Raw genomic sequence first — 105,244 nt, 5'->3', positions numbered from 1 at the left:
TATGTTTGAACTAAATATGTGTTGTTCGAACGGTCTTAAAACCTTTCAGCCAGATTTTGCCATCAAATCTATCCCATTCGAACAACACAATTGCGGTTCAAATGGTTTGGAACTTTTTCGAGCAAAATAAATTACTTCCCCGCCAAGATTTATTTTTTGAACAGATTTTTTTGATGTTCGAACGGTTGTATTTTTTGAGACGATCTAATTCGTCACAGAAGATCTAGTTTGAATGGATATTTAGCCGTTCGAATGGGTTTATAAAGTCATCCATGTTTTCATCTCCAATAATTACTTTTCGGGACGAAATTCAGTTTGTCCCTAAATAATTTTGTCCCTAAAACTAAAATTTGTCGTAGTGTATATAAAAAAAATAATTGAAAGGTTTTATCCTCTAGACTTCATTGAGCAAGAAAAAATTTATTTAAGATCTCAATTAAAGCATTGTATATTTAATGTGACATGAAAATATCTAGATTTTATATGAAATTTGATAAACTAATATACTAGAATGAAATATAACATTCTAAAAGATTACTTAATAGTTTTTACGAAGAAAATAAATTCTAAATATTTCATTACAAAAATAATAAGAGATGAGTATTATTAAATGAAACATTATCATCGGAAATCTGAAACATCTATTAAGTTGTGTTTTTATAATTTTATTTCTACGTATATTTAGCAAATTATTGAGATCTAATTTTATATATATTTATATTTTTATGATTTTTAATCTCTTTTTATTTTACATAAATATATCATACGGTATAAAAGTTTATCCCTAAAAAAATTGTTGGTTCTGCCAGCGGTCACCTACCAACCTCCTAAACCGGCATCATAGGTTTTAGACCGTATCATCAAAGTCGGTGCCACTTCGATGATGGGGAATAACTCTCTCTCCCGTTACAGGACCATTTTTTGTCTCATTAGAGCGTTTGGCCCAGAATTTGCTTTTATCTATTTTCTGTAGTGATTATATACAGTACTTTGTCCTCCAACTAGCTGCTAGGTTTGAAGCCTACAAACTTGGTGACTTCCTAGGAAGAAGAAGAAGACCATGAATACGTACATAGATGCCATTGTTAGGCAAGTTTTGTGTGTCCCTCATTTTTTTTCCTCTCATTTTCTCTCTAGCCTCCGTAAGCAAATCGCCGCCTCCAGGAGTTTGCTTTCTTCGCTGGGGGGAGGAGGGATGAAGCTTTGGCTTCACCCACCTCCCTCCCTCGCCAGCCTTAGTCTCTGTGTAGGTTTTTTTCCTTGATTTTTATGTTAGCTTTTCATCGGTGGCACTGAAACTAGGTGATCTGCTACTTTCTGACGAGCAAAGTCCAACACGCGCCCTGCCATCAGCCTCCCCAGGCGCCGATCTTCAAGACGGTAGAAGAAATCTGCCCATTCGAGTGGCGCGTAAACCTCACGTGTGGTCTATACCGTGCGGGGAGTCAGATCTTCCTGTTCCGTCCTTTCAACCCTCTCCAGGTATGGCGCGTGTACTGCACGAGCCGCCACAGCCATTGGTGGCCCCTCGCAGGCGATTCGTCTCAATTTTTTGTTGCTACACTATGTTTTCGCTTTTTCTAACCGAAAATCAAGTGAAAGTGGATGTGACAGTTCCTTCCAGCTAGTCCAGACCAACATGTTGCAGCACACCCCTTTGTACTGTGACTTCAAGCTGCAGGTTAATAGTTTGTTCATCAGACTATTCAAAAACCGTTTTTAAGCGGTTTTCCATTGTGGGAATTAGATGGAAGTCAATTTTTTAGCTCCGATCACCTCTTTTGTTTTCTTTTTTATGTTGTAATGTGTGTTATGGCTTTGAGAAGACTGAAGAAGACTCTCACTCCACTGAATTTATATCTTGTATCCGTTAATTTATCTATAAATACTTACTTGTCTAGGGAAAAAAAAAAGATGCCATTGTAGGCGAATTGATCTGTAAAAAATATTAATGAAGCTGTTACCTAATTGACATTAATATTTATGCGTATACGCGGGTACGGATCGTTGTCAGCGATCGATCATAATGATATACAAATATATACATGCATGGGACCTGCAGTACTGGTCAAACAAATCGCAATATGGAACTAATTATTAGGTGTAAATTGGTGGCGGACCCTACTCCAAATATAGCATGGCAATGATGTACATGATCATGGTCATGCAGGTTGCATGGACGCATGTCTCGGGGCCATTCCCATGTGTGTACGTCCTTATTTTGATTCCTTTTCAATTCTAAAATTATAGATCTAAAAGCTGTTGGCAAAAATGTTAGGTAGAGATCAGAGAGAGAGGACCAGTTCAAACGAGTTTAATTATGGCACAGAAATTAATGGCAGAGAGAGAGAGAGAGAGAGAGAGAGAGTGAGAGATGAAGGAAGTAAATTGCGTATATGTACTCCCCGAAGCAAGACCGGCCTTGTACCTATTTCTTTGCCTGAAACACCGCCCAATAATTAATTTGCTTCTTAATATATAGTTACGTACGTTCAAACATTTGGAAGTGAAACTCTTCTCAATTTATTTTAATTTATTTTAATTTATTATTATAATTTTTTAAATTTTAATATAAAATATAATAAATAATTTAATTTTTTTAAATCTCAAAATAATAATAATATTCTAATAATATTTTATCATCTCAACTCAACTCAACATCTAAACACAGCCTAAGATTTCAAGAATATTCCCTGTTTACATTATATATACCCGTTTCCTTCTAACTATAAGCTTCTAATTCTACTCTAATATTAATATTCATGATTCAGGACTAGTCTTTGCTACATATATCGATACTAACCCTTAAAAGTGTTGCAGTTGTACTATTAATTTTAAGATGGTTCCTTTGATTTCATTTCATGATGATCGGTACATGTACATGATCATTGTCCTTTTTAAGGTAAATAACAACCAACATGATTAAGATATACATGCACGTACGACGTATGGAATATTAATGAAGGTTCAAAACTACATGAATAAACTTGTTAGTTCTTGGCATGCACAAGATTAACTTCTTAATTTACACGAGATCAACTAGGTTGGGTTGCGTACCTCGTCATCTTCACTCACGATGCATGGAATATTGCTAGTTTTTTTAGCATGGTAACTCTTAATATTCATGATTTATACGTTGCTACAGAAAGTAATTGACCCTTAAAGATGTACTTCAATTAAATTCTAAGATGGCTCCTTCGAATTCATTTTTATGTTCACATCAACACCCTTGTGATCAAGCGAAGAAAAACAAACCTATGATCACATCTCATCTACAAAAACAGACGAGGCCTTAAATGATCTATGGCATCTAACGCGCGTCCATCGAGCGTTCTGCTCTCTTCTACACAGTTTTTCCACTCAAACAATAATGGAAGAGTCTAAACCTTATACAATTTATCATGCCTATTATACGTTGCAATTCCTAGCAAACAAATTAATATTACGCTATTTGTCTATGTCTTGATCGATATAAATAGCGCTTGCTTCTGAGTTTCCCACAAAGGTTCTCTCCGCGTCTACCCCTGCTTTGCGCAGGGTAGCGACCCTAACAAATATTATTCACGGCGAAGAGTACCCTTTCCCTTCACCCTTTTCCTAATGGAAATGAATCCTGCAGACACCATCGTCGGCGTCGAGAATGATACTAAAGATCAGGATCCTATCCCTGATCAGAACTGCATCAAGAAGGCTCCCGATTGTGCGGGTCAGAAAAAGAAGCGCGGTGCAGTGCAGCTTCTTAAAGCAGCATCGTTTTTACTGCGCAGGCCTAAGAAGACGAAATCCTTTCCCACCAGCTCCCATGATCACAGAAACCAGGTCCAGGAGGCCCGGTCATCCATGTCATCGTCCCCAATGGCGCCCGAACAATCAGATCAGGATGTCCGGTCCCCTGTATCTCGTTCTGGCTACAGCTCATCTTCGTGTTCTGAAGTCAGTGCGAGCCGGTACGCGTCCGCGGTTAACCTCCAGGAGCTCGATCGGATCGAGGATAATGACGATGGTGATGATGAGGCTTACGCCGACTGTGGCGGGGACGAGATGATCGACTCGAAGGCCGACGAGTTCATTGCTCAGTTCTACGAACAGATAAGGCTCCAACGCATGAACTCGGTTGATCGTCGTTACCATGATATGAATCAGAGGTCAATTGGTTAATTGAAGGGTGGAGATCAGAAAGATTTAACGTGTGTGGTTATATATAATGCATGAAAGCTGTCTGCTACTTCTCAAAAGTTCTCGTGCATGCATGCATCATTTTTTTCCCCGTCCAAGTCAATTTTCATATTTTTTTATGTTCTGTTTTTCATGGTAATTAAATTAGACCAAAAGTTGGCCAAAGAGTTCTGTTTGTTTGAACGTACGGGTGAAGATATGGAAGTAGATGCATGCAGATATTACAACGAAGAGAATTTGGAGAAAGGAATGGACCGAGTTGTTTGATGAACAAGAAATTGAAGGAAATAAAATTAAGTTGTCTCTATTCTCTTAGTAATCATGTCCTTTTTGTACTTCTAGGTTTATATAATTCCATCGATGTCTAGGTTGATATTGGATTAATTCATGACTTGTATCCGGTCTGTCCATTAATTTTATACATAGATTTGCTTAGTTTGTGAGTTATAACTGGGGGAAATTGTTGTTTTTTATGTTCTGTTCTTTCTCCAGCATTCTTTTAAATTGGCAATGCATGCATCCATCAGAGAGGTGACTGCTCTGTGTTTTGCTTGTATGCGACGCCGGTTTGTTGTGAAGCAAGGTTGAGACGTGCATGCTGTTTTTTTGTGTTGTATTTTGAGAGTCTAGCATGAGTTTTATAGATGAGGTGGAGGGAAAATATCGTGAGTGATAAGGAGATTGGATAAGTTGGAGTTGGGAGTTGGCTTTGAACGAGGATCTTATTCAAATTGGAAATCCAACATTATAGGAAAGCACCAATGGGATAGGAAAATAATTTTTTTTAAAAAATAAACACTATCTAGAAACCTATCTTAAAATATATCTCAATTTAATAAAATAAAATGATGAAAATCTTAATTATCAAATTCAATAAAAAAAAAATATCTGTAACTATCCCTAATGATATAGGATCAGGTCGTTACAATCTCCAACATGAGTAGCTGAGGCAGAATTACCATTTGGTAATCTGACTGTATTAGAAACTGTAGTAGTGATGTAAGTAAAAAACAATGGGCTACAAATCATATGATTTGTAGCTCCAGTGTCAATAATCCATGGTGCAGTATCATGCTGTGCAGCAATGTGTGAATGTGCAGAAAAACATAGGTTTATACCAGACATGGGAGGGACATCTAGAGAAGTAGAGGTCATTTGAACTTGATTTGCAGCAGGAACATGTGCTTCATGTGGCTGTGTTTGGAGCAAGGCAATTAAATGACTATATTGTTCTTGAGTAATGACTGGAGTATTGGTGACCTGTTCCTATTCAAGAGAAACATGATTAGCAGACTGTCTATTTTTGTAGGAATTTTTGTGTCCAAGAGGGAAGCCATGAAGTTTGTAGCACTTGTCTTTGGTGTGTCCAGGAATGTGACAATGTCAGCAAACCGGAAGACCAGGATTGGCTTTGAAGCAACGTTCCAAAGAGTGGCCAGAAATATTGCAATGTGAACAAAAAAGTTTGTCCCTACGTGTGTTTGGACTGATTCTCTGATTTGGTCCTTTAGTAATCATTGCAACAGGTGTGGAAAGTGGGAGGGAATGCAGCTACCAACGCCTCTCTTCCTATTGTACTAAGGAAAGAACACGATTGAGTGGTGGAAGAGGATCATAAAGAAGAATTTGAGCTCGAATATTGTCATATGAATCATGAATCCCCATTAAAAATTGCATAACCTTACTCCGATAGTGGTAATCTGCCAGAATTTTGACAGAACCGCATGTACATAGAGGCATTGGTTCATATATTTCTAGTTCATCCCAATATCCTTTGAGTTTATTGTAGTAAATACTCACAAAATCATCATCTTGGACCAAGGCAGAGACTGCTTTCCGAAGCTGAAAAATACGTGGTGCATTTTGAATGGAAAATCATTCACAAAGGTCATGCCATACAGCGGCAGCATTATCAGCATGTGCAATGGTTGGTCTGTGCTCGATACTTACAAAATGTTGAATCCAAGCAATTATCATATCATTACATCTTTCCCATGGAGTAAAAAGTGGGTCTCATGTATTAGTGGGTTTAGTAAATTTATCGTCGATAAAACCAAGTTTGTCTTTGATATTGAGAGTTCGGCGCATGGTCCTTGCCCAGGTGACATAGTTTTCTGTCGTCAAAAGCTCTGGAACCAGTAGAGAAGAAGCTCCTTCACCAAGTTGGATGAAATAAGGACTTGCAGGATGATGAGGATTGGTTTCAGGGTTTGAGGGGGTTTGGTTTTGCATGTTTTGCTCTAGGGAAGGATTGGAAGATGAGGATGAATCAGTGCTCACGGCTCTGGTACCATGAACGAAGTTATGCAGCAGAAGAAAACAGAGAAAGAAAATATTTGGTAGATGGAATTCATTCTTTACATTTATCGGTATACTAACAACTGATATATATATATATAAGAAATAAAATATAAAAGAAGGAAATACAATTTACAGCTCATTACAATAACAAACTAACAGAAGAATATTCACGTTTATTCATCTCTGTAAATGTCTGTGCAGTATACTTTTTGTTATAAAGAATCCTTGTCAAGAGGTAGTGGGGAATTAGTCTCAACATAGTACCATAGTATTTGTAATTTGTTACGTTACGCGCGTTACGATCGAGGTGGTTGATTGTGGAAGCAAAGCTAATTAACATCACTTAAATATAGAATAGACTGCGACCGCTGTCTTATAACAAAAGGCAATAGAGCCAATGAGCTGGGCCGCTACTTAGCTAGCTTTCTCGGAAATTATATACTCCACATCCATAAAACAAATTAATTATCACTCTAATTGTAGTAGCTGGAATATTTGGAATATTAGTGATATTACTATTATTATTTTGAATTGATGCATTGGTTAAATTGCAATGATATTCATTAATTCTTTTATGAAGAAATAATTTATATAGGCTGAAGAAGATTGAATTTATGTTTAGCTTCCTCCTCCTGTAAGTTTGAAGTTTGAAAATTAAAATAATTACTAATCGAACAATCGCGATGCGGACCGACATTTTTCTATCTTTAATTTAATTCTATTGCTGTTAAACATGATTTTTTTTTATTGCTAATTTTAATGAAATACATATAAATGAAAGATAAATTGTGATAATGAATGAGTTTATTACATATGAACTTGTAAATTTTACTCTAATTACAGTTTGATTTAAATGATTAAAAGAAAGAAATGACGTGGCTTAGTAGAAAAAAGAGCAGCTTTGTGCTTCACTAATTATATAGGATAATTATATATATATATATATAGATTCTTTAATTAAAGCGTAATTTCATAGGATCAGATCGAAACCATGCAATATCTAGAAGTACTAATTGCTTAGAGCTTGATTCTTGTGATCACCTACTATTTAGCTGTAAAATGACGACAACAGGTACCTTATTATTTCATTTTAGAGTTACAACTATTATTATGAAAGTAACATATATAATTTATTGTGGGTTGGGTAAGATGGCTACCTGGCTACAATAGATTAGTTGCAACACAACCACGGTCATTAAGATAATTAGAAAGGTTGTTCATCCAGATCTAGATCCGAATTTGGATATCCGGCTATACCCAAATCCATATTTAGATATCAATGCAAATTTAGGTACCTGTCCAGATTAGTCTGGTTACCCCGACCTTACATGGGTATCCTGTTAGAGCATTAGCATTGGCTTGGCCAAATGCATCTTCAAAATTTAGTCAATATCACATTTTTTTATATTTGCATATTCCATTTAAATTCAATCCCCACATTAGATTAGCCATTCACACTCTATATAATAATAAAATATTATTAAATTAATAATTTTTTATTTAATTTATTTGTATCACATTTTATAATTCTACCAATTTAATATTAATAATAATTATATTATAATTAAGTTAATATTAAAAAAATCATATTATCAAAGGTCATTTAATGCTAATAACCAAAGATTGAGATTAAACTCATCTAAAATTCTATCTAAACTTCTTAATCACTAACCAAATATCTAGCAATTAACATACTCATTTGTCAATAAAAAATTTGCTCTTACAAAACACCTACAAGACATTTTAAGATTCAACGTCATCTTAATTACAAAAAACAAATACATAAATCTGTATTTCCAACATCTGATCAATTAGTATGTCTAGCACTTCCAACATTTCATAAATCTGCAATTATCATGTCTAGCAACATACTAATATTCATGTCTAACAACATACTAATATTCATGTCTAACAACATACCATGTACGTACAGCAACACAAAAAGAAGCCCCCAGATTACAACACATAACAACAGTTACAAAAAAACTCAAATACATCCATAAAAGTTGTTACATAGATCTACTATGCTAAACCCAAAAATCTTCTATGCTAAACCAAAAAAACCCATAAATCTGTCATGAGATTTCAAAAAACATCCACATGATGAGTTATAAAAACTATCCACATAACTGTTCTAAGTTCCATAATAGTTTTTTTTTATGGGTAAAAAAAGATTCGATGTTTTGTTATAATAAATTCTCCATAGATTGATGTTCCTATCAACCAGAAATTCCTATGCAGAAATTTATACAAAATTCAACCAGAAATCAAGCTAAATACCCATTTCCTACAAAATCATTGAATACCCATGCCGAATACTCATTGGAGATGAGTTATCAAGCAGAAGAAAGAGAGTGGAGTAAAAAAATTATGCCAGAAAGTAATTACAGATCGCGAGTGGGAGTGGGAGTGGGAGTGAGAGAGAGAGGAGCAAGAAATTAATATTTTAATAGTTGGTGAATCAATTGTAGTTTTCTATCTTTTGCCAACCACTGTAGTAAAAGTCTAAATTATTTTAGACTTGTCTAATTTAATGTGGGGTGCTTTTTACATAAATTATGTAAATTTTGACCAACCATCTCATTTGGCCAAGTCAATGAGAATGCTCTTAGTCAGGTTATAACCACCAACAATAGAAAATGTGAGTAATTAAATATCTTTATAATAATTAATTGATATATATATATATACCGGGTGGGGGTTGTCAGAAAACAAAATAAGTTCAACAAAGAAGAAACAATTCACAACAAGATACCAGATTGGCTCTGATACCAAGACAGCAGAAAGGCGATCAGGAGTTTCTACTTTGGTTGGTTCAGGATCATCTTTCGACAAGTAGGTCAGGAACCCGGAGGTATAAGTCCCGTTTTGAAAGCCAGAAAGGCGAGTGTAGGGCAGCTATAGGTTCAAACCCGAGGGCCGAGAGTGATAAGTTCGCAGACCCCTGAGATGCGACGGTCGGTGTTGTCCTAGGACAAAATGAGTTGGATAAATAGATCCAATTCAACAATTAGTTCCAGGTCGGCCATGCCGCCTGACATAGTTAATGAGAAAGACTGTGCTTTTGAAGCAACAGAGTCGCCTATGCTGGGATCATGGAAGATTCCAAAACTTGATGTTAGCACGATCTATCGAACCAATTGGTTTGAAAGATCCTTACACACACGATCTTGCTTGCGTACTGTTGAACAAACTTATGCTATTTCTAAATCTCAAGAAAAATGTTATCTTTTCCCTAAAGAACAGATGATTAAATTCTTGCAGGAAGGATTTAGATATATACATATTGGATCTGTCCAGATTGCTGCCAAACCTTTAACAAGGAGAGGCATCAATGCATCCGTACTGTTTTGCTTAAAGGATGCCAGATTCAATAATTTTGAAACAAGTATTCTCGGAATGATCCAATCCTCTTTGACGGATGGACCAGTCCATTTTAATTGCTTTCCAGATTTAACTCTTGTCATTGATGATAGACATATTTCAAAATGTTTAACTTTAAACATTTTAACTTCTGGTTATGATATGCTTGAGGGAAGCAAACCCCTTACTTTGATTTACAGGATTTATTATCGTCTTTTAAAAACGAGTTTAAATCCAAAGGCTATTGCAAAACCCATCCAGGGAAAAACTCTTCTGATCCAGAGCTCAACCCCAGATGCGGATGTTTCAACCCCAAAAATGATTTTTTGGAAAGATATAATTCTTCCCAAAGAATGGATTTTGGAAGAAGAGGTTCCTCCAATTCCTCAAAACCCTATTGACAGTTACCCAAGTAACATTCAACAGTATTTGGATGGAATCATTAAAATTAGTTTTGATCAGACTAGATCTCCAGGGCTAAGAAGAAATTCTTATGCTGGATCTAGTTCTTCTTTTGAAGGGTCAGAAATTTCAGTAAGAAGAGACCAAAATCTCAAACAGTTTCTGGAAGATTCTGTTAAAACTGCCCAACCTGTTAATCCTGTTTTAAAACTGAAAGGACTTTCTACGTCCTCTCAAGTTACTTCTGCTTTTTACTCCGCACAGGGTGCTGGATCCTCTAAAGACCAGCCTATTCATAATGAAGCCGATAAAGAAGATGAATCTCCTATATCACCCACAGCTTCAGATATGGTAGCTCCTGTTGCACCACAGGTTCATCACAGCCTAACTGTGTTGAATAAACCATTTGCGTTTGATCTTGTTTATCTTTTTGAAGAATATAAACTTTCAAAAAATAGTGATAAGCGAAAAGCTTACCATGCAAAGTATTCTGAAAAAGAAAAATAACGTGTTAAACGGAAATGGAAAGATGAAATGAATAAGCAACAAAGGCATATTCTTTTCTTTGATTTTGTCGAAAATATTTATGTTTCTAACAATACTTTAAATGTTGTTAAAACTGATTTTGTCAATGAAGAAGGTAAAATAGTAGTCCAATCTAGCCATCCACCTTTGGAGACTATTCTCATCACCCACAAGGGAGTTGAGATATCGGCTTCACCTTTCAAAATCTCGGAAACTGTTTCCAGAGATCCTGAGAAGGACAAGATTCTCAAAGAAACAAAAAAGGTTATTTCTCAAAATAACTTTGTGAATCTTGCTCTTCATACGATCGGACAACAGTTAGATCGGATTGAAGAAAAGGTTGAAAAACCTGATCCTATTCCTTTGGTTTTGAATACAGATCAACCAAAGAAAATGATTGAAAAACCTTTGATTATCTTACCGGAAAGTCGAGCTAAAATTGATTTTAAAAATCCTCAGGCAAAGACTTTAGATAAGATTGACCAAATGCTTAATGATCTGAAAAAAGAATAGCCTTCTACTAGTGCTTTGTCCAACAAAGCAATAGAAGAAGAAGTTCTTATTGAAACTACAGATGAGCCTTCTAACGATCACTCCTCTGAAGAAAAGGATCTTGATTTACTTGAAAAGAATTTTCAAGATATAGTTTTAAAACCTGAAATTGCCAGATTCTCTTCAAAAGGACCCAAGCCAATGAGTCTGACGAAGAACTGGTATTCCAAGCCTACTCCTCCTGATTTACAGTTTGAAGAAAAAAATTTTCAAAACCAATCTTCTTACTCTGCCGACAAGGTTTACGAGTGGAATATTGATAGTTTCTCTGAACAAGAAATCATGAATACCATGAGTAAAATGTCTCTTGTTGCAAATGCTTATGTAAACAACAAGACAACTTGATATTGTTAAGATTTTAACACAATGATTTTCCGGTGTTTTAAGAAACTGGTGGGATAAACACCTAACCAGAGATGCCAAGGAAACCATTCAGAATGCTGTCAAGTGTAATGATGAAGGGTTACCGATTTTTGATGAATCCATTGGAACAGCCCAGTCTGATGGAGTTAATACTTTGATTTATAAAATTTTAAAGCATTTTATTGGCACACCATCTGACATAACTAGTCGTATCAGCGACCAGTTAAACAATCTCAGATGTCATCAGATGTCTGATTATAGATGGTACCAAGATATTTTTATTTCCAAAGTAATGCTTCGCGATGATAGCCAGAAGTCCTACTGGAAGGAGAAATTTATTGATGGTTTACCTCGCTTGTTTGCCTATAAAGTGAAGGATGAACTTACTATTGCTGGGTCTCTTAATTATGACACATACACCTATGGTGATATTTGTGCAGTAATAAAGAAACTTGGTATTAGTATGTGTAATGATCAAAGAATGCTTCGAGAACAGATGAGAAATAGCAAGAAAGCCAAATACGAAATGGGAATATTTTGTGAACAATTTGGACTTCCTGCTATAGCTCCCTCAAAAAGGAAGCACAAGTTTTCTAAACCTCATGGTGGTATCAGGAGAAAACCTCATGATGAATTTTATAAGAAAACTTATAAAAAACCATTTGCTAAGCCATTTTCTAAGAAAAAGAAACCTAAAGATTCTTCTCAAGGAAAATGTTATATCTGTGGCAATCCAGGGCATTTTGCTAATAAATGTCCCCAGAAAGCCAAAAAAGATAAAAAATTTAAAAAGAAACTTAATCAGTTGAATATTGATAACAATGATAAAGAAGAACTATTTCGACTCCTAGAAATAGCTTCGTCTTCATCATCTGATATCCTTGATTTCAGTTCTAGTGATTCAGAATATCACTCAGAAACCGAATTTCCAGATTCTACTGGTCCTAAGCTAGGTTACAATTGTAATGATACTTGTTGCCAGATAAAAGGTAAGACAATTCATGTCTTAACCAAATCTGAAGAACAAGAAAATTTATTGCTAACCTTGATTTCTCAAATAACAAATCCTGAGCTTAGAGAAGAATATCTTCTTAAGTTAAGAAAGGTTATGGTCTGTCAAGAACCAGAAACCCCTAAGCAAAGGATTAGTTTTCAAGAAACCTTGGAAAGATTTCAAAAGAAAAAATTCAAGGAAATTTCTACAAATGATCTCCAACACGAAATAAATCTTGTTAAAAAAGAAATCGTTGAACTCAGATCTGAGGTTAATAACCTTAAGTCTGAAAATGAGATTTTAAAACAAGAATTTTTAGTGTTCAAAATTGACAAACAACTTGATCAAGATATCCCTTCTGATAACGAGCAAACAAATGATTCTGGTTCAAGCCAACAGGAGTTAGCTGCTGATAACCAGATTTGTTTAATCCATCATACCATTCCTCCAAAATGGTTTTCAAGGGTCACCATTGTAGTCGCTCATGATTTTCAATTCTCTGTTGTTGCTATGATTGATTCCGGATCAGACCTGAATTGTATTCAGGAAGGACTCATTCCTAGCAAATATTTTGAAAAATCTTCTGAGAGATTATTTTCAGCAAATGGATCTCAAATGAAAATAACATATGAGCTTAACAACGCTCATGTCTGTCAAAATAATGTTTGCTTTAAAATCTCATCTGTTTTAGTTAAAAACATGTCTGACAAAGTGATTTTAGGCATTCCCTTTATTTCTGCTTTATATCTTTTTTTGACTGAAAAAGATGGTATTACTACCGATCCTTTTGGTCAAAAGGTCAAATTCAAATTTGCATCTCGGCAAGAGATTGATCAAGATAAAGGTTTGAAATCTTCGCTTTTTACAAAACAAAAGCATCTGAATTTCCTCCAACAGGAAATAAGGCACAAAAAGATTTCTGAACAATTATCTTCGCCAATTTTACTTTCAAAAATTGATGATTTTAACAAGCGTCTTGTTTTTTATGTTTGTTCTGATTTACCGAATGCTTTTTGGCATAGGAAGAAACACATCGTTTCTCTTCGCTATACCAAAAATTTTGATGAAAACACGATCCCCACTAAAGCGAGACCAATTCAGATGAATAGTCAGACTTTAGAATTCTGCAAAAAGGAAATTGCAGACCTGTTACAAAAAGGCATAATTAGAGAAAGCATGTTCCCTTGGTCCTGCCTAGCTTTTTATGTCTGAAAAAATGCTGAACTAGAGAGAGGTACCCCTCGCCTAGTCATTAATTACAAACCCTTGAACAAAGTCTTACAGTGGATTAGGTACCCTATTCCCAACAAAAATGACTTAATTCATATGTTGAGCGATGCTGTAATCTTTTCCAAATTTGACCTCAAATCTGGGTTTTGGCAAATCCAGATAACCGAGTCAGACCGGTATAAGACAGCTTTTGTAACCCCCTTTGGTCATTTCGAATGGAATGTAATGCCATTCGATCTCAAAAATACCTCTAGTGAGTTCCAACACATTATGAACGACATTTTTAACTCGTTCTCAGCTTTTACCATCGTTTATATAGATGATGTCCTTATTTTTTCCAAATCTATTGATGAACACTGGAAACATTTGAATTCGTTTTTAGATATCATTAGACTCAATGGTCTTGTCGTTTCTGCGAAAAAGATCAAATTATTCCAAACCAAGATCAGATTGCTTGGTTATGATATTTCTGAAGGGAAAATCAGACATATCCAAAGAGTCATTGATTTTGCCGACAAATTTCCTGATGTCATTCTTGACAAAAATCAATTACAGAGATTTTTAGGATCTCTTAATTATGTTGCCGACTTCTACAAGGACATAAGGAAACAATGTTGTCCCTTGTTCAAACGACTTCTTTCCAATCCTCCTCCTTAGACAGAAATCCATACTAAAATAGTGAGAAAAATCAAAGCACATGTCAAGACTCTTCCGTGCCTTGGTATCCCCACTTCTGATTCATTTAAAATAGTTGAGACAGATGCCTCAAATATTGGTTATGGTGGCATTCTGAAACAATCTGTTTCACCAGGTTCTTCTGAACAAATTGTTCACTTCCATTCTGGAACCGGGAATTCTGCACAAGAAAAATATAGTACTATTAAACAAGAGATTTTATCTATAGTACTATGTATTTCTAAATTTCAGTCTGATTTATTAAACAAAAAGTTTTTACTTCGCATTGATTGTATGAGTGCTAAATTTGTTTTAGAACAAGATGTTCAAAACATTGCATCAAAATATATTTTTGCATGATGGCAAGGTATTTTAAGTGTTTTTTATTTTGATATTGAATATATCAAAGGCACTAATAATTCTATCCCTGATTTTCTTACCAGAGAGTTCTTGCAAACACCCAACCATGAGCGTAAGCAAGAAGAAAGGAAAAGAGAAACAGAGAGTAAACCCCCCACCTCCAATACCCAGTATAAAACTCATCAAGAATGAGTCTGGATCCTCCATTGTGCCTAGTGCCCTTTCAATAGCACTGGATATTGCCAATAGGTTCACACCTCTTGGTAAAATTGCGCAACCAACGACCTTCGCGTCTACGGTTTCTACACCTTTTGATCCATATGCGAAAACAATTGCATCAAAAGGACCTACTTTGATTACTCCTCAGTTTTTCCTCCCAAAAGGAAAATCTGAATATTTGAAGAAGCCATTTATTACTCATCTGTTCCATATAGAGCCTAACCGTTCTAACTCAACAGATCCGTTCAAAATAGCCTCTTCCTATTTTCCCCCTAATTTTCACTGGATACCTGAAGATTCCTCCAAAAATCTCCAGTATTACTCCAGTATCTTGATTCTCACCAACTCTCTTGTCATAAAACCCATTTATAATAAGAATGACTCCACTAAACTGATTTACCACAGTTCTTATATACTCCGAGTCATGACTGAGGCCGAATGGGGAACAAACCCATGGATCCCAAAAAGACTCGCAGACTCTGCACTGAGTTATAATTATTTTGATTACATAACTGCCTGGAGACGTTTTATGTTTTTCCAAGTACCAGATATGAGCCATTCATGGTTCATCAATTTTGATACAAGATTCAAAGGAACTTTTCCTTACTGGTTTCTCCAATGGTGGGACCAATTTGGATTAATCCAGCAGAATCTCCCTGAGCAGCTCGCCAGAGCTTTTACATTTTATCAACAAGTTGCTAGTACAAAACTGAACCGGCATTCACAGATGTTTCCTTATGAGCTCCATTTTTGCAAGAACTACAAACTACCGTGGATCTTTAAATGGACTTATGAGAAAAACGCTGATATAATTGACCGAGCTTATTTCACAAAATGGTAGGATAGGTTTGGATATACTGAAAAAGTGATTAACCAGATGATTAAAGATTTCCCTCAAGTCGCTCCTGATCTCCAAGACAAGAAGGAATTTCCAGAAATCAAATCTGGTTTACCAACCCCCGAATATCCTCTGATACTTCGGGCCCCTAATTCACCAACTGCTTCATCAAGAGGAAAAGCCACCAGCTCATCCTCAAAGAAATCTTCTAAGTCTGCTAAAGATAATATCCTCAACAGACTTGGTAAAAAAGATTTAATAAAATTGTTGGAGCAACAACTGTCTAAGTCTACGAGTGATAATTCTGATAACGATGAGAATTCAGAAGCATCCTCAGAGGCTTCGTACAGTAACATATTCGGTCATGATTCAGAAGGCATTCCAAAGCTAGAAGATGATTGACTACTACTTGAGATCAAAGAAGACCAACCATAGTCCTCTTTGAGATAATTGTCACTTTGTACCTAAAAGCAGCCGCCCACAGAGACAGCTGGAAGACACAGAGTCGACCGAATTCTAATTTGTCGTCTTGCGCCAAAGCAGCCGCCCACGAGGACAGCTGGAAGACACAATGATGACACTATGAGCCCCGTGACCAAACAGTCCTCACTGTTCACTTACGGAATGATTTACTGTTTTACTTTAATAATTGTAAACAGGAACTCCTTACACTATAAAAGGAGAACTTCGTTCTGAGCTAAGGCAGAACTCAAACCAGAACCCACTGGAGAGAAAACTTCTGACCCTCTCTACCCTGTTCTTGAGTCTCCTTAAATACTCTGATTTCTGTAAGTGTAAATCTACACTACCTTGTGCTTGTAATTAATTTAAGCTTGTTAATTTTAATAAAGCTTATATGTTATTACAATTAATTATGCATACGCATACATGCATATGGTCGGTTCAACCGCTTGTTTATTTTATGCTTGTATAATTTAATTATTGTGTAATATATCTTGTTATATATATATATATATATATTGATGCGTTAGGTCACAATCACCAACTTCACAGGTAATGAAAATATGAGATTGTATTACATGCGAGACTGTCCAAAAGAGAAAAAACTATTCCACTTCGAGAGAGAGATTAAAAAAATAAAAAATAAAAATTATGGATGATGAAAAATATTGGTCGAAAACAAAAGGAGTTGGAACTTTGGACCCAATTCCTGATTGCTGTATGGGCTTTAGCTAGGATGGATATACACAACACACAGCTCCTTGGTTGGACGGTTGTGCGCTTTAAGCCCATTCTCCCCCTCTCTTTTGCATTACTTGTGCATACAGAAGCCATGTGCTTATCCTAATATAGTAATTTCCTATCTAAAAATCCTTTATATAATTATCGAAATGAAATAAAATTTTCATTAAACACATCCAAGGAACCAGATGCCACTATTTCTGAATTTAATATAACCCCATTATGAAAAAATAAAATAAGAAAAGAAAAAGAATGTTATATAGATTGAACTTTCTTTTTTGTTTTGGAAAAAAAAAAAAAAAAATGGAGAGAATAAAGGAGGATCCCACTAGATCCTGCCACATCAGAATCCGGGATCACCAGACGATGTGTCTGGTAAGACATGGCATGATCTACGCCGTTCGATCGTTTAATAGAATTTAGTATCCATCTCCATGGACGATCTGAGAGCACTTGTTCTTGACCCAACGTAGCCCTTTCCTCAACGAAGCCTTGACCTTCCCTTCGACCGTATAAACCTTATACATGGCGATCCTCTTCTTCCTCTTCCTTTCGGGGTCGTTGAAGCCCCACGGCTTCGACGCTGGCTGACTGGGTCGAGTCACTCTGCGCGGAACTGGTGGCAGATCCGACGAGCCAGGCCGAGTCGCGTAGACCTGGTTGGAACCGAACCCCTTTCCACTCACCACCTCGAGCCTCCGGTCACCTCCAACGTACAGATAATCCGACCCGAAACTATCCATTTTGGGCAAACGGAGCTTGGGTCGTACAAGATGGAGGAGAGAAATGCGGAGGCACTAGGGTTTTAAATGGGGTGGCAGGCGAAGTTAGGGTTTCAAGGAGTGAGGGGTATGCTTGGAAAACAGTAAATGTATGGAGGAGAAAACCGAAAATTCGGAATGTTATTTATTTGTGGATTCCAGTGGTCGCAGAGCTCGAGGGTACTTGCTTGGATTAAAGAAAGAAAGGACTACTTGATGTTAGCTGGAAAAAGCATGATGATTTTGGCTGTGGACACATCAGTTTCCCGGATCTTTTGTTGGACAAATTAGCATCCTTTGTTTATTCCTTTGCTTTTTGGGTGCCAAGTTGACTGCTTTTTGTTCTATATTTTTTCCTTTATGGTCACCAATTCTTTGCACTTGATCCCAGAGGGAAAAGTTTAGGGGAAAAAAAGGTTAGTACAATTTTCCCTATGCAAAAAGATATGGATTTGATATGGGGAAATTTTCGCCCTTTCAAGTTTCATCACCACGGATCAACATGAAGATTTTGATTCCCTAACGTTGTCTACCACCCTCTTCAGCTTTTCATTCTAAACATGCAATGTTGATTTATGTTCTATTTTTCATATCAAAAACACTGTATATACTTATTGATAGATTGGTTGCGTCACTTTTTTTAATATGTTTGCTAAAGTAACAGAACTCTAGTTCAAAAATGGCAATCTATTGAATATTACTTTTTTTCCCCGTGTTTGCCTCACCTACAAAAATTTAAGGTCGCACGGGTCGGCGGGAATGTGCTTTTTTAGTTGTATTTGTGGGTTGTTTTTGTGCGTTTCGAGTTTGTCTACACTTAAGTTAAACTCAGAGTGTTTCCAAACAATCAAGTACCCGTAGTATTGTCTAGCTAATTCACCCATCTTTTTGGTAACAATGCATCAACGCATTCCGTTCAGCTTCCATCAGTACTAAGTTAGACTTTCTTTGAGTTTGATATGTTGATGATGTCGTGCGGAGGAAATTAATTCATTAGGATCACATGTATGAATATGACAATTGACACTAAGCCCCACTAACACCCCCCAACCCCCCTCCTTTAATTTTTAATTTAGTATATATGGACATATATTCTCTAGTGATCTAGAAGCTTATCTTCTTTGTTTGAAATCCGATCTCTCATGGTATCATGTAATTAGCTAGCTAGCTAGGTTGGTTAGTCATGTTTTTTAATCCGATAGTAATTTGATGCATGGATTTTTCTTTGCCTTTTTAGGTTTGCTTTATTACCCAAATAATTAAGATGGATGGATGGTAGCCATTAGCGACCTTGCTGCCTGCGAGCGCAAATCTAGTGTCCCTGATCTCCCCTCTGGCCACACATATAAAGCCTATATGAGCATGCAGCTCATCGTCACTTATAACAAAAATCAAATGTCATTGAATTTTCACAAGTACTAAATATATATATAGTGTATTAAGTTATGAAGCCACGTGTAGGTTTAGTTAAGTTAGCTAGTTTGTATATAAATAGAATTAGACGGATTGTAACAGACGGATTTCATTTTTCATTCAATACAATTTGGAATATTTCTTTCCTTTATTTCATTTCTTCCATATTCTGAGAATAGTGGCTCTTACCGATCAACAAAAAAGGCAAAATCTCACTTACAACCATCATTTCGATATTTGTCAAGTCCATATACTCTCATTAATTACAATATTGATCTATTTTCATGGTTTAATTATGAAGATCAATAAATTCATTGAACAGTGGTGAAGCCAAACTTAGACAATTGGCATGTTCTTAGATCCGTTTACCACGTACGTTGCAGTTTCACGTATATCTGGGGTAGTACTGTATGTAGGGTGGAAATCAAAACACACCAAATTCAAGTGATTAAAAAGGTACTAAAATTGGACTTTAACGTTTGAGTACTTAAAACTATGTCGTGAGATATTATTGAAATTAAACTGATCCGTTGAGATAAACTGTTTATCATTATGCTATAAATACTAGGTTTTCCAGATAGGTTGTCCGTTACATGTAAAACCAGTAAATGAACGCATCCTTTTTATTGCTGAAAGTCCTGTACCCAACATTTATCGACCATTCTATACTTTTACGTATATATAGTTCCAGATGCTATATATAAATTCCAATTGTCTCGTTGATGATCGATTCCCCAGATCAACGCATTGATCTACATTTGCTCATTAAAGCACACACCATATTAATTAATAGCAAGGAAGAAGGAAAAGTAAACTAGACGTACAGCTCAAATGGCCTTTTTTTTTTATTGGAATTTATAATTAGCTCTTGTTTGCCAACCTTCAAATGGGAACTTCAAATGCAAATCTTAAAAAAGACTACGAAAAGAGATGATCAGGTTCCACGCATGCATTCAATACGGTCCATAAAATCTAGCTATTTTAATTTCCAGAAGAAGACAACTTTAGATGAAGATCAACATCTACCTCCCCTTCTGGCAACTTACCTGAGAGTTCAGCAAACGACTGCGCATTAGCACAAATCTGCACAGGGGTTGTCACGAAGAAGCGAGAAGGAAATGATGAAATATTCAAAGGCTGCCGTGATAGATAAAAATTTGGATGTGCCTGCTGTAACCCTGAGTCGAAGCTAGCTGCAGCAGCAGGATTGCGAACTAGTCTTCTTGGATAAATCGACGGTACTGTTGATGATCTCACGGCGTGCGAGCTTAGAATTGGTGCAGCAGCTGCTATAGACTGTCCACTCTGAAATTGGGAACGCCTCGCTCTTTGACGCTCTCGCTTGTGTGCATTTTGGTGGCCACCTAATGCTTGGGAGTTAGCAAAAGCTCGCCGACAAAATTGACACATGAATTTGGTGTGTTTTAGATCTCCGAAATGTTCTCTCCTGACTCCTAGTTCTTGGTGTTGCGTTAATGGAAAACCGAATAGTTTCAGTGTCGAAGTGGGGTTTTCATCGGACATAGTATTTGTGGATTTCAATTTGCCTGCTGGAGTACTCGAGCTTTCAGCTGCCATGCAAACAGAGAGAGTTTACACTCTGACATGCATGTTAAAGGAAAGGGAAATGCCCTACATATTTATATATAGAGAGCGGATTTATAACTCAGAATTTATATATCTTTTAAAACAAATCAAATTAGCTAGCTTTTAGCCTTATCGTCAACAATGAACAGTACAGAGATGTAATACATGTGCTCTGAGATTCTCTCTGAACTCTTTTTTTTTCCCCCGTAGGTTGTCACAAAAGTTTGATATTGATAAGTTGTAGACTTGACCATGCAAACTTTTCTGTCGCGGTACACTGCATGGTCGATCAGTGGCTCGGTCCTTCCCTTGGATTCTAGTACTGTGCATACATTGGCCAATAGCTACTTTTTTTTTTTTTTTTTTTGTAGGCTGGCCAATAGCTACTTGCTAGTATAAATGCAATATATATCTTGTACGTACGTTCACGTGGAGCTAAGCAGATAATCCTGACGACGGATGATGGTGAAATTTCATTATATTTCATTAAAAACAACCCGCGCGCCCGAGAAGAACGGAAAATTAGGTCATTGTACATCCATTGCATGAATGTTTTAATCTAAAAGGTTGCTGCTGCATGCGCTTGTTTCTGATTATAATTAGCAGATAATTTGTTCCAGCATCTAATATTAGTACACTCGTTCGTCCCATGATGTCTTTTAACATGACGTGAATGACTCCATGATGTCTTTTAACAATGACGACTCAGTGCGGTTTCCCAAGCTAGCTCCTAATGTCACAATTACCTACTCAATGCACAGATATTGGATGATCTAGGATATATATGTTCTCAACCAATATCATGTGTACCGCGTGTTGGTCAATTTTAAAGTTGTTCGATCGTAAGGCTAATTACATGATCCGTTTGCTGAGAAATTAAGAAGCAGATACACCCTTCTGTTTTCTCCTTTTGTATGGGTTTAATATCTTATATAATTGTACGTTTAGGTTTTCTAAAATGATTCAAATTTATTTTTTAGATTGGTATTTATTAGTTTCAAGGGAAAGTATCCTTTTCGTTCGTCACGCCACCTGCAGTTTTCATTAATTTTTCAGAAATGCTTTAGGTTACGAATTTGGGATTAAATAGTGTTTTGAATTTTTTTTTTTAACTTAGTGATTAAAAAAATATTTTTTAATAATGTTGTGAATTTTTTATTTTTTTCAAAAATATTTATAATAATTAAAAAAATACATGAAAAAATAAATAAGTGAAATGTACTATTCGATAAACTCATTCGGGCCACTTATTCGTAGGGCTCTTAATTTTTATCCGTCTTAACTTAATATATATATATATATATATATATTGTACCATATCTATAGAGATAAGATAGAAATTAAATGTTACGTTTTGAGACAAGAAAGAAGCAGATGGAAAAGTGCTGATCATTTCGACAACTATATATCAGATTCGAAGCAGGTGTTGTTTAAAATCTCAATTAGTTGATATATTTAATTTAGTAAAGCATTATTCTTTTATCATTAATTTTTTCATTTCAATCATTGATATTTATATTTTAAATTATTTTTATTTATATAATTTATATATAATTATTTAAAGTATACGAGATAATTAATATATGCTGTTTATTAATATGTCTTAACATGATTGTGATATAGATGTTATTATATATATGTTAAGTATTCTGCTGTACATACTTTTCAAGAATATACTTCTCTTATTTGAGGTGACAGCCTAACTATAGCCCTGATCTCATACCATAGCAACTTGCAAGAGTGTAGGGGCATATATACGGGCCCAGAGAAAAGAAAAAGGCCGGAAAAGTGAATGTGCATGAGGAAAAGATGGAAGACGGAAATAAACCTCGAAAAGAATCCGAAGATTGCAGTGCGTAGTGGTAGGATGTCTAGGCATCTGAGGAGGATATAAATCATTTCTTTTTGTACTTTGCAGAGCATCGTTGTCATCTCAAGGCATCACGCGTCGGTTGATGATAAGCTTATCGGTGGGATTGGGTGTCGGCCACTGAGGTGTGCATGGACATGCTGACGCCCCCGTTGCCCTCGTGGTGGGTTTCGATCATGATCACAGTGCCTCCCATTAATTATCCTTGCTACTTTGATCGATTGACACTCTCTCTCTCTCTCTCTCTCTATAAAACATTTAGCTCTCCAAGTGTGATCTAGGTGAATCTATTCGTTGAGATAAGTTCTTGTACGGAACTAAATCGTCGTCGATCGATAGGAAATAAAGATGAGAAAATAGATAAATAATGGAGAGAAAAGACTATTTTTTTTTATATTAATACAAAGAATAATATTAAATATAATCGTATATAAATTTTACATATTTTTTTAAATAAATGAATAAATTTAAAATCAATATAAAAATCTTTTTTTTTTAATAGAATTGTACAAATTACTTACATATTCAATAGCATTTAACGTTACTAGATCTAATCTAAAATATATAAAGATATACATACGGAAGTAATCAAGACAAGCAATATTAGAGATGGATACAGTTTATATTGGATATTATATATAGCAACCAACTCCTTTGTTTGAGGAAAGACACTAACCTTATAATTATCTTCTTGATGGCCGACTTAAACGCACTCGCCTAACACTTTTAATTTGTGTATATGAAGAGACAAGCAACCGCACCTATAATGGAAGACTTTAATACAAACACTTTTGAACATATAGTGACCAAGTAGTACTACATGTGTCCATTTATTGGCTGGAAACTTATAAACACCATGTCCTTGACCTTCAACATCGATCCGACTTGCATGGGCATAAACAATTAATATGATCCAACCCGAGTTGAGAGTTTTACTTAAAAAATAACTTGATCAGCGGTCTAAGACCTAATCGAAGTCGCATCATGGATCTATGAGAGATTGACACGTAACACAATAGTCCAGTACTACTTATACATTGCATGATCACCAACCTGCAGCTGGGACATGATTTTTTCTTTTTCCTTATATTTTGAGAAAGGATAAAAAGAGTTGGGCTTGAATGGAGGATGGAAGTCATCCCTTTCATTTCTTTCACTTTTGTGTCCAACCAGAGATAAGAAAGAATGTCTACATTATGAATATCGTTTTCCTTCCATAGTACTAGATCTCATTTTTCCTCCATATCAGAGGCACTAAATCTTTCCAAGTGATTCCCTTAATCATTATCACGGCTGGCTTTTCGATCTTTAATTTGTTGTCGCTTTCATTACTACGTACACAAAATCATAGCTATTGAAACTATATATATATATATATATATTTATATATATATATATATAACATGAGCAGAAAAGAATAATGTATGTTAAGCTTTGATTAATTGACATTAAACTTTCCTTTATTCCGACCAATTACCAGTAAGGGAATATATATATATTTATGTAGGTAGGTATTTTTTTTTTTTACTAAGTATTTATATATGTAGGTGATTAGGACGTTAATTACTAAATATTGGTGTTGATGTCGTGTTTTGCGGGCATGGGCAACTTCACGCCGGCAGTGTTCGAGCGATCACCTGCACAGTAACTAAGGGGGACCTTGGGGTCCGTTAATCCTCCAATACTTAAGTCAGTAATAGTGATAGAGATAATAAACAATAATGGAGACGAGAATGTAAGGTGATAGTGATTGATTACCTTGCTTGCTGATGATAGCGCCTTATTTATAGTTACCGACCTGATCTCCACGATAGTAGGGTGTTGCATAGCATGAAATGATATGTTTGCGCTGTCAATTCACCGAGCTACCCCTATGGAGTCACCTCGCTGAGTCTATAAAGTGCTCAGGGTGGCTGGGTATTGCTCGGGCCTTGGGCCGTGTTGAATGCGGCACGCCTTCTGCTCTGGACCGCATTGAATGCGAAATGCCTTCTGCTCTGGACGACATTGAATGCGGCATGTCTTTCATCAATGCTAGGTGTAAACCATCTGATATGAACTAGGCCAACTTTGGTTCTCATCACCATCGCAAGCCCTTTCGCCTGACACCGAATGCTAGGTTCCTTCCCTCTTAAGCCTTGCATATACTTCCTGTTATGATCAGGATCCAACTCGAGCATCATACCCGAGCCCTGACCCAAGTACTACTGTGCACCTGAACTCTAATCTGGCCCATGGCTTCAGCCCAGTTCCACCCAAACCTCATATCTAGGTTGTAACCTGGGCCCTGCTCTTGGCCCAACGTAAGGGATTTTCTCCCTTCACAATTGGCTATCTAAGAGCGAGCTATAGTTAGGTTAAGGCCTCGTTTGTTTTTACAAATGAGATGAGATGAGTTGAGATAAAAGTTGAAAGTTAAAAGTTGAATAAAATATAGTAAGAATAATATATTTTTTTAATATTATTTTTGTTTTGAGATTTAAAAAAGTTAAATTGTTTATTTTATTTTGTATGAAAATTTTTAAAAATTGTAATAATTAGATGAGATGAAAAATTTTATGAAAATGAATGAGTACTAAGAGAAAAAAAAATAATAATAGGCACTCTGGATTTGTATGTGTTCAGAGAACGGCCTGAAGCACCTACGTACAATTAACGTCGTCATAGAATGTTTGTTGGGTAAGTGTTTCTTTTCACAAAAGAAAAATTATTATTAGTATAGACTCTACACGTCAATTTGAAAATAAAATAATTCTATTTTTTAAAAGAGATAATTATAAAAATTCCTTGATTTATTTTATTAAAACTTTTTTAATTACTGCTATTACAGAAAAAAAAAATCATAAATTCTTAACATTTTAAGTAGACGAAATAAAATTTTAAAAGTACTTTTCGATATAATTGGGTGAGGAAGACAACGCTGGCTTCGCCACTGAATGGGGGACACTTCTAGGGCTGTGCCCATGTGCGCTCTTACTTCCGCCAGCAATGCTAGCTTTCCATAAAATAATTTAGACGACTTTGGGAAATTCTTGTACACTGAAACAGGCAAAGCTGATCTGCCCCCACCACTCTTTATTAATGGTGTCCAATCGTACGTTGTTCCCATCCTGCATTGTTTGGAGTCCGGCAGTCGGACAAAAACCATTGAGTAGCTAATTCATAATTCGCCCTGCGAGGGTATCATGATGATAACCATATTGCCACTAACTGCACGCATTTCAACTACTTTTTTTTTTTTTACAGAGATGATCGTACGTCATCGTTAAATATCATGTATTGCATGCCCAGACCTAAGTATGTCATATATTCACTGTGGATCGATGTTTTCTAGGATATCGATCAGGACGTTAAAGTTGTCAAATTGACCCAGTAGCTTAGAGTGTTCTTTTATTTTTATTTTTTGTGGGTTTTGGCCGATTCTTATCTTTATTGTATGTGTTCTTTTACTTTTGCTTCAGCTTCAGAAAAAGCTCCATCAATTGAAAGAAAGCTTCTGTAATGGCCGGGGAACTTCCGGTTCAGACGGTGACTTTTGCCCTTTTCCATCGCAGCTCCATGCATGGAATTAAATGTGATGGGTGTCCCTAGTCATGCATCTTTTGAAGGGCGTAATAGATCATTGCATATATGCCCTAGCTATAGCTTGATATTGTACTGCCATCGTGAGTTTGCTTGATGAACCTTTCACGCAAAAGCGCAACCCGGCCATAAATCATAATGTGCTCTGTCCCCAGGATTTGCAATCCTGAGTTCAAGATCTTGTTTTCCCCTATCCGCCAAAACAATCAGAAGCTGGTGCTAATGTGTCGGATACATGCACTTCAATATTTTACGATGCATGGCATGATGCCAATTGCCAAGGATATATATGCGTGCTATATATATATATATATATATAATACAATACGGCTACTTAGAAATTAGACCTATACCTGGGATTCAAGAGTACTAGGATCATATCCTCCGCTGGATACTGTCATTTTCACTTATTGCTCACTGACATGAGGTGACTCAATCCGAACGAAACAACCTAACTAGCTGATCTATATATAATGGTTGGCTCTAGAGCCACGGGAGCTGTTATTGGGCCTTCCTCTAGAATATTTTATAATATTTTTTACGCGTATTTTTTAAAAAAATAAAAAAATTTACAACAATATTAAAAAATATTTTTTTAATTATTTAATAGAAAAATTAAAAAAAATCCAACGGAAGCAATATCAGCAGAAACTCCACGGAATTAAAGAGTGGCGTTTTCCATATAATAATATGGGAAGTGGCATGAGCAATATATATTTTAAGAGTAATGCTATAAAATTATATTTTCATTTTGTTTTAATTATATTAAATGATATGTGTTGTATTTATTATTATTAAATAATAAAAAAATATGTAACAAATAATTATTTAATAATAATAAATATTTCACATTATACCTAATAAGATAGTAATATGATAATTTTCATATTCAAACCCCCCATCATTAATCTCGAAACGCGCGTTATTAGTTCCTGAAACGTTTATTGAGATCAGAAAAGATAACATTATTGCGGCTGTGACTAGCAGATACTTTCTGTAAAGTTATGATTACCAATGGTACACAACATCTCGAAATTGTTGAATCCTTAAAGATTCCCTAGCTAGCTATCCTGTCCTTATCAGGAAGGGACTTATGCCTGTCATGTAATACATATAAATGACGCAGCATTCACACCATTTTGAATGGCTATGGATTTCTCATCTGTTGTACGTAGGTCAGCTATATATACAAACAGTAGTACAATTAGCAAGCTTGTTGATCGATCAAGTTGGTGCGCACATCTTGTCACTAGGTAAACACCCTTTGCGATAAAAAAAATATATATATATGATCGTGAGTACTTTGAGATTTTCAGATTTTGTGATCAAGACTAGAGTACGTCAGATGACGCCTATCCATGCATGCCACCTGTGTTAAGGATCGAAGAAATTGCAGAAATATTGTAAACCAAAATATCAAACTCACGACATTGTTATCTGGAGTACAATATGCAATCTGATGATCTCATTGGTCGGCGTTCTTATTTTTCAGGGTTTTTTTTCTGAGTAACTTGTAAATTTCCAGCAATATTAAGAATTATACTTTATGTAAATTTCAGACCCAGCACTGATCCCCACACACTAATTCATGTCATGACATCTGTACTATGTAAGCCGTACACTAGTATATATAGATTAATCTAGCTAGCTAGAGCCTTGTGTCCTTGCTTTTTGAATGATGATGTTTTTAGTAATTCTCAAGGGAGCATGCATGTTCGTAACTCGTAACTGCGCGCCATCATTCAGAAGTACTACTAGGTGTTGGGTCGAAGACAAATAGTGGGAGTCTTCCAATGAAGCCTTTGTATAATGCGAAGAAAAAGTATTTATTGGGAGTTGTGACTTTTGTCCTTTAATGATGATCATGGTATTGTTATTTCGAGTTTTTTTTTTTTTTTAAAAAAAAAAACAAGTTAATTTCATTAAATACCAAAGCTGTTACGTGAAGAGGGCGTGAGATTTATTTGAGACAAATATCTTGGTCTCTACCCCTATTCTACAATAGGAAATCATCTTAAATAAAGATAAAAAAGTATTTATAAAAAAAAAAATGATAGATGCACTGTCACATATTGTTTAGAGTGGATTTTTAAAGAGATCCACGATCCCTCTTACAAGATTACTAGTTAAGAAAAACAGTAATATAGAGTAGTCAAAATCCAAGCCGAGTTAGCGGCAAAGACCAATACAGGCAATGGCGGCCCGTGTAGGACACGCGCCATCTGAGGAGGTGAACGAACGAGCAGATTTGAAGGACCTGAGGCCTCTGAAATCGGTGGGGCCGCGCGTGGTCCCCAAAGACCCTCTGGTACGCAGCTGCGACTGAAAAACCCGCACAGCTGTGGCCACACGTGCATCGAACTCGCTTAGCAGAAGCGCATGCTTCTTCTGCGAGCATGAAGATCGATGATCAGAGAGGCTAAACCGACATCGCGTGTTGGTCGGAGGTTGTCGGAAGACTGTAGATCGGAAATGATCGGCGCTAAGGAGAGAAAACTAGAGGAAAAGTTGGATAAAACTAAAGGATCGGGCTTGATTGCATATGTTATATATTAAACCTGTGATAATTACTACCTAAGAGTGAGATTTGGTCTTTTCATGCTCATATTTACGTATTCCAACATAAATACAGCACATGAGAATTTCTATGAGCCTAGCAGCTAGCAGCAACATTAATTTAAAGACAACATATATATATATATATATGTACGTTTTTTTATGTCTTCCGATCTCGGTTATGGTTTGAAATTAAAAGCAAACTCTTGTTTTTTTTTTTATCAGCAATTAATCTTTTATTATATGAACATTAATTAATCTAAAGTATACCAAGAAGTTAAAAATGATGGATATGGAGACGAAAGAAAGATGGATAAAATAGCACAGATGATCAAGATGATCGGTAATTATTAAATAGTTCTGAAGAACATATATATGCAGGTATTCCTATTCTATCACAAGATATCATATTATTAAAAATTAATGCTTAAAAAATAATTTAATAACATAACAATTTATATTAAAATGAAATTGTCACGATCATACATGACAGATCGAAGCATCTAATAACTTTTCAATGAAGATGACATAATTTAAGGATAACAATGTACGTACATTCATGGGTCATCAAGAAATCATGTGGGTGAGATTTTATCTGGTTTATTATGAAAACCAGAAACAGAGTGTGGCAGAGAGGCATCAAAATATCATATGGGTCCAACAATTCGATGTCGAAGCTGGGAGAGGTCCAGTTTCAACGAAGGGATTTCATAGTTAGCAAGTATGATCATGACTTGGGTGCAAAAATTGGAACTTTCGCCAGATGTCCAACTCAATGCATACATTTTAGCCCAACACTCTCGATCTACGCACATATTCCTGCCCCCTTGGGCAGGTTTTGCTCTCTCTCTCTCTCTCTCGTGCATGAGTAATGTCTGGATCATAAGAAAACCTGAAAAGTTAAAACCCCCATATCTTTTTGGGCCATTTGGGCCAAGTACTTCCAAATTTTTACTGTGTAGCTTTTGTGGTCAAATAAATTATAAAACCATTGGGCAAACTCATTATCAGCTTGTGCGTTTTATCTTTGCACACATCACAGCCTCATAAATGTAGGAAAGATAATAAATAACATTGGTATGTGAATGACCCTTTTCATTCAGAAAATCGTAATCTGTTTTGAAATTGTTTAGAGTTTAGTTTCTGATATTGACAGAATGAAGCAGGGGAGGGAGCAAAAGCAAGTTGGGGTTTGGGAACTAGTATATAGATCATGTTAGAAATAATATCAAATCAAATTGGATTGAATAGAAAATCATTAGACCTCGTTAAAGAAAATCATAACAATTTTGTATTGAATAGAAACTGCATCTCTTGAAATCTAACCGGAAAGTGGAAACTCATCGATACCATATTTTGACATGTTGCATGTATGTTACATGGATAAATTCTTTTAATGTAGCCTTGGCAAATTAAGAATCAAAGTGGGACAAAAAAAAAACAAAAACTTCTCTTTTGGAGTACAATTTCATCATTTTCTTGAGAGAACATTATTGTGTGCCTGTTACTGTTACAAAAACCGAGGTAAAGAGTCTTGGAATCATGCAGAGGGTAAACAACCATGTATAAAAGCAGAAATAAAAACAACTTTTGTAGGGAACGTGACCCCCCTGAGATCCCTAACATGACTAAAGAACTATCTTTTCCATCTATTTGTGCATGAAGAACATTCATGGATTTTATGAATGGAAAGGCCCCAGGAACAATATTGACTAACCAAAATGTGTGGCTTAAGGAAGTATGATTTGGGCCCTTAGATACTTAACATGTTCATTTTCTGCTGGAATGATGGTAACACTCCAATCTCATGACTCATGAGTTGATAGATGCTCATCTGCAACAGTTTCGAGTGCACAATCTCTTCCTGGTAACTTTGTGGAGCAGGTTGGGGACATCCATTTTAGCTGGAAAGAATTGTTTTGAATGGTTCATCTTTGCCTTGTGTTGAAGATTTGATCAACTGTAATTTGTGGAGTTCCTTTGCCATTCTAGTTGACTATTGAGATCACATAATTCTTGAATTTTTAAGTCTCGAGAGCTTAGAGAACTCTACTCATTGTGTACTTGATTTTTTCAATTTTTTTCTCAACTCAATAAATGATCAGCCTTGTCGATTCCATTGTCTGCATTTGTAAAATGAGCTGGTGGGCTTATGTTTCACTTTCCAATGCTAAGTCTCTCTAGGGATTTGGGAGTGTTTTGAACGAGTATCATTTATAAAGCACTGTAAATAGATAAAGAGGATTTTGTTGTTTTCCATTTGTAAGAAGAGAACTGTCAACGTGAGCATTGTAACAAAGAGACCAAGTTCGTGCAGAACAGAATGTAAGAGTTGAAGACTATATGCTATGGTTTGTAGACATTATAGCAATAAAGACAAAATCCCAGAATAAAAGACAATTTCATAAGATTGCATTGAACATAAGGAAGTGACTTTTATACATCTAATTCTGAACAACCAGTACATTCAATCCAGTACACCTCAAACAGAAAGCATAGTTCTACTTTCCTACTGTACTCTGGTCATCAGCCAATGATACTTTGCTTAGCCTACTTGGTAATGTCCTAATATCAGTGGTTCTAATATTTCTGCTTCCGGTGCGGCGGCTGCTCGGACCATGAAGTGCTCTGTGTGCAAGTGCTTTTCCAAAGTAGGATGTTGCTGGTCGTTTACTGTTTGCTGATTGTTCAGTTGAACTGTCTCCGATGCTGCTACTCTTGGTATTTGAAATCTCAGCATTTGCCTTCTCTGCAGCCATTATTTCTGTTTTACTTTCAACCTAATGATTGGAAGCAGCTTTTGGGAGGGAGGGAGGGAGGGAAGGAGAAGGCAATGCAAGAAGCAATGTAGACATGGCATGTGGCTAGCTTTATATAGTCTTGAAAAGAAACTCGATTGGGTGGGTAGAAGTGTTCTATGAGTTTGAGGCTGTAAATAGTGTTGAAATTTAAATCAGACCAAGGGAACCTTGACTTAAAGTTGGTTAACAGCCGAAAGAGACTACTCATTAGCTTTTTCACCAACTTAGAAGTTATGTGTCTTTGATGGGAAGAAATCAAATATACCAAAGTAGAAGATCCATTGATTTGTTCTGTTATGGACACCTTTGATTTATTTTAGTCGATATTTAGATTATTACCACTTGTCCTTTTTGGCAAGGCAAGAATAACGACCCTTACTATTGTGTAAGCAGAGGTTAAACATGAAGATTCGATTCCTTTATGAGGGAGGGAATTATCATTTTATCAGAAACAGTGGGGATTTCCAATCACTAGTAGCCAATATTCTCTATTGATTGGAGTTCCTAAGGTAGCTCTTTCATGGCCGATGATCATTTTTGGCAGCTTGAAAACTGATATACAAAATGATATGATTTTAAATCAAGTACATACAATAAGCTCGAGGTCCTAGGATAGGCAAGAATGCACCCCTCAAATATATGAGTTTTTAGAGTGTTGGAACCTAACACCTGATTTTTCCCTTGCCACTTCAAGAGTTCAATCTTTTCTTCATCTCTCTATCATTTTCTTCATCTCTATCACACCCATTAGTGAAATTACCAAAATCTTCGTCTTCTTGACAAAGTTATCATAGTAAACATAGCATGAGATAATGACTAAACGAGTCTCAATATGAACGATCTCTTCACTTTTGGACCAACTAAAATTTGTGCTTCCCACAATGGTTACCGAAAGCTGCTGTCCTGAAATTTTCTTTGCTATTTTCCTCAATTATACTGTTGAAGAAAACGACATAAATATTGGAACAATCTTCAGTCTTATCTCTGTCACAGAAACCTTTTTAGACACAAAGTGGATTCCCCCAAGGATAGGTAAGAATGCAACTCTCTCTTCTTCTTTTTTCTACCTTTCTTTTTTGGAAAAAAAATAACCAATTACTTTTCTGGAAAGCATTGTCATGACCCTTCCAAGCTGTCCCAACAACATCAAGGAACTCACAGGAAGAAAACCACACAGACCCAAAACAATGCAGTGTTGCTCCTCAGTAGTACTGCTAATGTTGGAGGGGAGGAGCTCCCCACATACGCACCGTGTAAACAGGGAACTTTCAAACACAGAGTCACAGAGGAGTCCTCGGTTTTTCGTGGTTTTATAACACTCCCAAGGATTCGAGTCTTTCTCGGTCTTGTAGTAAACGTATCGGTAAATCTGTTCCTTGGAGCACCATCTACACAGGAAAGAGGTCAATGAAGTTGCTCACGGTCCAGCTATAAAGGGTTGTACTTTGTCGGAAGAAAATACAACCTGATGTTTATGATTTTATCTTCAGCTCTTTTTGATAACTCTGATATGTACTCAATCTCGGTCTCTCCTTTAGATCATTCATGTCCCTTTCTTACCCAAAACAAAAAAGTCCTCGTCATGAAGCTCTCTCTTTAATTATTATTGGCCAAAAGAAAAATATTTCACAAAAATAAACTTACAAATTGACATAAATTCATATAATACGTTACATCTACTCTACAATTAAAAATAACTTTACAATCTAACATAATACATTAAATCGCGTTAATTTGTAAAATTACTTCTGTGCTAATTCTTTTGTAGAAAAGGTGAATCCCACTAAAAATAGTACTTTTTTTTATATTTTTTCATAGTGAGATTACCTTTTTTACAAAAACGACTTCACAGATTGCATAAATCATTACTCTTACACACATTGGGTGGGTGGAATGTTTGAACGGACTCTTCCTTCAAATTTCAAAGACTTCCTTCCGTGACGCTCCCCGAAAGAGTGGCAGCCTCCAATATCTGCTACAATCGCTGAGTGTTAATAAATACTTGGGAACTTCAGCTTGTGGTCCAGTCGACTGACACCAAAGCTGAAACAAGACGATGCTTGAAAAATTCGAAAGGCTGATGTAGAATGAAAAAAATTGTCAAACGCCTTTCATATATATGCCTTTACAGTTTTACATATATGCCTTTCATGTGGAGGAAACCTGCAACGAGGCCCCAAAATAAAATTTCGAGTAATACAAACGCCAAGGTACCCGACTTTCTGGAATGAAGCATGGCCTGCAATAACAATTCCGTGCCATCCACCTGAATGACACATTCAGTTCAAACTATTAGTCTATCAACCAGATAATGTGCCAAATCAACCTATACATCAATTATGTTTGCACAAGGCCTCCATTTATCTACTAAGATTTACTAAATGACACTTCACTGCTAATGAAGAAAACTTCAGTAATATTGTTTGTCCACCTTTACACATCTAGCATGTCATACAAACCAACTTCACAAGCAAGAACATAAAAAAAAAAGTGTTTACATTTATGTCACTAAATTTCAACTAGGAGCTTCTTTACACAATGAGAGACGGTGGAATAGGGTGTGGTGGGGGGGTTCTTTTTCCGGTTCAATAAATACTTAGGCCTTGTCTAAACTTACTGGCACAGGTAAAGGTTTGTCTTACAAAATTTACCAGGTTGTTTTTAGGTGAGCGCCAATAGAAACCTTGCAGAGCTGCCGGAAAAAGGTCACAAGCAGCCACAGCGTATACAATGAGAGCATTCATCCCCATCCATTCTAGCAACATTGTAGGCTTTCTGTATAGTTTGACATCAACCTGTATTTGAAGAGTTTAATTCTCAGAGAGGGAGATATGGTTCAATTAAACATGCAAACTTTTTTGTTTTCTGGGATGTCATAGTAAAATAAACTTGGGCCAATTTTGTATCATGGGCATACTAGGTTATTAAGCAGGAAATACTATCTATAAGCACGAACTCACTATGTAAAAGATACTGGTTAGGAACAAGCCTGATGTGCCTGCTGTGATGCACATATAGCTCAACGTATAGAGTGGTTTACAGAAAGGAACACCTGATATACCTTACAGCCATTACTTGGAGGAAAAGAAATAAATTCTTAAAAAGCTAAAAGATGCGAAACAGATCGTTGTAACAACAATATACCTAGAAACTCCAAAACATATCCTGCAATTAGTAGAGGGAGCGATAACATAGTCCACAAAAATACCCTCTGCATGTGGCACTGCAGCAAAAAGATCACTATATCGTTAAATAAAAGCTATCAAAGTACTACCTTATGCTGAGAAAAATGTGAATAAGAGGTATGTCTTATTTTACATGTGCATACATGTTAAGAAGCAACAACAATCATTGTACCTTATAATGTAAAAGTATGTGCCCAAACTGCAATCCCACAAAACATGTGATAGCTGCCATTAATGAACTGAAAATTTGTAAAACAAAACAAATGAGCAACTTGTTATGAGAACCTATCAATGGGGATGATAATCAATGACCCTATTACGTCTTCAGTGCATTCCATGCTCAGAAAATTGGAACAGAAAAGTTGCACTAGTGAACAGTAGCAATAAAAAGGACAAGGGAAACAGAAAGAAGAAATGCTGTCATCCAACCTTAAGATGCCTTCTGGATCAAATGGTGCAAGGCACCAGCCAGGTGAATTTGGAGGCAGAGGTCCATAGTCAGGAGAATTAACACTGCATTCCTGAGAGGACAACATAGATTAAAATTTAAGCTTCATTGCATGATCAAAGACTAGAAAGTACTGATAGGGAGTTCAAGGAAGCAGTTATCACTGATGAACTAATCTAATAACCTTCGTTCTTCTATACACAGGATGTTGATAAAGATGATGTTCACCAATAAGAATTCGATCGATCAAGCCAACTGCATTACAAGAAGGCTCAAGACTGCCCCTCACCTCACAATGAACCTATCGAGCAATGTATTTTCAAATTAGTTCTACACAAGAATAACCGAAACAAAAATTTCGATTCAATGTAAAGGAAGAGAAGAAACACAGAAGATATTAACCATTAGCTTATCTGCAAACATGTGGGGAAGCCTAGTAGAGAACATTGTCTCCATAAGATAGCATATGTATTTTCTTTACCTATTCTGTAAAAATATGGTTTCCATATATTATGTTATCATTCCATTATATCACCAGTTATATGTCCTCACAGCATAGATCTCATTCCTACGAAGAAAAAACATAGCATTTGATGAATAAGGCCTAAAGAACTGCTGAAGTATCACCTTCAGATTCAACAGCACACAGTCAAAGCTGCCGGCTCTCCTGTGGCATTTCAACTTGATATCACACTCTCTTATTGCAAATTGGAAAATAAAATTTCCAGCCAAAAGGAAAACAAGAGCAAATGAATCTGGGAGGATATAATAGTTCATCTGATAGCAATAACAATTAACGTAGTCATAGCATTTCAATCGGATTCATTGTTATGTTTTAGGAATGAGAAGAATGAGACAAGATGTGAATAAAAGCTGAAACGTCCCCCTCTCCCAATGTCAAAAACAAAAAAAGAAAATTTAACAGCAATGATAAAATGTCCAACACATAAAGCAGGAACGAAGAGGTGGGGATAGGGGGAGGGGTTCAAATGAACATCTCAAACTCACAGCTTATTAAGATTATTAAAAAAAAAAAAATCACTTGTGTGAAAGAGTATCAACATGTAAGCCAAAAGGCTCATGCAAATACATAAAAGTGGATGGAAACCTATAAAGAAAATGTTTCATCCATAGAAAAATGCATCCAGTAATTAATACTGACAACCAATCAACATTGCCAATGAGAACTTCATAAAATTGTATGCTTCAACTCACAATTTGAGAACCAGATGCATAAGCAGAATAATTCATGCTCGAAGCTTCATATTCCCAGTTGGGTACATAGAGGCCATATAGCAAGCACATGTAAATTGAGCATAGCAAGACAGCAAATATCCTGCATGGTTGACCAAAAACTAGCACTTGAAATATCAAATGCAAGACAAGAAACATATTATTTTGTGAAAATCTTGACATTGAAGAAGCCTAAAACATATATAACCAAATTAAAAATATCTTTCTGACACAAGAGTATGTAGGTCATTTCCTGTTAGATCGTTTATTGTGTTTCATCATAAAAATATGGATCAGTTTGATATTGATCTTTCATGTCCTCAAACCCCACGACTTGTGTTCTCATGTTGTTCAGTAGTACCGCTCGACGACTAAGTGTATCATCCACCTCAATTGCAGTCCTGTTTAAGTTTTGAATTGCTTTTCCACTTCAACACACGTGCCCTGAGACTTTTCTTCAGGTATCAAACCATCCCGGGCATCTCCATAGCACTGCCCTTGTCACAATTTTGAAAACTCTTCTAAATTTAACCCTCCTGTTTCCATCTACAATTATTTAGTCCAAACCTATCGGTATGGTCGCATCTCTATTAGAAGTCAGTAAAGAAGCACACTCTTAAAGTGTTTGTAGGGTCAGTTCAATAAATCTCAACATGCACATGAAAAAGCATGACTATCAGTGAAGTTATACGTTCTATTTGAACTAACCACTGAATGTAGTATTTCCTCACAAAAGCTGCTGGTGACTCAACCGTGATCCTGTTAACTAGCCAGATCTCCGACATTGAAGCCAACAGATATCCAATTGATATCCTCTGTGAATTAGATAAACACATTTTCAATATGCATGTTAGCTTAAAAAGCCTAACTTGTAAAGCTTTTCCTTTTTTTTTTGGTAAAAAGATATTTTATTGATAAATAATAGGCATAGCCCAAGTACACAGGAAGTATACAAGAGAAAACACCTAAATACAAGCTAACTAGAATAGGCTAAGAAAACTTGTAAAACTAGACCAGCATAACCGGACTTTCATGAGTTATGAATTTATCAGCCCTAAAAGAACAATTGAGCTATTGAGTATAACTACTTCGTCTTGGATTAATCATGTAAACATGACATTATATTCAATGTAGTGGGAGAGATAATACATAAGTACATCAAGCTTCTGCTCCGGGAACAGACAAACATTATGATGGTTAAAATTCCCGAATAACTGTACATGGTCAACTGCATACCAGTTTAATGGCCTCTCATTAACTAATTGACTTGTACCATGCTGTAGGAAATGTACATGTAATAAGGAGCCATATTACCAACTCTTGAAGGAAGACACCACATAGCAAATAATTCGACGTTCAACTTAGAATTTCCCAGCAGACAGTTGCACCTATTTGACTCTCTTGTTACAGACCAACATTATCAACCCCACATATTAAGAAGTCTGGACTATATGATCAACAACAGCAAATTTTCCAGCTATTTTTGTAAAATCAATATGTCTCGTAGTTAATATTGTACAGGAAGCATTGCAACATGGTATCGTGGAGGAGGAGCTGTACTGGGAACAGTAGCAAGGTTCTTATGAAAATTGTAGTATCAAAAGGTGGATCAGTGCTTTCAGTTGGCATCCTCGCCTTGCTTCTGATTAATGTAAGTTAGAAATGCGACATAAAGATTTATATATATATATATATATATATAAACCCTTTGCTAAGATTGGCATATTGTGGATTACACCTAGCACAGCACCTGACTCAAACTGTTGAACCTTGTTTATGGTCATTGAAAAAACAAATTCAAAGCTCTGGATCTAGGAAGTGATTTATGGAAAATAATGCAGAATACAAGATCAACTATATGATTTATCAAATGTTTACAGAAAGCTATGCAGGTAATAGTGTGCCTGGAAGCACTCATAACACAGTGAGGCACTGTTATAAGTCCACTTCATAATGGAGAGACCAGTCGAGTAAAACCTTTCCCTAGACTTTAAATCTCAACTTTTTCAGTTTTCACATTTGGCTTGCAAACATGCCAGAACAAGCCATGCCCACATCTAGATCAGCACCGTGGAGGCATTCAGAAGACAGCAAGTGTCAGTAATCTGTCAAGGCCAGAACAGAGTTTCACAAAGTATTATTTATCCCAACTGTAAGTATCAAGTGGCACAACACAAAAACAATAAGACCAAAGCAGATGAGCCACAAGGAAACAATGCATCGTAGATGTTTGAACCCTTATTAATAATGAATTAACCATGTAGAGAACAATTAAACTAATATACCTGATAAATGAAGAATGTTACCTGTAAAACACCTAGCCAACGTATCTTGTCCACATCAACTCCAAACGTTAAATGGTTACGACCATGGAAATACCCACCTAGGAGAATATTCCATAAAGAAATAGAGAATAAATCTTTATTCATCGTATGTCTGGGTAAGTAAAGTACATATAACCTGGTAGTCTCTCAGTAATCTATTACATTAGGTCATTGAGAATTTGGATTCACAACTTCTAAATTATACCATTGAAATAGACTGAGAATATGAGTTTTGTCGAGTCTAATCTCACAGTAACTAGTTAGTGCCAGAGTATACAAATTTGATCGTGACTGCTTTAGTCTTACATCAAGTACTAATCAGCATACATAGTAGCTTATATAATAACTTGAGCTAAAGTCATATGCTTAAGCTGTTGGGTTAAGGTGACATTCCAACATTTTAAATCTAGGCCTACCTGGAGACGTCAAAAGGTAGGAAAGGAACTTACCTTGCAAAAACAGCCCCAAGAGAAAGAGTTTAATTGTTCTTAGCATGACTTTCTTCATAGCAGTTGTTTTGCTAGAAATGTTCTGCAAGGGTACCGCCACAGACAACGAGGAGAGACAATTACACATCTTTTCAAAACATTTGGTTCTTGACGTCAGATATAAGAATTTAGAGTGCACAAGTTGTCTTTTAAGCTACATCTTGTCAGCTTGTGTTAATTGTGCATATTGATAGTCAAAACAGTAATAGTTTCAAGTACACAACTCTTCCCCAAAAGAATATAAGAAAATAATTATGAAAATTAACACACGAGCAAACTAAAACACCTGTAGTCAAAGGGCGATAATAGGTTCAAAAATTTAAATAAAACATAGACCATGCGGGGGAAAAATATCATCAGGTCGAAGTAACCATGACCATACGGAATCCTCTTATACCTTGAATGCTAGACCGATAGAGACTCCAACACCAAAGAGGAAAAATGGCATCACGAAATCCGCAAGCGTCACACCAAACCATGGAGAGTGATTTATGGAAGGGAATGCTCCTCCAGCATCATCAACTAAAATCATTAACTGCATTAAACATTAAAAAAAAATAGTATTAACATGCTCTAGATTTCCAGGACAACTTCACAGTTTGAGTTCTTATTATACAACTGGACCGCTACATTTACTGCCGCTGTATTAAATTTCCCGTGATTCATCATATTACAAAGTTTTACAAATAAAATCTAAACTATTTACTACTTAATTCTTAGTATCGAGGTCACCTTATGCTAAAAACCCCAATTCGAAATCAGATATTTTCCTTAGCCAACTAGTTCACGTACTATTTTTAAAGTACTCTGAATCTATCAATTTTCTACAATTAAGCTATCTGTAAACGCGCAGCGTCTTTTTCGAATGCTCAAATTTACAGAGAACTTAGAAACTCAAAAAAATATTCCACCCGAACGAAATCATAGAAAGGAAAGAGTAAGCAGTACTGCGTGTACGTACCGCGACGGTGAGGCCCCGGAAGACATCGAGAGAGGCGAGCCGTTTATTGGAATTGGCGGGACTGGGAGTGGATGTATCTGGGCCGTCGGACGGGATGATGCCGTCTTCGTGGAGAAGAGGTTCGCGTTGTTCTTCTGCCATGTCTATGAGCGTGGACCTATTTTCTCCGAGTCTCCCAGGCTCCATCGACGGAGCTCTGAAGTAAGACGATTGGAAAGTATTGTTTACCAATAATGCAGAAGCACTAATGCCATACGCTCGCACGTGAGTGTAGTATTTAATTTTTTTTTTTTTTTTTTTTTTTGTTATCTATTCACTTTTTATAAATAATTATTAAATAATATCGTTTATTTTTCCATTTTCTCGTAATTTATAATTTTCCTTCCATCTATTTATGGGTAAAAAGTAGGGACTATAATCATTTTTATAATTCTTTTATACAACCATATTTTAAATTGAGACTTTATAAAATGATGTTATTTTTATAAGTTATTTTATAAAACTCTCTCTCATTTAAAATAAAGTCATGTAAAAAGTTATGAAAATTGTTGTATGTGTTATTTTTCAAAATTAAAATACTAATATTCAAGTCGAGAGGATATAGGGTTCAGGTTGTAGCCTTATTAATCAAGGTATTACAGGTTTGTCTGAATCTTATGACGGATGGAAGAAAGATGCGCATATAAAACACATTTACAAGTTACCAACATTTATTGTCTAATGTTACTTAATAAATGTCTTAAAAAAATGTTACGCAGACAATAAAAGTTGGAAGACGTATCTCATTAAATTGAAGTAAAAAGATTATATTATACTAAAATTAATGAGTTGTGTCCAAATAAAATTTGAATATCCAAGTTTTTAAACAATTATATTGATTAATACTCAGTTTATTAAATTTTCATAGTTGATTAACGTAGATTGTAAAGTAGACCTGTTGATGCGAGAAAAATCACACAACAGGTCAAAAAGAAAGAAAGAGCCATTCACAACCCACTAGTCGACTTGGGCCTTGATCGGTGTTATTCGGAGCTTCTGGCAATGTTCCAGTGCGGTTGTATAGTGTCGATGCGTACGTCCATGGTGGTGAATGAAAATCAAGTGCAGAGAAAATAAGACAAAGAGACACACAGATTTACGTGGTTCGACATGTTGCCTATGTCCACAGGTGTTTGTGAAGGAAAATTTCACTATAATATACTTGTTTACAGTCTCTCATGACCTCTCATTTCTCACTATACAAAGAAAGTTGGAGATCTTCTTGATGGAAAAGATGTCTTCCTCGAGAGGTTGAAGAAGAAGAAGAAGAAGAAGAAGAGATCGTCCATTGGTCCTCTGACCCTCCATTGCGTGTGCCTAGCGTACGTCCATGGTGGGCAATGAAAAATAAATACAGAGAAAATAAGACAAAGAGACACAAATTTACGTGGTTCGACATGTTGCCTACGTCCACAGGTGTTTGTGAAGGAAAATTTTACTTTAATATATTTATTTACAGTCTCTCATGACCTCTCATTTCTCACTGTACAAAGAAAGTTGGAGATATTGTTGCTGGAAAAGATGTATTCCTCGAGAGGTTGAAGAAGAAAAGATCGTCCGTTGGTCCTCTGACCCTTTGTTTTTATCTGACCCTCCATTGTGTGTGACTGCCTGCCAGGAGGTGACTGGTCCTTTTGCGTGTCTGAGTATGCCTCCCTTCTTCCACTTTTTTCTGACACCCTTCTCTTACACTCCTAACCCATGGTCCTCTCTTGTCTCCCACTCCCCTCCTCTCTATTTTGTCCTCTAGTTTGACTTGGTGGGCTGGATTTAGCCACCGGCTGTATATTTTATCCTCCACAGGACCTTCTTAAAGAATTGGACTGAATCACATGAACATTAGGTATTCAAATTCAAAGAGTTGGTCTAAATAACATGAACCTTGGTTGATCCAGAAATGATAAAGGAAAGAGAGGGCGGTTCCCGTTAGGAAGCAGATAAAAAATGGTGTTGAATTGGCAAAAACAGATCAAGGGTAAGTGATTTTGACACTATAATTTGGCATTACGGACCTAGATTTTTTACCCCAAAAAAGAAGTACAGGATTTTAACAAGATTCAGAATTGGTTACATTCTTCGGTCACAAACCTCAATATGAGCTGTCATAGGCATTGGTGCATTGCTTAAGGTTGCAGAGTAGAATTTAAATGGAGGGACAGTTATAACTCCAAATATTACGCGGCCGCCTGCAGGACTTGTGCAGCACCTTGTGGCTTTGTCTGGTGAACGGTCTGCTGGCATGACAAGAACAGCATGCTCTATACAATTACTCTATTGGCTTCACTTCAACTGCGGCATCCACCAATATGGATACCAGATGTTCAAGTAGATTGTCTGGCTTATGATTAGCACCCTCTCTGAATGAGGATGCTATTGCATACTATTTGCATTTCATTATGAGGGTGAGTAAACCTTTCAGGTTTTTACCTTTTAAAGGTTATTGAAAAACAAATAGGTGATGCTTTTGCCAAAAACCAATATCCAGTACAAGATGTTAAAATTTATGCATGTTTATATTGCCTCAATCAAAATCACCAAAAGCATCCTATGTATCAGAAGGATGAAGTTTGAGACACCCTGTAGCCTCTGAAAGCTCACCAAGTTTTTGCGCAGCAGCAGCTAAAGTAGTGTCACTCTTGCAGAAAGCAAATCTGATGTATCTCTCCTGGTAGCTAAAATCTTCCTGAGAAATTTTCTTCATGGATAAATTTGTATGAAAAAATCCACGACCTGGAACGGCCACCACCCCTGCCTGCTTTATCAATTCTTTAACATATTCTACCTGAAAGGAATAATTCGTCGCTTATTCAATTGGGAAGAATAAATAAAGCAAGGAAGCTTAATTTACTGCTTATAATGGGCTAAATGGAACCTTGAGTAACAAAAAGAAGGAAAGTAAGCCAATGTTGTAATTTTTGAAGATGATTACACCACCAAAGTGAAAAAAGAACTCACATCCGAGAACAGGCAACTTTCAGGAATCTCTGCAAATAAAAAGATTGAACCCTGAGGCTTAAACTCAAGCTTAAAGCCAATCCCAGCAAGCAACTTGACAATGTAATCTCTTTTGGATTCATAATCCTGAGCACAGCAGAGATATTATCATGATGAATGGCAGTGACGACGTCACATTTTCAGTTACATAATATAAATGAGCAAATGCTGTGAACTTCACAATACTAGATTAAGGTAAAACGAAAGAAAAAAAAATGCTTCTCCTACTCTTTTCAATGATTCAAAGTATTCGGGGGGGCTTCTCAAAGCAGTCAAGGCAGCTTCCTGAAAAGGTGCTGGAGCTGAATCTGTAATTTTAACATGAATGTTTCTGATTGCAGAGGCAATGAAAGCTGGAGCAATTGCCCATCCAACCCTCCAACCTGAAAGCAACATACCAACAGTGGAACAAAGTGATTCTGAAGAGCAACCAGCTAGTGCAACAACTCAGCACCAAGCAGAAATGGAACATTTGGCAACTATAAGAGCAGCCAAGAACAATGAGTAAAAATATAAAAATAAAAACCAAAACAAAAAACAAAAAGAAGGAAGAAGATTTAGATTGGCATTTTCCAGCCCAAGGAAATCTATATTACAAGCTTTTGGGATGCCAGCTTTAACCTGTGACACTAAAAGTTTTAGACAAGGAAGATGTAATAATAGTCCGCTCTTGCATTCCTGAAATTGAGGCAAGGGATATGTGTTTCTCATTTTCAAATGTTATGTGTTCATATACCTGCAAAGGCATCAAAACAGAAATAAGGTATTCTTTTTAGATATTAGATAGAGTGCATCATCTTTCCTGTTTGTCAGAAATTTCAGCCAAAAAGCATGCTAGTACATATTTAAAGCCAATAATGAATGGAGATTTCACTTTGCTAAGGAAACTAACCCAAAAGGGAAAAATTACAGTTCAAATTAACTATTATGGCTGGTTGAGTGTGATAGACAGAACAAGGACAAGCCATCATGAGAGGTGATATCTTAACATTTCTAAATTCCCATTTTTAATAGTTACTCATGTTCTGCTTCCTCTCACTGCTATCTTTCATAGGACTGGAAAAACATCTTGCTATTAAGTTAAAAAATTAAAAATATTCAGCAAAAGTACCCCAATTATTGTTTCTATTGGACCCTGAGCTGCCAATCCACATAAAACCAAATATCTTTAGGGAAAATACAACTAAGTCTTTTACAACATCGCACCCACAACCAAATGGTGCAGGGAACAGTATTGGGGACAAATCCCAGCAGTTTTCAGCCACAATCACATCACACCAATCCAAATGTAATAGTCAACACAAAATCAAAAGTTATGGTGTGATCCAGTTCTACGGTAAGGACTCTGTGCTCTTAGAATATTTTGTTCATTACATCTTGTTACTAAGGTTAGAAACAGCATGGCACATTCTTCATCCCTCCTCCCCCAAAAAAGTCCAGTAATCAACTATAAAATGAGAAAAAAAGCTTAGAAAAATTGACCTGTATTTTATCCATTAAAAGACCATGAGAGTATATGTAATGCCACATGATAATTATCTACCCATCCAATCATTGTTAAGTCCGAGAGGCAAAGGATTGTCATACTTCATCTGTTATCGCTAGGCAATTCCATGTTCGGCATACTCCAGCAATAGTTTCAAGTTCATCTTTGCTGAAAACTTTTCCAGTTGGATTCTGAGGACTGAAACTTTGCATTAGTACATATCTAAGTCATAATGAAGGAAAAACCAGTACTTTGGTTATACTGTGATAAATAATCAAAATATCATTTTTTATTATGAGGGATAGATTCCAAAGATTGATGAGGGAACAACTTGCCACTTTTCTTTTATGAAAAAAAAAATTCTATTGCTTTTAGACCATTTACTTTGTAGTTTGTAATCATCAATATTTCACAACAATTTTCTTTGAAAGAATATACATGTCATGACCCAACTCTGCAGTGTTAATTTCCTCATCAACAGAGAGAATATAGTAATAGCAAATTAAATTTCCAGATCTTGTGTCAAATGGGCAAAAACTGTTTGGAGTTGTCCACTCAAACACTTCTCCTACAGCAATCCTAGATGGAAGGTGAATCTAACAGATACATGTCCACTCAAACACTTGTCCTACAGCAATCTTAGGTGGAAAGATATTAGCTGAGTCTAACAGATAGACCCACGAAAATATAATGGCCAAGAGACAAACCTAAGAACACAAATTATCATATTAGTTTTTCTTCTTTTTAGTTTATAAAAAAAAGGATGGATTCTATATTTCTAACTTAAATCTATATTTCCATCGATTATAGTTTTTTTAATAAGCATTTCCATTGATTACAAACATAATTTGGCTTTTGGAAAAAGGCTTCCCAGAGCAAGCACGTTTTGTTACCAAAACTCAATTTTCTTTTCACCTCAATGGAATTCACCAACCTGTTCAATACAATAGCCTTTGTTCTCCCAGTGACAGACTGCAGGAGTTTATTGGGATCTAAGGTCCAATGAGGAGGGTCAAGTGCCACAAATACCTGCCATTTCATTTTCCCCCAATAAATAACTACTGATTGAGAACTGGAAATTAACTGTTTGGCATCCATCAGAACTAAATTAATATAGAATAAAGACTCCAAGCCCTTGGTTATCGACAATAAGAAGCATACCGGGATTCCTCCAGCCATGGTAATACATCCTTCGTATGTCTCATATGAAGGGTCAAAAAGGACAACTTCATCACCTCGATCAATTACTTTCCATATATAGCAGTAAACAGAATTACTCTCGAGTACGAAAAGCTGAAAATGCAATTAAAATATTAGTATGAATTAATGAGAGACGAAAAGAGCTTACTTGCAAACACTGCTGCTGCAAATGCCTCTGTTTGGCCACAGCAAATGGCTATATCAGTAAGAGGGTTCACATCTAAACCATGCATTTTCTTTGCCATCATCGCCAAGTGGTCACATAGTCCTTGCACGTGCCTTACGTTGCCACATTAATCTCCATTAATTTCAAAAGAATCAAAAGATATCAAAACATCAAGAGAAACAAGTGTAGTTTATGTGCTGGTAGCCATATGCCTACTGTCATTATTGAAACCCTTCTATGCTCTGAAAAACTAATAAGGCCATGTTTGGTTCTAAAAAATGCAGAGAATATTTAGAAGGAAAGTTTTTTAAAAAAATTCTGACTAACCAAACATGGCCTTAGATTTGCCTAACAAAATAATTAATAACCTAAGCAGAGCTAATACGTTCCCTTGGATTTAGGAGTAGGCATCCCATATTGATTTTCAGCTTCGTACGGCATTCGAAAATTCACAAATCCTTTAAAAAGTTCTATAAAGTCTTTACTGTCACCACCTCTTAGAAATTTAGTAACGTGGGTACAATTGTAGTGAATGACAAGAAAATGTACACGGCTTATTAAATTCAGGAGGAACAAGGTCATGCGAATTATATGTCAAACCCAAATGAGGTATCAACAAAATTATCTTAATTTCCTGAAGAAACTAATGGTAGTTGATAATGAAGACGTTGCAGTGTTGGACACCAACCTGTACTGGTTGAAATCGGAATTAATGGCGGAAACGGCTGCGGTTTTTATATGAGCAGGTGCAGGGAAGTCTGGGAAGCCTTCTGCGAGGTTGATGGCGCTGCATCGTTGAGCAAGATGTGAGAGTTCTTGAATGGGTGATGGAGTAAAACTCTTCGCCACAGTTGATAGTTTCTCCTCCATTGCTCTTTTCTACATGTTGAGTGCACGAACGACGACTCATGTCTTATAAATGAAATATTCTTGGTATCAGCCGGTTGTTCCAACGCACACCCTACACCTTACGTGTAGACCGGGCTCACTAACTGAGATTGAACCGGTCCTGGCTTGAGCTCTCTCTCTCCCGCGATTTCCAGATGCGACAACACCCCTCAACTTCACATGCCTCTCTCTCGTCGAAGCTCAAGCCTCTCACGTCAAATGAACTTCATCTGGAAAGCAAGCGGTGTAAAATAAGAGGAAAAATATTTCTTGTATGATGGGTATTTGATACACCAAAATTCTCAATAATATTGCTTCTCTTTCCAGATCAAAGGCCGCATGGTGTGCGTGTATCAAAGTAGCAATACAAGATTCATGGGTCGTATCAAATGCAAGGAGAAAGTTCTGAACTTTCGGCATGTCCCAGCTTTAATAGCTACTCTTCGGATAGACTGGCAACCATAGCAGCTGAAGTAATCTGCGAGTTTGACGGTGTTGGGGACCGGCAGCGACAACTTGGTGATGATTATCAGGACGAAGAACCAGAAGACAACGATGACAATGGGGGAGGAGGACGGGCTCGGTAGTGGTGGTCGGTGGCTGCGGTGGTAGGCCGAATCGGCGGCGGCGGCGGCGAATTTAGGCTGCAACGGGGACACGGGTGAGGAGAGAGAAACGGGTTTTCATCATTAAAAAAAAAAAAAAAAAAAAAAGAAAAAGGATAACACGTAAGGTGTGCTACGGATCAGCCGTGAACAGGGGCTGATCCGTAGCACTCATAAAGCGATTAACGGTGGAATCCAGATTTCGATTCCTATAATATTATTAACCGAATTTTATGTTCTAAACTAAGAAAGATAGATAGATAAAATAGATTTTACATGATTTGTAGCTGTTTCAGCGAATTTATCAAATAATATTAAATATTCAATAAATATTATGAAGTTAATTTTATATATCTGTCTTTATCTCACGAAATAGACATTGATGTAATTTCGACAATAACTATTTTTTTTATGGTCAAAATGACTCTTTCTTCCATCTGCATTTCATGCGCGTGAAACAATTCAGGCAAATCTTGAAAATTGAAGAAAGGAATTTGTGATTCTCTTGTATTCGAACTAAACTTTTACAGAGAGGAATGTACAGTATTTATACACAAACGAGTGAAGTGAAATAAAGGTAAAAATAGTAACTAACTGTTAACTAAGTAACTAATTAGTTCTTTAACTAGTTCTCTACCAATTACAATGCAAACTCAACTCAGATTAAAATTTACAATTTTATCTATGATAGCCCTCAAGATGAATGGTATATATTGTTAACATTCATCTTAGACAAGAGGGAATGAAAAAGAATAGATCCAAAGAGTTTAGTAAGTAAATAGCAAGTTGATGACTGGAAGAAACATGTAAGGTTTGAAGAACTCCAGCTTGAATTTTCTCTTTGATTAAGTGACTGTCCAACTCAATATGTTTTGTTATCTCATATAACATAGGATTAGCTACAATGTGGATGGCAGCTTGATTGTCATATAAGAGTAAAGAAGCATTGGGATGTTGTTAATGCAGATACGAAAGTAAGGATTGTAGCCATGTCAATTCACAAACAACATATGTCATAGATCTATATTCAGCTTCTACAAAAGACCTTAACACTGTCTTTTACTTTTTGGATTTCCAGGATATGAGAGAATCACTAAGGAATAGGCAATAACCAGACGTGGATCTCCTTGTATCTGAGCAACTAGCTCAATCTGAGTCAACAAAGGCTTTGAGATGGATTGGAGAGGATGCTAAGAAGAAAAGATCATGCCCTGGTGCTAGTATAATGTACTTCAAGATCCTGAGGGCTGCTTGCATGCATGGAACTCTAGGAGAATCAAGGAACTGACTCAAATAATATACTGAATATATAATGTATGGTCTTGAATTAGTGAGGTAGAGTAATCTACCAATAAGTCTTTTGTAACAAGAAACATATTTAAGAAATTTACCATCATTCTTTGATAACTTGTAGTGAGAGTCCATTGGAAAATTAACAGGTTTACAACCCAACAAACCAGAATTGGAAATTATTTCTAAAGCATAATTACATTGACATAAGGAAATGCATTTTTTAGATCGAGCAATTGTCGTGCCCAAAAAATACTTGACAGGACTTGAGTCATTTAACTTAAAATGTGCATTCAATGAGGATTTAATGGACTGTACAACATCCAAATCATTGTTGGCTAATGGTATGTCATCAGCATACACCAATAATGCAACAAAAGAATCATCTTTCTTTTTTATAAACAAAGAATAATCTGACTTTGATTGATTAAAACCCAAGTTCAGCAAAGCTGCAGTGAACTTTAAGTTCCACTGTCGAGAAGTTTGCTTCAAGCCATACAAAAATTTTTACAATTTGCAAACTTTTGTGCCCCCTTCTTTAGATACCCAGGAGGTGGTTTCATGTATACTGTTTCTTCCAAATCTCCATAGAAAAAAACATTGTTAACATCTAAATGTATCAATTGCCGATCATGAATGGCTACTAAGGATAAAGAACAGCGAACTGTTACCATTTTTACAACAAGAGAGAAGGTTTTCTAGATATTCCAGGCCTTCCCTTTGAGTATAACTCTTAGCAACTAATCTAACTTTACATCTCTCAATAGATCCATTAGCATTAAACTTGTCTTATACACCCATTTGCAACCAATTGAAATTTTATTGGGTGGCAGGTCGATACAAATCCATGTATTATTTGATTCTAAGGCAAGTAATTTAGTAGATATAGCATATCCCCAATGAAAATGCATAACAACTTGATGGTAGTACTTGGGTTCTATATTAGATGAGATAGAAACACTGAAGGCACGATGAGATGGAGATAAATTTCTGTAAGACAGGAAATCAGAAATGTTGTATTTATTACTTAATTGTATAGATGCTGAACCTGTAGAAGAAGTGGCAGAAATAGAGGTTGCTAGATTGCAATGGTAATGTTGCAAGTAACCAGGAGTTGTGTGTTGTCTTGTGGACTTTCGAAGAGGAGGAAAGTGATTGATATCTTGAAGGGAATGAGCATTTGAATTTGATGAAGCAGATGAAGAATTTGAGAGAGGATTTTGAGACATGGAAGAATGATTATCTGTAGGAGACTTATGAGAGGAATCTGGAATAGGATTAGGCAATACAAAATCAGATGGTTAAGAAGAATGACATTTAGTAGTATGATTTTGAATGGAAATATGGTTTCATGAAATATAACATCTCGAGATACAAAAAAAAAAAAAAAAAAAAATTTGAATCAAGATCAAATCATTTGTATCCCTTTGTTCCAAAATGATAACCTACAAAGACACATTTTCTTACTCGAAGTGAGAATTTTGATCTGTTTTGTGTTAAAATGGAGGCATAACACAAACAACCAAAGATATTTAAATGACTATATGAAGGAATATTTCCATATAGAATCTGATGTGGTGATCTATCACTTAGAATGTGAGAATGAATGAGATTGATTATGTAAGCTGTTGTTAAAACACACTCACCCCAAAATTTCAAAGGAATATTAGATTGGAATCTTAAAGGCATTGCTATATTGAGAAGGTGTTAATGTTCCTCTCAACAATTGAGTTTTGTTAGGGGGTTTCAACACAAGAAGTTTGATGTATAATACCCTTAAAACAAAAAAAAAAAATCCTTCATATTAAATTCTAAACCATTATTAGTCCTTGCACATTGTATTTTTGTTGAAAATTGTGTAAGGATTAGATTATAAAATTTTATAAGGGCACATTGTATGCCCTTTGTTTTGCCAAAGGGCATACAGTACAATGATTACCATGTACAACTTTATTTTGAAGAAAAATGTTTGGAACGAATTCAGCAAGAATAGGTAACCTAGATGGTGATGGATGACCTAATCAGTTATGTCAAAGTTTAGAATTCAAATCAGATACAGAATTGACACTTGCAAATACAATGGGGTTACTGACTGCACTCGCTAAAAGTTGTTGCAAAACATATAATCCAGCTGCTCTTCTACCATTCCCAATCATCTTCCATGGGGTAAGACCCTGAATATAACAAATATCATGTATGGAAATAAAACAACAATTATGATTAGAAGTTAGCTTAGTAATCGAAAGAAGATTATACGAGAAACTTGGTACACATAATACATCCTTTAGAACTAAACTGTCAGATAATTGTACAGTCTCAAGATGTGTGATTGTAACATTTTCTCTATTTGGAAGTTTAACCAAATGTGTTTAGGACTCATGTGATTGTGGTAAACAATTTGACTAAGTATAATATGGTTTGTGGCATCTGTATCTATGATTCAAGTGCTTGAGATGAAATATGGAGATTCAATTATGTTGGATGAGAAATTTGAAAGAATGTTGTTGTATAATCATGGTAATAAAAATTAATTTTACCTGAAAAAGTAGGTAAAATATTTGGACTAGAGACATTGGCTTTTTAATGAATGGCATTTTGTGCATCAGATGGTTGTGGGCAGATCAAAGTAATTAATTGCTGATACTCTTCTTGAAAGAAGCATAGAATTCTGAGCCTCAAGGGGTTGATTTGCTGATGAAACTCTTCCCCTTTGTTTAAAGTTGGAATTTTGCTTGAAATTTGGAGGGTATCCATGCAATTTATAGCAGTTATCTACTGTGTGATTTGTCATACCACAATGAGTGCATAAAACTTTTTCCTTTCTATATTGCTGACTTCCAACTTTCGACCTTGAATTCTTGGGACTTTGTCTTGAATTTTCAACCTTTTTGTTCATAAAAGCCACTGCTTCTACCCCCAATTATAATCATAGATCCAACTTCTCCTTGTTTATCTTCTTAAATCATCAAAGAAAAAACTTTAGTGATTGGTGGTAATGAATCCATCAACAAAATTTTTCATCTGATATGAGAAAATTCCTCATTTAATCCCATAAGAAAGATGATGATATGTTGACGCTGCTGATACTCCAAAAACACGCGTGCAACACCACAACTACAATTTCTATGTGTTTCACATGTGCAATTAGATATTTGATTTTAGTTCAACAACTCATCCCACAAACACTTGAAATTTCGGTAGTAAATACTCACTGTGGTTTGATCTTGAGTCAAGGAAGAAAGCTATTTCTACAACTGGAAGATTCTTGGTCCATTTCCTTGGCAAAACTGATTTTGCAAGTCTTCCCACATCTCTCTTGCTATTTTCGCATAAATGATGGTTTCTTCAATATCCTTAAACACTGAATTCAAGATCAACGAAAGTACCATACTATTACTACGTTCCCATACGTCGAAAAAAGGGTATGTGTCCATTGATGAACCCCATCTTATTCTTGGCTTTCAAAGCCATCTCCATCAATCTACACCAACTATGATAATTGTCTCTTGTAAGCACCTTGGACACCAGTACAGATCCCGGCGAATCTCCATTTTGTAAATGAAATGGACTTGATCTTCAACATTCAACGAAACAGAGGTTGTGGAAGCCATTTCGTAGTGGACAACATAAGCGAAACACTAAGGTATCCGTTGTGATACCAGGAAACAATTTAGGCAAATCTTGAAAACTAAAGAAAGGAATATGTGATTCTCTTGTATTTGAATTGAACTTTTATAGAGATGAATGTACAATATTTATACACAAAACGAATAAAGTGAGGAAAAGGTATAAATAATAACTAACGGGTAATTAAGTAACTAACTAGTTCTCTAGTAGTTACAATGTCAACTCAGCTTAGATTAAAATTTACAATTTTATTTGTGATAAAGCTTAATATTATGCACGTCAACACTAATAAAATTATGACATTGTAGTTGCTATCCATGGTAGACAATAAATATCAACATTAATATAAAGAAAACTCTTTAAACTATATTATCATCCTACTATTATCTTACTATCATGAGATGATATTGTCCATCAATTATTGATTTTTTTTAAATAAGAAATGATCAAAACGTGATAAAAAGTGTCACGATATACATAGTGAGATAAATGTGAGATAAGAGTATATTTTGTAGCATTACTCTTAATTAGGGGTTCTACTCGCCCTATTCAAACAAGTAGCTATCCATCCGACACCCTGTCCTCGCCTGGGCAGGGTAACTAAATCGACCCCCACTAGGGGTGTAACCGGTCCGATCCAGTCCGATTTTGGACAAAATTTAGGACCGAACCGATATGTATCGATTTTACATTTTTTAAAATCGATTACGCTCTAGTTAGCCTCCTAAACCGGTATCTCCAATTTTACCGGTTTCCGATTCGGTCCGGTTCGGTTTTCTGGTTTTTTTTTAAATGTAAAAATATATAATAAAGTGTTACCTCTTATGATAAAATGTTATTAATAATTTAATATGTATTTTTTATGTTTAAAGCATATGATCAATTAAATTTTCATCTTTAAGATTAAACTTTTATTTTATAAATTATGATAACATTATCGTATATATAATTATATTAATAACATATAATCAAACAAATTACAAATGTTCATATTTAAGATTAACATTTCACATATGATATATAATTATATATATTATATATAAAAATTTAATATATAATCATATATTATATATAAAACTTATATATATAATATTTTGTATGATATATAAAATTAATTTATATATATATTTTTTTCAACCTGTCCGGTCCGGTCCTGGAAACTACGGAACCGAAACAGGACCGATTCCGGCCGGTTTTCAAAATATAGGAACCGGTTCCTGACCGGACAGGTTCAAAAATCGGACCAACCGGTCCGGTTTGGTTCGGTCCGGTCCGGTTTTCTGGTTTAAATTTACACCCCTAACCCCCACACTCCATCCATGCTCATATCTCTTACCGTTCGCATCTGCTTGTAAAATGAGCGAATTGACGCCGCCACCATCCAATCACCTTGTCCAACAACAGATTCTTCACAACAAATTACATAAAATCGTAAATGCATCAAAATAATAGCATAAACCAACAATAAAATCTCTTATTTTTGCATAGATCTTTTGATATATGCATAGAAACATAAATCCACAGTCCTGACCATGACCCACAAACCCACAGCTGTGGTCGTCGGTCATAAAGCTCACAGATCTATCATCGTAGTCATGAGTTTTTAACTTACAGATCCATGGCGGCCATCGTCGTCATATTTTCATAGACTACAACTTGGTTGTAACCCACGACAACTCCTTGGTCATGAGTGGAGAAGAAGCAACAGGTTGAGAGGAGGAGAAAAAAAAAAAAAAAAAAAAGAGAATAGGAAGAGAAAGAAGAATAAGAAATAAAGAATAGCAAGTATAGCAAGTGAACAATGAGTTATGAGAGGAAGGAGAAGAATGTAAGAGAAGAAAAGGGAGAGATAAGAGAGGATAGTGGGTTGGAGGAGAAAATGAGATAAGAGTGAAAATGAAGTGTATTTATATAAAGTTATATATATATATATATATAAATTATAAGAGCGGGCGAATCAAATTTTGAGCTTGCGGGATATCCCACCTATATATGCGTTTTTTAGTTAAGAACCCATCCACACTTGAGGCGGGTGGATTGTCGGCCCTTCCCCTTGTGGGACAGAAATATTGGGCAAGCATGCTGGGTTGCGATGGTCCATGCCTAGCCGGACTCTTAATAAAAGGTCCCATCTTCTCAAATAAGATAATTCCATATGCGACGACATTCTTTAAAAAGTGACACTTTAGGTAGAGCCTCACCCCACTTGGGGTTGCAACACTTGTGAAACAATGTAATTGGGCTCGCACCAGCTCACATTGGTGCTTAGGCTTAGTTTGGTTACACAGATAAGATGAGATGAAAGTTAAAAGTTAAATAAAATATTGTTAGAATATAATTTTTTAATATAATTTTTATTTTGAGATTTGAAAAAATTGAATTATTTATTGTATTTTATTTAGAAATTTGGAAAAATTGTAATTAGATGAGATGGTCTATGAAAACAAACCAGGCTTAAGGGATGTTTGGAAGTAGATTTCATCTGAACCCATCTCATTCTATCTCATTTTCTTCTCAAAATTACTCAAACACGAACACTTTCAAACTAATCATTGCAACTTTTTCAAACTAATTATTACAACTTTTACAAACTTAAAAAAAAAAAATTTTCAAATTTTTCAAATTCCCAAACAAAAATAATATTAAAAAATTATATTATAACAATATTTTTTATTCAACTTTTTCTCTCTCATTTCCTAAAACGTTATAAAACATTAAGGCTACGTTTGGATAGTAAGGTGATCTCAGATGATCTATGAATAATAGTAAAAAAATAATGATAAAATATTAAATAGTAATGAATAATAATAAAAAGTAGTGCAAAGTAGGTGAAAAATAATGATAAAACTATATTATTACTATTCACAAACTATCTTATTATTATTCACAAAATTCTTATTTCATCTCCTTCTCCAAGTATCCCCTAACTTATTTTTATTTTCCTAACTTTGGTTTTAGTATTTTCTTACATTTTTATTTTTGCGTATTTTTATTTTATTTTACTGCGACCTACAATGTTAAACATTTTTTTAGGTCTAATGCCATTCCCAATCTCAATTTTAAATTTTGTTTTCCTTGTAAGTTTCAACTTTCAAGGCTTTGACCCAAAATTGAAAGAACAAAAAAGCTTCATGAATCATACCGTTGAAAAAAAGATCAGTCAGGTGCGGTGACCCCAATCTTTCAAATTCGAATTAGTGGCGGTTCCGTAAATAACGTGCAAACCCAGTCCCAGTTCGCACGGGCTTAACTGCCCTCCGCTCTGGATCCCATTTGAATTAAAATCCCTCGCACCCTCCCTTTCCTTCCACTTTTTCATCGCCTCTTCTTCGTTTTTCTCAGTCCAACCTAATCTCCTATTCTATCAGTACAGAGAGCTAAGGAGCCATGTCTCTGAGGCCGAGCGCGAGGACCGATGTCCGCCGGAACCGGTACAAGGTGGCCGTGGACGCGGAGGAAGGTCGTCGTCGGAGGGAGGACACCATGGTCGAGATTCGAAAGAACCGAAGAGAAGAGAGTTTGCAGAAGAAGCGTCGAGAAGGACTCGCGACCCAGCAAATGCCTTCCTCTCTGACCACCACTCCCACCTCCGAAAATGAGGTATTCACTTCTTTTTTTTTTTTTTTTTTTTTTTTTTTTATAGTTATGAATATAAGTGAAGGCATTCTGTCGATTTCGTGTGATTTTATTATCTTATTTCAATTTTTTTTGTTGACTTTCTGTTGAATTGCGTGCATCTCCGGCCGATGTTAGGTGTTTCTTGTGGAGATACCGTCTTAACCCAAAACCTTAAGGCTTATGCGTTTTGGTTCAATTGTTTTATTAACCACCTAAGTTTGATGTTTCTATTCGATGCGGGATATTTCTTCACGCCTACATCTCAATAACATTGAAACTGAAGCCACGAATGCTTAATTCTGAATTGATTCTTTGAAATCGAAACGATTATGTTACCTAAATAACGGCAAATAACAGCACCTATAATTTCCCTTTTCTTTTTCTTTCTTCTTCTTTTTTTTTTTTTCTTCCATACTAAAGGAGCCAATGTGTTGGGTTTGTTAATTTAAAGCAGTTAGAAACTCTACAAGCAATGGTTACTGGCGTTTGGTCAGAGGACAAGAACTTGCAGCTTGAGGCAACCACTCATTTTCGAAAGCTGCTGTCAATTGGTAAAAAATTTTACGTTGCAATTGCCCTTCCAGTTATGTGGTTCGGAGGTTTTAATAGTCGGTTGCTTCTCTTACTTTGAATATTTCATCAGAACGCAGTCCACCAATTAACGAAGTTATTCAATCTGGTGTTGTTCCCCGCTTTGTTGAGTTCCTTGGGAGAGATGAGTTCTCACAGCTTCAGGTTTATTATGTAGCATTCATGTTATTTGTTTTAGCAGTAAGGTCATTTCTGTTAAATATGTCATTTCAAATTTGTTAATTTTCTTCTTCGATGGTCCTTTGTATTCTTTAGTTTGAGGCAGCTTGGGCACTCACAAACATTGCTTCCGGTACTTCGGAAAACACCAGGGTTGTAATTGATCATGGAGCCATTCCAATATTCATCAAACTTCTAGGATCCCCAAGTGATGATGTTCGCGAACAGGTGTATATTTCAAATTGGCATTATGTTTGTATTTGTTTTACTTTATTTTGGTTTTGATTTTTAAAAAGCTTTTCTATGCTAACTCATTATGTCCGAATTAGATATCATTTGGTGGCTGACAATTCCCCTTTGGGTTGTAGGCTGTTTGGGCGTTAGGAAATGTGGCTGGTGACTCACCTAAATGCCGTGATCTTGTTCTTAGTCATGGGGTCTTAATGCCCTTGTTGGCACAGTTTAATGATCTTGCAAAACTTTCTATGTTGAGAAATGCGACATGGACGTTATCAAACTTCTGTCGGGGCAAGCCACCGCCTTCATTTGAACAGGTTGTTCACTTAAGCTGAGCCATAAGTGTGTATGCATCTTTTTTTTTCTTTTATTTGTCAGAATATTTGGTCTTGATGTGCTTTTGAATCTCAATGGACAGACAAAGCCTGCTATCCCAGCTCTAGAACGTCTTATACATTCAAATGATGAAGAAGTCCTCACTGATGCATGCTGGGCACTATCGTATCTTTCAGATGGCACCAATGATAAAATCCAAGCAGTTATTGACGCAGGTGTCTGCTCCCGACTCATTGAACTACTACTGTGAGTGTTGGACTTTATTTGACTGGTTGAATTAATTTTCGATTTTTGGAGTTGGAATCCTGTTTTATTTTTTCTTATAGATTTGTAATGCTTTGAAAATCCTCTTTGTTTAGTCATCCCTCTCCAACGGTCCTCATTCCTGCCCTTCGCACAGTTGGAAATATTGTCACTGGAGATGATATGCAAACTCAGGTATGCGCTACTAAAATTTTCCATCCCCATCCTTTTCTTTAATCATCTCTCTTTCAAATCTTATTTGATTATTCTGTGCTCTTGATTTATAATTGGATGAGATCCATCACTAGTAAATGAGGTAACTAGTTGCATTAATGTTATATCAATCTGCATATTGTTGCAGGCCAATAGATCTGTAAAACACCGATGTTTTACTGACTTTTGTGAAAAAATTAAAATGAGTCAAACTTATACGTTATAGTATATTTTATCTTGGGTTATCAGATATCATCAGAATTGCTGGACATGTTCTTTAAAACTGTTGTTTATAGCTGTTTGTGTTTCCTTCTGTAGAGAAATATGCTCGAGCACATTCTCCCCCCTATCTTTCCCAAGGTGGGAGCATATACTTGGCACAGCACTTTTGCGTTAATTGGATCTCTCACTTCTTTTTAGTGGTAATTTACACATACACCCAAGGGATCTTGAACTCACAATTGCTTTGACTTACCATTGGGAGAAAGATTGTTACAGCTACAATTATTTGGGACTAGTGAAAGAGGTGTTGTACTGCCATTGTTTTTGTTGGGAATGTAATTATATCAGCATAAATAAGCAGTTGGGGCATTATTCATTATAGGAAATATGGTGTCTTTGGAATTTTGGAAATTCCATTCATTGCATTCTGAGCAGGTATTAAATAAATCAACCTTTTCCTTCAGTGTATAATAAATCATCAAGCTCTTCCTCGCCTTCTGAACCTGTTGACGCAAAATTATAAGAAGAGCATCAAGAAGGAAGCTTGCTGGACCATCTCAAACATCACAGCTGGAAACATCAATCAGATACAGGTGAGCAAGTAAATTCATCTGTGACAAATGCATAAACTAATTAGAGTGTTGTCTTGTTATTGTTGATATCCTTATTTTGTTTGATAATCAATTGGTAGTTTTATTATGAATATAGGCATAAGGATTCAAAAGAAGGATTTGATAATAATCTTAATATTACAGCAGTGACAATTTTTCTTTTTAATCTGTTGCAACTTGCAAATTTGGTTTTGAGGCAAGGTTTTAAACTTCTTGCAGGCTGTAATTGAGGCTGGTATCATTGGCCCCCTACTCCAACTACTTCAGAATGCAGAGTTTGAGATCAAGAAAGAAGCTGCTTGGGCACTTTCAAATGCTACATCGGGTGGCGCCCATGATCAAATCAAGTATTATTTCTTTCCCCGCCATCCTTTTTTGTTCCGTTTAAATGGTTGTATGAGATTTGAGTGTTTGATTATATTTATATCTGGTAGGTACTTTGTGAACCAGGGGTGCATTAAGCCATTGTGTGATCTCCTGATTTGTCCAGACCCAAGGATTGTCACAGTTTGCTTGGAAGCACTTGAGAACATTCTAAAGGTTGGGGAAGCAGAGAAGAATGTGAACGACACAGATGGAAACTTGTATGCTCAATTGATTGATGACGCTGATGGGTTAGATAAGATTGAAAACCTGCAGACTCATGACAATAATGAAATATATGAGAAGGCAGTAAAGATTCTTGAGACATATTGGACTGGGGATGATGATGAGCCTTTGCCCCCAGGTGACGCTGCCCAATCTGGCTTCGGGTTTGGAGTGAATGAACTTTCTGTTCCTTCTGGCGGATTTAACTTCTCTTGAAGGTATGCATCCTTAACATCTCAACTACTATTGTGCTACACATTCAGCGGATGACTGAAGTAACATGCCTTGCACATAGGATGCTTACTTAAGGGTTCGGATGCGTGGTCTTCACCCGTAGTTTTGGTTTTATTTTGGGCCAAATTGCTTTTGTGTGTACAGTATTTTGTTTGACCTATCGCTGGAACTGGAGCAAGGGATGCCTTCAAAATTATACTACATGGACATGAGTAACATGTGATAAGATGATTGCCGAACACATACTATGGCCACTAATTTTAATGAAGAGGACCTTGTGTTTTCTAGGGTAATGCAAAAGCGGTATGTTAGTGTAATTACTACATGTGCAGTAAAACACAAGAAGTAGAAACAATTTCTGGTTGTAGTCAGGACAGTGTAGCTGATTGCAGCAGTTGGTCAGTTAGGTTGAGTCAGTTTCCGTCAGAAATTAGCCATTTAGGTAGGTTTTACTGGATAGGATGAAGATACCCGGAAACCATCTGATTGGAAATTGGTTGGCATCTGTCAGTTTCTTATGATTTGCAGGTGTTGAGGATTTTTGTGGGTAAAAAGAGAAAATGTATTCAGATGGAATTTGGGGAAAATATCACTAAATTAGGCCCATGCTTCTAGTTGTTTAAACTGACTATGGTTTGGTCCCACTTAAACTGATCAGACCAACACATTATTACCTAAAAATTTGAATTTACAACCCTCGGTACCGGTCCTAAATCTCTTTGGTTTTCTTTATCAGTTAGGGTTAGGGTTAGGGTTAGGGTTTGGTAAATGGAGAAAAAGGGCTGGAGAGGATTAAAGCGTTGGTGGACTGGTGATGGTCATGTCTTGTTGGTCTTGTTTGGTACAAATCAGGTGATGTTTTGCTACTACTATTGAGATGTGCATTTAGACCTTTGTTTTCCTGGTCTCCCAAAAATTGTGTTTTGGAATATGGGTTAGATGGTATTTGTGTCAGGCTACAAAGAGCTAAACCTTTAGGTCTATATGGTCCAAACTGGGCTCTATTGACATAATGAGCCCAAGCGGATCAAACACAAATCGAAATTCTGGCCCAACTCACCACCAAACCTAAACTGATTTACAGTGATCAGTTTTGGCTTGGTTTCTACCATGAGAAGAATTAGGTTCAATGTCTGGATTCTGACTGTCGCAACCCGGTGAACATCAAGCGTGTTGTGCTCACTCCTGCTGCCAGAAGTTTTAAAACTGAATCTATTTTTTCCTTATAGTGAGCTATTATTAATTGTTAGTTCATTGATATCATATGTCATGACTCTTTGCAATTGCTGAAAATCTGCAGGGCTGGCTGGGCGTTGAATGGATCCTGCAGTCATGGTACGTGACATCAAGTATTTTTGGATGTTGGGTGGTGACTAGGATATCTACTTGCCCGTGGACCTATCACCTATTGATGCCATGGTTCGGACTAAGATATGCATGAACTCTGAGAATTCAAGCAATCGCAGGAGGAAACCAACTAATCAATATAGCCATTCCCTTTCTTAATCAGAGAAATATCAGAAAGAAAACAAAGATATTTATTTCTTTATTATTACCTTTTTTACTTCTTTTTCAGGCCCTATTTTGATGATGATGGGTTTTTTTCTTTTCATTCTGGAAAGAAAGATTTCTTCGTGGATACTTTTTTTTTTAGCAAGAGCGAAACTTCATGTTTTGTTATGTCAAGACTTTAATTACCTTAGGATATTTAATGTCACGAATGTCTTTCCGTTTTCATTCTCCATTCTCTGCTGTCGAGTGTAGGGTTTTGTTTCATCTGAATCTTAGAACTCGAGGATTGAGATTTGAGATCGTATCGTGAGGAAACACACATCAAGATGCGCCACATTGCTATACTCCCTACCTCATAATCCCAATCAAAGCTGCAATTTTTGTCATTATCTTGTAATTAGGATCTTTGGGCAAAAAGAAAACACAGAAGGACCGCTTTCAAAGAATTTACGGGGTAGAGGGAAAGAGGCGTTGGACTGGGTCCCATGGTCCCATGATCCCATCTACATGTGGATCTCTTTTGAGTTTTTCAAATTCTCCTTCCCTCCTAAAGGCACCATGCCATTGTCCATTGTACTGGTAGGGGACATTATTGGGTTTTTTCCAATTTTACTATGGTGAACATATGACTGAAATATACATCATACACAATAAACTTTTAGTTGGTGTAAATGAACTAACAGGGGAGCCTGGGAAATTTGAACTTTGTAAAAAGATAAATATTTTAGTCACAAAAAAATCTCAAAAAAGTAAATTTATAAATTGACGTAGTTTGATGGTACTTAAGCCTAATTTGGATTAAGAAAGCTTCTCAACTCATTTAATCATTATAATTTTTTCAAATTTACTCACAAAATATAATAAAAAATTCAATATTTTCAAATTCTAAAATAATAATAATTTAATAATATTTTATTCAATTTTCATATCAATTTATCTCATATCAACTCATTATTCAAATTTATTCTTAATTATAAAATTATTTTTATTATATTTTTATAGAATTTTTTTTCATTACCTTATTTCTCTGGTTTATGAGGAGTGAAAAGAACAGGGTACTCTAGGGAATGAACTTGCTGTTCCTTCCTTCATGGTACGCTCCTACCTCTACATATATATGGTTTGCGATGCGTGTTGACGTAGTGGTGGCAGGCAGGGTTCTGTTCCGAGAAATGGAATGGGAACTCAACCCGTATACTTTTGGTCGTGATTTATACCAATTATTTTCATGTCCACATGCTCTTAATTACACATAGTACAAACGGAACTGTTTGGAGATTCCATTCACTGTACGCAAGTATGTGTTTGAACATTCGTACTTTATTGGAGTAATAATGGAACTTCTGCAAAATGGATGTACATTGTAATTATTTGATCCAAATATTTTCTAATAATAAATAATTTTGCATATTATAAACTTTTCTTATTCTTATTTTACTATAATGAGTTAACATTATTCATCAAATCTTTAATTTATTTTAAAAAATAATTAAAATTACATTGGTTATATCGTTTCTCTTTTATAAATTATAATTAAGAATGACATAAACACATCGTGTGAATTTTAATGTATTTAAATTCCACTTTGCTCGTAGTAGTTGTAAAGTCTACAAATCTTGTCTGTCTAGTGTCTAGTCCAAGTAATAGAAAGGATTTTTCGTAAAAAATATCTGTAGACAGACTGGTTAGGTTGTTTGGCAAGTGAAATGATCTCATCTCATTTTATAATTTATAATTTTATTTTTAAATATTATTAAAATATTAATTTTTTTTAATTTTTTTATCTTGTCATTATAATTTTTCTAAACTTTTAAATAAAACACAAAAAATAATAGTAATTTTTTAAATTTTAAAATAAAAATAATATTAAAAAATCATTGTCAAATAATATTTTGACTTTATAATATTCTTATTTGATTTTTTTCATCTCATTTCTCAAAACCCAATATGTTAGATCAAATAATTTCACTACTATTTATATAATTATCATCTTATCCTATTTTCCAAACTAGCCATAAATCTACAAGTCATAATAGACTTTTTTGAGAAGTGATACATCCATAAAGAGATTACATAAAAATAAATCTACAAAGAGATCATACAAAAATAAATTTATAAACTAACATAGTTTTATAAAATACGTTAGATCTACTTTACAATAAAAATAATTTTATAATTTAAAATATATATAAAATCATGTTTCTAGATTTAATTTTTAGTAATCTAACTTAAAAGATTTCTCTTCCTAAATGTCCTAAGAAGACGCCATCTTGTCACTGCTGCATCACACTCGCAGTCAAAGTAGAAGGTAGATTCTCAAACAGAGTCCTGCCAAATTGGACTGTATTGGAATCAAGTGAATTGGTAAAATAGCAGTAGCTCTTTTAAATTCTGGGTGGATGTTTGTGTTATGCAAGTGATTGGAAGAAGACATGCAACGATACGTTTCCAAACCACTGCAACTTCATCTTTTAACGTTGGAGGTGGTCTGTATTTTATCAACTTTACCACGTGGGTACTTCCGTAAATACGAATCTGATCCAGGAATCCTTCTCCAAGTACACGAAAGAGCCGGGAAGCAGCTCTTTCCAGACTGGCCAACCCGTGAATAGAACTGTACTCTATTGGGGCTGCAAAATCATGAGTCTTTTTGTCTGTGTGCAAGTCCCTTCAAGTTTCCGTGCAACAGTGGAATCAAGAACAAGAACCAAACTGTTCATATACAGGCTCTTGAAATCCACGACTTGGTCACCATTTTTTCCTACAATTCTAGAGTTTCAGAGAAAGAGATAATGAAAAGCCGGCTATATTGCTGTGATGAAGAAGACGAGAATGAGGTATCCAGAACGGTTCATTGTTGGTGGCGTTCGGCTGCCAAGTTTGATGAATGTCTTAAGCTCAAGCTCGACCTCCCAAACATTTCAAGCCTAACTCCTAGGCTTAAAGTGCTGAGGGAGATGGAAAGGTTGGCTTTGATTGCACCTGAAGGGCTGAACGAGCTTCGGCACAAGCTGCTCACGTATCGTTCCGGTGACTTTTGGGTGCCGACGGGAGGGATCAAGAAGGAGGAGATGGAGATTCCCCAAGCCAATACGATTCTCTTGGTGGGTTTTACTGGTTCTGGCAAAAGCTCGCTTGTGAACCTTATGTACAGTGTTCTTGGGCGTTCTGGCCTCATACCCTTTACTCGAACGTCACAGGGTAAGCAACATTTGTATGAGCTCCAACTTAACCCTATAATCTGCATTTTTGTGTCAACTGTTTACCCTGTAGAATTGAATTTTTCTAATTCAGAGAACGGACAGTGGTAAAAGGCTAAAATAAAGCTGTATTGAAGTATTGTCCTGTTTTCTGTTGCAGGAAGTTCTTCCAAGTACTCCACTCTGTTAATGGAAGAGCATAATGTGCTGAGGTCTATGCAGAGTGGGCTTTGTGTCTATGATTCGAGGGGCTTTGATTATGATCAATTGTACGAGAATCTTGAAGAATTGTCCAGTTGGATGACTGAAGGCGTCCATCATAATCAGCTATGCTTAAGGTTGGGAGATGATGCATTGACCGAAGAGGACATCGAAAATTTAACCTCGAAATCATCTGCAAAATTTGTGAAGAGAAGAGTGAACTATGCAATGGTGGTGGCTAACATAGCAGAGATCTATAAAGCTGCAAAAGCAGCTGATTTCAAGCCACTGAAGGCCATCAGAGAACTCTTCTGCTGTCCTGTTTTAAGAAAATCCAGTAAGCAGCCTTCTATGACTTCAAAAAAAAAAAAAAAGTTTCATTTTAAGTACTTTGTCAACTAAGACAACGAAGCAAGATTACTGACCTCCTACAATGGTTCCCATTTGATTGAACATCATAAAAATTTTTATGTTGAATCACAGAAATAAGTTGCACAGTAAGCATTTTCCGTAGTTCTATTCAAAAGAGCACAACAGGAGAGCGAGTCAGTAAAACATAATTATCTTACTGATTTAGTGAAGTTTGCTCTCTGTTTGTCAATCCAATCTTTCAGCTTGCATTACAGATATCTGTCACACCACCGTAACGTTTGATTCACTAAAATCTTTACAGATTTTATTTCTTGTTCAATCTATATTCTCAATCATGACTAAATTGTATGCATCCTACATGAAGAGGTTTGTGACCCTATAATCAATGATTTTTGCCTATGAAATTTAATTCATAATCAAAAATCATTTTTCTATTGCTTAAGAACTTCTGTTTTAAGTGCTTAATTACTCTTTTAGGTGACATAAATTTTGGAAGTATGCCATGTGCGACAGTCACAAGTAGATTCACATAGCAGTAACATAATCCATGTGGGTTCGATTGTGGCTGCAGATGAGAACCCTCTCTTGATCTTGACACATGGTGACATGTTATCAACCGAGGAGAGGATCGAGGGCCGCCTGAAGATATGCGAATGGCTAGGTATATCGGAGACCACTGGGGTGTATGACATTGTGTGTCTCACACAGTATGGATATCTAGCAGAAGAATCAGACCCTGTCACGGCCTATGCCTTATCTGAAGCTGTTTATAGAGCATTACTTATATCAGATAGGGGACATTGTCCAAAGAAAAATACCTGGGACTGGGCAGTGCTCATATTGTCGTGGATAATGTGCTTCTTGGGTACTTTCTTCGCTTTCCTTGCCAATCTTTGCACCAAACTTGGGCAGAGGGATAAATTGAAGTACTTGTGAAGGATTATGGTAGCTGGAGATTCTGTTGCGATTTGGTGTTAGAGGACTAGCTGAGTTTTGAGATTGGCTAGCAGGATGACTTGATGCATATGTAAATATAATATTGAAGTACAATATGTGAGTCTGGTTTACCTTCTGTCTGACAACAGAGTCAATGTATTCTTATTGCTTGTAATGAATAAACCATTGTATTTGAATAAAAATGGTGAGGCTGTTTTTGAAAGAAAAATTAATTAATTAATGATTAATTAATTAATTAATTAATCCTGGTTTACCTTCTCTCTCTCTGTCTCTCTCTCTCTCTCTCTGATTAAAAGAAAAATTAATTAATGGCTATATTAACTGCTGCGTTTAATTTTTATCTTCTTTTAATCTTAGACTAACTCTATAGCCTACTGGTAGAATAAAAATGATTTATCTAAATGTCAGGAGTCTAGAGATTGTCAAACACCGATGAACACATTGATAATATCAGAATGATAATTAGGTTAGCGGTCTGTGTATAAAGGAGAGAATATTAAGGCTCTGTGAATGATGTTTTTTATTTTCAAGGCAGTAAGGATTTTCATTTCTGGCCTACTACACCTTCAAAATTGTGTTTAAGTGTTTGTATAGGGTAGGGATTTAATTAGGTCCCACAGAGACAGACTGTAAAATCATTTCTGCTGCATTCTTGCTCGAGCCAAGGTGAAGAGCACTGATCTAGTGAGATTCCTAGAACATGTTGGCTTGAGCCAATATCAAGCCAAACTTACACCTTTTTTTTTTTTTTTTTTTTTTTGATACATTTAGGGGAGGGGGTTTCAAACTACAGACGTCCATTTTGGAGACTGGGGATTATGACAATCAAGCTACAGGCCTTTAGCCAAACTTTCACCTTTTGGTTTGATCAATTTTTACACTTTTTTGATCCAATCTCGAATCAAACTCTAGACTAAATGACACCTTTTTTTTTTATATATATATATATATATATTTTCAAGTTCATGAGACCTTTTGTTGAGATTGTTTTCAATTGAAGCCTTTGAATATTTTCTAGGGGTTGAAATTTAGATTTAGCAGAATTTTGTTGATTGCAACCATTTCGCTTTTTCATGAGTATTGTTAACTGAATATGTTCTTATTTCCTTATCCATATCTAAGTACTGATTGATTAGCAGAAAATTTTGGGCATTGCAATGATACATAGCAGCAAGAGATGTTTTCACAAGCTAAGCAATGAAATGATGCACTCTTTACATGATTTATGATTAAACGCTACTTCATTAAACTAGTTGTTAAAGCTCTTCAAAACTTATTTCAACCTATCCATTATTGATTTCTTCCAAGACTCTGACATCAGGCCATGCAGGAACACTAATTTCAATTTCCATCAACATGGCTATATATATCAGTAGAAGCTTTAGCATTAATATCTCAAAATCTGATTTCGTGAAGCACGTTTCACAACGACCTGGTCTAGCTAGGTGAGAAGTCATGGCTAAGAAATATCTTCATTTTTTTCTCGTAGAATCGAGCTCAATGAACTCGCACCAGCTTCTATAATATGAGAAACGCGTTGCTTGTACAGCTAGGCACGACTAGCTCATTTGGTTGCGTGGTTGGCTAAGACCAAAAAAAAAAAAAAAAAATTTATGTTTGAATGAGGCATAAAATTTGAGAATAAACTCTCATTAATTTTATTGAGAGTGGTGCCAAAGACGCAAAGAGATTTACGTGCAATTTTTTTTATTGTTCATGTCATTGTTTGCTGGGTTTTTATCATTTCTTTTTATTCAATAATGCAAGTCAATAAAAGGTCCAGCTACCTTGATTTTTCTTTTTTCGACATTAGATTGAAGAATGGAAGGTGAATTTGTGATTCCTCAAAGTCGGGCCTTACGGCTCAACTATGGAATTTCTGAAAGCAAAGGGCAAAACCATCAGCATAGTATGTAACGGTGTTTCAAATACCGTACTGTACCGGCCAGTCCGATACAGGTATTGTAGATATTTTATACCGATCTAAATACTGACTGTACCGGCATATATTTTGTCCTGTAACAGCTTGTATTTTGACTTTTAATTTTTTTTTTAATTTTTTCAAACTACAAACTCATTTTTTAACCCTCAATTCAGACTAAATTATTTATAATTTATAGATATATGTATTTATATATAATTTATTCATATATAGACTAGTATTTTGGAATATAATTTATATATATATTTATATATATAATTTATTCATATATCGACTATCTCGGAATGGTACACGAAACGATATCGATATCGAAATATTTCGTTCCAATATCTTGACCAGTACAACATCCGATACGGTATTCAAAATATTAGTACGTGGGCATAAAGAAACAAAAGAGCAACATATAAAACAGCTTACAATTTGAGGAGACTCCCAAATAGCAATTCAAGCAGTTGAACAATCTCAAAAATAAAACTTAAAAAATAAAAAAAAATAACGGATTCCTATTACAATCATTTCATAGTTGAAATATTTGAAAAATACATGGAGACAACAATTTGTGCGCATTCTATGGTCTAATGGACAACTCTCAATAATATTTATAGAAGCATTCCCTTATCTTAATCTTTTCGTTTCTGCTTATTTTTATAATGATGAGGATCCTCCATTTATAGACTTTTCACATTGTAACTCTTTTAGTTATAATGTATATACTACTTGTCTAAAAAGAAAAAAGAAAAAAGAAAAACCATCATTCATTTGGGAATTATGGGTGGAATCAGATTAAAAAGATTAGCTCTCATATAAATTATGTACATGCTTAATTCGTTTTGTTCTGTCTGGAATGTTTGGACCACACTACAGAAAATGGGTGACTCAGAGAAATTCATTTTGGCGTTTCTTTATTTCGTTTGGACTTTAGGGCAAATAGAGATAAAAGAAGGGCTTTCGTCTGATCCCCGCATGATATAGGCCAGAACAATTACAAATGACCTCACCTTGTTCTCGCATCTCTCTCTCTCTGTTCAACCCTCTTCCCAAAACAAGACTTTAATCTGGTTTACGGGTTACTCAATTTGTTTTTTTAAATATTAAGAAATAGCAAAATCCCAACTTCTTACTATTCTAGCTCTCTCTTCTTCTTTTTTTGGAGTATCTCATACCATCTTCATGCATAGAAAAGGTTTCAGGTCCACAAGAACCAGTTAAAATGCTTTTCTTGCTTCTGATTCTTATACACTATTTTGCATAGTCTTTAGGTGCTAGTATGCTTTTCTTGTGATATTCCGTATGATAAAGGGTAAAGGTAGGTGGTGTATGAGATCTTATATTACTTGGGAAGGAGAAGTCCTTCTCTTTATAAGGTTTCAATAGAGCACTAATTGTATCATTGACTAGTCCTTTTAGAATATAGATCATGTAGTTTGAGTCTTCTATTGGGGCATTACAAATGATATTAGAGCCTATCCCAACCAAAAATGTAGGACTTGAGACGTGCCACCTATGACAAACTGGCACAACAACAACGTCAGGAATTTAAGGGGGTATATTATGATACCTATATGATAATGATAAGTGTATGTGGTGTATGAGATCCCACATTACTTGGGAATAAGAAGTTCTTACTCTTTACAAGATTGAAATAGGACTCTAATTGTATCATTGATTAATTTTTTTGGAGTATAGATAATATGATTTGGATATTTCATTAGGGCATTACAAATGGTAAGCATTCTCAATGGCTTGTGTATTATATAAGAAATGTAAATTATTTGAAAAATTGCTTGAAAAATGAGTTTCATCCGATTATATAAAATGAAACGTAAAATACAATTAGGTATAGTAACCTGATACATGTAGTGGATACTGTTCATCCTATAAACATTTTATTATTATTTATATTTCATTTACTCCATCATCTTCTTTTGCTTTGATTTTTATCATATAAATAAATTCTTTTTATTGTTCATTATTATCTATAACCAATTTTTTCATATTTTGATTTTATTTTTAATTTTTATTTGACTTATACATTTTTATTTTGTGTATATGACTTAATTATATTACATTGTATATAAAAATATATTGCGAATATAAAAAAATACATGGTTATTATAAATTTATTGGTAGAAAGGAAATATTTAAAAAAATAAAAAAAGATTATTTAAATGATATGAAGAAAAAATAGATAAATTAGTGTATGATATATTATAAAAATTATTATGTAAAATAAAAAAAATGAAGTTTAATAATTTATTTTAAATAATAAGATAAAGAAATAATTGTGAATGCTCTTCTCTATGCATTTGACCATTTTCGGTACGCAGAAGTTGCAAAACACTGTTTTTTTTTTTTTTTTTTTTTTTTTGGCTTTTTGTAAAATGAGTAGTAAGCAAAATGAATAGTTTGAGCTGTAAAATAGTGCAAAACTATAGTTGCTGCTTGGCCTGCCTTTATTACTAGCTCTTATCTCTGTGGTATTCCTTCCTCGAAAAAATGAGAGCTATTAAAAATAAAAAGAAACATAGATCCTTAATGGGCCCCACGAAGCAATTCTCCATGCTTCTACAAGCCATGGGATTTTGCTAGAACAAGAATCTCCATGCTTCTAGACTTCTAGTTGCTTTCCACTTCCACCACCAACCCCATAAATAACAGCCATCACATGGTGACACACAAGGTACACCAAGGCACTATAAACTCCTTCCACGTCAATACCTTTACTGTACACGTGTCTCTTCCTCCAGAAAGTACCTAATTTCTCTTTTCTTTCTCCTCTTAGTCCTTTTCTTGTTCCTCTGTTTCGTCTCTGTTCTAATTAGGCAGCCATCAAAAAACCCAACGAATTTGGTGGATCATTAACAGAACAGGAAAGCCAAAATGCAATCGAGGGTAGTGGCCAAAATGCAACAATGGGTTCTCTCTCGAGCCCATAACCAAGCTCTCAGCAGAGGACTTTCATCCGCCCGATCGGCCGGTCGCACTGCTGACCCTGATATTCATTCCGGAGAAGTCGAAGCTGGACCTGATGTATATTACAGAAAAAACGAAGTAAGACTGTGACATACTGTAACATAGTAAGCCGAGCTTCAAAATTGAAAACTTGTAAAGTTTGAAGATTTACTGATATGCTGATATAATATGAAAATCGCAGAGTCAAGGAAGTGTGGTGGTTGGTGATGATGCGGCCAAGCAAGAATTAGAACACAAAGCCCATAAAGAAACCGGGCCATTGAAGCCTCCAAGAACACCTTTTGCTTCTTCTCCGAGGCTGGAAAGCACTGAGGTCTCACCCCAACCCCCGGACCCCGTTGTTCAGCAAAAGCGTGGCCATGCAACTGCAAGCGTAGAAGAAGCCAGTTGCGAAGGATTTGACGGCACGCCATGGCCAAAAGACAAGGAAAAAGAGCAGAGAGACAGGAACGAACAGGTGGATGATGACAGAGAATACTTCAAGCATCACAAGGCCTCCCCGTTGTCGGAGATCAAAGTAGTCGATACGAGGAAGCCGTTGACGAGGGCAACTGATGGGACAGCGGATGCCGACAAGGATAACGATCATGGCGCAGACGTAATTGGGTGGAGGCCTGAGCAGCTCGACACGGCGGAGGAGGCGCTTAGGAGGGCCGTCGAGATATTTAGGCAGAATGCTATGCGTGGTGATCCGGAAACGTATCCCCATTCCAGGGTTCTTAGAGAGCTTCGTGGTGAATGGTTTTGACATGAATTGCACCTCGTATGCATGCGATCGACTCTTATATATATATAATGTGTAAATTGGTAGTTTGCTAGCTGAAAAAAGGAAGGATTTTGCCGATATTAATAAAAACGAAAACGCTGAATGCGATTTAATCAAAGAAATATTTCAGCCAGAAATGTTCAGTACTTGCAGCCGAATAAAGAGAGCTGCTATCATATATGAAATCTTAAAGTCCATCATTAGTACTGACGGAGAAATACATGAAAGCGTTCCGGACACTGGGTAAAAACGTGGTACGTACGTCCATCTTCGCATGGAGTTATTAAACGATCGAGGTTCATGTACGCGCGCGGAATTAAACACTAATGAAGCTGATGATCCATCCATGCTGATTATTGATTGAAATCCTTAGTTTAAAAAGTATTTTCTGAACTTCTTAAGTCATATTTTGGGCCGGGGAGATCTATGATCTAGTGGATCATGTGCGTGATCATGCATGTGTGGCCACTATTAAATGAGAGTAAGGATTTTATCTTATCTAAAGACTCGCATTGGAAAATATTATATGGAAATGTGGTATAAAGATCTATATACCGATATCGATGAGTATTAAGAGATCAGTTTTTTGATGAAGTAAAATGGAATCTCATGGTGAAGAAAGAGAGAATAAAACCAACGATCAGGCATTAGATCAATAATATCATGTACTGATCAATCAGTACTGGGCATACTTCTTCAATCTTTTAGCTAGCTGCCAAGATAGCTATGTGTGCGTAAGATTCTTCTTCAATCTAGGTTTTAGGGAGAGGACAAAATTAGGTCGGATTTCACCATCGAGATTGAAGGGAAAATACAAAAGCTGAAGAAAGTTTGAAAATGGAAGCTTAGCTAGCTGGCATTTAGTACTGGCCGAGGGCAAAAGACACTAACTTTTATATATCATGTCATGTTGTTTGCTACCGGGTTCTCGTTCTTGCTTTTTTGGATAGGCTGACTAGTTGTTATTTGGATTCGATTATGGTTTCAAAACAACTATATGACATAATTACGTCTTTTATACAGGTCACTATTTTATAAATCAAAAATTCTATATGCAATCACTTTTACATATTTTTTGAATACTCTATTATGTAATTGGTTGCTTAACTTTCTTTTAATATAAAATAATTATTTTAATCAATCATATCAGTGAAGTACACAAAGAGCATATAAAAATAATTGTATATAACATAACTCTCTACAAATTAAGCAACAAATAGACCCCCTAATACGATCAATTATGTACAACCTTTAAACGCCAAGCGTAAACATCCTCCGCACGCGCGCCCGCGGGGGTCCTCCCTCTCTCAATCAGCACTTAACCATCCACCACACTTTGGGTAGATTATTTGCATCCATGCATTTTTTTTGAATCAAAACATACCTCCGAATTTCATTAATAAGAATCATTTATAGTTTTGTCCTGTAGAATCAAACTATACAGACCTTCAGGGCCATCTTCCATCCATATTACCTCTTCACTTACATTCAATGAAAACTTTGCTAAAAAATCAGCTACTTTGTTTGCCTCTCTAAATGTATGAGTAACACGCCATTGGGGTCTGTTATGTGGCAAATCCCGTATATCTTCAATTGTCTGACTTCCCCACTCCCAATTTTCTTCTCTATTGTTTATAGCTTTAATAATGCATAAAGCATCCCCTTCTAATTCAACTTCACCCACCTGCAACTCATAACACATCTTCATAGCTTTCCATAGAGTAGTAGCTTCTGCTTGAGCTGCTGTCATGACACTTGGTTTTGGTATACATGTAGATAACAGAATATCCCCTTCTTGATCTCGGAACACAATCCCAATCCCCATCCTCTTACTACCCTTCAGAAAGGCAGCATCCCAATTTATTTTTGTCACCCCCTCCCTTGGTTTTTTCCATCTCACCTCCCCTCTTTCTACAAAATTTCTTCTAGGGCATTCTGCATTATTTGCTGCCATGTACTCAGTCCTTATCATTTTAGCTTGCTTAAAGATACTAGCAGGATTATTGAAGCATGATTCATATATAAATCTATTCCTCCTTAACCAGATATTCCTCAAGACTATAGCAGTCAATTCCAATTCTTCCATACTTAAAGATTGTGACATTTTCCTCCATACAAACCCAAAATCCACTTTTTCTGAGGGCCATTTCTGAACTGGACTTCTACTTTCTGCCCAGACATCCACTGCTGCAACACAACTCCATAAAACATGACAAATAGTTTCTTCATACTGATTACATATAGGGCAACAAGGATTTTCAAGTATTTTCCTTTTAAACAAGTTCCTTCTAGTTGGCAGGCAATTATTTAAAACTTTCCAAATGAAAAGCTTTGTAACCTCCGGGACATTTAATCTCCAAACACCATTCCATCCTTCATATTCAAGAAAAACCCTCGAGGACTCCCTTAGCAACCTTTTCCTTCTCTGCATTTCAAAATGGTAAGCAGATTTCACATTGAAAATCCCACTCGTAGAAGGTGCCCAGATTTGTTTATTTGGCCTACCAGCTCTACTGACAGGTAAACCACTTATAATCCTAGCCTCAACCTCATTGAACACTTTTTTCACCAACTCCTCTTTCCACTCCCCCTTATCTCCATCAATGAGCACTGCCACCTTATCAACCTCATTTAAACACTTGATGGGAGATTGTATTTTATAAGAGGATAGTTGTGGAATCCACCTATCACCCCATATTTTTATACTCTCCCCATTACGAACCCTCCACACAAGCCCTTCTTTTAATAAGTTCAAAGCCCCCCACAAACTCCTCCAAATTAATGAAGGTTTGCTGCCTAGCTTTGCCTCCAACAAACCAGAAAGTTTAAAAGACTTGTCATGTAAGACCCTGGCTGTAATAGATTCAGGAATTTTAAAAACTCTCCAACACTGCTTTGCTAGAAGAGTTTAATTGAAACTCTTAAGTTCCCTAAATCCAAGGCCACCACATTTTTTTGAAGCTCCCATTTTGTCCCAGCCTATCCACCTTATCTTTTTGTCATTTCTTTTGAAGCTCCACCAGAATTTTCCCATCTCATTAGCTATCTCCTTACAAAGTTTTTTTAGGAGTGCAAACGCACTCATACAATAAGTAGGAATCGATTGAATCACTGCCTTTAAGAGGACTTCTTTCCCAGCAGGAGATAGGAAATTATTCTTCCAATTGCTCAGTCTCAACCATACTTTATCTTTGATTCCTCTAAAAGTATCATATCTAGATTTCCCCACCATTGTAGGTAATCCTAGGTACTTTTCGAAGCTATTCTGAACTCGAGCACCCAAATCTGTTATAATCCTTTCCCAATCCATTTTCCTACCATTTGAGCTAAACATAATAGTGGTTTTCTGTTTGTTAAGGCACTGCCCTTAGGCCATTTCATAAATCTGCAAAATGCCCCTTATTTTCACCCATTCCTCCCAACAAGCCCTTCCAAAAATAATACAGTCATCAGCAAAGAGGAGGTGAGTAAGCTTTACTCCACCTCTTGCCATTGCCACTCCTTTAATCAACCCTGCCCCTTCAGCCTCATTTATCAAACCACTCAAGCATTCAACACATAATAGAAAAAGATAAGGAGAAATGGGACAACCCTATCTCAGCCCTCTCGATGGAGTAATCACCTCTCCAAGTTGTCCATTTAGCAACACAGCATAGGAGACAGTGGTAATGCATGTCATGATCAAATTAATCCACCTCCTTCCAAAGTCCATTTTCACCATTATTGCCTCAAGGTAACACCACTCTACTTAGTCATAGGCTTTTGAGATGTCTAACTTCAAGGCCATTGTCTCCATCTTACCCTTTATTCTGGTTTTCATAGAATGAAGTGCTTCATAGGCTGCCACTATGTTATCTGTGATTAATCTATCAGGGATGAAGGCACTCTGATTCTGTGAGATCACACCATTTAACACTTTCTTCAATCTATTTGCCAACGTTTTTGCAATGAGCTTGTACAAGACATTGCACAAGCTTGTTGGCCTGAAATCCCCCACCTCCATAGGCTCAGACAGCTTTGGAATCAATGCTATGTATGTGAAATTCAGAGATTTTTCAAACTTGCCATCATTCAGAAAACTCAAAGCTGCTTTACTGATCCCTTCACCCACAGTCCCCCATAATTTTTGGTAAAAACAAGCACTATATCCATTTGGGCCAGGAGATTTATGAGGACCCATGTCTCGCAAAGCTACCTCCACTTCCTCCCTACTAAAACTTTTTTCTAACTTCTCATTCATATAACTTGTTATTCTTTTATCAATGGGGCGTATACATTCCTCAATAGCCTCCCTTGGTGGGGATTCAGATCTATAAACTTCAGAAAAATGCCTATTAAAAGCTTTAGCTATCTCATTTTCCTCAGTTCTCAATACTGATTGAGCATCGTTCACAAACAACACTCTATTTCTTTTCTTCCTCTGATTGGCACAAGCATAGAAGAATTTTGTATTCTTATCTCCCAATTTGTACCAATTTATCTTTGTCCTCTGTTTCCATCTTAGATCATCCTGCTCAAGCAACTTCCCAACCTCTTTTTTCAATTCTCTCAGTTCAACTACAACCTCGGGACCCTCCATATCTTGCAATTCCTTTATCCTCTTTGTTAACTGCTCTATATTCTTTCCTCTTTCCCTGTCTTTCTTTCTGAATTCTTTTGTTAACTCATCACTGCATTTTAACAACAGATTCTGCACATGTTTAATTGGCTCAGGTGTTAAATGCTTCTTTTTCCAGACTTTTTTCACAACCCACTCACAATCATCCTCCTTTAGCCAGCTGGCCTCAAATTTAAACAGAAATCTTTTTCTCCTCTCCCTAAACTTTTCAGTACTAGCAGTCATTAGCAAAGGTTTATGGTCTGAACTTCTTGCAACTAGACATTCCACCTTGACTAAATGAAAGCTTCCTCTCCATTCCTTATTTGCTATATATCTGTCTAATCTTTCTTTTGTGAAAGTATAATCAGCATGACCATTACTCCATGTAAAGCAATCCCCCACATAGCCCATATCAAAGAACTCATTTATTTCTAAAGCATCACGAAACATCCCCATCTGACCCTCAGGTCTCATCTGTCCCCCTTTCTTTTCATCTTGTGTCAAAATCTCGTTAAAGTCCCCTGCCACACACCAAGCTCTTCCTTCCCTAGGTTTTAAACTGGACAATAGCTCCCATATGAACTTCCTCTTGGCAGCCTTTGGGTGCCCATAAAAACCAGTAAACAACCATTCTTTTCCATTATCATTTTTAACCATGGCATTAATATGCCATTGAGAAAAATTGATAATCTCCACCATAACTTCGCTAATCCAAAAGAGAACTAGACCTCCCTTCCTTCCTAAAGAATCAACCACAAAACAGCCCTCAATTTTTAACTTGTTTTTTAACCCCTTTATTCTTCCTGCTTTCACCATTGTTTCCATTAGAAAAATCAAGCTTGGCCTCCTTTCCTTAACCATGAGGTTAAGGTCTTGAACTGTCTGAGGGTTGCCAAGCCCTCGGCAGTTCCATACTGAGGTTTTCATTGGTCTTGGTGGAGCTGCTCAGCAGTCTCCACCATACAATTTGAATCCATACCTTCCATCCAAACACTTCCCCTTCTCAATCTTTTTCCTCTTCCCTCCATAGGTCCCATCTCGTCTGCATTATCAATAGCATTTCTTTTCAAAATCAAATTAGAAGGTTGAGACTCACCATAGGTTTTAAGGACACGAGCCCTCCTCTTCCAGCTACTAGCTCTTCCCTTCTTTTGTTCATTAACATTCATTAAGCTTGCTGAGTTGGATTCACTATCAGTAGCAAGTGAGAGGACCTCCTTAGGATCTTCTGTTGTGCTCACTGTTTTTTACACCAAAGTTTGTTCTACTTTGATCAACTTCTGCTTCTCAACCCCTTGAGTCATCTCAACCACATCTGTTGTCTCAATACCATCTTCCATGCTCCCCTTTTCTTTCCTCAATACACCTCCACCTGTCACCTCCTCTCCATTTTCCCCTTGATCAGTATTATTGGAATTCCTTCCCATTCCCGAAGCTTTTGGTTGCCTATCTGCCCAATTACGTCTAACTGTTGAGGCCCTCATCCAAACTCCAAACTGTTTTGAGTCAATATCTTCGTTTATATCCCCCAACTTTCCACCCAAACACCCATTCTTTGAGTGCATTATACAACCACAACGAAAGCATATTCTAGGTAGGTTTTCATACCTAAATGGAATCCAAAGCTGCTTTCCTTCAAAACTCACTGTTCTTCCTCGTGCTAAAGGTTTTGTAAGCTCGCACTCCACCTTCACCCTCAGAAAGCTACCCCAAGCCACCTCATTCTCCTCACCTTCCACTTCTAGAACCTTCCCGATGGATTTACCAATCAATTCCCCCATCTTGCAATTCATTCCTCCAAGCGGCAGGTTGTACATCTAGATCCAAAAGGTTGCTGTTGTGAAATCCAAACGGTGAGCCTGTGTACTTCCATCAAACGGTTTAAGGGCAAACAGATGGCTGTCAAACAGCCATGGGCATCCCGCGAGAACTCTGTTTCTATCTCCATGGTTTGCAAAGGTCACCACAAAAGTATTTGTTCCAATCTCAGTAAATTCCATACTCATGTTTACTCGCTAGATCTTTTCCATTATCTTCCTCACAGTTTCCTTACCGATCGTTCGATCTGTGCATATTTTTCCAACTAAGCTCCTTTCCCCCTTTCTCCGTAATTCCTCCATGTTTTCCAAATCCACAGTTATTGGAATGCTCTCCTCATCATTCAGTCTTAATCGTTCTCATTCAATTTCAATTTCCTTTATCTTCAATCTTCATCACTACCGTCAATGGCTAACTTCAGCTCCCCTTACTCTACACGAGAATAAAGGAGACTAACTAACTTCTCCTCTATCGCCTACTGGAGGAGAGAGAAAGAGACTCACGAATTTTTGCCTAAGGCTCCCAAAAAAAAATTCTCTTTGGTTTAAAGTATGAACATGTTCTTTTATTTGCACCCATGCATGCACAAGGAGTTAGTGGCCGCCAACCACGTCCTCATATGTATATAGTACTGATCATATTGAGTAGACAATGCATGCATTGGATCGTGGCTGGCTAACCCACAGCTACTACCTCTCATCATACATGTTGGCTCGCAAATTCGCAATGAAAAACATTTGTGAGTTGACCACCGTCTAGTACCTCTCGTATATAGGGCCGTCATGTGTAGCTCGCGGCCACCATGCACATGCATAAAGGGCCACCCCCATTTGTTAGTATAAGCAATCCATATATATCGAAAAGGGATTTAGAGATTAAGGCATTGTTTGTAAGTTATACAAATGACATTATAAGATAAAAGTTAAAAGTTAAATAAAATATTATTAAAATATAATTTTTATTTTAAGATTTAAAAATTTTATATTATTTATTATATTTTATGTAAAAAATTTAAAAAAATTATAATTATTATATAAGATGAAATGACATTTTAATTTGTGTAACCAAATCTGCCATAAGAATTTAATTAGAGCTAGCGCTCACAAAGGTATTCATGTGAAAGTCAGAGGTTGTCATCCTCTGAATTATTGTTTCGTCTCTATTCCACTTTAATAATTTGTTAGTTTTCGTTTTTTTATTTCAATTTATTGTCGGCGCCGATACTATTATATATTAAAGATCATTGTTTAACTGTGATTATTATAAATTATATGTGCTTAATTATTATACTTTGTTAATAATTTTTCTAGACTAATAATTATGTGCTGGAATGTACATTGAAGGGTATAATATTAAATTAACTGGTTTGCCGAAGTACTTGAGATAGATCGAGGTACTTTGAGCATTATAAGAAAAATAGATTTTTATGATCAATTTATTGCAATTAAAAGATTATTCGCAATCAATTTAGTTGTAAATAATCATTTCGTTGGAATTAACTGATCACAAAAGTCCATTTTTTTTTGTAGTGGGTGGGAATGAATGAATGGGTGTTCCTGATCTTCTTCATTTTTTTAATATTTTTAATTTTTAGTTTTGACGCTTTTACAATGTACGGTTAATTAAAGGGGCCGAATATATATAATATACTATATATAGTATATGAAATTCGGTTTTTTTGGGAAATCCGTTTGGTCGAGTGACTAATTAATGTGAAGTTCTCATTTTAAAGCCAAATTAGATTTTAGACTTAATTAATTACTTGACATATATACACGAGATCCAGTTAACGAGCAACTTGCGACTTTTAGTTCTGGGTTTTAGAATGAGTAGTAGTAGGAGTAGTAGTACTTTTGTAGGTACAACAATTACTTTAGAGTTCATGATTGCTCGGCAAAAATGAGTAGTTGAAGTCCAGCAGTAGTACTGTTTTCTTTTTGATTGATGCACTTGCAAAATTGTATAATTCCCCCGCGCCGGAGATGATCGTAAAGTTAATTTCCTGCTAAAGTTTAGCACGAAACGTATGATCGGTTTGATTAACACACTCTTATTTCGAAAACATATATATATATAATTAAGAAGATGTTTGTATTCGCAATTTATTTCAATTTATTTCAACTCATCTCATTACTATTTATTACTATTTATCAACTTTAACTCACAAATCTCATTATTATTCACAACTCATCTCAACTCATCTCAATTCATCTTCAAATCCAAACAATATCTAAGAGATTCCGATCGAGCTAGGGATCATATAATATAAAAGTACGTACGTATACTGCGCGCATGCATTAATATTCTCTAACTAGCAGCTAATATATATATATATATATATATATATATGCAACTTAATTAAAAGTCATTTTTCAGATGATCAATACATGATATAAATATGGACAAAGAACTTTCAAGCAATATTAATCGAGCCTTCCTGATCATCTAGCTGCTGCATGCATGCATGTGGTGAAAAATCATGGAAAATGTGGATGAAATTGGGACAATCGACGTCACGACAATAAAAGATAAATAAATAAATAAAATTGTAGGTATTATTTTGGTTCATTTTGTTCGTTACGTGGATGGTAGTACAATAAAAGATAAAACACCGACAAATGGTGCGGTCACCAATACACTACATTCATATTCCTATCTCCTCGCACTCGACCCCCTAGCTCTCAACCAAATCGCCATTGTCTTCATATATATTTCCTCTCCTCAAGTACCCTCCTCCCTCACTCTCTGAAATTTGATATATGAAACAGTCTCCAACATAGGGATTGCAAACCCTAAACAATGACTTTACTCTCACTATTCACTCTCCTCCTTCTCCTCTTGCACTCCAACTTCTCCTTAACCACGTCAACCACGACTAACGTTACAGCAGGAGTAGGAGCAGCAACAACAGTGTCCAAAGATGAAATATCATGCTCAATGTGCATTGAATGTGAACACCCATGCCTCCGCCATCACCACCACCGCCAGTGGTTGAGTGCCCGCCTCCACCTTCTCCTCCACCACCTCCTTCTCCACCACCACCACCTTCTCCACGACCGCCAGTCATCCCGGAATGCCCACCACCACCCAAGCCTCCATGTCCTGACAATTGCGAGTACCCTCCTCCATTGCCACCATCAGATGGGCCACCTCTTCCGCCATATCCTAAACCTTTTCCACCTCCTCCATTGCCACCATCAGATGGCCGGCCACCTCTTCCTCCATATCCTAAACCTTTTCCACCATACCCTTACTACCCTTCAGCGCCTGACCATTCTGTCCATTTGAAAGCACAGCCAGTTTTCATCTCCTTTGCTCTCTTCCTTGCCTTTCTCTGCTTCATGTTCTAGCTAGCTAGCTAGCTAGATGCTTAACTTTAATTTCACGTAGTAATTGTGCCTCGGTGGCACTCAGCTTTCTCTTGTAATTCTTTGTCAGTACGTTGATATCTCTACGCTTAGGTATTTTCTCTAGAAAAAACTGTGATCTATTTGGCATTCTTGCCTGCTTCTAATGATGCCAGGCTAGCTAGCTTCCCGTGGGAGAAGGAAAGAAAGAAATACCGTCATTAGTTGATTGAAGAAATCTAGTCTCCGGCTCCCTCGCAACTTAGTTTGTAATGTTATGCATGTAGGTTATTATCTTCTTTTATTTCGAAAAATAAATTATTAATTTGTTCCATGTGGTGTTTTTCTTCTACTATTTTGTTTTTTAAAATTTATTTTGGATCATCTAGGCTGTTAATTATGGTAATCAAGAAGCTACGTACGTACGTTTAAATATGATCTGGAATATATAAACTCTTTATGTGATTTCTGAACGAAGTAGCCTGCCGGCCGGTAGTCGCAAACGTCCGTCGTTCTCAATATTACTCAATTCATATCTATATAAATATTGTACTGATCTTCCATCAAATATCTACGCCTCGGTACTGTTACTATAATTTCTATGATCACATGCATTAATTACTAAACTAGTTGACAAATCTTCGTTCTTAATTTCTTTTCATTTATTTTTTAAAAAGGAAATAAATTTCACACTTGCTAATGAGGAGATAAAGCAACCATATATAATGAATGGAGGTCATGAGAAAGGATATCATGTATGGAAGACATCGAATGGGGCTGGATCTTGGTGTGCATGGCACATTTGTGTACTTATTCAGCATGTGGGTCACCACCAAAGTTGCTGGATTTGGCTCTTCTACCTAGATACATTAATTAAAATAATATATATTGATTGTGGGGATACATATACACCCGGCCCTTGGCTTAATTAAATAATAACGGTCACTTTAACCCGCACAATATTGGGCGAACCATTATTTACGCTGGATTTTATAAATCTATATTTCGATATTCATTATACATAATTACTACCATAATTATTAAAAAATATAGGTCAAATATATATAAAATGGAGCATGCATATAAAAAGTGTTCGTTTTATCGATAAATATTTCATGGTCAATTTACAATATTAAAAGTGTAATATACATATGATTGTTCAATTTAAACCAATGTAAAATAGATACAATTAATTAACATGAGATACTATGTTTCCCGAAATAAAATTAATATCGTTAATAAATGTATATCTATAAAACATTTTAATCGTTATGTTTCATGTCTTTTAATATCGTTAATAAATGTCTATCTATAAAACATTTTAATCGTTATGTTTCATGTCTTATTCCAAGTACAGTATGCCAATCTACTGATCAACACCCCTAACAAATTGATTGAACAATGAAAAGTAAGACCATTATAAACATAAAATCTGATACAAAATTGATATAAAAATATGATCATGTAATTTATTGTTACCTTTTCAATTGGCTTTGATTTTATAAATTTGGGATCAAATATTCACAGAATTGTCGAGTTTTCCTGTCTATATTTTAAGTTGTACTCATAAGTCGTAGTAGGAAGATGTATTATTTGCCAAAAATTTGTTGTAAATCATTTGGGAAACCATCATCATTCCGGTCCTACATAAATACAAAGATATATGTTATAATAATGGTATATCTAATATTTAATATACTTGTTGTACTTTCTATACTGATATTTAGTTTAAAAATATTATATTTACCATTTTGTTATCTAGTCTTGTTTTTCTGTAAGTTCTTTTACAGTTTTATGTAAGATTTTCTCAGCCTATTTGTCAAATAGCACCGACGACGCTAATCTTGAATCATCAACCAGTTCCATATTTATCTGATACATAAATACCAAAGCACTTAGTAAATAAACTATACACTAAATTAAAATATAGATGTTCACGTGTGTGTCTATGCAAATGAATATATACATGGAATTTGTTTTGTAAAATTACTTGGTACAATAAGTTTTGGTTCTACCTTACATTGTTCATACCAAGAGGAATCTCAAGGTTTATGTACAATTTTGTCGCATTTGTTGATGATAGATTAAACTCGCCTGAAAAAAAATATTATGATGATTAGAACCATCTATTGGATGTAGGGTTTCAATTTTATGATGATTTTGACCATTAATTTGAAATGTGTAAGGACTGCCTCCATCATTGATATTCTTGTCTACATTTCTGCCCATTGAAGTCATAGCAAGAACGACATTATAATTTCGTATTTGTGTCTTAAATTTTTTATAACATTGCCCACCCATAAGACTTAATAGTTCTTCTCGGAGGGGTAGCTTCTTAAGTAAACATAACACAACTTAACCCTCTATACAACAAAGAGAAAATCTCGGTTGAGTGGGCATCCTTAATTTTTGAGTTCACTTTTCATACCATAATATTGCTCGACAATACTCACATTCATAAGATGGAAGACCAGAATTTCAAGGCTCTATATATTTTCCTAGAATGTAGAAAACAAAACCAAAAAGCATCATCACTATTAATCCTATTGTAAAAAGGTGATGTTATTATACATGAATTATGTAATTAAGTCATTTGCTTAGTAATTCATCAATTGTACTATCTCTCATTCGTTCACCATCAACACACATTCTCGCTTCATTTTCTATATCATCCATTATCGTTTGTCTTCTACGTCGCACAAATATGTCATCATTTATACTATCACTACTTTGTTCACCATCACGATGCATTCTTGCTCCACTCCTTATATCATTTATAATCGTTCGTCTTTTACAACATGCAAGTCTAGTGTTTTCTATTTTTAATTTTATTGAAGAATAGAAATGGTCACAAACTCAAAAGTGAACATAAATGCATCAGATAAAGATCATTAATTTAACTTAATATAAGAAAATAAACCAAATCACGAATAAATGCATAACAACGATCACCATGAAACAAATGATTTGAGACAAAGAATAGAGTAACAACTGAATCTGGAAAAACATACACTTTAGTTTTACAAATCCACCTTACGAGTGTTTGTAGAGTCCACACAAAAAAATAAAATGAGCCCAAAACAACACTTACTTGCACTTTTATAGTATGGTGTGCGTTCATGTGAGAAATAAATGATAGAGTTATGCAAGAAAGGGAGAGAGTGCGCAGAAGAGAAAACAACACTATTAGACAACAGTATTCATTTATCCTGTTTTACATTTACTATTGCACTGGTTGGCCATATGTTTTTAACTATCTGGAAAAACTCTACAAATAAACTGTTTGCAACTTTGTTAGTTCATTCACCATTAATTGCACCGCTTGACCCTTTGTAAATATGTGGAATCATTGCACATCTTAACTCTTTGCAAATAAAAGGTTTGCAACTTTGTTGGTTCATTGCATCGCTTAGCCCTTTGCAAATAAATGGTTTGCTGGTTTGTAAGGTGTGTTGATAATTTATGGATTGTTAAGCCGATTTGTGCGGGCTAAATCCCAAAGTCAGAAAGTTTAAACTTGACTTTTATATAATTAAATAGATATATTACAATATTGCCAATTGCAAACAAACGAATTAACATACAATTTTCAGGTTCACTTAATTATTTTGTGATTAGTTTCATGTCTAAGTACTTCGCGATCGATCGAAATGAATTAATATTGCCACCATCTAATTAGAATTTGAAAAATTCTACTCATCATCCTCACATCACACACCACACATCACACATAATTTTTTATTTTTTTTTCTCTTACTAATGAGTGGTGTATGGATGAAGAGTAGAAGGTATCAATTAGCTTAGGAAAAATAAAACTAAAAAAAATTTAAAAAATAAAAGTAAGTGTAGTGTGTAGTGTATAAGAATGATGAGTAGCAAAACTCTTAGAATTTTATGCGTGCAGATCATGAGTACTGCTCATCAGGTCTTTTAACAAAACATGATGATATTATATATGTCGGAAGATGCATGGATGATCAGCAATTAAGTGAGACGTTTGACGACTTTCGAGCTTCTTTTGAAGTACTTAACATATATGGTCAGAAAATATTGGCATTTCTAGAGATAAAATGTCACAGTTTAGGAGTTGATGATCTATATTAGTCGATGCCCTCGATTGCCAAGCAAAATTTTTACTACTAAAATTGATAACATGTAGTTTACAACTCTACATGAAATGGAGGGACGTAGTAGTTTTGTAATATTAAAACTTAATTATTTTTAATAGAGTGGTATGATTTTATTGATTGTTTGAAGATGAGTTGTGAAATAGCTGTAGGTATATCGTTGCTTTTTTTCCATTAATAATCTTCTTATTACACTTATAGAGAGATTTGATAATATGATGATGTAGCACGTCTCGCCTGTCAATTAATTTGTAAATATATTTTTGTAATATCACTTTATAGACCAAACATTTCTCTACTCTCATATGATGTTACTGAAACGATTAATCTGTAATACTTTTATTGATATGACATTCTATGATAAGGAAATAGTTTTTTAATTGTATTTATTATTCCTTACTGTTTTGGAAATGGAAAAAAAAAAAACTTCTCGATCGGTCCAATTCCATTTGATACATAGTCGGATAATGTTCCATTTGACATTCTCTATGATAAGTTGATTTCGTTTTTAATCTTTCTCTCTTATTTTTAGGTAGCCCACGAAAACACGATCATGAACACAGGGCCACCACGTCCAAAGTCCACCCAACGCAAATTAAAATGCGAGACTTTTGCGAGACTGCCGGCCCACTTCTACAGCTTCAAACATACCGAACAACCGCCAAAACATATCCAAAATTCAAATTCAAATACCCCTCCTTTACCTTTACCATTACCATTACCATTTACCACCTTCCATATTCAAATTCCTTCTCTTTAAACTCACAAACGCACTCAAAACACCGACACACACACACAGAGTCACCCTCTCTCCAAGCAAGTCACCAGAAGATCCTTCAGAAAAATGGCGAAAGCAACGGTTGCTGTTGGAAATAAGGACAAAACCCTTCATCCCCTTACTTTGAGGTCCTTCAGTTCTCCCATCATCTTTACTCTTTCTCTCTTTCTTTTTCTTCATCTTCATTTGTTCTGTTTTTTATTTTTTTTTTTAAATGTTTTCTTTTCGGTTATTTGGCAGATGATAAGCGAGGCCATACTGACTCTGAAGGACCGGACAGGCTCGAGCCAGCAAGCAATAGCGAAGTTCGCAGAGGAGAAGTACAAGAAAGTGTTGCCACCCAATTTTAAGAAAGTCCTCTCTGTTCAGTTAAAGAGGTTTGTCAAGTCTGAGAGGCTTGTGAAAATCAAGAACTCCTTCAAGGTCTCCTCCACCGAGAAGGTCAAGTTGGCGGTCAAAGAGAAAGAGATCCACAAAAAGAAGGATAACAGCACCAAGACCAGGAAGGCCGTAACCCCCAAGAAGATTGCAGACAAGAAGGGTGTGAAGACCAAGAGGCTCAGTCAGGTTAAGACCCCGGAGAAGAACCCTAAGAAGATTAAGAAGAAGAGCTTGACGCCTATAAAGAGGAAGGCTCCAAAGCCACCGGGTTCGTCGAGGCCGGCCAAAAAGTCTAGGAACTAGGAAATGTACTGCACTGGTTATCTCCATTAATTAACTGTATTCGTAGCTGTGGTATTAATCATGGTAAAATATGTTACTTTTTAATTTTGCCGCATCTTGCGTAGATAATGTGGTACTGCAAAGAATGCTTGTTGATATGGTTGCCTTGTCTGTTTCCAGTTTTTTATTTTATGTTTGGATAAACTTGTTCTTCTTCTTAACTATGCTTAAAGTTGTTTCTTTTTTCTTTTATGCCGATTGTGTGTTGATGGGTGAAATCTTGAGGAATTTTCTGTTTTCTAAAAGGATTTTAAAAAACTACGGACTATAGATTGGAGATTTGATTTTAAATTTAATAACAGTGCCGAGGGATTCAGGGTCTTAAATTTTAGTTCTTCCCCTTCACCAAATCGATGAAAGAGATGTTCATCCGTCTCGATTGTGTGTTTTCTGGGGGAAAGTCAAGGTGGGCCATCTGGATTCTGGGTTGTTTCCAACCAATTACTGGAGGGCCGAGTGAGAGACTTGTGTGTGAGAACGGAATTTAATTGAAGTAGGACATGCAGTTTAGGAGGCACCGAAAGAATGCGGTTTGGATTTAAATATGAAAATGACTCCTGGAGAAGGAGATTCTCATTTCTCAGTTCTTGTTGCATGGTATTTTTCATATTAAATACTCGAAGAAAATGACTTGTATTTGAGTGGAACTTCGAGATTAAACACCAGTGGAAAGCTGCCATTTGGTTTCTAAGAAGAATAATATATAGAACCTGGGAATAATCTATCTTTCTTCAGATCTTCACATTAATAAGCACCTCTACTCGAACCACAACCTCTAATCTGGATATAGTTGTGTGTATCATCGGTGTTTTGTTTTCCACTAACAATTGAAGTAAAATTGTCAATCCAATTTTATAACTCTTGTTCTGTTTTTCTTTTTTCTTTTTTTCTAAATTTATAACTTGGTATCACCATCAAGAAACATTATCCATCACATATGCATTATACCTAAAGAATTTAAACAATATATCTGCAAGTCTATATGTTGAAACACCAAATATATATAAGTTACATGAAATTCATATCCAGTTAGCTTAAAAAAGTAGTGGTGTGTTGATTTTTTTAATAAATGTAATGAATTTTATAATAAGTGGTGCATTTACATTCTGACTGCAAAATAACATAACTCGGTTGGACATAATACTTCTACTACAACACCATTTACAATCTTTGAAGACTTTAAGCACAAGTAGAGTATTACAATGTTATGATCTCATTCTTGAGTTTAAACACCAATTGGTATGAAAGTAGAGATCACGTCACAAGGTCAAATCACAGAGGAGTAACTTATAAGCTGTATTAAAATATCTTGTACTATATATGAGTGTGGTATGAAGTCATTAAATACTAATAATTGTGTGAAGCTACTAAAAGGAAAATGGTTGCCATCAATATCGATAGAATGAACCGCCGTGGATGTCGAATTCTAAAGTGCTATAGAATTAGTATCTAACAATTCTAGAGATTTTAGATCAATGATGGTGTCTTTTAACATACAACCAAAGGTTGGATACAATATTTGTTATTTACAACTTATTAATAAAATAATGTTTTTTTTTAATTTCAAAAACATTAAATCAAAATTAAAACTAAAATAAATATTTCAAAAAATATTATTTTATTAGAGGATTGTAGAAAAGTTGTAAAGGGATAGTTGTTTTTATCATTTCTCATCATTTTAACCACCAGCCGGGCACAACCCATCTCATTGTTATAAGAGAATTGTCACAACTCTTAACTCGAATGGAAGAAATTCATAATTTTTTTTTTTATAAAAAGATAATAGAAAGAGAGAGAGAGAGAAGGTAGCTGTATTCCAAAATTGGTGTGGGTCGTGGGGTAAATAGGCTGAGCGAAAGGCCAATAGCAATAAGAGCATTTGCCCATTTTCCCTTGAAATAATCGATTACAGAACACATACGATAAAACCATCGTACTTGCTTCACGTGTATGCAACCAAGCATCCTGAACTTGAGACTGTACATACGTAACCAGTTTGTCCTTTTAGTGACAAAAATTAATATGCCCGTATACTGTAAAGTTGATTCCTTACTAAACCAATATATATACAAATTTCTCTATATATATAAAATATAAGTACATTTTTATAAATGAATCATTTGCAAAAGTATATTATTGTATAAAAATGCCTTCTATTTAAAATAAATTTGTAAAAACTCTATATAAATAGTTATGTTTCTAAATTTACTCACTCATACATGTAGAGTTTTTTTATTGAATGAGTTATATGTAAACACAAAATTACGATTGATTATTAAACTAAGCAACTTGTATAACAGTTTGGGTCGTTCAAATTTGTATAAACTCGAATAATTTCATATTTATTATTTTTATAGTATTATCTCTATATTTGTAATGAAAATATTTTAAAGATTATCAAGTTCCTAATACTAAACATATTACTTAAATCATTATAAACATCATCCACATTGACATATGAATATATATAAGGTTTATAAATATACTAACAAAATTATTTTTTTATTTGTCAAGATTTATAAATAAGATTATAAATAAAATATAAATAATCTATTTTAATTATATATAAATAAATAAATAAATAAAAACAGCTAGTAAACTTACTCAAACTAACTCGATTAATTATTAAACAAGCAATTCGACGCGCGAGCTCGTGAACATAAAATACAACTCGATTAAAAGCTCGAATTCAACTCGTATTTGAATAAAAATTAAACGAACAAGATTTGACCAATCACTATTGGCTCCAACGCGACTTATTTTCACACCTTCTTATATTTAATTATTGGTTTGGAAATAGATAGTTTCAAAAATTAGATTGATCAGAAATCTATACATAAAATATCTATAATACTATAAAAAAATTAATTATTTGTAACCAGTTAATTATAATAAAAATAATTATTTTTTTAAAATAAATTTGTTTTATCATAAATAATTATTATTATCGTAAATAATTAAATATAAATATTTATTTTTCTCGTAATACGTACGTACTTCCAAAAGATGAGCGTTGGTTTATAATTGCTGTGACTCCCCAGTTCCCTACCTACTTCGTCGACCATCAACAACTTACTAATTTCAATTCACATTCTTTGGAGATATATATATATATATATATATGTTAATTACAAATTAAATGTCATTAAAAGTTTGTACGTTAGGATTGAATAGCTTTGACTTGCAATATATATTGTGACCAGCAAGATCAATTATATTATTATAAATTAATAATTTATATATCCTCTCTACCCCTAACGATACTCTTATATCTTCTCTATATATATATATTTACTAGTGAAAGGCTTAATTTTATGAACATGGCTTGGCTGGGATGGATAGAACCTAGAAATGATATCACGCGCGAGTGGAAAAGAATGTATTGAGATAAAGAGGAAGTCACGATCCTGCCCAAAGAAAAGACATCCACCCATTCATAAAAAAAGTCTATGCCTATTGTTAACAATAGGGTATCACCACTCAGTGAGCATCCAAAGCATGCAATCAACTCTGGTCTGGTCTGGTCTTCAAATTAATGTTACTTATTCTTCTTTTTGAATATTATCCATTATACAATCTCATAAGAGAAATACAATAATCATAAAGAGAGATCACATTAAAATAAATATGTAAATTAACATTATTTCATCATAGGTTAAATTTATTTCATAATAACCAGTTTACTGTGAGAAAGACGTGAAACTCGAAGGTTTTCCAACAAAAGCGTCAAACAAGACGTGAATGACAGCTCAACTCCCACTTAATTAGATCCAAAGTCATACCAGCAATCATTATGTTCTCTAGATCTTTCAAGTTGGGATCTCATGTCCCTAAATGTTTCACCTGGCCTCTCATCTGGCCTGTTTCGGACTGTAAACGTTAAACATTACACCTAGCTATCTATTAGAAATAAATCATTTAATTATTTATAATTATCGTAAATCAGATCATAATATTACTTGTGACGTAACAACATTAATAATCACTCAATACTATTATATATTATCTTAAACATTTCATATAAATTCATCTCTGCAAAAGAAAATTATTTATTGCCAATAAATATGTAATAATCTCAGAAATAAAGGAAAATTAAATGTAATATTTACGTCAAACATAAATCTAATTAATTAATATTACTTCATACAACTCACTTCACGTGTGTGTGTATATATATATATATATATATATATATTTATAATTTAATTTTGATCAGTGAAATTTAGGGTGATAAAAGAGAGAAAAATCTGATCAGGCTGCATGCCCATGATCAACTTGCAATATACATTAATTATGCTAAAAAATATAATCTATAATGATATTAAAAAAAATTAATTTGGTGTTTGGCACGTGCCATGTTCAGCCTTATTAATAAGGACAGCGACATCCGTGAGAAATGCAGTTACGAATTACCTTCTGCTATTTATGATCACCACCACCCCACCACCCCTCCCCTGGCCTCCAACATTACATGATACATAAATCAATGAATATATATATATATATATATATATATATATATATTATTATCATATACGCATATGCTTACATACAAACAAAATATACATATATACATATATATATGTATATTTTCTATAATATTCATGCCTTCATTTATTTATATACCGAATTTGTCAACCAGCTTCAATTGCCTCTCTCTCAGCTCTGTCCACCACAGTCGTGTGTTTTCTATCAAAGAGAGAGATCAAAGGCAAAGAAAACAGCGGCAACAATGGAAGGTGTCTCTGCCAGCACGTACAAGAGTTTGAGAGGATACTGGAAGAGGAGAGGCTACGAGAGGTTAAGTGGGTCGACTGGCCAGAGGCGGAGGACGCGAGCGGAGCAGCTGGGTTCCGCCCGGGGTAGATCACGGTTCTGGCGGATCAAGATCACGCCCAAGCTCCGAATCCTGAGAGTACCTTCCCCCAAGAGCTTCTTCGTGCGTCTTCGAGACTGGTACGTCGACCTTATGCTCAGATTCGCCAACTCGCCACTGTGCAGTGCCGGCGCCGGGTACGGCGGGGCCGTTTCGTGGGATAGGATCGGTGGACTCCCGGGACGCTCACTCAAGGAGTACGACGAGAAGGTGATCGTCCAGATATACAAATCCATGGTTATGGCGCAGGGCCATCTGGTGCCTCGCGATGCTGCAAAACTTTGCTCGCAGCGGTAATTTTATTGTATTTTTCGTCCTTAAATTATGAATAATCAGATTGTAATTGTTGGTCGCAAAAAACTCATTTTTGTTAGTAATTTTTGTGTTTTAGTGAAGTTTATATATATTGACAAGTAGTAGTAGTGATCGATCATTAATTTAATTGAAATGATGACAAATTAGTCACAATTTCTCCTCTAATGTTTCGTTAAATCATCTAACGTTTCAAACGTTATAAGTTAGAATCTAGAATTAATTAATATTAACTTCTTGGGCAGATTTAATTATATATATATATATATTTGCTTTCAAAACATATATATAGCAAGCATTTCTTCAATGATATATGTAATAAATAGAGCAAGTCCTGTTGGGTCTAAATAAGCTCTATGGACGAGTACGAAAGAGCCTCTAGTGAGAGAACTCGAGTGTAATATAGCTGGTGAGGAAAGGATAACAGACACGTGGTCAGTGGTCACGAGGGATAATCTACAAGGGACAAGCCGACTAAAGGATAAACTTAATCGTATTATGTCAAGGATGGAACCTGTAATATTCATACTCGACCCGAAATCATCGCGGATCAAATCCTTCAAATTAAAACTAAGATTCGCAGAAATAAGTCCGGACGGAATAGTCGGGCCAAAAGGACGCAATTAACAGTAGAATCATGCTTTGGAAGGGAATATACTATACGGGTCAGCTTCTAGTCATTCTCTGTGAATGTAATAAATGTGTCACGTACCAGCAGGTATGCTCTAGAAAATGTTTCTCAGGTCTATGTTATCAATAGATCAAGAGATCATTTTTCCAACTTCATCGGAAGTATCTTCCACTGATTAGACTTTGTTCTGATTGTAGGTAGGTAATTTGTTGAGCATGTACGTAGAAGGCATCGTCGAAAATTGCATCAATAAGAACGTCTTTGGATTGTTGACCATATATATATATATATATTTATGAGAAGCCAATAAAACTGTGATCAACATCATGAGAAGAAAGTATTGGAAAAGTCGGGGGTTTAAATATTAAGAATCGTCAACTTGTTGTACAAATTAAAGCTAGAACATAAGAGAGAGAATATAATAATATGTTATTAATTTGTAGAAGCTGGTGGGTTTAACAAATAATAAATATTGCCTTATATATGAGCTATGACCCGATTCATGCGAACTTGCTGTATTAATCATCGGGAGGGAATCTTTTCAAGCATGTGTTAGTAGAAAAGCCGTGCATGAAAATGCGTGCAGACGTAGTAGCTAATTATAAATTATTTCTGCATTTTTCGTGAACGATATGTCCAGACAGCTAGCGTAGACGCCAGATTTCATTCGGATTTTCCGCAGAGCATAAACGTAGGTATCTTAATCTTCTTTCTTTTTTTATAAACATGTTACAGAACATGACTTGTATTTGTCCCTCCATATAATTTCTTTCGAGAAACTTGGTGCTTAGACCTTTTAGTCCCTAGCTAGCTAGCATTATAACTTTCATATAATTTCTAGAGAAACTCATGAACCCCTGTTTTGCTTGCTGGCCGGGCTGTGGTATGGAGTTTTTTGCGAGAGCAAACTCGTTGGGGAGAGAGACAGATAGAGGACTCTTAGTTATTTCCAATTTGGGACCAACATTAGCACTTTAAACAGGTTCATTAAGCATGCATGCATGCACTTTAACCAACTATTCAAGCTTTATATAATTGCTACGCATAATTAGAATCTATATTATATATAAATATATATATATATATATATATATATCCTAGATTGTAAAGACTCAACAACCCATAACCAAGTACTACATGCATATATATGCAGGAATGAAGGTTTAATGAAAAAGTAAAAATAAAACATAATTACCTGATTAATTACAGATAATTATCCAGTAATATAAGATCCATATACCTCTCTAAATCTTGATCCTACATGGAATTAATCACGTTCAACTCAGGCAAAGATAGTACTAGCAGAACCAGAGTATTATGCAACTCTCGCTGCCTGCTTCTTCAGAGCTAGCTAATCCCGTTACAGATTAATTAATTTCTAACTCGATTCTTTTATAAAACATGCACATCCGCCATAGCCTAAAGTATTGATCTCCACATGAGAGTAACATCACTAGGACAGTAGTACTAATTAATTTTGGAGGTCAGATACTATATATATATATATATATATATATATATATATATATATATATATATATATATATATATATATATATGAGATATATACTATATATATATATAGAGAGAGAGTTAAATGGTCTCTTGATCATCATCTTTGCTAATTTGTTGTTCAACATGGAATTTTTATGTACAAATTTATTCCTTAACTTTAATTTACAGCTTCTTTAACTTTAATATGTAGATCAGGCCGTTACTATTTTTAATGTTTTAAATTGTTTTAAGCACCATGGTTAATAAGTCGACCCAGCTTGAATCAACTTAAAAACAAGTTTCAGGTATATATCATAGGCCGTACGCGTGTGTGTGTGTATGATATCGGTGGATTTAAAGGATTATCCAACAACTGCATTCATGCAAAAGCTTCCGATGCATGCAGCATTTCGTTCTAATTACATGATGTTTAAATAATGTCATTATTATTTATGTGTCTTCATTTGACTAAACTTTTTTCTGGCAATGAGATCATGTTAAAGATCATCAATAAAAGATACGTGGATGTATGTAAATGCAATTAGCATACAACTTAACAGAACTCAAGTAGCTAGCAAATCTTTATATTTTCAATTTTTTTCTTATTTTAAAATTAATAAAACCTAAGTGACAAACTATATATGGAACTTCCTAATGACCAGATTTATGGAAGAAATGGATGATGTGGACAGAAAAAAATATATATCTTTCTTCAAAAACTAAATATTTTACTATACATATAATATATATAATATATTACGGTTTTTTATTATTTTTACGGTCACTTACTTAAAATCTTTGGCATCATTAAGAGATTATATATGTTTCTTATACTTAAGATTATCGATATTCACCAGCTAGCTGTCGTTTGCTAACTCATAAAATTAAGAAACAATTTTGTTCATAAAATCAAGAAACAATTTTATCTTTTAATATTTTCATATTTCGAGTTCACTAAAGTTAAAGAACACATTATATATACCTTTTCTATTATGCAATGTTAATTTAACAATAATAATAATCATGTTCCCGCTTGAATCGAATATCCAATTAATTCATGTGCAATCATTATGTTCTTAATTAATCATGGCCAATACATATATATACATATATCTATGCAATTCTCCTATATATATATAGTACGTAGCCAATCAATTTGTAGGGCTCGGCTACGTCGTCTTATATATATATATATATATATATATATATATCTGTGTGTGTGTGTTCCCTATAGTACTGTTTAATTCAAACAAACGATACCTACAATATTCTTCCTATACAAAAGTCTAATTAAGACCATCTGAAATAGACTAATCGGCATTAATGGCCCTTCAGTCCAATCGATACCCCTCTCTCTCTCTCTAAATGTAAATAAAATAAGTAATTAGAAGTGGGGTACTATATATATATATATATTGCCACAAATTAATTAAGATGATCTAGACATCAGCCATCAAAAGAAGAGTCAAAGTCTTGAGCATGTTTAAGATATGATCAAGGCCGCGACTGGACTCCAAGTCATGAGTGGACTCGCACTTGTAAATTTTGTCATGCGACTACTTATTTTTCTAATTAGAAGTACTGCTAGCTAGCTTTAATTTTCTAGTGTACGTTGGAATATTATTGCATGCGTAGTTTATGATTTTTACCAAACAACGACGGACCACCGAAGTTTCTTGGAATTACTTGCATATATATATATATATATATATATATATGTGTGTGTGTGTGTGTGTGTGTGTGTGTGTGTCTAATTATAATATTAATTCTTTTAAAAAGAATTATAATATTAATTTGTGAATCGATATATTAATTTATCTTATATCTAGGGAAGGGCCAAGAACAAGAAGATATCTAAAAAGGGAAACAAAAAAAAAAAAAAAAAACAAAAACAAAAAGATCAAGATCAGGAAGAAAAAATCAGGGTGTTTAATTTTAATATTTTATTCATGTGATTGATGATCCCCTTATAAATAAAATATCGTACTACAAAATGATCATGAAACAAGTCAGTACAATTAATTATAAAAACATCATATATCCTGATCTTCAAGCAGCTTAATTTCATGTTTACTGTAGACGTACGTAATTAGTTCTAATTTATAAGATGGGTCGTCCCAAATAACTATATATATATATATATATATATATATATATATACAATTTATGATCTACATATAAATCAATACGTTTCGTTCACCCATTTCTTCTTTATAATTAATTTACGTTATCCATATATCATGTATTTAATTGTTGATCATGAGTGAGGGCTAATTAGTACAATTTAATAGGTGGCTGCATGGGCTAATATATAATTAACTAAACCCTAGCTCCTATATATATTAATTATATAATAGTTTATATATTGAGACTATATATGTAGCATTAAACTTATCTGGTTATTACAATATTAGGTATGGGCCGTATGGCAGAGCTATGGTCCAAAACGAAAAATTCATAGATTGGGTGTGATCAGTTGGGCTGTTAAAAGGATGGACAGAAGAACCACATGAATATTTATGGGCCCCAAGAAAATATCTCAAAATTACGCCGTACGTATCAGAAAATAAAAATAAAAATAATAAACTGCATATTTGTAACAAGCCAATTAACTTGGGCCAATCCAAGCCGTGGACTGCATTTATCCTTCTATCCTTTTTACATCTTTTACCCTTGTGTGTTAGGCCTTAGACTATTTTACTGGATCTTTAGATTGTAATAGGTAGTGGGCTTAGGCCCGTAGCATCAACTAGTTGCAGATTCTAATTTTATTATCTTATTGTTACTTTTAGCCCAAACCCAATACGTGAATTATATGTACTGAGCAATTTGGCTATGAAGGATTATCCAAAACCTTAATATAATATTTTCTTATTTTTAATCTCTATCTCTTTTCTGATGGAGGCTAGGTCAACCTCGAATCTAACTAATATCTTTATATTTTCTAGTCATCCAAACACTAACTATCAGGAGTGTTACAGTATTTTTCCAAATTTAGAAGTTTAAGAAAATTAAAATAAATAAATAAATAAAACTAAGAAAAGGACCTGCATCACCAGCTTGTAAAGGACATCACCTCTGTGTGTGTGTGTGACTGCAACATAATAAAGGCAGAAAATAATAATTAAGGCAGAAAATAATAAAGGGATCATTGACTGCAACATAATCCCTAAAAAAATGGTAGATTATTGGCTTGTAAAAAGTGGGCAAAGTGGCTTCTTTCTTTACGTAATTAACATCATACCTAAGCAAACTATATATAGGGCCAATTACGGTTTACTTGTAAATTATGTGACTCATCAACAAATTAACATTACGTGTTTATATATATATAGATTATAGAATATAGAATTTGGGGTTGACAATGATCGATTAATTTGTTAATTAAGCTGTCATTATTTGAATCTCATTTTCTGGTTTCTTATCAACTTAGCGTGTCCATCACGGATTTGGCCGTGATATTTTATAATTTCTATTTTTTTAATGTAGTTTAATTCACTTTGACAAATATATAATTAGATGAATATTGACAATGAATTCATTTGACACACAAAATGCAAGATTAATGTACCTATTGCTCACTTGATCATGAGTTGTTAGAGCCTTAATTAACTAAATTAAATTAAGCTTAATTAATTTGTCTCCATCCACGAGGTCTTAAGATCACTTACTTTTCAACCAATCCCAAAAACTTCCTTCTAATTCAAATACAAGATCATCAGCATATACTTTCCCCCTGTTAAATATGTATTGCAGCTAGCGAGCTACCTTGCTTAGGTGGGAAGGAAAAGGATTTTAATTTATATGTTTTGGGCTCGTTTGTTGTTATAGATGAGATAAGATAAGTTAAGATTAAAGTTAAAAAGTTGAATAAAATATTATTATAATATCTTTTTTAATATTATTTTTGTTTTGAAATTTGAAAAAGTTAAATTATTTATTTTATTTTGTATTAAAAGTTGAGAAAACTGTAATAATTAAATGAGATGAGATAAAATAAAATGAAATGAGATGTTTTCTAAAAATAAACTAGACTTAGAGAATATAAAAGATGTGTTTTCTATATATATATATATAATTTTTTTTTAATTAAAAGTCAAATAAGCATAATTTGGGGACTCCATTTCTTTGGCTTTGTTGAGCAAATAAGCGGTTGAAGTTAATTCAAAAAGCCAATCGATCGAGCTTCTGATCATGTCATGATCTTTAATTACCCACCTCCCATGCATATTTGATATTTGATCTCTAATTTTCAGAAGAAGTCACGGACTGTAGAAATGGTAGTGGTAAGAGTTTTATGCACGTGTTGTACGTGTAAAAAGTTAAAATATCCACCGTCCACCATACGACATGATCTATTACTGGTCAATGATTCATAACCCTCTATATTTGCCGAAAAAAAAAAAAAAAAAAAAAAAAAAAAAAAGATTCTCAACTCTGGACTGTCACATGTAACACGAGTAGTACGAGAGCCAGCTAGCAACAGTACTTTACACTTCTTTTGTTTTTCTTTATTACTGTTCCTCCTAATGTACTAAAAGTTGATGAAAAGCCACGATTTCATACAACACTATTCATTCAAAAAATACACAAATTAATGCTAATTATCAGTGTGCACGACTCATTTTACTTATCATTTATATACCACACATCATATTAAATAAATTTTTTTATTTGTTATCCATACACCATATATTTGATAAGGAAAAAAAATTATATATAATATAAAAATGATAAGTATAATTTTTCATATGCTAGTAGGGCTAGCTGTTGGTCGAAAAGGTTTATAATTAATCCCATTTTTAATGCATAATTACCAATGATCGGTACTTTCTCCTCAGAATCATTAGTTTTGTTTCTTTATCATATTTTGGCTTTCAATTGGCGATTTGTCGAGCAACTTGTTTTTGACAAGCTATTAACTTTTAGTAGTATGAAAATACAGAAGAGATGCTAAATACTCTTGCATTAATTATCACAACATATAATATCATTATAAAAACTTTGATCACATAATCATCTGTTTTTAATAATATAGCTTATTGTGAAATGTTAGAGAGTACCATGTGCATACTGGATCTATCATAGGGTTTTGTCATGTCATTAAAAACTAGCATAAAGTTTTAATGAAATGGCATCATGTGATAAAGTGAGAATATCATGTACCCACATTCCGAATTTCTTTAATAATTACTCTATTTTTGGGTTTTAATCACTCAATTCGAAACATAGTGATCTACTTAAGGGGATGTTTTGAAACAATTTTCATCTCATTTCATCTCATTTCCTTCTCAAACATCATTCAAATACAAACACTTTTAAACAGCTAATCATTACAACTTTCCTGAATTTTCAAATTACAAAAAACAATTCAATTTTTTTTTAAATCCTAAAACAAAAATTATATTAAAAAATTATATTCTAACAAAATTTTAACTTTATAATTTTTTTATTCAACTTTTTTTTTCTTCTTTTCCAAAACTTAATAAATATTTAACTTAAACTATCTCACTACTATTCAAAAACAATTTTACTACTATTTACAAAATTCTCATCTCATCTCATTCTCCAGGCATCCGAACATCATATTATTGAAATCTTTTTGTTTCATAATCAAATTTAATTAATGTTATAATATCTTGTGATATATAGGGTGGAAGTACTATTATATGATATATATATTTATATATATGAGTAATGCTATATATAATTCTAAGGTGTGCAAGCCTTGACATTCCCTTTGAAAAAAGTGCATGGGATCCATGATTAAAAATAATTTTTTTCATGTTGATCCTAGATTTATCCACTTTTTAAAAATGAGTAGCTGAGACTTGCACATTCTAACAGTACAAATATCATTTATATATTATATATTTAGACTTCCGAATAATGACTAGCTTTTAAGTTTTGATCACTCAATTTAAAAACATTAAGGCCTAAGTTTATATAAATTCACTACTTTTTAAATGAAAAACCCACAACCTTAATTTAATTTAAACATTTTTTGCTATTAAGCCACGTTCCTACCAGTTTAATTGATTTACATAAATGGAGATTTCTTAATTAATATATATTTTCCTCAAACTTATTTAGTTTGCTAGAGACAAAATTACAAACATATTAATGCATACTATTATTTGTCACACTCTGAATAAAGGAGTTTGTTATACGGAGATCACGAATATCCCTCGATCGATAAGTGCGTGCATGCATGTTAATATTCAATGACGCGTTATGTTCAACGTATTTATCAATAATCTCTTAATATTCAATACAAAATCTCTATAGTCGTACGTTTATCATACTAAATCCATACTCAAAGTGGGATTTACTATTCTACACGTATTCACTAGACAGTTTTACAGTATAATCCGTACAGTAGAGAACCAATAAAAAGAAGAGAGAATTTGAGGCAAATGAATGAATGATCATCCCCTAACTTCCTTGGCCAATCAAGTACCAATTAATGAAAGAGCAAATCAAAGGTGATTGATTCAGTAGTCTAGAAATTTATAAACTGTTTTGAATTATGGTCTGAAATGATGGGAAAAAACTGCAGAGAATTTAGGGTACTGTGCTTGTAGCTAGATTGTTTTAGAGATTTCATTGGGTAGATTCACAATCTTTGTCACAAGTAGACCAGTGCACATCAACTCCAGTTGTATAGAGGGGAAGTGCATGGTAAACTAGTAAAGTACGTAAATAGAATCAAGTATAATCCATGCAGCGTTTAGTAGCAATATCTGTGCTATGCGCATGATGTCGATAAGGAAAGGGGTCGGTGATGATGGGTTCCAAAAAATACAAAGTGGAGCAATTTTGTAGGAGGTCGTGTCATGTCATGGCAGCTATATATTTAATTGAGAGGCTCACGCAACTCATGTTGTCTTGGAATATCACTGCACATATCTATATATGACGACCGACAGTTCTAGGGTTGTCGTGCGTGGGTGCAGACTGCATGGAATACATATTTTAAATTTTTAAGGGCAAGGTATATGATGGAGAGGAGCTCCCTCTCGCCTGTGGGAAGAAAAGGTTTCTATCATATTAAAGCAGGCGAGGAATTAGAGTAGGCTTTTTAGAATGTACAGCTTTATTATTATTAATCAATCATCAATGCGCGCTCAGGTGGACAATGACGGCTCGAGCGAGGAGGGAGGGAGGGGCTATTGATCACGCCAACGGCAAGATTAAAGCAGGGAGAAAATGTCAGCGATCGACTGATCAGTTGCATGTAATGAAATTATTAAAGACTCCGGTATTTGAAAAAGAGATTTTGACGCAGCAAGTTGGAGTCAAATATATACGCTTGCAGGAGGAGGAGATCAGGAGTGCTACAACGGCTACTACTTTGTAACGTCTCTAATCTCCCCCAACTAACACCTTGAATTTGTCACTGCTTATTATTTTATTAATTATTATTCTACCCCTCCCTTCGCTGCTCCTTGCATGCCTACGCTTTGATTCCCCCTTCAATCTAATTAATTAATATCATCGTCGGAGGTATAGCTTACTCTCGTCAAAGTCGTGTGTTTATCTTGTTAGGATTGAGAAAGGTCGAGAAAGTATCTTAATTTATCTTATCTTATCATATTATTATAATTTTTTTAAATTCTTACATAAAATATAATAAAAAAATTAAATTTTTTAAATATTAAAATAAAAATAATATTTTATTTAATTTTTAATTTTAATCTTATCTCAATTCATTATCTAAACCACTTTAAGGGATCATGAGTTCAGTCTTTGACGGATACGATATTATAGAAAGAAAATATGAGATCGTTTTGTGTTGATGATCTTTTACTCTTTATCTTTTTACTGTTATGTGTTGACAAAATGCTTGCAGTCTCTTACGCGATTCTCGTGTAATTGACTCTCTTATGAATCTGTCTAGGTCTAAACCCTTCTCTATATGTGTTCTAACAAATAACGCCGTGATTATGGTCGACCATAAAAAAGGGAAAAAACGAACATGCTTTCTAGATTTGTTCAATCAAACTAAAGAAATATAACAAGTTATATATTAAAGCGAAATGATATTTATGAATGTGTAATGTGTAAACATTACATAATTCTTTTAAAAAAAATAAATAAATACGAGAGTCAACGAAAAAAATATTTGTTCTAATACTGTATTGATGTCATGTTGTCTATCAAAACCAAGAAAATGAACCGAAATGTGCCGCATTATGTCACCAGCTTGTATGCATGCTCCTGGCTCTCCAATCATGCATCCTACAGCTGTATGATTCATGAATGTGTACTCTATATATAAGATGTAAGTGTTCAACGAACACTACACCTCTATTCTCACGCCATTTGTTTTGATCAATTGGGGTCGACCATCCTACTCTAACTTACTAAATTGTGATTTTTTTTTTTAGTAAATAGTAATGCTACATATAATTCTTATTAGGGATGACAACATGTGATACGATCTTTAAACTCAACACGAATACAACACGAAATTAACGAGTTTATATTTGATATAGGGTTGACCCGTTAAAACACGATTAATAAATGGGTCAAACCGTTTAAATTTTATTTTAAAATTACAATTTTATTACTTATGGACTGTAATATTAATATTTCTCAATATGTTTATATTTTTATTGTTAGATTTGTAATTTCTGAACCTATATTCATATTTATTATTGTTATGTTTGTAATATTGATTTTATTATAGATTAAAATCAAAAAAATATTGATATTTTTTATTAGTAAGTAGTCTTATTTATTTTTTTAAATATCGTGGTTACTAATAAATATATATATTTTTAAATGTTATGTGAAATTATAATAATCGGGTCAAATTGGTTATACGGGTTAATTCAACTCATTACACTAAATGGGTTTAAATGAGTTGCGTTGTATTGATCAATTTCTAATTAATTATTAAACGGATCAAAACAGGAGATACAATACTACCTGTTATTTAAATGAGTCCTATTAGGGTTTAAGGGTCTGTTTGGGATTGAGATAGGAGTCTTAAAAAGTGATTAAATAGTTTAAAAAGTTTTTTAATGAAAAAATTAAGTTGTTTATGTGTTACATAACAAAGCACTTTTAATCTCAAATAAATTAAAAAGTACGTTATTCAAATGAGTTGTGATGTTTTTTCTCAAATGTGTTTTTTCGGATAATGCAAATTGTAATTCAAATTTTGAAAAGACTGTCAATGGACAAAAATATACATACAATTTTTAGATAATTACAATTTCTAAACTTTCAAGAATATGATCATAATTTTTAAAAATTTAAATAATCGTAATTTTTACGTTAGAAAGTACTTTTTAAATTTATTTATAAACAAATGTAACATATTTGTAAGTATTTTAAATATACAGTTACTAAACGATAAATAACATTTTAATATTAAAATTTATTACTTAAATTATAAGTTATAAGTCTTAAAATTATTAGTTATATTTTTTACTATAATTCCAAATATGCACTAAAGGTCTAGCACGTTTAGCTTATCCGCTCGTATTCAGATTAACTCATATAAGCAAATATTGTCGACTTGATATGATATTTAATTCGCAAGTACGAGTAGACAGCTTAGTAGTTACAAATTTATTATTATTTCATAAACAAAATTATATGAAAAAAAAAATTATTATTTTATAAACAAAAATATATGAAAAAAAAGGTTGTAAAAACTCTCTGGTTCTGAGCTTAATCGTAAAGATAAGCAATATATAGCTTGGCGATCTCGAATGAAGAAGTGTTTTTATATGTTGATGAAGATCGATGATCATGAAATGGTGGTGGAGGCCAGGCTGTTTTTTTTTTTTTCTTTTGTGAGGCCAGGCTGATGGACCTTAAAGAGTAGTAGAGTAAGATGTGTACGAACTTTCGATGGTACCAAACCAGGAACACGCTGCACTAAGCAACCAGTCTATAAAAAAAAAATTAAAAAAATAGAATAGCCTTGTTTTTATTTATATTTTTATTTAAAAATCAGAAATCATAAAAAAGCATAAAGCAGCAACAGCTGGGATTTGCGCAGGAGCACCGTACACCCTCACCTGCAACCTCCCTTCAATGGAGATTTGACATCACCGATACAGACCAAAATAATATCGTTCCACGTGGGACAAGTCCACTGGCTTGACCTAAAACAGATGGCCTCCACCACCTCTCTGACTCTGACGCACGCACCCCACTGGCTGCCTTCTCTGGTGTTTTCTGATCTATCTCACTAGATCTTTCCTCTCAAATGCCTCGTATTTCGTGTAAAAAAATTAGATTTTGATTTTTTTTTAAGATTACATGTTAAATTCGATCGCTAAACGACAGCACATGGAACGGATGGGGTCCAGACTCCACACTCCACAGATTCCTATGAAACGGTGGGCATAGAATTGCGATGTAAATACAAATTCAAAATTGATACGTGGTATCTAAATTTAGATTTTATGTTGTGAATTCCTATTTTAGGAGATGAATATTAATATATCATTTGGTTTATTTATTTATTTATTTTTCTTAATTTATTTTTCTATTATTTTTCTTATTTATTTATTTATCAGATTGAGTGTGATTATATCATTATAGTAGTACTCTATCATTCGGAAACTAGACAGGGGAGGCCTAAAGAACAACCGCTCTCTCAATTTACACAGCTTAAAATCCCATTCTTATTAGAGAATTCAACGAATCTTTAGGCAACTAATACTAACAATTTAAGATAAATCTATGTTTATACTCGAAATATAGAACTTGGTATTTGTCAAAGCACTTTAAAAAATAACTCAAGAAAAAGTCACCACCTTTAATAGTATAAATAAATCATTCTAAGACTATATTAAAAGATGATGAATGGTAGATGATTAAAACAATGAAAATT

At 35.0% G+C, this 105,244-nt stretch overlaps 10 protein-coding genes and 2 long non-coding RNA genes across 14 annotated transcripts; 7 read left to right on the top strand and 5 right to left on the bottom strand.

The window, feature by feature from the left end:
* Positions 1-3,404: 3,404 nt before the first annotated feature.
* LOC121260454 lies at positions 3,405-4,611 on the top strand. The gene has a single exon (XM_041162337.1). The coding sequence runs from the start codon at positions 3,601-3,603 to the stop codon at positions 4,156-4,158; it is 558 nt and encodes a 185-aa protein (XP_041018271.1). The 5' UTR covers positions 3,405-3,600; the 3' UTR covers positions 4,159-4,611.
* Positions 4,612-17,620: 13,009 nt separating this feature from the next.
* On the bottom strand, positions 17,621-17,944 carry LOC121260228. The gene has a single exon (XM_041162064.1). It carries the CDS (start codon positions 17,942-17,944, stop codon positions 17,621-17,623), a length of 324 nt encoding a protein of 107 aa, XP_041017998.1.
* A 2,246-nt stretch (positions 17,945-20,190) lies between these two features.
* On the bottom strand, positions 20,191-21,025 carry LOC121260453 (zinc finger protein 6-like). Its single transcript, XM_041162336.1, has one exon. It carries the CDS (start codon positions 20,951-20,953, stop codon positions 20,357-20,359), a length of 597 nt encoding a protein of 198 aa, XP_041018270.1. The 5' UTR covers positions 20,954-21,025; the 3' UTR covers positions 20,191-20,356.
* Positions 21,026-33,310: 12,285 nt separating this feature from the next.
* LOC121260450 (heparan-alpha-glucosaminide N-acetyltransferase-like) lies at positions 33,311-40,658 on the bottom strand. Of its 2 annotated transcripts, XM_041162333.1 has the most exons (13): positions 40,411-40,658; positions 39,847-39,984; positions 39,411-39,492; positions 38,944-39,020; positions 37,346-37,452; positions 36,620-36,740; positions 35,589-35,705; positions 35,386-35,477; positions 35,129-35,195; positions 34,916-34,994; positions 34,732-34,823; positions 34,423-34,566; positions 33,311-34,037 (listed from the first exon to the last, which is right to left on the bottom strand). In XM_041162333.1, the coding sequence occupies exons 1-13, from the start codon at positions 40,594-40,596 to the stop codon at positions 33,897-33,899; spliced, it is 1,443 nt and encodes a 480-aa protein (XP_041018267.1). In that variant the 5' UTR covers positions 40,597-40,658; the 3' UTR covers positions 33,311-33,896. The 2 variants fall into 2 exon arrangements, with proteins under 2 accessions (XP_041018267.1, XP_041018268.1); XM_041162334.1 differs by lacking the exons at positions 34,423-34,566; positions 34,732-34,823 and having other exon boundaries at positions 40,411-40,657.
* Positions 37,382-51,313, top strand: LOC121260452. Its single transcript, XR_005939720.1, has 4 exons — positions 37,382-37,508; positions 41,331-41,333; positions 48,934-48,943; positions 51,303-51,313. It is a non-coding gene; the product is annotated as an uncharacterized LOC121260452 (long non-coding RNA).
* On the bottom strand, positions 42,670-47,212 carry LOC121260451 (kynurenine--oxoglutarate transaminase-like). The gene is made up of 9 exons (XM_041162335.1): positions 46,984-47,212; positions 46,278-46,408; positions 46,091-46,176; positions 45,864-45,958; positions 45,031-45,127; positions 44,065-44,179; positions 43,672-43,826; positions 43,405-43,530; positions 42,670-43,231 (listed from the first exon to the last, which is right to left on the bottom strand). Exons 1-9 carry the CDS (start codon positions 47,163-47,165, stop codon positions 42,995-42,997), a joined length of 1,224 nt encoding a protein of 407 aa, XP_041018269.1. The 5' UTR covers positions 47,166-47,212; the 3' UTR covers positions 42,670-42,994.
* Positions 51,314-56,000: 4,687 nt separating the features above from the next.
* LOC121260449 (importin subunit alpha-like) lies at positions 56,001-61,566 on the top strand. Of its 2 annotated transcripts, none has more exons than XM_041162331.1 (11): positions 56,001-56,305; positions 56,775-56,874; positions 56,967-57,058; positions 57,170-57,301; positions 57,442-57,627; positions 57,729-57,892; positions 58,006-58,084; positions 58,789-58,917; positions 59,155-59,282; positions 59,370-59,741; positions 61,058-61,566. In XM_041162331.1, the coding sequence occupies exons 1-10, from the start codon at positions 56,093-56,095 to the stop codon at positions 59,737-59,739; spliced, it is 1,593 nt and encodes a 530-aa protein (XP_041018265.1). In that variant the 5' UTR covers positions 56,001-56,092; the 3' UTR covers positions 59,740-59,741; positions 61,058-61,566. The 2 variants fall into 2 exon arrangements, with proteins under 2 accessions (XP_041018265.1, XP_041018266.1); XM_041162332.1 differs by having other exon boundaries at positions 56,002-56,305; positions 56,778-56,874.
* A 2,290-nt stretch (positions 61,567-63,856) lies between these two features.
* On the top strand, positions 63,857-66,198 carry LOC121260448. Its single transcript, XM_041162329.1, has 3 exons — positions 63,857-64,470; positions 64,630-65,007; positions 65,614-66,198. Exons 1-3 carry the CDS (start codon positions 64,062-64,064, stop codon positions 65,976-65,978), a joined length of 1,152 nt encoding a protein of 383 aa, XP_041018263.1. The 5' UTR covers positions 63,857-64,061; the 3' UTR covers positions 65,979-66,198.
* A 4,348-nt stretch (positions 66,199-70,546) lies between these two features.
* On the top strand, positions 70,547-71,798 carry LOC121260447. Its single transcript, XM_041162328.1, has 2 exons — positions 70,547-70,992; positions 71,096-71,798. The coding sequence occupies exons 1-2, from the start codon at positions 70,822-70,824 to the stop codon at positions 71,660-71,662; spliced, it is 738 nt and encodes a 245-aa protein (XP_041018262.1). The 5' UTR covers positions 70,547-70,821; the 3' UTR covers positions 71,663-71,798.
* Positions 71,799-80,867: 9,069 nt separating this feature from the next.
* On the bottom strand, positions 80,868-81,915 carry LOC121260446. Its single transcript, XR_005939719.1, has 2 exons — positions 81,342-81,915; positions 80,868-81,278 (listed from the first exon to the last, which is right to left on the bottom strand). It is a non-coding gene; the product is annotated as an uncharacterized LOC121260446 (long non-coding RNA).
* Positions 81,916-86,323: 4,408 nt separating this feature from the next.
* Positions 86,324-87,169, top strand: LOC121260445 (histone H1-like). Its single transcript, XM_041162327.1, is given in 3 exon segments — positions 86,324-86,447; positions 86,450-86,478; positions 86,591-87,169. Coding segments are annotated over 3 exon segments (504 nt in total). The 5' UTR covers positions 86,324-86,416; the 3' UTR covers positions 87,035-87,169.
* A 4,509-nt stretch (positions 87,170-91,678) lies between these two features.
* LOC121260443 lies at positions 91,679-92,382 on the top strand. Its single transcript, XM_041162326.1, has one exon. It carries the CDS (start codon positions 91,806-91,808, stop codon positions 92,244-92,246), a length of 441 nt encoding a protein of 146 aa, XP_041018260.1. The 5' UTR covers positions 91,679-91,805; the 3' UTR covers positions 92,247-92,382.
* The last annotated feature ends 12,862 nt before the right edge of the window (positions 92,383-105,244 follow it).

This window comes from Juglans microcarpa x Juglans regia, chromosome 4D, assembly GCF_004785595.1.
Source record: "Juglans microcarpa x Juglans regia isolate MS1-56 chromosome 4D, Jm3101_v1.0, whole genome shotgun sequence".
In the NCBI taxonomy this organism is placed as follows: Eukaryota; Viridiplantae; Streptophyta; class Magnoliopsida; order Fagales; family Juglandaceae; genus Juglans; species Juglans microcarpa x Juglans regia.
The sequence above is the reverse complement of the archived record's forward strand: the minus strand, read 5'-3'. Positions and strand labels throughout refer to the sequence as shown.

Excerpts from the sequence above, each read along its gene's own strand:
- LOC121260454 (XM_041162337.1), top strand. The coding sequence starts at position 3,601 with ATGGAAATGAATCCTGCAGACACCATCGTCGGCGTCGAGAATGATACT.
- LOC121260228 (XM_041162064.1), bottom strand. The coding sequence starts at position 17,944 with ATGGATAGTTTCGGGTCGGATTATCTGTACGTTGGAGGTGACCGGAGG.
- LOC121260453 (XM_041162336.1), bottom strand. The coding sequence starts at position 20,953 with ATGGCAGCTGAAAGCTCGAGTACTCCAGCAGGCAAATTGAAATCCACA.
- LOC121260450 (XM_041162333.1), bottom strand. The coding sequence starts at position 40,596 with ATGGAGCCTGGGAGACTCGGAGAAAATAGGTCCACGCTCATAGACATG. Across the intron at positions 35,196-35,385 it reads GATCCAGAAGGCATCTTAAG|TTCATTAATGGCAGCTATCA; the intron begins GTTGGATGACAG and ends ACAAATTTTCAG. Across the intron at positions 34,995-35,128 it reads ACATACTTTTACATTATAAG|TGCCACATGCAGAGGGTATT; the intron begins GTACAATGATTG and ends TTTTTGCTGCAG.
- LOC121260451 (XM_041162335.1), bottom strand. The coding sequence starts at position 47,165 with ATGGAGGAGAAACTATCAACTGTGGCGAAGAGTTTTACTCCATCACCC. Across the intron at positions 44,180-45,030 it reads GCCTAGCGATAACAGATGAA|GTATATGAACACATAACATT; the intron begins GTATGACAATCC and ends ATGCCTTTGCAG. Across the intron at positions 43,531-43,671 it reads ACTTTGAATCATTGAAAAGA|GATTATGAATCCAAAAGAGA; the intron begins GTAGGAGAAGCA and ends TGCTGTGCTCAG.
- LOC121260449 (XM_041162331.1), top strand. The coding sequence starts at position 56,093 with ATGTCTCTGAGGCCGAGCGCGAGGACCGATGTCCGCCGGAACCGGTAC. Across the intron at positions 57,059-57,169 it reads ATGAGTTCTCACAGCTTCAG|TTTGAGGCAGCTTGGGCACT; the intron begins GTTTATTATGTA and ends TGTATTCTTTAG. Across the intron at positions 57,628-57,728 it reads CACCGCCTTCATTTGAACAG|ACAAAGCCTGCTATCCCAGC; the intron begins GTTGTTCACTTA and ends CTCAATGGACAG.
- LOC121260448 (XM_041162329.1), top strand. The coding sequence starts at position 64,062 with ATGAAAAGCCGGCTATATTGCTGTGATGAAGAAGACGAGAATGAGGTA. Across the intron at positions 64,471-64,629 it reads CTTTACTCGAACGTCACAGG|GAAGTTCTTCCAAGTACTCC; the intron begins GTAAGCAACATT and ends TTTCTGTTGCAG. Across the intron at positions 65,008-65,613 it reads TCCTGTTTTAAGAAAATCCA|ATGAGAACCCTCTCTTGATC; the intron begins GTAAGCAGCCTT and ends TTGTGGCTGCAG.
- LOC121260447 (XM_041162328.1), top strand. The coding sequence starts at position 70,822 with ATGCAATCGAGGGTAGTGGCCAAAATGCAACAATGGGTTCTCTCTCGA. Across the intron at positions 70,993-71,095 it reads TATATTACAGAAAAAACGAA|AGTCAAGGAAGTGTGGTGGT; the intron begins GTAAGACTGTGA and ends TGAAAATCGCAG.
- LOC121260443 (XM_041162326.1), top strand. The coding sequence starts at position 91,806 with ATGGAAGGTGTCTCTGCCAGCACGTACAAGAGTTTGAGAGGATACTGG.